Here is a 141674-nt window from a genome sequence, read left to right as displayed (position 1 = left end):
CTGGGCAGCACCAAGGGCCTCTCCCCAGCCCAGCCCAGCCGGCTCTGGCCCCACAGCTCTGCTCAGGCCAGGCTGCTCTGGGCACTGCCCCACAGCCTCAGCCCCTGGCCAGGGCACAGCAGCAGCTGCAGCTCCCCCCCAGGACTCAGCCCCAGCCATGGAGGAAGGGGCTGGGCCAAGGCACAAGGAGGCTCCCTGGGTGCCCTGCTCCCCTCTGGCTGAGGTGCTGAGAGCTCTGCAGCCCCTGCTGCCATCCCATCTGCCCAGGGCAGCACAAGAGCCCCGGCCTTGGAGCCCTCAAGAGCTGCTCCTGGTCCAGGCTCAGGGCCCATGCCAAACCTGGGGCAGCCTCAAAGCTGTGCCTATTTCTGTTCATTGCTGCTCTGATGGGGAAGGATCCTCAGCCACTGGGAGGTTGCTGATGAATTTTGCTCCTCCAGTGGCCTCTTCTTTCTTGAGCTCTTCAGTTCAGGATATCACTGAAAAACGCTCATAAACATTTGTTCCAGAACATGTGAACAAAAAATGCCCCCAGGAATATTCTGTATTAAATTCTTTTGGGGATAATTAGACAAATTTCAGAACCATTTTCAAAGTTATTCTGCTATATTGAAAAAAAAAAAAACCAGAGAGGAGTGTTTTGTCATGTATTATTTTCCTGTTTATAGTTTGGTATCAGCAATGTCTAATTGATATTGACTCCCAGCACCTCATAATGCAGTCTGAATAGATATGAAAGTCAAGACCCTTCATGGATGACAATCAATACCACTGTGTCCCCACCCCCTCCCCACCATTTCCCTCATCCAACTGCTGGCACTCCTCTGGATAAGGAATGGTGTGGCCAGCAGGACCACGGCAGTGATTCTTCACCTGTGCTGGGCACTGGTTGTGCAGCACCTCGAGTGCTGTGTCCAGTCCTGGGCCGCCGGTTGCTGAAGGACATGGAGGGTCTGGAGCGTGTCCAGAGAAGGGCAACAAGGCTGGTGACGGGTCTGGAACACAAGTCCTGTGAGGAGCACCTGAGTGAGCTGGGGTTGTTTATCCTGGAGAAGAAGAAGCTCAGGGGAGAACTCATCACTCTCTACAATTCCCTGACAGGAGGGTGAAGCCAGGTGGGGGTCGGGATCTCTTCCCAAGGAGCAGTGACAGGACAAGAGGACGCAGCCTTCAGCTGCACCAGGGGATGTTTAGGCTGACATTAGGAAATATTCTTCTCACAAAGGGTGATTGGCCATTGGAATGGGCTGCCCAGGGGGGGTGGGTGAGTTACCATCCCTGGAGGTGTTTAGGGAATGACTGGATGTGGCACTCAGTGCCATGGTCTAGGTGACAAAGTGGTGTTGGGTCCCAGGATGGACTTGATGCTCTCCAAGTTCTTTTCCAGCCTGGCTGATTCTCTGATGATTGTGACACTGCAGGGCCCTGGGGAAGCAAGGGGCCATTGTGACACTGCGGGGCCTGGTGGCACTAAGAGGACCATGGTGACACTGTGTACGACATGGCAGCACAGAGCCAAGGGGCCATGGTGACACTGTGGGGCTAAATGGAAGCAAGGAGTCCATTGTGACAGTCTGGGACCTGGTGCAACCACAGAGGCCACTGTGACACTGTGTGGCCCTGTTGAACCAAGGGGCCATTGTGCCACTGTGGAACCAAGGAGACCCTTGGGAGAGCCTGGGGACAATGGAATGAAGGGGCCATTGCTCCATTGCAAGGACTCTGGGAACTGAGGGAACAATTGTGAAACTGTGGTGCCCCATGGAACCAAGGGTCCCTGGGAACACTGCAGGATCTTGTGTCACCAGGGCTCCTTTGTGACCCGGTAGCAGCAAGGAATTCATTGTGGCACTGTGAGGGCTCATGGAGCCAAAAGGCCACTGTGACCCTGCAGGGCCTTGTGGAACCATGCAGAGCATTGTGACAGAGCAGGACCTGGTGTCATGATGGGGCCATTGTGACACTGCAGGGCCCCATGGAACCAAGGGGCCAATGCTGCTCCTTAGGGCCTCCTGGAATGAATGGAACATGTTTGACACCGTGGTGGCCATTGTGACCAAGAGGCCATTGTGACACTGTGGAACCAAGGAGAGCATTGCTGCACTGCCAGACCTCATGGAGCCAAGGATCCATTGTGACACTGCAGGGCCTTGGGGGACCACGGCACCGTTATGACACTGCAGGCCCCGAGGATCCAAGGACTCTATGACCCCAAGGTGTCCCATGAAACCAAAAGGGACATTGTGACACTGGGAGGCCTCATGGAATTCTGGAGACCATTGTGACACTCTGGGGCCTCGTGGAACCGTGGCGGCACCAGGTTGGCTGGGAGTGTTGATCTGCTAGCGGGTAGGTGAGATATGCACAGGGACCTGGGCAGGCTGGGTCCAGGAACCAAATCCAACAAGGAGAGGTTTTCCCCTGTGCTCAGCACTTGTTGGGCAGCACCTCAAGTGCTGTATTCAGTTCTGGGCCCCCCAATTTAGGAAGGACATGGAGGGGCTGGAGTGTGTCCAGAGAAAGGCAGCAAGGCTGGGGAGGGGTCTGGAATACAAGTCCTGTGAGGAGCAACTGAGGGAGCTGGGGTTGTTCATCCTAGAGAAGAGGAGGCTCAGGAGAGACAAGGCGGTGGCAGGGCACAGGTTGGACTTGATGATCTCCAAGGTCTTTTCCAACCTTGCTGATTCTGGGATTCTCTGAAACCACCCTTGGAGCATTGTAGGATGATCCCTGCGCCTCCTCTTCAGAAGCTCCAGCAGCCCAGGTCCCTCAGCTTCTCCTGCCAGCCTCTGCAGCCCATCCTCTCAGTTCTGCAGAGCCTCTGCAGCCCCTCCTCATTGCCCAGAACAGGGAGTCCCAGAGCCAGACACAGCAGCCCAGATGTGCCCCCCTGGCCTGTGGTGCCTCTGGCAAGGGAGCAGCAGGAGCCACTGCAGGAGCATGCAGACAATTCCTGCAGCACTTGTAGGATGATCCTGCTCCCCAAGGGACGTTCCCATGGTGCCAAGGCAGGAACTGCAATGGGAAGTGGGGCATGAGAGGAAAGAGCAAACAGGGATGGGCTGTTTGCAGAGGAGGAGTGCGGGGCAATAGGAAGAAATTTGTACAAGGGAAGAGTAAAGAAAGCCAAGGTGAAGCCAAGGAAATGCTCAGGGCAGTTTTGGGGTGGCTGCCAGGCAGCCCTGGCTCTGAGCAACACCATCTGCAGTGGGACAGGAAACTCCCAGCTCATGGGAACAAACTTTCTGGCTGACTGCAGAGGCCAGGACAAAGCTGAGTGGTTTCCCTGGTGTCCCCCAGCCCTTGCTGGCCCCAGGGGCTGATGGCATTTGTGCTCCCTCAGGTTCATGTCCCCACACCAACAGCATGGGGGTGCTCCCCCTGCTCTGTTCAATGCAAACAGGGGCTCCTGAGCCAGTGCTGCCATGTCTGTGCCTGCAAGGATGGGGCACCTGTGTGAGCTGGGGGAGAGGCCAGGGCTGCAGAGGGGGGATGTTGTTGGCAGCTCCATGAGGATGCTCGGGGACGCTGCCCTGGGATGTCCAGCGCACTGGGGACGGATCAGCCCCTGCTCTGCTGCTCCTTCCCATCTCCCCCAGGGCCCTTGCAGAGCACCAGCCATGCTGTTTGCCCCCAGCCTGCCCACGGCCACCCTGGGGCTGCTCACAGGGGTTTTCTGTGCTGAGCATTGGCCTGGCCGTGTTCTTGAGAGAGCCTGGGCAAGGAGCCTGGAGCCCCCAGGGCCTGGCCTGAGGCGTCAGCGCTGCCCCAGCAGTGCCCATGGCCTGTCCCTGCTGCAGCCCTGGCACTGCCACCCCCAGGACTGTGCCCGGCCCTGAGAGCACTCAGGCCCTACAGCAACACCAGGGCCACCAGGGCAGTGGGGCAGGGCCACAGGAGCAGCACTGGCAACACCAAGTGCTGCTGCTGCTGGGCACAGCTGCTGTGCCAGCACTGATCCGCCCCCAGGTCTGCACACAGACATTGCTGCTGCAGCTCCAGAGAAGGCATCTCTGCAGAAAACTTTGCTGGGAGATCCTATACTTCCTTTAAAGCCACCAACTGTTCAGCCCCTCATTGACATAGTCTGTGGCCACAGGGAAGTTTCAGAGAAACAGCACAAACAATGACATTCTTTTGTGGATATTAGATAAAAAGTATAACAAAGAAAAAGAACCTCAGAAATAAAATCAACAAAAAGTATCAAGGATGAATTTTATTACAAGTGATTTGCAGAAATTGCCCAGTAGTTTAATGTTTCTGAAAGCATCCAGTCATCAATCTCCTCACTGCAGCCTTGAGCTCCTGGTTTCTCAGGCTGTAGATGAGGGGGTTCAGGGCTGGAGGCACCACCGAGTACAGAACTGACAGGGCAAGATCCAGGGATGGAGAGGAGATGGAGGGGGGCTTTAGGTAAGCAAATATGGCACTGCTGATGAACAGAGACAGCACGGCCAGGTGAGGGAGGCAGGTGGAAAAGGCTTTGTGCCTTCCCTGCTCAGAGGGGATCCTCAGCACAGCCCTGAAGATCTGCACATAGGAGAAAACAATGAACACAAAACAGCCAAAAGTTAAACAAACACTAATAGCAAGAAGCCCAAATTCCCTGAGATAGGATTTGGAGCAGGAGAGCTTGACGATCTGTGGGATTTCACAGAAGAACTGGCCCAGGACATTGCCATGGCACAGGGGCAGGGAAAATGTACTGGCCGTGAGCATGAGAGCATTGAGAAAGGCACTGGCCCAGGCAGCTGCTGCCATGTGGGCACAAGCTCTGCTGCCCAGGAGGGTCCCGTAGTGCAGGGGTTTGCAGATGGACACGTAGCGGTCGTAGCACATGATGGTCAGGAGGGAAAACTCTGTTGTACAGCAGAAAAGAAAAAAAAAGAGCTGTGCAGCACATCCTGTTTAGGAGATGGTCCAGGTGTCCCAGAGGGAATTGTGCATGGCTTTGGGGACAGTGGTGCAGATGCAGCCCAGGTCACTGAGGGCCAGGTTGAGCAGGAAGAAGAACATGGGCGTGTGCAGGTGGTGGCCGCAGGCTACGGCGCTGATGATGAGGCCGTTGCCCAGGAGGGCAGCCAGGGAGATGGCCAGCAAGAGGCAGAAGTGCAGGAGCTGCAGCTGCCGCGTGTCTGCCAGTGCCAGCAGGAGGAAGTGGCTGATGGAGCTGCTGTTGGACATTTGCTGGAGCTGCACATGGGGATCTGTAAAAAAAGGAATCATGGAATAGTTGGGTTTAGAGAGGATGTTAAATATCCCAGCACATCTTGGGGGCACTTTCCCCCACTTCCTGCCCAGGACTCTGCTGCCTGGAGCTGTCCCTGCCAGCAGCTGCTTCCCTGTGCCCAGGGCTGGGCCCTGCCAGTGCTGCCAGAGCCCAGCCCAGCCCTGGGGGCTCACCTCTGCCCTGCAGACCCCTCCAGGCTCAGGCACTGCCAACGGGCAGCTCTGGCTCTGCAGACTCTGATGGCAACATCAGAGAAACCCTGAGGAGGCTGGAAAAGCGACACTAATGCTGCCTCTAAGGGGCCCTGTGCTTATTTCTGTCACTGCCTGCTTTATTCAGATCTCACAGAAATCATGTTTATTTTTCTCAGACTGAATTGAGAGATGAATATCTATATGCAATTTCCTAACCAGGCAACCCTGAGCAGTAGATTAAAAAAGCAGGAGTTTTCCTTTCATGCAGCCTCTGCCTCCCTGTGCTTCCAGTATAATCAACTTGGAAATGTTCTGCAGTTAAATGTCATGCTGGGAGCAGTCCTGAACAATGCAATATCCTCACCACACAAAGACAGCACTTCCAAGCCTTACCAGTTGTCTCCTCCAACCCAGACCTTGTCCCCCTTCCAGATCTGGGAGCAGCAGCCAGGGCTGTCTGAGAGCTCTCCCTGGCAGGCAGCAGAGTCCCTGCCCCAGCACAGCGCCCTGGGCTGCAGGACCCTGCTCTGCAGGACAGCCCTGGGCACCCCTGGCTGCTCTGCACAAGAGAGAATCAGAGAATGTACTCACAGGGTCTGTAGGCATTGAGATGTTCCAGCTTTAGGAGATTGCTCCAGGAGCTGCAGCTGCATTGTCCTGCAGCCAGAGGTTCTTGTGCCAAGGGCTGGCAGGGATTCTGCCCCAGGCACTTCTCAGCACCTTCCCAGCCCTGACTGATTGAAGCTCTCTGTGCCTCTGTGCTGTGCCCGGGGTGGCTGCAGGCAGTGCCCCAGCCCTGCTGGGCTGGGAGAAGAGCTGCTCATCAAGAGAAATGTGCTTTTGAAGCTCTTCTTGGTTACCAGAAGCTGCCTGTGTGCCAGGAGCCCAGCCCAGCTCAGCAGCACAGACACAGCACAAGGACTTTAATGACCCTCTGGGGTTTTGTGCTCAGGCCCTCAACATCAGTCCCTGAGAGGGAGATGAAGAAACTTCTCCAGAACTCCAAGTCAGAATCACACTCCAAAGTTTCTTTCACTTTTAATGGGTCCCACTGAGGGACACGACTGAGAAAGTGTCCCCAGGCCCCAGCCAGAGCAGAGAACTGGAGGCAGTGATGACAGGTGGGGACAAAGAGAAGCCAAGTCTTGGTGCCCTGGGCCACAGCAGGGTCTGTGCCACCAAGGGCTGGGAGGAGACACCTTGTCCTGAGGCACTGGGGCCTCCTGGCACAGCCCCAGCCAGGCTGGGCACTGTCAGCCCCTTGTCCTGCCCTCAGCATCCCCCCCTAGCCCACATCCCAGTGGCCTCAGGGATCTGCTGGAAGGAGTCCCTGGGGAGCCTTGCTCAGCAATGGCCCTGGGGGCTCCTTAATGCTTCCAGGGACTGCAGGTTTTTCGAAGGACTTTGGGTTTGGCTTTTGCCTTGGAGTCTCTGAGAGGTTTCTGCAATCATGGCCTCCAATTATCTGCTGTAATTAGTCCCTGGAGAGGTTTTGTCAGTAACAACACTCAGTGGGGCTCATTAATGCTTCAAGGTACTTCAGTTATTTTAAGCTACTTGGTGTTTCCCTTTTGATACAGACTCTGGGAGAGGTTTGTGCAATCATGGCCCCAATTATCTGCTTTAAGAAGTCCCTGGAGAGCTTTGTACTGACACTCAGTGGGGCTCATAAATACTTTGAGATACTCAAGTTTTTTAAGGTACTTTGGATTTTCCTTTCCACACTGAGTCTCTGAGAAGTTTTTGTGCCATCCTGGCCTCCAATTCTGTCCTTTAAAGAGTCCATGAGAAGCCTCTTGGGGTCGGCTGTCTGTCTCTGCCCCCAGACACGCTTAGGATGGTTCTTGCACGCTGGGCTTCAAAGGATGAGACTGGACGCCAGGTTTTTTCGGTCTTCAGTTTGTTTATTATCTCTTATCTAAAAAGTCCTTTCCCTGCCTGAAGGATCTGACCAACACGGCAGCCAAAGGCACTCTGCCCACCCCTAAGGCGGCCGCATCTTTTATAACAAAAACTACGTATATCATATTTACATTTTGTCCCCAATACCTATCATCTTCGTCACTAAGTACACCCTCATCCCAGACCAATCCACAAGTGCCAACACCACCCCAGAAGATGGAAGACAGGAAGAAGAAGGAAAAGCCTGGTGGCACACCCAGATTCCTCCATCTTGTCTCTACCACCCCCCTGTACCGAAACCCCAAAATTTGTAATTCACCCTATAATAATATCTTCCCTTCACCATTTACACCTGAGTGGTTCTCGCATGTTCCATTTCCTCATACATCGGTGGCACATCTCTAGATGGATCAAAATCAAGCCACCAAGTGCTTTTGGCAACATTCCAGGGCTCCCAAGCCCCCCAAGGGTTCTCTCGGTAGCTCTGGACATCAGGAGTGATGTGCTGAGCTCCCACATCTCCCCCTTCTGTTTGCACAAAAAGCACTTCCTTTGTAATCGAACGTACAATGCGCCGTACACTCAAAAGGATGCATGGTATGAAGATCATGAGAACTGCAAGAATTAACAAAATATAAAATCCTACCTTCAAAAGCTCTCTCCATATGGGAGAAAGATCAAAAAACTTTACTACATCATCAATCCATGATCCAGTGATCTCACCAAGTTTTTCTATACTGTCTTTTATCTTTTTGATGTTTTCTGTAATTGATTGTGAATGGTCTGAGAGATTCATGCAACACATCCCTGCAAATTCTTCACATCCATGTCCATGGGCAAGCAACAGATAATCGACCGCTGCCCTGTTTTGTAGAGTTGCCTGTCTTACACTGCTCACGTCTTTCAACATGTCACTCAGTGCAAGAGAGACTGATTGAGCATGTTTGCTCAACCAACAACCCATGTGGTCCAATTGAGTCAAGGCCACCCCCGACGCTGTCTGAGGTGAGAAAATTGCTGTCGCAATTCTCCTTGCCTTGTCCCAAGTGTACACTGTATCATCGCAATTTGTGCTATAATGTTGTAATGTTCTTTTTTCTTTACGTTTTGACTTTTTTAGCATTTTTGAATCTGGTGACAACATTGAAATCTTTCCGATGCTGCATGGACCTCCCATTGCATTCGCAGGAACACCATACCAAATTCTGTCCCCGCAAATCAAAAACAATCCCTTTGGCAATTGCACTGGAACTTGGAGTGACCCTGTAGTTGTTATTGTGTTTTTGCACCAAGCTGATGCATTTTTATAATATTCATGATTCGGTGTGACATCAATTGTCTTATTTTTTGCCACACTTAAGATTCCGAATTGCATGCACAATTCCATTGTCATGGACCCAAAAATCTCCAATTCCTGAGGCTCAGTAGAATCCACAGGAAGAAGATGCGTCCAAGCATGCCACTCCGTCACAGGATCTTTAACAACCTGTGAGATTTTGACTGGAGCGTGCCCTGGAATTGGCCATTCGTCCACCGGCATCCCAATCATGCATGCCGAAAATGGACTCCCTGGTCTGGAGTGAGTTAGACAAATACTATCTAAATTCGCTGCCTGAGCTAAAGCTTCCCAGACATTCTTTTTTGGTTGTTTAACTGGCAAATTTGCTTCGTCATTTGAAGCAATTGATGACAAAATGGAACACATGAGAATCACAAACCTTATGATCCCATTCCCGTAACATAACATTGCCATTTTTTCCTCTCAAACCTTTTTTTTTCCCCAAAGAAAGAAAAATCCCCAAAGTCTTTTATTCTTTTGTCTTCTCCGAACTGCTGTTTGTAACTTCAATTTCCTCTTCTGTCTGAGTACTCGTCTCTCTGCTTCCGGAACTGGTGCTTTCCTGCTCTTGCGTCCGGAACGGTTTCACGTGCCGCGCTGACACCCACTTCGGACCTCGCCCTGTGGAAACACAAGCAAAACCCTTGCCCCAAGTGATTAGTCTGAAAGGACCCTCTATTTGTCCTGACTCGGGGTTTCTGACCAAGACTAAAGGATTCTCCCTTAATCTTGCCTGAGAACTGTTCGAAAAATGTCTCAAGATGGGTGGATTGGGCTCTGAGGATGAATTATTAAGAAAGTTCAACACATACAATGCTTTGTTTAACTTCATGTGAGGCGTGGCCTCTGGCTCACCCCTTTTCTGTCTGTCCAGAAGGGATTTCAGGGTATGATGTGTTCTTTCAATGATTGCCTGACCTGTGGGTGAATGTGGAATACCAAACGTGTGTTTGACACCCCACCTTTTCAAGAACTTGTCAAGCACCCTGCCTGTATATGTTGGACCATTATCTGTTTTTATCTCCTGAGGCACGCCTAATGATGCAAATGCTTGCAGGAAATGCCGACAAGCATGATCTGCTGTTTCCCCTGCATGTGCTGAAGCGAAAACTGCTCCCGAGAATGTATCTACCGAAACGTGAACATTTTTGAGCCTCCCGAATGATGGATATTTTGTGACATCTGCCTGCCATAGTTGAAGACTCTGCAGCCCTCGTGGATTGACTGCCCCTGTTGAAGCTGGCGGCTGCACAAGTTGACAGTCTGGACAAGCACTGATGATCTCCCTCGCCTGAGTTTTTGTGAGACGGAAGGATTCCATCAGCGCTTGTGCATTTTGATGAAAAAATGCATGACTTAATTTTGCCTGCTCAAAAATGTCTGGGAGTGTCTGTGAAATGGGCATCGTCAACCTGTCTGCTCGAGCGTTCCCTTCCGCTAGAAATCCCGGAAGTGTTGTGTGAACCCTGATGTGAGTGATGAAGTATTTATGTTCCCTGCTCTCTAGCAATGTTTTCATGCTTGCTAAGTATGAATATAAAACTTCATTGTTGGCTTCTTTCAAAAGCGAACCCTCCAATCGCCTGACCACACCCGCAACATATGCGGAATCTGTGACCAAGTTGAGGGGTTGCTTGAACAACTGAAACGCTCGAACGACTGCTGCCAATTCCACAATTTGCGGAGAGCCCTGAACCATCTTCACATTTGAGTCCCAGTCCCCTGTCTCTGAGTTCATCCAGGTGATTACTGACTTGTGTGTCTTTCCTGAGCCGTCTGTGAACACCGTGATCCCGTCCAGAGGTTCTTCGCTTATTCTTGGCTTCGCTCTGTAACATATTTGTGACTGCAGCACCCTGTGTTGTGGGAAATGAATTGTGCAAGTCCCTGGAAAGGCTAACAATGCAATTAACAAGTCTTTTGATCTCTGCATCGCCCACTCGAAGTAGTCTTTCTTCAGAGGTAGATGAATGATTGAAAATTCTCTTCCTGTCATTGTCAGCAACCTTGTCCTTCCCTTCATGATGATCTGTGCTGCCATTTCTAAGTCTGTAAGAATTGTTTTTGAAGGCCTGTGAAGTAGAAAAATCCATTCTATGATTATCAAAGAGTCTTTCTGCGATGGATCCCATTGGAAGATTAAACCATGGAACTGTGTCTCCTTTCCCAGCACTGCTAACTCAAAAGGCAACGATTCAACGAATCTATGCGCTTGTCTCTTCTGAATGGCATCTGTGATTTTCTCCAACTCCCTTTTTGCTTCTCGTGTGAGTGTCCTGGGAGATCGAATGTCTGTGTCTCCTCTCAGGAGACTGAGCAAAGCTGGGATGTCACTGTTCGTGATTCCTAGAATCGGTCTCATCCAGTTGATTTCTCCTAGAAGTTGTTGCAAATCGTGTAGATTGTTGACTCTCGTGCTGACCTCCATTTTCTGGGGTCTTATCGTTCTCTCTGAGATCTTCCACCCTAGATACTTCCAAGGTGCGACCTCTTGAATCTTCGAAACACTAATTTCCAGACCTGCCTTCTGCACTTCTGCAATCACGCACTCACGAGCCTTTTGCAGCTCCTGTTGAGTTGACGCTGCAATGAGCAAATCATCCATATAATGAATGATCTTCACCTTTGGGAATTTCTTCCGCGCCGGTGACAAAGCTCGTGCCACGTACCATTGACAGATTGTCGGCGAGTTCTTCAGGCCCTGTGGAAGTACCACCCAATGGTATCGTTGCAGAGGTGCTTCCTTGTTGACACTTGGAACAGAAAAGGCAAGTCTCTTTGCGTCATCTGGATGGAGCGGAATGCTGAAGAAGCAATCTTTGAGGTCAATGACCACGAGTGGCCAGTCTCTGGGAATCATCGAAACTGATGGAAGTCCCAATTGGAGAGGTCCCATGTCCTCGATGACCTCATTGATCTTCCTGAGATCATGCAACAGCCTCCATTTTCCTGATAATTTCTTCTTGATGACGAACACTGGAGAATTCCAAGGGCTGTTTGTTGGCTTGATGTGTCCCTTCTGCAATTGTTCTTGGACCAGGTTTCTCAGCGCACTCAATTTTTCTCGCCCAAGGGGCCACTGATCCACCCAAACTGGATCATCTGTTCTCCACGTCAGTTTCAGTGTGGTGAGTGCCGCAGTGACCCCGACTAAAAATCCACTTCGATCTTCGTGCCCCATTGTGCCAAAAGATCTCTTCCCCAAACGGTGATTGGCTTTTGCACAACAAAAGGACGAATGATCGCCGTCTTGTCTCCTGGTCCGGTGACAACGATGGAATTTTCACTTTGCAGACAAAGAGAAGCTCCCCCTATGCCTGAGAGAGTTCCCAAGGGTGCAATCAAGCTCCAATCACGGGGCCAAAAGATGTAGGATATTACTGTGACGTCTGCCCCGGTGTCCAACATTCCTCTGACCTCTATCGTTCTGTCTCCACAAGTCAGTTGACAAGTGAGCGTGGGTCGATCTCGGCCTATGTGCTTTATCCATGTAGCATGTATCTCAACATGTTCCTTCAGTGGAAACCCTTCCTCGTCGAAAATCGACATGACCTGTTTGATGGCGTGTGGTGGCAAGGCGAAAGCCCTTGCGACTTGGGTGTTTTCCGCCACGGTCAATGGTGGACGGAGAGCTTTTGCCAAAACTGTCAGTTCCGTGTTTTTGTCTGCTGAGACAACAGACGGATAAACAATGAGTCCAAGGGTACTACTTCTGTCCAACCCCACTATCAAAAAATCTTGCTTCTTGTGTGAATCCCCGCAGATACCTGTGGGTATCTCTGCGTGACTCTCGTCCAAGAAACACACTAATTTGGAAGCTGCCAATGTGCACTGTGTCCCTGGTGGGAGGAGGTCTGGGTCGCTGGGGAATCGGCTGAGGACTTTGCTGAGTGCATTTGCCTGGCGTTCTCCGATGATTGCCCTGTCTGCTCTTGGGCCATCGCCATCACTTGTGTCGTAGCGCGCTGGCGATTGTTCGCGCTGATTCTGGTGTTTCCCGGACGCGGTAGAGGATTTCCGTCCACGTCCATCTGGGAGTAACATTCATTCACAGCATGTCTTCCTTTTCTGCACCGTGCGCAGATTGGTTTTTGCAGCTTTGGTGCTTGCACTTGTATGTTCGCTTGTGGACAATTCTTCCTCATGTGCCCAAATGCTCCACACCTGTAACACTGTCCTCCCAATGGGTTGTTCTTTTTGATGACTGCATGAATTTCGTTCATTATTTCGCTCTTCTGTTGTTGGAGCATCTTTTCCAGCGTCTTCTCCTCTGACTGTTTTGCTAGATGTCCTTCCAGCTGTCTCTTTATCTGTTCTTCCCACTCTCCTTTCAACTCGTCCCTCACGATCGACGCAACATGCTGAGGCGTTCCCACTTTGCTGCAAGCCTCCACCATCTCTGCCAAGGATGGCCGTCCTGGCATTGCTGAGATGACCCGTTGGCAATCCGGGTTGGCACCGCCGTAGGCTAAACTTTCCATGAGTGGCTGCTTTACCTGTTCATCTACCACCTGTCGATCCACAGCTTGTGAGAGTCGATCTATATATGATGAAAATGATTCTGTGGGACCTTGCTTGATGGATGCGAATGGGGTATCTGGAACTCCTGCTGGTGGAATCTGCAGGATTGCTCTTCGCGCTGCTTCTTTGATGTCATTCAGCACTTGCCTCGGAAGTCGTGCTGCTTGTTCCGCTGGATTGTCATTTGGAGGATCCCCTGCCAACTGTGCTACAGTGAGGTTCGCATTTGGTCCACCTTGATAACTGTTCCTCAATCCTTCGAGGTATCGTCGCCATCTTCTGTCCCAGATGAGATTCTCCGTGTCCGTGAGGATAATTGACACAAGGCTTCGGATGTCGTAAGGTGTAAATTCATAATTGTCGAATGTCCCCTTCAGCAGTTGTTTGAAGTACCGCGAGTTCAAGCCGTTGCTTTGAATGGCCTTTGCTAAATCTTTGACCACGTCGTGACCCAGCCTTTCCCACCTTGGGTTCTGTCCCTGTGCATCATACGTCACCGGCATTGTCAGATCTCCTGATCCTCTTAACAAACCCTTCTCCTTGGACAACTCCTTTCTGATGTTTTTCCAATCTATTGGCCTCTTCGGTTGCCTTTCTTCTTCCTCTGGGAATTCCTCTTCTGGTAGTTCTGATGGCAACAGGTTGCACAGTGGAACCCTGGAAGTCATTGGTGATTCCTCGGTCCACATTCTTCGACTTGAGGTTTTTGGCCTCGCTCCCAAATCCGGAAAAGGAATTTCAAATTCTCGTGACTTCTTCTTCTTTTTCTTCACTGTATCAAATGATTGCAGAAAGCCTTTTGCTGCTTCTGCCATTGTAAACATCCATGCTGGAGTTCCCTCTGAAGCTGTGATTTGTATCATGTCTTCTCCTTCTTCTTCTTCTTCTTCCGCTTCTGATGATGTGTCTTCTAATCCTTGAAGCTCTAAAGTTGACTGAAAATCTGTTTGCTGCGTTGCTTTTTCCTTCTTTGTCGCTGTTTTCTTTTTGTATGTTGTTGGGAAAAACTGCTGCATTGTTATCGTTTTGCCACGAGATGGCGCTGTGACGCGACCGACCGGGTCTGGCATGTCCTGCACTGTGGTGTTCCCGCCACTAGGTGGCGCTGTGGTCCGCCTGGACGGCCGTAATGGCGTCCCGGACTCGATCGGCTCCTCAGCCGCTTCGGCCGAATGCAGCGTTTCTGACTTTTGGAACCGAGCTCGCACGGGTTTTGAATGAGCCAACAATGAAGCCTGAACACATGAACGTCCCTCAGGAATGGGAGAGGTTTGAATCGCAGGGTTTGGGGTCGGGGAAGCCGGAACCGGAGAGAGGGTGGAGCCCCGGGATGTGGAACCCCGCGCGCGGCCCCTCCTCGCCCGCAACGTCACAGGGGATCGGGCTCGCCCCCGACCGCGCTCCTTCCGCACTCTCTGCGCATGCGCGGGTTCGGGAATGCCCCCTGTCTCCCCTGAACTGACGTCACTGTCTCCGTCCCGCTCCGCCTCTGATGACTCCTCCCCTGTATCTGTCCCTGACTCCCTCTCCTCCTCCTCTGACGCTGTATTCACGCCCCCTGCTCGCGCGTACAACCCCTGCCCCGCCTGTGCCTGCGTGCGCAGCGCAATCCGAGCGGTGCGCCGCGGCTCAACTTCCGGGTCCTGCATCATCACGCGTATCCTACGTCTACCTACGGGTGCCGCTTGGAGCTCTGCAGCTGCTCCTCGCCCATTGCCCGCGTCTGACGTGGACGCTGTATTTTGAGAGCCCTTCCCGGACGTCCCGCGGGTCCCGCCCTGCGCGCGCGTCTTTGGCACTGCGCCAGCTGAGGCTGCCGCTGTCGGTGTCGCGCTCACAGCCCCCGCGCCGAAACTCGCGTCCCCCACTGCCTCCGCGCTCCCCCCGCCGCTCGCCGCCGCCGCCGCCGCGCAGCCACGCTCGCCGCGAGAGAGCAATCCCTCCTCCCCCTCCGGTCCCCGTTCGCCCCCCCTTTCCGACTTGGACGCTTTTCCCGTCCCTTTCCCCTGCTGTTTTCGCGAGCTGGGGGGGTCTGCCCCTACAGGGCGTTCTTGCCCCTCCAGTTCGCTAGATGAAAATCCTAATTCATCTGGGGTAAGGACCGTATTTGCGTCCGAATCGGAACCCGAACTCCCCGCTGTTTCTGGGGTTTCAGGGCGTTTTGGAGGCCTCCTGGGCTTTCGGGGTAGAGGGATTGGAGGCGGTAAAGCTATTTGCCACTCCCTCTCATTGGGAGCTATTTCCCGCTCCCTCTCATCGGGAGCTATTTCCCGCTCCCTCTCATCGGGAGCTATTTCCCGCTCCCTCTCATCGGGAGCTACTTCTCCAGGGCTGGTTGGGACCAGAGACAATCTCTGCTTTGAGCTTTGCTCTCCTCCCCCCGCCCCTGTGGGATTCACAATTAATGACCTTTTAGCTCTACTCCGAGATCTTGCCGTAATTGCCTCTAACATGATCCTTGCTGGAGACAGTAACTTCAAGGCCTTTCCATCACCCTTTGTAGCCAAAAGATAAACATGTCTATTAACTTCTTGCCAGAAACCCGTTTCGAATAACACACGGGTTTCCAGATGTGGGTAATTAAGTCTCACCCACATCAATAAATCTTTGAGTGCTTTCTTAGAAATTCCCTTTGTGTTTGCCTCAGCCACACTTTGTAGTGCGGACAAAACCTCTATTTGTTCCTGGGAGTATGTTTTCCCCATGTTCTTAATTTTTGACCTTCTTACCGAATTCACGTCGTCAGAGCAGTCCGAAGGCTCCCGGTCTCTGTCCAGCAGGTCACAGGAGATGGGGTCGGAGGCGCCTTTCCAATCCCGGTCCGGGCTGTTCTGGTACGATTTTTCTTCGGCAGAGGTAGAGTGCGATGTCCTTTTTGGCCGCTGCTTCTTCGGATCCCTCTGGCTGTTTTCCCAAGGAGTTATCAGTGGTCTCCTGGGAACCCGTCCAACTCAGGGAGCTGCCCGCCAGCGAGACTGCTTGCTTGACCGCAGTTCTTGATGGCCTTGCAGCACTGCCCTTGCAGCCCAGCTCCGTGGCCCACCTTTGTGGCCCACCTCTGTGGCCCACCTCGTGGCCCACCTCGTGGCCCGCCCAGGGACTGCCAAGTCTTGGGGTCGGCTGTCTGTCTCTGCCCCCAGACACGCTTAGGATGGTTCTTGCACGCTGGGCTTCAAAGGATGAGACTGGACGCCAGGTTTTTTCGGTCTTCAGTTTGTTTATTATCTCTTATCTAAAAAGTCCTTTCCCTGCCTGAAGGATCTGACCAACACGGCAGCCAAAGGCACTCTGCCCACCCCTAAGGCGGCCGCATCTTTTATAACAAAAACTACGTATATCATATTTACATTTTGTCCCCAATACCTATCATCTTCGTCACTAAGTACACCCTCATCCCAGACCAATCCACAAGTGCCAACACCACCCCAGAAGATGGAAGACAGGAAGAAGAAGGAAAAGCCTGGTGGCACACCCAGATTCCTCCATCTTGTCTCTACCACCCCCCTGTACCGAAACCCCAAAATTTGTAATTCACCCTATAATAATATCTTCCCTTCACCATTTACACCTGAGTGGTTCTCGCATGTTCCATTTCCTCATACATCAGTGGCACATCTCTAGATGGATCAAAATCAAGCCACCAAGTGCTTTTGGCAACATTCCAGGGCTCCCGAGCCCCCCAAGGGTTCTCTCGGTAGCTCTGGACATCAGGAGTGATGTGCTGAGCTCCCACAAAGCCTGTGTGGGGATGGACTTCAGTGGGACCCATTCATGCTTTGAGACCCTTTGGGTTTTTCTTCCGACTTTGACTTCTGGAAGGGTTTGTGCAATCTCCTCTCAGGCCCTAAGATTCAAGGGCTCAGCTCCAAATGCACCACAGAGCTCATTAGGATCAAGCAAGTCCTGACAAACCATGGCTCTGCCTTGATTTCCCTCTGCTCTCATGCAGTTCATCAGGAAGGTTTCTGCAGTGGTTTTGGTTCGTAATTTTGACATCTCTCGGCCAATGCATCAATTAGTGTAGCGGGTTCACTGTTGGCTAATTACCAGTGCATTCACTAGAATGTACTTAGTCATTTCCTTCTCTGAGATAGGATTAGGAGAAAGGCACAGTAGGCTCAAAACTTTAAAATAGTGTAAAGAATTGTTTATTAATAGTAACTAAAAGAACGAGTCATAAGAATCAGAAAACTTTAAGAACACTTCTCACCATAGAAGCTTTTCTTTCTTACTGATGTTGCAGAAATGATTGAAAATTATATTCTAGTTAATAGATGCCTAGATTAGTGAAACAATATAAAGTTAGCATAAGTAGCAGTAGTTATGCTAAGGCCCCATAGGCCCGGTAAACTTCAAGTGAACTTTAGTGCTTTAGTGCCAGGTAGATCGGTGGATGTATTATCTAGAGAATGTACTAAACCTTATCTATGGAATGCACCTTTTGGCTGAGTAACGGATGTCATGGTGTACCTAATAAATCTCTGTATGCTATCTCTAAAAGCGTGCAGGGAGATGTTGGGTGTATCATGACGTTGATTAAAAATGCTTAGCAATGCACATGGAGTAAATGAAGCAATCATGTTAAGAAAGATATATAAACCCTGTAAATTCTGTGGCAAATTGGGGCTCTGACTTTGGACAATAGTCCTCAGGTCCCCAGGGCCCTCAATAAAGCACCGCATAAAACAACTTTGTTGTTTTGTGTCTTTCTACTCGGATCGGGCAACAGTTTTCTGGCGACCGCGGCAGGACTCCAAAGGTGGCTGGGGCGGTTCACGTCCTGATCCACTCCACGCCGGCACCAAGGGATTCTCGGGGAGTCATCGGTTCGTGCCCGACCCCTGCGCCTGTTGGACGACTGTGAGGAGGTAAGCCCGAAGGTGCTTTATTTCTGATATTGGTATTGGGGTGCCTGTCCATAAGACGAGGTGGTAATCCTCGCAGGATTGGGCTAAGACGTCTGGTTGGGAAGCCTAGGCGCCGGCTGTCAGACGCGGCGAAAGCTGCGCCGGTCCGGCACTTGCCACTCGCGGCGACGAGAAGCGGCAAGATTGGTTTTGGTTGGTTTGGTATCTAATAATAATCACGCTGTTGTTTTTGCTGTTTATTTTTGCTGTTTATGTTTGAAATAATTGAGCTATTGATATTTATAGTTTTGTTGGTGGTGCTTAGTGTTGTTTATGCTGTTTGCTTTTGCTGTTTATGTTTGGAATAATCGAGCTATTGCTATTTATAGTTTTGTTGGTTGTGCTCAGTGCTGGTGTGTATTGGTGGTTGCAGCTGATTGCTGTAAGGTTATTGAAGTAAGATGCCATTTAAAGCGTTTAAAACTATGGTCCAGTCTAACATTAACATACAGGGAAATACTCCGCTAGGTTGCTTATTGAAGCGGTGGAGGAGTGAAGGATTTTATCAGGATTTGGAGAAGGAAAAGATGATTGATTATTGTAATCATTGGTGGCCGGAATATGAAAGGGTAGGGCCAGAGTGGCCGTTGAATGGGTCTGTGGATTATGAAGTGATCACTCCTTTAAGGCAGTTTTTAAAGCAAAATGAGAAATGGGATGAGGTGCCGTACTTGGATTTATTCTATCTCCTAAGGGAGAAAAAGGAATGGCAGAAGGAATGTGGAATAATGGTTTTGGAGTTAAAGAATGCAGAATGTGGAGGGTGCAAAGAAAAATCTAAGTGTACTCAGTGTTTGGCTTTAACCTCCCGACTAGAGGAGGATTTATCCCCGTTCGTGGCTCCGAGTGTTCCCTCAGCTCCTGCTCCGGTTTCGCTTTCTACATACCCGCCGCTACCTAAAGATAGTAGTAGCGATGATAGTGAGGAGGAAAAACCGGGGGAGAGAAAGAAGGAACGCAGAACTATAAAAATACAGCCTCATACTCCCTCTCCCGACCCTTCTGGAAATGTGCAAAGAGCTCCTCTTGCGAATAGGACAAGGCAAGGGCGAAGAAATCTTGGGGAACCTAAGTAAATAGCTACCTTGAGGGAAGCAGTGGGACCCCAAGGGGATAGGGTACTGATAAAGGTGCCCTTTTCCCCTGGAGATCTGGTTATTTGGAAGCAGTCTGCAGGAAGCTATCGGGAGGATCCAGAAAGGATGGTGCGGGTGGTAAAGATGATAATTAGAACACAGAACCCGGACTGAAATGATTTGCAGGTGTTGTTAGACACTTTGATGGATTCCACAGAAAAGGAGATGGTTTTAAAAGCAGCAAAGGAGAGAGCTAGAGAGGCTATAAGGTTACAGTTAGCAGAAGGAACTGTTAATGATTTGGTCCCGAGTGAAGATCCGGGATGGGCTCCGAATACAAGCGGGGGTATGGGCGCAATTAAAGAATACCAAGAATTGTTGCTGGAAGGGATCAGAACCGGTATGCCCAAGACGTTGAACTGGTCTAAACTGTATTCAGTGAGACAGGACAAAAACGAGTCCCCATCAGCATTCTTAGAGAGACTGAAGGAAACTGCCAGAAAATATACTAATTTGGAGGTAGAGGATGAGCCAGGGAAGCTACAGCTCGCATTAATCTTTATGGGGCAATCTCAAGATGATATCCGAAAGAAATTACAGAAATTAGAGGGAGAGGATACCCGCAACTTGGATAAAATGCTGGAGGTAGCCTAAAAAGTATATGACAATAGAGAAAGAGAGACTGCCAAGAAGCAGCAAGCAGGGATTCTAGCAGTAATCCAGCAAACTGGAAATAGAGGGAGGGGTAGAGGTGGATCTATGCGGGGCCAAGGAATGGGTCGTGGTAGGGGAGGATTTCAAAACACTGGGGGACGGGGACAAATTCTGGGACCCAACCAGTGTGCCTTTTGTCGCCAGATAGGCCATTGGAAGAACGAATGTCCAGTAAGGAACGGGATGAACGGGGTGGGAATGAATAGCAGTATGCCAGCAAGCTACCCGATGACTCCAGGAGATGTCGCTCAAGCTATGGTCTTGGGAAACTATCAGAATCAGAGCTGACTAGAACAGGATTTGAAGGTTAGGTTAGAAATTGAAGGGAAAGAGCAGGAATTTACTGTAGATACTGGGGCTACTTATTCGGTTTTAAATAAACGATTGGGACCAATCAGTGACACTACAGTGCAAGCAGTAGGAGCAATGGGCCAGTTGGAAGAAAGGCCATTCCTACAGCCATTAAATTAAGGTTTGGAGGAAAAGAGTTAGATCATCAATTTTTATATATGCCCAATTGCCCCAAGTCACTATTCGGAAGGGATTTGCTATCTCTTTTGAATATGAAAATTCTGTCTGAGGATGGAAGAGTTAAAGTAGAAGTCCCTGAGGAAGAAATAGCCAAATTATTTGTGATTGAAGAAGTAGAACCCACCCCTATCCCTGAGGAGGTGGAACAGGCTGTGGTACCATGGGTATGGGAGACAGGAGTCCCGGGGAAGTCCAAAGCTGCTCAACCAGTAATAGTGGAATTAAAAGAAGGGGCACAACCTGTAAATATAAAACAGTATCCTCTTAAACTTGAAGCCAAAGAAGGGGTCACTCCTCTCATAGCCCAATTTCTAACACAAGGAATACTGGAAGAATGTGAATCAGAATACAATACCCCTATTTTCCCCGTAAAAAAGCCTAACGGTAAGTATAGATTGGTACAGGATTTATGGGCAATTAATAACATTGTTAAGGATATTCACCCGGTGGTTGCAAATCCATATACTATGTTAACATCTGTGTCTGAAAAATTTAAATGGTTCACTGTGATTGATTTGAAGGATGCATTCTTCTGCATTCCCTTGGCATTGCAAAGTAGGAAATATTTTGCCTTCGAATGGGAAAGCCCAGACACCGGTCGTAAGAAGCAACTCACCTGGACGAGAATTCCCCAAGGATTTAAAAACAGTCCCTCGATATTTGGGAATCAGTTGGCAAAAGAATTGGAAGGATGGCAGATGACTGAAGTAAGAGACTCACCGTCCTCATACGTGATTTTGCAGTATGTCGATGATATTTTTCTAGCCACTGAAGAGAAAGAATTGTGTTTGAAACTTACAATAGCATTGTTGAACATGCTGGGCCAGGCTGGATATCGAGTATCAAAGGAAAAAGCACAGCTAGTAAAGGAAAGCGTGATTTACCTGGGTTGTGAAATCATTCAGGGTCAGAGACGGTTGAGAATCAACCGAGTGGAGGCCATTTGCGCCATCCCACTCCCGAAGAGTCATCAAGAATTAAGATCTTTCCTGGGGATGGTAGGATGGTGTCGATTATGGATTCCGAATTTCGAGTTACTAGCAAAACCATTGTATGAGGCCCTGAAGGAACCACAGCTGAACTGGGACAAGTTAAGGAAGAATGCCTTTCAGAATTTAAAGCAAGCCCTGAAGGAGGCCCCGGCTTTAGGGCTCCCGGATCTAAGCAAGGACTTTCAGTTGTACGTGAATGAAAGAAAAAAATTGGCTCTGGGAGTGTTAACCCAACGGATCGGGTCATGGAAACGCCCGGTGGGATACTTCTCGAAGCAGCTGGACACAGTTAGTGCTGGTTGGCCGTCGTGCTTGCGGGTGGTTGCGGCCACGGTGATCCTCATTCAAGAAGCCAGAAAATTGACAATGGGCAAGAAAATGGAGGTATTTGTGCCCCATATGGTACTGGCTGTTTTTGAACAAAATGGGGGTCACTGGTTATCATCTAGCCAAATGCTGCAGTACCAAGCAATATTGAGAGAGCAGGATGATGTAGAATTGAAAATAACTAATCATATCAATCCAGCAGAATTTCTCCGCAGTGAACAGGAGGAAGGGGAATTGGCGCATGATTGTGTGGAGGTTATCGAGCAGGTATACGCGAGTTGGATGGATCTTAAAGACACACCAATGGAAGATCCAGATTGGGAACTGTTTACGGACGGATCAAGCTATGTGGAAAATGGTGCCAGGTATGCAGGGTATGCCGTGGTGACTGTTCATACGGTGGTAGAGGCAAAAGCTTTACCTCCTGGCACCTCAGCCCAGAAGGCAGAGATAATTGGGCTTACACGAGCCCTTATTCTGAGTACTGGAATGAAAGTTAACATTTGGACCGATTCTAAATATGCCTTCGGGGTAATCCATGTACATAGGGCATTGTAGAAGGAGAGGGGACTACTCAGTTCACAGGGAACTTCTATCAAATACAAAGAAGAAATCTTAGCCTTGCTGGAAGCAGTACACAGGCCGACAAAGGTTGCGGTGATGCACGTAAGAGGACGTTGGAAGGAAGAAGGAAAAATTTATCATGGAAACGATTTGGCAGATGTGACAGCTCGAAAGGTGGCACGGGACGTATGGACTCAGATGGCATTAATACCTGTCAAGGTAAGCCCAGTGAATCCCTTCCTAAACCAGGCACCTAAATACACAACAGACGATGAGAAGCTGGCAACGTTATTGAATGCACAAAAGAACATGACTGGATGGTATGTGACAACAACGGGACAGGTAGTGGTACCAGCAAAAATAATGAAAGTCATCCTTGAAACAGAACATAATAAATGCCATTGAGGTGCAGAGATGCTCGTAAAATTCTTAAGGAGAGAGATAGTTTCGAACCAGATGTTAACACTTGCAAAACGGGTGAATGCAATGTGCCCAGTCTGTTTGAAAAATAATCCGATTGTCAGGAAAGAAATTCAACTGGAGAAACTACAGGTAGGACCGGAACCAGGAGATTATTGGCAGGTAGATTTTTCTGAGTTACCAAAAGCACAGAATTTCAAGTACTTATTAGTGTATGTCTGTACTTTTTCAGGATGGCCAGAAGCCTACCCCTGTAGGACAAATCAGGCTAAGGAAGTGGTCAGGACATTGCTCAAGGAAATTATTCCCAGGTTCGGAGTACCTCTAGGGTTATCATCGGATAGAGGTCCACATTTTATAGCTGGAATCGTTCAAACAGTAGCTAAGATGTTGGACATATCATGGGACTTGCATACACCTTGGCGACCTCAATCAAGTGGTCAAGTTGAAAGAATGAATCAAACACTGAAAGGGCAAATTAAGAAAATTTGTCAAGAAGCTAAAATGCAATGGCCGCAAGCATTACCATTAGCTTTACTGCGAATCAGGATAAAGCCCAGAGAGAGGTTGGGAGTAAGTCCTTATGAGATTCTATATGGGAAACCTTATCATGCTACTGTACTGAAGAGAGATTTGCATGTACAAGGAGATCAAGTGATATTTAATTATGTAATGTCACTAAACAGAACTCTCAACAGCCTACGGGGAGCCCTGCAGTGGAACCTGTCGGAACTCAAAACATTCCTTTGGGAGTCCAGAGTTTCCTGGGATCCTTGCCAAGGGGCTCAGAGACCCTAGCACACAGCCCAGAACACCACCATGTTCGATTACGAACCACGAAATAACTTGTCACCTTTACAGAAAGAGATAAAAGCCACAATAGTGTAAATAGTCTAAGAATAAAATAATTACAGAGTCTAAATGTAAGTTTTAAGATTTTTAGTATAGGGGTTTCTAGTGACAAGATGGAAGGATTTGGGCGTGTCTAACCTTTCTTCTTCTTCTCTACCTCCATTTTTTCTAGTGATGTCAGCACTTTTAGATTGGTCTAAAGTAGAAACTCACTGTCTAATATAGATGATAAGTATTAGAAAATAACTGTAAATATTGTACACGTAGTTTGTAGTATATAAAGATAACACCGCCCTGGAGGAGGGGGGGAGTGCTTCTAGCTGTCCTGCCAAACAGATCTCGGCTGGACAGGGAGAAAGAACTTTATAGATAAGATGCAATAAACAATCTTGAGACCGAAAAAATGAAGAGCCCTGACTTCTTCTTCAAGCACTGGGCTAAAAAAAGAAACTTTCGAACTTTTCTCGGAGTCACTCTGACCAGCTAGAAAGAGAGACCCCGGCGGGAACCAACCTCTACCACTGGAGAATCCCGTCCATGACATCCAGCCTGGTGACCGAGTGTATGTGAAAAACTGGTTTACGGATCCACTGAAAGAAACATGGGATGGTCCCTACCAAGTGATCCTGACGACATACACGGCAGTAAAGGTGGCGGGAATCGATACCTGGATCCACTACACTCGAGTCAAGAAAACTCCAACACAATGGGAGGCTCAGATGGTCTCCCCGACGCGAATGATATTTTGCGCAAAGCCGCATTCTTAATCATTCTGTTACTAGTAATGATGAAATTGATACCTACTCAAGGTGTTGTGGTTGTTACTGTTTCAGAACCTGTTGTCGGAATCATGGAAGGGATGGATGTGAATCTGACCTGTGTTGTTACCAATGACCAGAAAGCTGAAGCCCGAGATTTACGAGTATTCTGGAAACAAGGAGCTGGGTACCCCAAGGCAAGTTTTACTACCGTTTGGGATAGGGATGCACAGAAAGGAAACACCACATTACAATTAATGCAAGTAACTAAGGAAGATATAGAAGTCTATATGTGTATAGTGCAAATTAAGTATAGCTTTGACTATAAGAAAATCAAATTGAGGGTGGTATCTTGGAGATTACGGGAAGGAACTGTTTCTCAGGAATCGGTGTCAGTTAAGCCAACATCCGCTATTCAAGACATGTGGGACGGTCCCCCGTTAAAGCTCAATTGCCCATTCACGCTGACAGAAGCATGTAGACAAGATGTGAAGGTTAAATGGTAGAAAGAACAACAACAAATGTGGGAACAAATTGACCAGGGAGTGAGTTGGTGGAAATTAGGGGACAAAGGAATTGGGTGGTTAAACATCTCAGACCCTAAACAAGGCATGGACGAAGGGCGATATCTGTGTTTAGTTATGTGTGGATTAGATGCAGACTATGGTATCCGATCGGCAATATCTAAGGCACATTGGGGGAAAGGATCAAGGCAACACATGGAATATTTCGAGCAGTACGGAACATGGCAGTCATTCTAGTCTGTAAGATAGAAAGGGATGTACAGTTTATTGAATATGGATGGTGGTTTAAGGGAAACAATATTCGGGACAAAGAAGGGAAATATCGCAAAGAAAAACGATCAGACCAAACTATCGTCCTTATAATCAAGGACGCACAGCCTGAAGACGAGGGATATTATTGGTGCTGGATTAGCAAGGATTCTTAGTGGGGACATTCAAGAACGATGGTCTCACTAACTCGAGAGAAACCGAGAGGAGTAAGAGAAACCAATATCACCATCCAAAATGAGCAGGAACAAGAAAACCTGATAGTAGGACTGATCAGAGATTTTGGGACAGTACAAAATGTCTCACGAATCACAGCATGCCTGCCACTCCCACAGGCAGCTGGGGAGCCTATTCCATGGGGAGTGATTCCGGTCCCAATGCCTCCAACAATACAAGGAAACATGACAGTCGTGTCAAATGGAGGTCGTAGAAAAGGAGGTAGTAGAGATTAAAGAAGGTTATTCCCCAGTATGGAGATATTCGTCAATTTGGGATTGTCGGGAAAAAGGAGGTAGATACGAACCAAAACCTGGATTGTATGGAGGATTAGGAAATTATGGTTGGTGTTTTGATAAACAAGACCAACAAATTAAGAGGAAGCAATTATCCCGGGAAATGCGATGTCATAATATGACACAAGAACAGCCCTTATGGGACCACTGGGAGGCTATTTGGGGTCCAAGTTTGCTGGAACACTATAGTTATATTGGGCCTGTTGATTGGTGTGTACAGTGGTCAGGAAGTAAAAACCAATCACATGCAGAAGTGTCGGAGATATATACCTCTACTAGAGAGAGGGTGATAACAAAGGAAAACTGGACCTGTACAGAAGTCTATACACGTGATACTCCAGGGGATCAAATTAGCCTAGTGCCAGTTAGGGTCCTTTTGAAATGGGGATGTGAATGTAGGAAATACAATCATACGATACCAGGCAAACCCCTTATGAATGGATTTTATGGAAGGGTCTCCTGTAGAACAACTACACTCAGAAGTCCAGGAAATTTGGTGTGGGTAATGGAACATGGACAGTGGACCACTCATCTCCCTTTGGACGGGCCAGTGACACAAGTAACTTTGGGAATACCAACGCTATGTCCCTTGTGGAAACAGTCTAAGTTAAGGGCATCAGGGACTAGGAAAAAGAGAGAAATTGATGATGATTTGAATTTATTAGGAGATGAAGACCAATGGCATGAACCAGACAGTGGGGTGAAGTTTGGATGGGCATCAGAATCTTTGTTTGCACCAATAGCTACATATAGAAATAGAGAAATGTTGTTTAAGTTACTGGGACAAACAGAGAGACTGGCATTAGCAACTAGAAAAGGGTTCACAGATCTGAACCTACAATTGCAGGCTACTTCCCGTATGACTCTCCAAAATAGAATGACTCTAGACATGCTGTTATTGAAAGAACATGGAGTCTGTGGGTATTTAAACAAAAGAATTGATCACTGTTGCATCCATATCCCAAATGTAACAATAGAGGTAGAGAAAGATATCTCCCAACTAGAAATAGTAGAATCTGGAACAAAGGAAATTGAAAAGGAGGCCCAGCACAATTGGATAGGAGCCTTGTTAGACTCAATGGGGCTTCAGGTTTCTGGTTGGATATCGTCAATACTGCAATATGTACTGTTGTTTGTGATTGTACTAATCGTTGCTTGGATAGCATATAGATGTGTTTTAGGAATAATAACCAAGGAAACAAGACGAACCTGAAGACTGGTAAAAGCAATAAGAAGAAACTACGAATTGGGAATTCCCCCGCCTAAATACGAAGAGGTGGCCCTTCCTGCCCTTCCTAGAAGAACTGAAGCTGAAGGTTGAGCATCCTTGCAGAAGATCTGAAGAATGCTCAAAAGGGGGGACTTGTTGTAGAAATGATTGAAAATTATATTCTAGTTAATAGATGTCTAGATTAATGAAGCAATATAATAGTTAGCATGAGTAGCAGTAGTTATGCTAAGGCCGCAGTAGGCCCGGTAAACTTTAAGTGAACTTTAGTGCATGGTAGATGGAGAGGATGTGTTATCTAGAGAATGTACTAAACCTTATCTATGGAATGCACCTTTTGGCTGAGTAACGGGTGTCATGGTGTACCTAATAAATCTCTGTATGCTATCTCTAAAGGCATGCAGGGGTTTGTTGGATGCATCATGACATTTGTTAAAGATGCTTAGCAATGCACATAGAGTAAATGAAGCAATCATGTTAAGAAAAGTATATAAACCCTGTAGATTCTGTCCTCAGTTCCCCAGGGCCCTCAATAAAGCACCGCATAAAACAACTTTGTTGTTTTGTGTCTTTCTACTCGGATCAGGCAACAAGTTGAGAGGTACATGAATGATTACAGAGCTCCTGGATAAAGAAATCAGAGAGCAGTAGAGGTACACCAGTCTGGCTGATCTAAATGAAAAGATGTACTTTAACATGGCCATTTAAACAGGACAGCAGCAAACACCTAAAGGAAAAGGGAGAGGAAGTGATACACTGATCATAGGTGACACCAGTAGAAAGAATGACCAGTATTTCTCCTGCTATCAGTACACCTCCAAGAAAATTCTTGTTCCATGTGGGAAAGTTTTGCCATTTCTTAAAAGTACTCAAATGACCCAGATAATAAAGATTTGCTTTTATATTATAAAATTAACAGGTATTAAAACCTGTGTCCCTTTCCAGGCAGACATCAGTTGTGTCCCCATGAACAGTCAGTGCCACTTGTGCCCTGAGGTGCCCAGCTGGGATTGGATCTCTCCCAGAGCACCTGAGGGAGAGCAGAGCACCTTGCAAGCTGCAGGTCCCTGACAGCCCTGCAGGGCTCCTGTCCCATCAACATCTGCTCTGCTCCAGTCTGGAACAGGGCCCAGCATGGTGCTGGGATCATCAGAGAACTGAGGTGTGTGCTGGAATTCAATGTCCTCCCCATCCCGCAGCAGCCCTGCATTTCCCTCCTGCAGCCTTGGTCTCCAGCACAGCCATGGAGGCTCTTTGGGCTCTGGACTGTTCCTGCAGCCCCCAAGGGCAGCTGAGCTCTGCCTTTGGCACAGTCAGCCCTGGCCAGCACAGGCCATGCTCAGCAATTGCCTGTGTGTGCCTGGCCTTGCTGTCAGCCCTGGCAGAGGCTGAGTGGCCCCTTTGTGGCCCTGTGCTGGCCCAGCCATGGTGGCCCAGCCCCTGTGCAGGCCCAGCCCAGGCCAGGAGCATTGCGGCTGGGAAGGGCCCCTGTGCCGTGGTGCCCACAGCAGCCTTGGGGCTCTGTGCCCCATGGCCTCCCTGCTGGGCAGCCTCTGCCAGCTCCTGCAGAGCCCGTGGCACCTGTGGGCCTGCACAGACAGCCCTGCCCTGGGCTCTGCCGGCCTCTGGGCCAGCAGAGAGGCAGCCAGGGCTGGCCATGGAACCATGCAGAGCATTGTGACAGAGCAGGACCTGGTGTCATGATGGGGCCATTGTGACACTTCAGGGCCCCATGGAACCAAGGGGCCAATGCTGCTCCTCAGGGACTCCTGGAATGAAGGAAATATGTTTGACACCGTGGTGGCCATTGTTACCAAGAGGCCATTGTGACACTGTGGAACCAAGGAGAGCATTGCTGCACTGCCAGAACTCATGGAACCAAGGATCCACTGTGACACTGCAGGGCCCTGCAGGACAAAGGGCCATTGTGACACCATTGTGGGGCCCAAGGATCCAAGGGACTTTGTGATACCAAGGGATTTCATGGAACCAAAGGGACATTGTGACACTGGGAGGCCTCATGGAATCCTGAAGACCATTGGGACACTCTGGGGCCTCATGGAACTGAGGTGACACCAAATTGGCTGGGAGTGTTGATCTGCTGGAGGGTAGGAGGGCTCTGCACAGGGACTAGGACAGGCTGGATCCAGGGCCCAAATCCAACAAGGTGAGGTTTAACAAGTCCAAGTCCCAGGTCTTGCACTTTGGCCACACCAACCCCTGCAGCACAACAGGCTGGGGACAGAGTGGCTGGACAGCAGCCAGGCAGAAAGGGACCTGCAGGGAATGGTGGACAGCAGGCTGGACATGAGGCAGCAGTGTGCCCAGGTGGCCAAGAGGACCAATGGCTCCTGGCCTGCATCAGGAATGGTGTGCACAGCAGGAGCAGGGCAGTGATTCTTCCCCTGTTCTCTGGGGCACTGGTTGGGCAGCACCTTGACCGCTGTGTCCAGTTCTGGGCCCCACAATTAAAGAAGGAAATGGAAGGTCTGGAGCGTGTACAGAGAAGGGCAACAAAGATGGTAAGGGGTCTGAAGCACAAGTCCTGGGAGGAGTGGCTGAAGGAGCTGGGGTTGTTTATCCTAGAGAAGAAGCTCAGGGGAGACAACGTGATGTCAGGGCAAAGGCTGGACTTGAAGATCTCCAAGGTCTTTTCCAACCTTGCTGATTCTGGGACTGTCTAAAACCACCAGTGGAGCAGTCGCAGGATGAGCCCTGGGGTTCCTCTTCAGAAGCTCCAGCAGCCCTGGTTCCTCTGCTTCTCCTGCCAGCCCCAAAGCCCATCCTGTCAGTCCTGCAGAGCCTCTGCAGCTCCTCCTCATTGCCCAGAACAGGGAGCCCAGAGCCAGACACAGCAGCCCAGATGTGCCCCCCTGGCCTGTGGTGCCTCTGGCAAGGGAGCAGCAGGAGGCACTGCAGGAGCCTGCAGAAAATTCCTGCAGCACTTGTAGGATAATCCTGCTCCCCAAGGGACATTCCCATGATGCCAAGTCAGGAACTGCAATGGGAAGTGGGGCCAGAGAGGAAAGGGCAAGCAGGGATGGGCTGTTTGCAGGGCAGGGAACAGGGGTGGGCAATAATAGGAAATTTGTAGCAGGGAAGAGTAAAGAAAGCCAAAGTGAAGCAGAGGAAACGCTCAGGGCAGTTTGGGGGTGGCTGCCAGGCAGCCCTGGCTCTGAGCAACAGCATCTGCAGTGGGACAGGAAACTCCCAGCTGATGGGAACAAACTTTCTGGCTGACTGCAGAGGCCAGGACAAAGCTGAGTGGTTTCCCTGGTGTCCCCCAGCCCCTGCTGGCCCCAGGGGCTGATGGCATTTGTGCTCCCTCAGGTTCATGTCCCCACAGCAACAGCATGGGGGTGCTCCTGCCTGCTCTGTGCAATGCAAACAGGGGCTCCTGAGCCAGTGCTGCCGTGTCTGTGCCTGCAAGGATGGGGCACCTGTGTGAGCTGGGGGAGAGGCCAGGGCTGCCGAGGGGGGATGTTGTTGGCAGCTCCATGATGATGCTCTGGGACGCTGCCCTGGGCTGTCCAGCGCACTGGGGATGGATCAGCCCCTGCTCTGCTGCTCCTTCCCATCTCCCCCAGGGCCCTTGCAGAGCACCAGCCATGCTGTTTGCCCCCAGCCTGCCCACAGCCACCCTGGGGCTGCTCATGGGGGTTTTCTGTGCTGAGCATTGGCCTGGGTGTGTTCTTGAGAGAGCCTGGGCAAGGAGCCTGGAGCCTCCAGGGCCTGGCCTGAGGCATCAGCACTGCCCCAGCAGTGCCCATGGCCTGTCCCTGCTGCAGCCCTGGCACTGCCACCCCCAGGACTGTGCCTGGCCCCGAGAGCACTCAGGCCCTACAGCAACACCAGGGCCACCAGGGCAGTGGGGCAGGGCCACGGGAGCAGCACTGGCAACACCAAGTGCTGCTGCTGCTGGGCACAGCTGCTGGGCCAGCACTGATCTGCCCCCAGCTCTGCACACAGACATTGCTGCTGCAGCTCCAGGGAAGGGAACAAAAGGGCGTCTCTTCAGAAAACTTTGCTGGGAGATCATTTAGTTCTTTTAAAGCCACTGAGAGCGCTGCCACTCCATGACACAGTCTGTGACCACAGGGAAGGTGAAAAGAAACTAAATGAGAAATGGCACAAACAATGACATTTCTGTGTGGACAAGATTAAAAAAGTAAAACAAAGGAAAATTACCTCCAAATGAAACAAAGAGCAGTATCAAAGAAGACTTTTATTACAAGTGAATAGCATAAATTGGCCAGCAGTTTAGTGTTCCTGAAAGCTTCCAGAAATCATTCTCCTCACTGCAGCATTGAGCTCCTGGTTCCTCAGGCTGTAGATGAAGGGGTTCAGGGCTGGAGGCACCAGCGAGTATAGAACTGACAGGGCCAGATCCAGGGATGGGGAGGACATGGAGGGGGGCTTCAGGTGAGCAAATGTTGCTGTGCTGAGGAAGAGAGAGACCACAGCCAGGTGAGGGAGGCAGGTGGAAAAGGCTTTGCGCTGTCCCTGCTCAGAGGGGATCCGCAGCACAGCCCTGAAGATCTGCACATAGGAGAAAACAATGAACAGAAAACAGCCAAATAAGAGAAAAGCACTACCAACTACAGGACCAATCTCCCTAATGTAGGAATTTGAGCAGGAGAGCCTGAGGATCTGTGGGATTTCACAGAAGAACTGGCCCAGGGCATTGCCATGGCACAGGGGCAGGGAAAATGTATTGGCTGTGTGCAGCAGTGAATAGAGAAAGGCACTGGCCCAGGCAGCTGCTGCCATGTGGGCACAAGCTCTGCTGCCCAGGAGGGTCCCGTAGTGCAGGGGTTTGCAGATGGACACGTAGCGGTCATAGCACATGATGGTCAGGAGGAAATACTCTGATCCAATGAAGAACAGAAAGAAAAAGAGCTGTGCAGCACATCCTGTGTAGGAGATGGTCCTGGTGTCCCAGAGGGAACTGTGCATGGCTTTGGGGACAGTGGTGCAGATGCAGCCCAGGTCAGTGAGGGCCAGGTTGAGCAGGAAGAAGAACATGGGCGTGTGCAGGTGGTGGCCGCAGGCTACGGCGCTGATGATGAGGCCGTTGCCCAGGAGGGCAGCCAGGGCGATGGCCAGCAAGAGGCAGAAGTGCAGGAGCTGCAGCTGCCGCGTGTCTGCCAATGCCAGCAGGAGGAAGTGGCTGATGGAGCTGCTGTTGGACATTTGCTGGGGCTGCACATGGGGACCTGTTCATGGAGAAAAGGACAGTGAAATGTTAGAGGAGATACCTGTACCAAAATCAAAGTCATTTCCATTACCCCCTCCTTTGTTACACAGATGGACATGCTTTGTTGTTCAAGTGGTCTTGCGTTTTTTAGAGGTCCCACATCTTTGCTGGTGTTCTTGGATATTAGAAACACTCAGCATTTCTGCTGCACTCAGGGAGAACAGAGCAAGTTCAGTGAGGCAAAGTGATGAGTAGGGATGTGAGGAGATGGTCTGTCATTCTGACCTGTTCAAAGTTTTTCTATATTTTATTCTTTGTCAGGTGGAGGTTGATCACCTTCCCATGCTTCACATAAAATGTCACCAGGTACGACTGAGAGCAGATGAATCCACCACAGCCCAGCTCCACATTTGTAGCCAAGGACTCAGTATGATCATTTCACCAACCCCACAGCATTTTCAGTGTCACAACACATCTGCCTTTTCCTACCAATCTTAGAACTCAGAAATGCTCTAGGAAAGGTTTGCACCGTGGATTGAAGCTCCCAGCTTGGACTGAAATCTCAGGGAGACTTCCAAGTGCCCTAATGATGGCATTGGATTGAGGGAGATGCAGCTCCTTCCCTGGCTGCACTGACAGCATTGCCCAGAGCCGGGCACTGGGGACAGCGTCACCCTGAGCCAGCTGTGCCCCCTGCCAGAGCCCCCAGGGCCGGGCAGCTGCTCCCAGCCCTGTGCCCTGCAGAGGGAACTGGGCCCGGGGCTGCAGAGCTGCCCCAAGGCTCTGCTGCAGCTCTGCCTGCACAGGAGGGGCTGCACGCCTTGGAGCCCCGGCCCTGAGGGCAGAGGCTTGGCTGGGGCACAGGAAGGAGGGGGCTTGTTCAGAGGGAGGGGCTGCACTGCAGGGGATCCTGTGGACATCTCTGAACTCTCCCTGCCACAGCATTTCTGGGTTTTGTTTTCTCTCATTGCCTGATCTTCTCTCTGCTTCCTGGAGATTTACCGCCTGCAGGTGTTTCCCTGTGCCTGATCTCTCTGTGCCAGCACTCACAGACCCCAAATCTCTGTGCACTCTCCTTGGCCCTACAGAACCCTGCCTGTTTGCAGGGCACTGGCTGGGGGCAGGTTCTGTTTGCAGCTTGGAGAAGCGACAGCTCAGACTGAGCCTGATGGCTCCAGCAAAGGTGATGCTGGTGCTGTCCAAGGGCAGAGTGTCTGAAAACACATTAGGGATCTCCTGTGAACCTATGGATCACTAAAAGTAACAGTTCAGATCTCTCAGGCTGTTGTCAAAATTCATCATTATTACTTCCTAATGAACCTTTAATATTTATCCCCTCTCCCTGCCATTCCCTAATATTATGCAACTGAATAAAAAGTCTAACGAAACTTCCTCTTTTTTATCAAAATCCTTCTCTTGGAAATATTCTATGACTGACCAGAACCCCTCAGCATGTCAGAGCTTCATGAGCATTTCACCTCCCCTGCACCAGAAATACTCAGAGATGTACTCACCGAGTCTGTAGGCATTGGGATGTTCCAGCTTTAGGAGATGGCTCCAGGAGCTGCAGCTGCATTGTCCTGCAGCCAGAGGTTCCTGTGCCAAGGGCTGGCAGGGATTCTGCCCCAGGCACTTCTCAGCACCTTCCCAGCCCTGACTGATTGAAGCTCTCTGTGCCTCCGTGCTGTGCCCGGGGTGGCTGCAGGCAGTGCCCCAGCCCTGCTGGGCTGGCAGAAGAGCTGCTCATCAAGAGAAATGTGCTTTTGAAGCTCTTCTTGGTTACCAGGAGCTGCCCATGTGCCAGGAGCCCAGCCCAGCTCAGCAGCACAGACACAGCACAAGGACTTTAATGACCCTCTGGGGCTTTGTGCTCAGGCCCTGAACATCAGTCCCTGAGAGGGAGCTGAAGAAACCTCTCCAGAACTCCAAGTCAGAATCACACTCCAAAGTTTCTTGGACTTTTAATGGGTCCCACTGAGAGACAGGACTGAGAAAGTGTCCCCAGGCCCCAGGCAGAGCAGAGAACTGGAGGCAGTGATGACAGGTGGGGACAAAGAGAGGCCAAGTCTTGATGCCCTGGGGCACAGCAGGGTCTGTGCCACCAAGGGCTGGGAGGAGACACCTTGTCCTGAGGCACTGGGGCCTCCTGGCACAGCCCCAGCCAGGCTGGGCACTGTCAGCCCCTTGTCCTGCCCTCAGCATCCCCCCCTAGCCCACATCCCAGTGGCCTCAAGGATCTGCTGGAAAGAGTCCCTGGGGAGCCTTGCTCAGCAATGGCCCTGGGGGCTCCTGAATGCTCCCAGGGACTGCAGGGTTTTCAAAGGACTTTGGGTTTGGCTTTTGCCTTGGAGTCTCTGAGAGGTTTGTGCAATCATGGCCTCCAATTATCGGCTGTAATTAGTCCCTGGAGAGTCTTTGTTAGTGACAACACTCCGTGGGGTTCATTAATGCTTCAAGGTACTTCAGTTATTTTAAGGTACTTGGTGTTTCCCTTTTGATACAGACTCTGGGAGAGTTTTGTGCAATCATGGTTCCAATTATCTGGTTTAATGATTCCTTGGAGAGCTTTGTACTGACACTAAGTGGGGCTCATTAATTCTTTGAGATACTCAAGGTGTTTAAGGTACTTTGGATTTTCCTTTCTACACTGAATCCCTGAGAAGTTTTTGTGCCATCCTGGCCACCAATTCTCTCCTCCCATCAGTCCACGAGGAGCCTGTGTTGGGGATGGAACTCAGTGGGGTCCATTCATGCCTTGAGACACTTTGGGGTTTTCTTCTCATCGCCAGCCAGGGGCTATGTACAAACCACTAACGGGATGTGACTGCTGTGGAACGTCCCTTGAGCTGTTTTATTTTTCAGCATCAGTCTCATTACATGGTTATGACAATGGGAAGATGCCAGCAGCTCACATCCCAAGCAGCAGACAAAGAACTTAATGTTACAACTTACTTTATAACTTTTTTGACCAATCCCACAAAGCAAAAGCATATTGACAGTGGTTCCATCCAACCACTAGAAGCACATGTACCTTTGGTTAAAACAGTGCTTGCTTATTTCAAATACAATGCCTGCTTGTAAGCTTTAAAACACAATGCACAGAGCTCCATTATTAAGCTTCAAACTTCCTATGATCTTGCTAAATAAACTTTTCTGCAGCTTAGGAAGTTATCCTAGACAAGCATTAATACACGGACCCTTGTTCTATTTGTTCTTGCTTTTCTACTTTTTAAATAACTTTTCTGCTGACCTGTCTCATGGCTTCTGCTCAGCTCTAATCACAGTTCTGCTGGCAGGGTCCCTAGGAAGGGGCCCGGCCCCATGGCAGGAGCTCCTTTTCTGTATGTAGTTGTCATTTGCCCAAGGCCTCAAAACCCCTCCTTGGGAGATCTCTGGGCCCTCTCCAAGGTGTTTTCAAATGAAAACATTTCACTCATAGTCTAAGAAAATCACCAGAGGACAGAACCAGCCTGATCTGCCTGTCCTGGCTGATTTGTCTGGGAGCAATCCTTGGATAGATGGAATTTGGGAGGCCAAATTGAATGTTGGCCATTGCTCTTGGACATGAAAGCTGGTTCTTTTCCATAGGAAGGAAGGAACAGAGCCCCAGTGTTTCAGGAGGAGATGAGAGGCAACCAGCAGAGGCCAAGGCCAGCCAGAGCTGGCAGGTTTTGTTCTGAGAGATACTCTTGCATAGAGGAAATTTTTTAGGGAGAGTACCAATTTTGGTGATGGCATCTGAAAAGAAGGTTGGTTCTTTTCCATAGCAAAGAAAGCACAGAGCCCCAGTGCTCCAGGAGCTGATGAAAGGCAGCCCTTGACATCCCAACATCAGCCAGACCTGTCAGGTGGCCCCTGGGAGGCCAAGCCAGCCAGACCAGTTTGTCCTGGCAGCTTTTGACATGGAGAAATCCTTGGATATATGGAATTTGGGAGGAGAAATCTTAATTTTGACCACAGACACCTTGAGAAAAAGGACAGTTCATTGAAGGAAGGAAAGCAGCTGAGCCCCAGTGTTTGGAAAGCAGGTGACAGACAGCCCTCAAGAGGCCAAGGGCAGCCAGACCTTTCTGTCCCGGCAGCTTTCACTTGGGAGCAATCCTTGGATATTCAGAGTTTTGGAGGTGGAATCCCTGTTTTGGCCATGAGCACATGGTCAAGATGGATGGTTCTTTCCTATAGGAAAGAAAAGCACAAAGTCCAGGTGTTCTGGAAGAAGATGTGAGGTGGCCACCCTTAGGCCAAGGCAGCCAGACCTGTCTCTCCTGGCACCTTTTGTCTAGGGGCTGTCCTTGGACATAGAGCATTTTGGAGTTGGAATCTTAATTTTGGCCATGCGTGCCTGGACAGCAAGAAGAGTTCTTTTCATTAGGAAGGAAAGCACAGAGCCCCATTGTTTCTGAGGCAAATGAGTGCCAGCCCTCAGGAAGCCAAAGCCAGCCTGACTTTTCTGTCCTGGCAGCTTTTGTCTGGGAGCTTGCATATAGACAGTTCTGGAGACAGATGCTCAATTTTGGCCATGGGTCCCTGGTCGAGATGGGTGGTTTTTCTCATAAGAAAGAAAAGCACAAGGTTCAAGTGTTTCAAAGGCAGATGAGAGGTGGTCTCTGGGTTTCCAAGGCAGACAGATCTGTCTTTCCTGGCAGATTTCATCTGGGAGCAATCTTTGCATATAAGGAAATTCGGAGAAGGAATCTCAATTCTGGCCTTGGGTCCCTGAAGGAGAAGGACAGTTCTCTCCCATAGAAGGAAAGCCCAGAGACGCTAGGCTTCTGGGCAGATGAGAAGCAGCCCTCAACATGCCAAGGTCAGCTGGACCTGTCAGGTGGTTCCCAGAATTCCCAGCCAGCCAGACCTGTTCCATGTTCCCTTGGTTTCATGGACCCCGCAGTGTCACAATGGTCTCCTTGTTCCATGAGGCCCTGGAGTGTCACAAAGTTCCCCTTGCTTCTGCAGTGTCACAATGGCCTCGTGCTCCCAGGAGGCCTTGCAGTGTCTCAATGGCTTCATGGTTCCAGAAAGCCCTGATGTGTCACCATGGCCCCTCGGCTCCATGTACCCTCGCTGTGTCACAATGGCTCCTCCGTGACACTGCAGGCTCCACAAGGTCACCATGGACTCTTGGTTCCTTGGGGCCCCTGAGTTTCACAATGGTCTCCTTGATTCCATGAGGCACCACAATGTCACAATGGCCCCATGATTCCATGAGGTTCCATAGTGTCACTGTGGTCGCTGTCAGAGGCTGGATGAGATCGATGTCCCAAGACACCTTGTGATGCTCGGAATGCCCGTGTGGAGCCAGGGCTGGGTCAGGCCTTGGTTTGTGGTGGGACAGAGCCCTGCCCCCAGCCCTGGCCTGGCAGAGCTGTCAATCACCCAGAAGAGGCGGTGCAAACCCAGCTCTGATTGGCTGAGCTGTCAATCAAGCACACAATAGCCAGTGCTAACCCAGCTCAGCTGGTTCCCGTGTGTGTGTCTTTCTATAGATCTTCTGTCTGCTGTTGTTCATTATTTCTTGTCCTTCTCATCCTACTTACCTGGAACATTTTTGGGTAAATTAACATCTTAAAGGTTAAAGGTTTTTAGGCTATAGGGGCTAAATTATTGAAGTCAATGCTATGATAAGAGTTTTATGTTGAAGAGGGTGTTCTTTGGCAAAGCTATTAAACCCTTTGCCAAAGTTCCTTGATTGTCTATATTTTGCCAGTAACATCTTCTGTAATTTAGACCTCTTAGCTCGGTTGCTTAGAGCATGGAGCTGGTATCACCGAGGCTGTGGGTTCAATCCCTGTGTGGGGCATTCACTTAAGAACTGGACTTGATGATCTTTGTGGGTCCCTTCCTACCAAGAATATTCTCTGCATCTAACCATGTTGAGAATATCTGGTTGGTGTTTCTCCTGTGCACCAAACTCAAGGAAAGGAACCTTTGGTTACCCCCAGCATTTCAGTGTTCTGGGGTGTTCCAGCCCTGCAGGCTCACAGTGGCCTCTTGTTTCCATGAGGCCCCTCAGTGTCCCACTGGCCCCTTGGTTCCATGGGCCCAACAGTGCCACAATGATCCCCTTGGTTCCACAACTTCCCACAGTGTCACACTGGGCCCTTGGTTCCATGAGGATCTGGAGTGTCACACAGGTTTATGACATTTGTCCTTGCTGCCCCTCACATCCCCCTGCCCCACAAAGAGCTCCGAGCCACCCGTGAGGGACAGGCCCTGCTGTCCCAGGCTGGGCTCAGGGCTTGGCCTTTCTGCTCCCCCCAGCCAGCCCAGGCCTGGCTCAGCATTGCAGTTCCCTGCTCAGAGCCTTTGGCTCCCTGCAATCCTGGCCTCAAGGATCTGCTCTCACCAGGCCCTGGGGAGTCCCTTTGATACTCCCTGCCCTCAGTGGGGCCCAGTGATGCTCCAAGGGACTTGGAATTTGTCTCCTGACTCCTTGAGCAGCTTCTTCAGCCTTCTCCCAGTGCCTAAGGCTCCTGGACTCTGCCCCAAATCCTCCATGGGGATCATCGAAATACAGAAAGCTCTTGAGGACTCTTTGTTTTCCTTCAGTGGCCTTCAAGTCTCCAGGGCTTGTGCAGCTGACTGAAGTCAGTTTGGTGTTTTGTTAAGGAGGAGGATTTCAAAGTGTACCTGATGATTTCTTTTCTTTAATCAAGTTAGCATTCTTTTATTTTCCAGTTCAGAGAAGAGCTGATAGAAGCCTTCCCCAGGTGATCTTGATGCTGAATGTCTCCTTAGGAGGTCTGGGCATGGAGAAGAATGAGCCCCTTGAGGGCTGACCCCATTTGGACAAGCTGCAGCCTCACCATGTCTGACATGGCCCAGCTGGGACTGACATCCCTGTGCCCTGCAGCAGAACCTTGTCCCCTGAGCTCTGCAGCTCCATGTCCCAGCCCACTGCACCATGTCCCACCTGCTCTCCTCAGGGCTCTGCCTGCACACAGGCCCAGGAGAAGTTTTCCTGTTGGGAAGGAAAGAATGGGAAAGCCTGAGCAGGTTTCCTGAAATACAAACCCCTCTCAGGAACCATCTGCTCGGTCCAGACTGCCTGGAATTGTGTCACCTTTCTACAAGGGACAGTGTGAGCAGAAATGATCTCTGGGAGCAGAATTCTCTGAGTCTTGCAGCTGAATTCTCTGTCCCCGTCCTTTCCCTGGCTCTCTGTTGCAGATGGAAGCTGCTGGTGCCATCCTCACCTTTAAGCTCTCTCTTGAATGCAAACAGATGTTCTCAGGTGTGTTGAGCAGGATTTGCTCCATGTTTCTACAAAACCTTTGTGTTCCTCGTGGAACGAAGGGGCCATTTTGGCACTGAGGGGGTGACGTGGAAGCAAGGAGTCAGTTGTGGCCCTGGGGTCCCATGGAACCAAGGGGCCATGGTGACACAGCAAGGCCACGTGGATCCAGTGGTCCATTGTGACACTGTGGATCCAAGGAGATCATGGAGACACCCCTGGAACCTCATGGAACCAAGGAGTCCATGGTGACCCAGCGAGGATGCATGGAGCCAATGGTTTATGGTGACACTGCCCATCCAAGGAGGCCGCTTGGACACTGCGGAAGCTCATGGAGTGAGGGAGGCCATTGTGGCACTGCAGAACTTCATGGCACCAAATATCCATGGTGACACAGCAGGGCATCATGGGAACCAAGGAACTGCTTTTGGCAGTAGGGAAACTGATGGAACCAGGGGCCCTTGTGGCACTGCAGAACCAACAGAGCTGCTGGACCTTGTCTCCTGGCCCTGCACAGCTCTTTGGGAGGCACAGCTGGAGCAGCACCCTGGGAGCCTCAGGAATGCCTCTGGGATCCATGGCACACTCCCAGGGGCTGGAATTCCAGTTCCCAGCCAGGAAAAGATATTCCTGCCCTTGAAGGCAAAGCTTTTATGAAAGAGCCAAAAGCCAAGTGGAGCAAGATCTTACAGTGACATTTCACTGCCAGCCTTCACAACTTCAGTCATGGTTGTTGTAACGCGTGGATTGGGAATTAAATGCGGGCAGGATCTCTGCCCTGGGTCAAGAGAGACACTGAGAGAGAAACAGAGCAGGCAAAGAAAGGCAGGAGAGAAAGGAGGACACAAACACAATCATCTGAGAAGGTGGCACTCTGAAAAACAAACTGGAACTGACTGAAAATGAATAGGACAGAAATCAATAATTCTGAAAGTTTTATGTACCATCAAAATTGATCACACCCACCCAGCCCCATACAATCCTGATCCCACACCCTCAAATTTGGATCCCACTTCTCCCAGTCACCTTGCAATCCCATCTCACCCTGGAGGCTGTGGAATCAAGTAATTTTGGCACGTGACTGAATTATTTTTGAGGTGGGAACAAACCAGTTTGAGGTGGGATTGAGTCCTTTTGGAGTAAGATTGAGTTGCTCTCAGTGAGATTGAGACATTTTGAGGTGACAGATCAAACCATCTTGACTTTTGGAGTGCAAAGAAATAAGAGAACACTTCCTGAAATCCTCCGAAGACCCACAAACACCCTAGAATGTGTCTTTAAACCATAAATTCCATTGGAAATACTTGTTAAATGGTGGGACATCTTTGATCAAGTACTTTCTTTTTAGTCCTATTTCTAGTGTTTTTAAGTGATAGAGACAAATCAGAAGAAATTTAGGGCCAAACCAGAAGGATAACCAGCCAGGTGTCTTCCCAACATGGATCACAGGGAATGTGGGTTACCAGGGCTCTGCCCAATGTAGGTCCTCCAATGGGGGGTGGAGTTGTAGCAGTGCAGGAAGCTCTTCCTGCAGTCAGAGCACTTGCAGGGCTTCCCTTACTGGTGCCTCCGTTGGTGTTGGGTCAAGTGAGAGCTGCTGGAGAAGCTCTTCCCACACTGGGGACACTCGTAGGGCCTCTCCCTGGTGTGGATGCCCCGGTGCCTGACAAGATCGGAGTTGTGCTTGAAGCCCTTCCCGCAGTTTGGGCAGCGGAAGGGCCTCTCCTCTCCTCTGAATCTGCTGCTGCTAGAGGAGATGGGAGCTGGTGTGAAACCTCTTCTGGCACTTGGGACACTCGTAAGGCCTCTCCCCAGTGTGGATCATTTGGTGCATGATCAGCTGGGACCTCTGGCTGAAGGTCATCCCACATTCCCCACATTTGTATGGCCTTTCCCCAGTGTGGATCATCTGGTGGCAGATCAAGTCAGAGCTGCAGCTGAAGCTCTTCCCACATTTCCTACACTCATAGGGCCTCTCCCCGGTGTGGATGCACCTGTGCTTGACAAAGGTGGAGTTTTCCTTGAAGCCCTTCCTGCAGTGGGGGCAGCAGAAGGGCCTCTTCTCTGTGTCAATCTGCTGGTGCTTGAGGAGATCAGAGCTGGTGTGAAACCTCTTCTGACACTGGGGACACTTGCAGGGCTTCTCCCCAGTGTGGATGCATTGGTGCTCGATGAGTTTTGAGCTGCAGCTGAAGCCCTTCCCACATTCCCCACACTTGTAGGCCCATTCCCCAGTGTGGATCATCTGGTGGCAGATCAGGTCAGAGCTGTGCCTGAAACTCTTCCCACACTCCAAGTATCTGTAGGGCTTCTCCCCATCATGAAGCTGCTCATGAACCACCAGCTCTGAGCTCTGGCTGAAAGTCTGTCCACCTTCCTGGCACAGGGTGGGTCTGTCCTCCTCAGAGCACCCTGGCCTGGGTTTGCAACCCCTCCTCCTGTGGGATCTCTGGGGCTTTTCCTCCCCATTGGGTTCCTGCACTGTGGAGCATCTAAAAACAACCTCTGCCACAAGGTTCTGCTGTGGGCATTTGTCCTCTCTGGTCTCCATCCTCAGCTCCTTGTCTTGGGGAGGAAGGACAAGGAGAGGATGGGATTTGTCTCCGTGCCACAGGGAAGGAGATCCCCCCAGTGCATCCCTGGCAGGACAGCACTGGCAGCAGAGTTGCCCTGCAGCCGGGGGCCATGCTGGTCTGGGAGATGGAGCAGGAGAGAGGGGGAAAGGGGCACTGACTTCCTCCTCACCTGCCTGGGTGTCCCCAGGCATCTTCCTCATCCTTGCAGCCTCCTCCTCCTCCATGCAGCCAAGGTTTGGGAATGGGAAATCCTGGTTTGGGGAAAAATACAATGGATGAGCACATGGAGTTTAATGGTTCTTCTGCCCAAGTCTATCTCTCTCTAGATGTCACCAGCCATCTGTGCTCCATAAAAACCTCCCAAACACCAAGATTCAGCTCTGAAAATGCCTCCCAACAGTTCCCTGTCTCTGGTGTCTCCCTTTAAGTGTTTGGGGGTTCCCCCGTGTCCCAGGGGGGTCACACTTGAATTGGGGGTCCCCTGTCTACTCAGTCCTCACCCTCCTCAGGCTGCTGGGCGTCCCAGGAATCCCTAAAGCTCCCCCTTTTCCATCTCCCCACTTAGGGATGCTGGGGTTTTTGGCTCCCGGGGTCCCTTCTCCCCTCACTCTCTGCTCTGGGCTGCAGGGGCTCCAAGGAGTCCCCCCTGCCCCTCTCCAGGCTCCTGAGGGTCTCTCCAGTGGCAGAGCTCCCCCCTCTCTGGGCTCCCCACTTTGGGCTCCTGGGGGACACAGGGCTCTGCTCCTCCAGGCTGCCTCTGCCGGCAGCCGCCACCGGGACCCCCCAATGTCCCCCCAAGGGGCCTTTTCCGCTCAGCTTTGCCCTGACATCATACTGGGATCATGCTGGGATCATACTGGGAGAAGCTGGGGCAGACTGTGATCACACTGAGGGAGACTGGGATCATACTGGGATCATACTGGGATGGAGTAGGAGCCTGTGGGGGGCAATTAAGACCATGTTGGGGGAAAATGGGATATACTGGGAGAGACTAGGATCACTCTGAGGGTAACCAGCAGCAGCTCTGAGCAACTGGGATCATGCTGGGAGGAGCTGGATGCATTTTGGAGGTGATTGGAAGCAACTGGGCTTATACTGGGATGAACTGGGATCATGCTGGAGGTGCCGGGGATCATACTGACACTGAGGCTGGCTGGGAGTGGTTGTGAGCAAATGGGATTGTGCTGGAAGGAACTGGAAGTGACCTGGAATAGGCTGGAAGGAACTGGGCTACACTGGGAGTGACTGGAACAAAAGTGAGGGTGAAAGGGAACAACTGGAACCATGTGGGACACAACTGGTTCTTACTGGCAGTGACTGGGGGTGCACTGGAGTCATCTCTGGATCATGCTGGGAGGGACTGGACTAATACTGGGAGTGTCTGAGAGTGACTGGGAACACACCATGCACATCATCTCTGCACTAGGGGTGACTGAGAGCAACTGGGAGCATGCTGGGAGCAAATGGCATCATACTAGGAATGACGGGGTTGATCTAGCTGGAGGCAACTGGGATCACACTTGGAATGATTTGAAGTAACTGTGATTATACTGGGACCATACTGGGTGTGTTAGCATGTGACAAGGATCATACTGGGCTCATATGGGTGCTGAAAGGGAGCAACTGGGATCACACTTTGGCTCCTGGGAGCAACCGAGAGAAACTGGGATCATGCTCCAAGCAAACTGGAGGAACTGAGAATGACTGGATGGAGGCTGGAGGCAAATGGGATATACTGGGCATGACTGAGACCATACTGGGATAACAAGCACTTTACAGGGACCACTGAGAGTGTCTGGGAATGACTTCAGACATGCTTAGGGCAACTGGGATATACTGGGAGTATTTCTAATCATACTGGGGATGACTGGGAACAACGGGGACCATGCTGGGGAGAACTGGGACCCCATGCTAGGGGCAACTGGGAGTGAGTGGAAGTGACTGGGTCTGCACTGGGGGCAACTGGGCATGACTGGGACCATGCTGGGAGGGTCTGGGATCATATGGGGAGTGACTGGAACTATACTGGGGCCAACTAGAATTACACTGGGAGGAACAGGGAGCAACTGGAACCATGCTGGGGGCAACTGGGATCCTACTGGGATCACGGTGGAAGAGGCTGGGCCCATGCTGGGATTGACTGGGATCATAGGGGATCTTACTTGGAGCAACTGAGACTGCACTGAGGGTGACTGGGAATAGCTATTAGCAACTGGGATCAGGCTGGAAGCAACTCAGGATTGACTGGCAGTGACTGGGAACATGTTTGGAGCACCTGGGATACACTGGGAGAGACTGAAACCACACTGGGAGTAAATGGGAGCAACTGGAACCACACTGGATGATAATAGGAGCAGCTGTGCCCATGCTGGGAACATACTGGAACAGACTGGGATTGTACTGGGAGTATCTGAGAATGACTGGGATCCTACTGGAACCAGACTGGGAGTGACTGGAAAGGCACTGGCTGTGACTGGAACCATGCTGGAGGTGACTAGGAGCAACTGGGCCCACACTGGGAGTGACAGGGAGTCACTCTGGCCATGACTGAAACCATACTGGCAGTGACTGGGAGCCACTGGGATCATCCTAGGAGCCACGGGGATTCCAGCAAGTGTCGATGGATCCTGACTGGGAGTTACTGGGAGCTACTGGGCCCACGTTGGGAGGAAAATGTGGATACACATTTCCAGTTGGGAGCAACTGGAAGGTACTGGAACCATGCTGAGGGGACTGAGATGACAACTGGAATCATACTGGGAGCAACTGGGACAGCACTTTGGACAACTGCCAGAAACTGGGATCAGGCTGGAGGCAACTGGGAATAACTGGGAAAGACTGGGATCATTCAGAGGGAGCCAGAACCTCACTGGGCAAACTGGGATAGACTGGGAGTACTTATAACCATACTGGGAAGACTGGAACAACACAGGGGGCAACTGGGAGTGAGTGGGACCATGCTGAGAGGGACTAGGGCTATTCTAGGGACAATTGGGATCATACTGGCAGGAACTGGGAACAATTGGAATGATTCTGGCAGCAACTGGGATCATACTGGGATCACAGTGGGAGCAGCTGGGTCCATGCTGGCTGAGACTGGGATCACCCTGAGGGTGACTGGAATCATACTGGGATTGACTGGGAGTGGCTGTGAGCAACTGGAATCAGGCTGAAAGCAACTGGGAGGAACTGGGAGCATGCTGGGGGTGACTGGGATATACTGGGAGAAACTGGGAGTCACAGAGATCATACTGGAGGCTACTGGGGTCATGCTGGCACTGACAGGGAGCAACTGGGATCACACTGGGGGCCACTGGCATCATACTGGGAGTGACTGGGATAATTCTGGGATTATAGGGGGTGTCAATGGACCCTGACTGGGTTACTGGGAGCTACCGGGCCCATGCTGGGAGCCAACTGCACACACACCGGGGACAACTGGGAGCAACTGGGAATGACAGGATGCATGCTGGTGATAACTGGGATCTCCCGGCAGTGACTGAGATAAAACTGGGGGCAGCTGAACCATGCTGAGGTAACTAGGAGAGCCTTGCAATGACTATGAGAATGTTCAGGGCAACTGGGATATACTGGGAGTGCCTGAGACCATGCAGGTGGTGACTGGGACCACACTGTGAGCCACTGGGAGTGTGCTGGGGGGAACTGGGACCACGCTGGGGGCAAGTGTGAGTGACGGGGGCCCTGCTGGGAAACACTCGGATCATACTGGACTCATACTGGGAGTGACTGGGGCTATGCTAGAGGCAACTGGGAGAACTGGGAACACACTGGATGAAAGTGGGAGCAACTGGGAGCATGCTGGGGGAAATTGCATCATCATTGGGAATGACTGGGAGTGCCTGGGCTCATGCTGGGAGCAGCCCCTGCTGGCCCTGGCAGCCCCGAACCCCTTTCCTGGCCATGCTGCCCCTCCAGCCCCTGCCCCCCCCCCAGTGCCGAGGTGCTGGCAGTGCCAGGGGTTCCCCCCTCTCGGGGTCCCCCTTTGGCTTCTGGGGCTCTCCTCTCTCCCGGCTCCCACTCAGGGAAGCCGCGGCTCTCCTGGGGCTCCCCAAAACCGCTGTCCCCCCGCCGGGGCTCTGCTGCCACCGCCCCCACCAGGACCTCCCCAAAAACACCTCCCAGGGACCCCCGATGTCCCCCAGAGGGCCATCTGCGGCTCGGCTTTGGAGTTCTGCCAGCTCCAAACATCCCCCCCAAAAAACCCCAAACCCAGGTACCCCCGGGATGTTTGGGGTGAGCTCCCCCTCCCCGGGCACCTGCGGGATGGAGGGCGATGCTCCCGGGGTGCTGCGAGTTCAGGCAGCGCCAGAGCCGTGTGGTTCCCCGTCCTCTCCTCCCGCTGCTTCCTGCTGCCCCTCCGCCTTTTTGTCCCTCCCTCCTCCTCCTCCTCCTCCCCCCCGCTGCCGGAGCCCTCACAGCCCACGGGAGGGGTGGGAATGAAGCCGGGGCAGGTCAGAAGGCAGAGAGGGGTGGGGGGGATGCCAGGAGTGGGAGTGACTGGGCTGTACTGGGATCATCCTGGGAGCAGCTCCTGGGTGACTGAGTTCTACTGGGATCATCCTGGGAGTGCCCGATGGCTCCAGCGCTGGGGCTGGGGGCGCTCCTGGGGGGCCAGGGGGGAGTGGGACCTCCATTCCTGCTTTTCCCAGCCCCTAGCCCCACCTTTGTGCAAAACCAGAGACCTCCTGAACTGCCCCTTCCTGAACATCCCAGGTGTTCCCACCCTAGTACCCCCTTTTTGGGAAACCCTGGAACACCCCTTGCCTGGGCTCAAGGATCCCCTGGAACTCCCTTCTACCTCTCCACTTCCCTGCTCCCCCATTTCTGTTACCATGGGACCCTCCTGCACCCCCGTTCCTTAGAACCCAGACGCCCTTTTACCCCTTTGCCCAGCACTGAGCACCCCCTGCACCCCCTTATCTGGCACCAACTCAACCTTTTCCCGGCCCCCTGCCTCTCTGAGCCTCCAGCCCCACCCTTTTCCCTGACCTTGGTCCTCTGGGCTCCCATTCCTGCATTTCCCAGCCCCCAGCCCCTCCTTACCTCACACTGAGGAGCCCTGGCACCCCCTGTCCTGGGCACAGGATTCCCTGAACACCCCGTCCCAGCTCTCCCAGTCCCTGCACCACCTGTACTTGACTCTGAGCCCCTGAACGTCCTTCCTAGCTCTGCCAGCTCTCCACGTCCCCTCTTTCCTTGGCCTGTTGTCCCCCCTGGATCCCCAAACTCTCACCTTCAGCTCCCCCAGCTCCCCCAAATCTCCGTGTCCCCCCAGTTCTGCACTTCCTGCAGTACCTGGAAGTGGCGCTGTCAGAGCCCGGCCCGGGGCTCCCCCAGTCCTTGACTGTGGGGGACATGGACGGGACCCCCTGGGAGCGCTGGGGCAGCGAGTGGGGCCAGAGAGAGCCACAGACACCAGGGATGGTGGTGGGAGCTGAGCTGGGACGTTGGGATGGCCAGGGCTGGGACGTTGGGATGGCCAGGGCTGGGATATTGGGATGGCCAGAGCTGGGACGTTGGGATTGCCAGAGCTGGGACGTTGGGATAGCCAGGGCTGGGATATTGGGATATCCAGCCCCAGCTCAAGGACAGGAACCGGCCCATGGCCGACAGTGCCCTGGAGACGGGGCCGGTACAACCAGAGCAGGGGGAGTGGGGAGCTGGGCTGGGATCTGTGGGAATGGAGGATTCTGAGGGGCTGGGATGGGATCTCTGGGGATGGGGGGGATCTGTGGGGCTGGAATGGGATTCCAGGGAGCTCCAAGTGGCTCCCTGTGACTGGGACACAACTCCCTGGGTCCGTTCTCTCCTCGTATCCAGGTCTCCACATGCTGCAGGTGGTTTCCAGCTGTGACCTCTTGTCCAACAGAGCATCCATGGATCCCACTGGTATGGCTACGAGGGCAGGGATTTCATCTCCTTCCAGCTGGGATCTGGGAGCTTTGCACTGTCCAGCGGTGCTTCCTGGATCACCCAGACGTGCTGGGAATCCAAAGGGATCATGGTGGAGCAGGTGAAGCATTACCTGGAACACACCTGTGTGGAGGGCCCCCAGAATACATCAGATATGGTCGAGAAGTTCTGGAGCACAAAGGTGTGTGTGGGAGAGGGAGGGCAATTTCTACAGGAATGGGGAATTCAGGAATGAGGGATTTGGGAATGCAGGAATATCCACAGAATTTCCATGGCCAGATCTCACACTCATCCTAGTCAGGTGAGAATTCCATGGATTGGTCTCCCCCCTATCCCACTGCCATGGGAATTCCATGCAACAGTTTTATTACAGAGCCCGGACAGCTTGGCTCCTGAAACAGACAAGGGTCTGCACAAGCCTGAACTTTGGAGAAAAATGACAGTTTCAAGAGGGGAATATGGGGTTGGGGGTTCAGGAAGGCTGCACCTTCCAGGTACCTCAGCCAATGGATAAAGGAAGAGGGCAACATGTGGCCAGGAGCTTAGGATAAAAGGAGGCTGTGCCCTCTGAAAGCTCGAGAGGGAAAACCCCATGGGTGTGTGCCCTGATGGATTTTCTCCCTTTATTCCAATATTGTTGAAGGACTCCTCTGTCTCCTTTATTGACACTGGCTTTTCATGGTGTGTCTTCTGTAAATGACACTCTGGAACATCACAGAACCAAGGAGCCATTGTGACACATTGAGGCACCATTGGAAAAAAGAAACCATTGCTGACAGTACAGAACTCCTGGAACCAGGGGGCCATTGTGACAGTGCAGATCCAAGGGCACCATGGTGACACTATGGAACCTCATGGAATCAAGGAGACCATTGTGACACTCTAGTACTGCATGGAATAAGGGGCCATTGTGAAACTCAGGACCCCATGGAACCAAGGGCCAAGGATGAAGGTGTGGGCCCATGGAACCAAGGAGCCATTGTGACACAGCAGGGTCACATGGAGCCAAAGGGCCATGGTGACATTGCAAGGGCTCAGGGAAGCCAAGGGGCCATGAGGACACTGCAGAAGAAAGGGAAACATTGTGACACTGCAGGGCCTCATGGAACCAAGGAGACCATTGTGACACTGCGGGATCCCACAAAACCAAGGGAACATGGAACAGGTCTGGCTGGCTGGGCCTCCTGGGGACCACCTGACAGGTCCAGATGACCTTGGCATGTCAAAGGCTGCTTCTCATCTGGCCCTGAAGCACTGGGGCTCTGGGCTTTCCTTCCTATGGGAGAGAACTGTCCTTCTCCTCCAGGGGCCCATGGTCAAAATTGGGATTGCTCCTTCAAATTTCCTTGTCTGCAAAGATTGCTCCCAGATGAAATCTGCCAGGAGAGACAGATCTGTCTGCCTTGGCCACCCGGAGCCCCCTCTCATCTGCCTTTGAAACACTTGGACCATGTGCTTCTCTTTCTTATGGGAAAAAAACATCCATCTAGACCAGGAGCCCATGGCCAAAATTTAGCATCTACTTCTAGAATTCCCTATATCCAAGGATAGCTACTAGACAAAAGCTGCCAGGACGGACAAGTCTGGCTGGCCTTGGCTTCCTGAGGGCTGGCACTCATCTGCCTCTGAAATGCTGGGGCTCTGTGCTTTCTTTAATCAAGGAAAGAACTCTTCTTCCTGTCCAAGCACCAACAGCCAAAACTGAGATAGCACCTCCATAATGCCCTATGTCCAAGGACAGCCCCTAGATGAAAGGTGCCAGGAGAGTCAGGTCTGGCTGGCTTGGCCTAAGGGTCGCCACCTCACATCTTCTTCCAGAACACTTGGACTTCATGATTTTCTTTTCTATGGAAAAAAAACTATACATTTTGACCAAGTGCCCATGGCCAAAACTGGGATTCCTCCTCCAAAACTCCGTACATCCTAGAACTGGCGCAAGGAAAAGCTGCCAGGACAGACAGGTATGGCTGCCCTTGGCCTCTTGGGGGCTTTCTCTCACCTCCTTTCCAAACACTGGGGGTCGGAGGTTTCATTCCTATGGGAAATAACTGTCCTTTCTCTCAAGGTGTCCATGGTCAAAATACAGATTCTTCCTCCCAAATTCCATATATCCAAGGATTCCTCCATGACAAAAGCTGCCAGGATAAAAAGTCTGGCTGGCTTGGCCTCCCAGGGGCCACCTGACAGGTCTGGCTGATGTTGGGATGTCAAGGGCTGCCTCTCATCAGCTCCTGGAGCACTGAGGCTCCATGCTTTCCTTGCTATGGAAAAGAACTGTCCTTCTTTTCAGATGCCCATTCCCAAAATTGTTACTCTCGCTAAAAAATTTCCTATATGCAAGGGTATATCGCAGAAAAAAACCTGCCAGCTCTGGCTGGCCTTGGCCTCTGGTGGTCACCTCTCATCTGCCCCTGAAACACACTGGGGCTCTGTTCCTTCCCTCCTATGGGAAAGAACCAGCTTTCATGTCCAAGTGCCATGGCCAAAATTAGAATTTGGCCTCCCAAATTTTGTATTTCCAAGGATTGCTCTAAGACAAAAGTAGCCAGGACAGACAGGTAGGCTGGCCTTGTCCTCTGGTGATTTTCTTAGACTCTGAGCTGAATGTTTTCATTTGAAAACACCATGGAGAGGACCCAGAGATCTCCCAAGGTGGGGTTTGCAGACCTTGGGCACATGACCACTACATATGGACAAAGGAGCTCTTTGCTGCTGTGGTGGTTTTGCATCTTGGAGTTGATGTTCTAAGAGAAGCTGCTAGCAGTTTCCTCTGTGACTGACAAAAAAAAAAAAAAAATCAGTAATTAGCTTTGAGAATTGACAATCTGTTAACCACTAAGGAAGCTGTACACACCTCTGTGAAGACACACATTGAAAATGAGAAAGCCTGGGAGGGTCTCTTTCCCTTCTGGCTGGCACAGAGGTAACAAGGCTGACCTGGGCCCCCATCTCAGCCAGGGCGGGTTGGGCAGCTCCTGCCGTGGGGCCGGGCCCCTTCCCAGGGACCCCGCCAGGCCCCATCGGCTGCCGGGCAGGGCAGGGGAGGCCGCGGGGCCGAGGCCGGGCCGGGCCATGGCTGCAGTTCCAACATCTGGGCACTGCTGAGCCCTGCCCCGCCGCCAGCCCGGGCCGAGCCAGGATCCGCCGGGCCCCAGGAGCAGCCCCGGGCCGGGCCGGCTCGGCCAAGGTTCTGCCACTGTTGGGGTTCACCCACAACCCCCGGGCAGGGGGAGGAGAAGCCATCGGCCCCCGGCCGTGCTGCTGCTGTGTTCTGGCCTGGCTGCTGAGATCCTGGCCCTGCCCCAGCGCGGCCCATCCTGACACAGCCCCAGTGCAGCCGCTGCAGAAACCTCCATCGTAAAACAGCTCCGGCCCAAGGACTGAGCCCGGCCGGGGTCACAGAACCATCTGCAGGCCCCGGGTGAGATATGAACTCTGTCAGTGCTTCCATCCTCCCTCGAGTGAGAGAAAAGGACAAAGTGCAGGCACATAGAGGAGCAACGTGAACACAGTGAGGTCAGTGAAGAGGAAGTTGAGTCCCAGATGGGAGGGATGAGGAGATGCCTTGATCTTGGGGCTGAAATCCTCTTGTAAAGCTATGGAGAAGGATGTAATCAATACATCAGACTCTCTTTTTCCATATAAGGCATTGAAAAGTGTTATGAGTAAAAAAAGAGTTACCCCATTTTTTTAAGAGAAGGGCTTGCAGAATTTAAAGTTAAGCTGGGAACTGATCTCTGGCCAAGAGTTCTTTTGTCAATTAAATGTTCCAATCACCTGTTGAGTATCGTCATTTAACCCTCTGTTGTGGAGAATACTTTTTTTCAGTACCACCCTTGCCTGCTGCCAAGAGGATGACAACCCCCCCACCCCAGACAGTGGGGAGGGAGGGGGAATTTGCATCTCAGGAGACATGCAAAGTTATCTCAAACCTAGACTGCAATGGGACAAGAACCCCAATAAATCCTGGAAAATACCCTAAAAGAGATGAGCCAAAGCAGAATTGAGAGGTCAGGATGGTGTTTGGACTGCAGGGACGAGGTCCGAAGCCGGCAGAGATGCTGAGAACCTCGATCACTCCTCGCCCCGACTAAAAACAAAGTCAGTCGGACCCAGGACCCCCTAGACCGACGACCCAAACGGAACCCTGGGTATACCTCCACTGCCCTTGTGAGGACAGGACTCCCAGATCTGCTCCTAGGGGACAGAGCTGCGCATTCCTCCTCTTCCGAGTCACTGCTGGGAGAGGAGGCAGGAACCCGTGGACCTGCCAAACCCCCCATTCCAAGCTGATCACTTTTAATAAAGGCGTTAAAAAGGAGAAAGATCTCCTGCCCTGTTTATTTCAAAAAGTATGCAGAGATGACTGGTTCAGCAAAGGCCTCTATGCTAAAGTAAGCAAATATGGAAGTAGCTGTGACCCCATGAGAAATTTGAACAGAGAAGGAGAGAAGAGTGATGAGATCATGTCGCCTCACAGGGAGAAGAAGACCTCTGTTCTCAGAGATGATGATTTCAGAAATAGATGAAGAGAACCTTTGCTCTTGAACAGCTCATCTTTAAACTAATACCCCATAAGTTGACAGGGCCCATAAACAGAGCTGTGGGAATGGCTGTGAAAAATGGGAGGGACTTCATGATTGCAGATTTTTCTGGGCGACTGATTTTCATGGAAATTAAAAGCCACGAGAAAACTGCTTTCTTATGGAGAAGTCTCCATAACATTAACAAGAAGAACCTCTCTCCTTTAGAGAACCAAAGAAAGACCATGCTAGAGATACTAAACTGACAGAAAATTACATTGTCAGTAAGAAAGAAAAGCTTCTGTGGTGAGGAGAAGCGTTCTTAAAGTTTTCTGATTCTTATGACTCTTTCTTTTAGATACTATTAATAAACAATTCTTTACACTATTTTAAAGTTTTGAGCCTACTTTGCCTTTCTCCTAATCCTATCTCAGAGCAGGAAATGACTAAGTACATTCTAGTGAATGCACTGGTAATGAGCCAACAGTGAACCCGCTACACTAATTGATGCATTGGCCGAGAGATGTCAAAATTGCGAACAAAAACCACTGCAGAACCCTTCCTGATGAACTGCATGAGAGCAGAGAGAAATCAAGGCAGAGCCATGGTTTGTCAGGACTTGCTTGATCCTAATGAGCCCTGTGGTGCATTTGGAGCTGAGCCCTTGAATCCTAGGGCCTGAGAGGAGATTGCACAAACCCTTGCAGAAGTCATAGTCGGAAGAAAAACCCAAAGGGTCTCAAGGCATGAATGGGACCCACTGAAGTCCATCCCCACACAGGCTCCTCATGGACTCTTTAAAGGAAAGAATTGGAGGCCAGGATGGCACAAAAACTTCTTAGAGACTCAGTGTGGAAAGGAAAATCCAAAGTACCTTAAAAAACTTGAGTATCTCAAAGTATTAATGAGCCCCACTGAGTGTCAGTACAAAGCTCTCAAGGGACTCATTAAAGCAGATAATTGGGGCCATGATTACCCAAACCTCTCACAGAGTCTAGATCAAAAGGGAAACACCAAGTACCTTAAAAAAACTGAAGTACCTTGAAGCATTAATGAGCCCCACTGAGTGTTGTTACTGACCAAGCCTCTCCAGGGACTAATTACAGCAGATAATTGGAGACCATGATTGCACAGACCTCTCAGAGACTCCAAGGCAAAAGCCAAACCCAAAGTCCTTTGAAAAACCTGCAGTCCCTGGGAGCATGAAGGAGCCCCCAGGGCCATTGCTGAGCAAGGCTCCCCAGGGACTCCTTCCAGCAGATCCTTGAGACCACTGGGATGTGGGCTAGGGGGGGATGCTGAGGGCAGGACAAGGGGCTGACAGTGCCCAGCCTGGCTGGGGCTGTGCCAGGAGGCCCCAGTGCCTCAGGACAAGGTCTCCTCCCAGCCCTTGGTGGCACAGACCCTGCTGTGGCCCAGGGCACCAAGACTTGGCTTCTCTTTGTCTCCACCTGTCATCATTGCCTCCAGTACTCTGCTCTGCCTGGGGCCTGGGGACACTTTCTCAGTCGTGTCCCTCAGTGGGACCCATTAAAAGTCCAAGAAACTTTGGAGTGTGATTCTGACTTGGAGTTCTGGAGAGGTTTCTTCAGCTCCCTCTCAGGGACTGATGTTCAGGGCCTGAGCACAAAGCCCCAGAGGGTCATTAAAGTCCTTGTGCTGTGTCTGTGCTGCTGAGCTGGGCTGGGCTCCTGGCACAGAGGCAGCTCCTGGTAACCAAGAAAAGCTTCAAAAGCACATTTCTCTTGGTGAGCAGCTCTTCTGCCAGCCCAGCAGGGCTGGGGCACTGCCTGCAGCCACCCCGGGCACAGCACAGAGGCACAGAGAGCTTCAATCAGTCAGGGCTGGGAAGGTGCTGAGAAGTGCCTGGGGCAGAATCCCTGCCAGCCCTTGGCACAGGAACCTCTGGCTGCAGGACAATGCAGCTGCAGCTCCTGGAGCCATCTCCTAAAGCTAGAACATCCCAATGCCTGCAGACTCTGTGAGTACATTCTCTGATTCTCTCTTGTGCAGAGCAGCCAGGGGTGCCCAGGGCTGTCCTGCAGAGCAGGGTCCTGCAGCCCAGGGCGCTGTGCTGGGGCAGGGACTCTGCTGCCTGCCAGGGACAGCTCTCAGTCAGCCCGGGGAGCTGCTCCCAGCGCTGGGGAGAAGCTCTGGGGGGAAGGAGCCACCCTGAGCAGGGCAGGTGCTGCTGCTGAGAGGGGCTGGGTGGGGCAGGGCTGCTCCCAGCTCCAGACCAGGCTGGGCACAGCTCCGGAGGACACTTTCCAAAGAAGGTAAGCCTGGGATTGCTGTAAAGATCAGGAGCTTTCCTGAGAGTGTTTTCAATTTTCTGCTAGGAGAAGGATGGGAAAGTTCGGGTGATAACAAAAAGATTTTTGCTTTTTTTATATTTTTCATATATTCATACCTCTGTAAAATATTCTTATATAGTTAAAAGTCTATATTCATAATTTTATTCTATTAAACTCTTTTTTTAAACTCTTATTAAGCTACTATTATATACTTCTATAACTATAATCCTTTATTAACTCTGGTACATTTCCTAACCTTTCTCTTAGTTTTTAGAACAATAAGCTGAATGTCTAAATACATTCCTGAAATACTGTCCTATTATCTGTGTTATTATCAAATAGTCTTATTATTAGGAAGAGAGCCTACAAGAACATTTTGTTTATTGACCAGAATATGAGCAGTCACAACAAAAAGTGAAGGCAAAGAAGCCCTTGGACCTACTCCAATGGGTTGACCCAGGGGTGTGTAATTGGGGCAACACAATCTACTCTTGGATGTTCCTGTTAAATATCCTAATTAATCATCCTTAATAAATTGCTGAAATTATCAGGTGCCGGGTGTGCCCAATCCCCACTGGGACACCTGGAAGCTTCCAATAAAGGTCTGATTTTTACTGTCCTAACACTGTTGCAAGTGTTTTTTTCTCTTTTGATTATAGCCCACAGGGGGATGAGAGAAGCAGAACAGGAATTGTAATCAGATATTCACAGAACATTCTGAGTGGAAAGGGACACACAGGATCATCAAAGGAATGTTTGAACATTTACAGAGACTCCAGAACTGTAACTTTGGGTGGTCAGTCCCTCTGCCAGGAGCCTCCCAAAGGGCCCTCAGCCATTCCTCAGCCCTGGACAGCAGCAGCATCACCTCTGCAGGGCCCAGCAGGGCTCTCCTGAGCTGCCCTTGCCCACCTGCACACAGAGCCTGCCCCAGCCAGGGCCCTGCACACAGGCAGGTTTCTGTAGGGCCGGGGCACCCAGGGTGGGATGGGCTCTGTGAGCGCTGGCAGGGACAAGGCTCCTCTCAGGAGGGAATGTCCAGGCCCAGGGAGATGCTGAGGGAAGGAGAGGGGGCTGAAGAGAGCAGTGCTGGGGGCAGGAGGGCACTGCTGGTGTGTGGAAGGTGCTGGGCAGAGCTGGGCACAGGAACACTGTCCTGAGTGCCCGGCTGTCTCTGCCCTGCCCTCTCAGGCACAGCACCACAACATCTTCTCTTGTTTCTGCACTGCCCTGGTATTGTCACTGTTATCTGCTGCTCTCAGGGAGGCTCTGGCATTTGCAGCAGCTGAGTCAGGCACTGCCCTTGGCATTCCTGCCAGGCAGGGCTGTCCATGGGAATGGGGTGTCCAAGGTTCCTTGGCACCTGTGGGGCTGTGGGCAAAGCAGTCTATGGGAAAAGGGAATGAGCTGAGCCCCCTCCCTGAGATCCCATCATGGGCACACAGAGGGATCTCCTTGCTGTGCTCTTCCAGGCTCTGAGCTGCCCTCTCGGCTGCAAATCTGTGCCAGAGCCCCTGGGAGTTTCCTGAATGTCCCACGGGGGAGGGCAGAGCTGCCACAGCTGAGGAAATGCTGTTGGGTTTGCCAAGGGAGCCGTCAGTGTCCTTGGCACATGAGGGTGCTGAGACCTTGCCCAGAGACCTTTAGAGAGGATGAGACATTCAGGGATCACTCTGCTCTGGGCAGGGTCTGGTTTATCCCAGGGTGATCCACGACTGTGATTGTGCTCTGATTGCAGCCAAAGGTGCAAAGGCAGGGCAGTTGGGAACAAGCCCATCCAGCTCCTCACCTTCCCTCAACCACAGGGAATCTTTGCCTCTCCCATCTCTCAGTGGCAAACTCTGAATGCAGCAGAAATGCTGGGGATTTCTGACCTCAGAGAGACAGGAATGGTGTGTGGGTAGGAAAACAATTCCTAAAACCAATTCCTGCTATCATTTGGACTTGGAGGTTCAGATACTACCAAGCCTTTCTGCATTAGGAGTAATTCCTTTGAAAAATCCTGAATATCCAGCCTTGCCCTTCTGCCACATGGCCAAAAACCCAGGGCAGAAGGGAAGGGATGGCTCCTCGAGAGCCCCCACGCACAGGCCGTGCTGCTCCTGGCACACTCAGCCAGCACAACTGGAGCTCAGGCATGGACCAGGATAAAGGTTTTCCAAGAATAGGAACAAGGCTGCGTGAGTCCCAGTGGGAGAGTCTGCAGGGAATGGCCCAGGTTTGGCTCAAAGCAGCCTCTCCTCACTTTTAACTGTCCTTTTCCCCATGAACAGGTCCCCATATGCAGCCCCAGGAAATGTCCAACAGCAGCTCCATCAGCCACTTCCTCCTGCTGGCATTGGCAGACACGCGGCAGCTGCAGCTCCTGCACTTCTGCCTCTTGCTGGCCATCTCCCTGGCTGCCCTCCTGGGCAACGGCCTCATCATCAGCGCCGTAGCCTGCGGCCACCACCTGCACACGCCCATGTTCTTCTTCCTGCTCAACCTGGCCCTCAGCGACCTGGGCTGCATCTGCACCACTGTCCCCAAAGCCATGCACAATTCCCTCTGGGACACCAGGACCATCTCCTACACAGGATGTGCTGCTCAGCTCTTTTTTTTTGCCTTTTTCATCTCAGCAGAATTTTGTCTCCTGACCATCATGAGCTACGACCGCTACGTGTCCATCTGCAAACCCCTGCACTACGGGACCCTCCTGGGCAGCAGAGCTTGTGCCCACATGGCAGCAGCTGCCTGGGCCAGTGCCTTTCTCCATGCTCTCATGCACACAGCCAATACATTTTCCCTGCCCCTGTGCCATGGCAATGCCCTGGGCCAGTTCTTCTGTGAAATCCCTGCGATCCTGAAGCTCTCCTGCTCAAACTCCAACCTCAGGGAACTTGGATTTCTTGTGTTTTCCATCTGCTTAGCACTGGGCTGTGTTGTGTTCGTTTTTTTCTCCTATGTGCAGATCTTCAGGGCTGTGCTGAGGATCCCCTCTGAGCAGGGACGGCACAAAGCCTTTTCCACCTGCCTCCCTCACCTGGCCGTGGTCTTTCTCTTCATCATCACAGCCACATTTTCTGACTTGAAGCCCCCCTCAATCTCGTCCCCATCCCTGGATCTGGCCCTGTCAGTTCTGTACTCAGTGGTGCCTCCAACCCTGAACCCCCTCATCTACAGCCTGAGGAACAAGGAGCTCAAATCTGCAGTGAGGCGTCTGATGATTGGATGATTTCAGGAGCATTAAACTGCTGACCAGTTTCTGCAAATCACTTGTAATAAAAGTCATCATTGATACTTCTTGTTGGTTTAATTTCTGATGTAATTTTTCTTTGTTTTACTTTTCCCATACTGTCCGCAAAGAAATGTCGTTGTTTGTGTTCTTCCTCATTTTTATTGTCTCCATTTTCCCTGTGGCCATAGACTGTGTCAATGAGGGGCAGCGCTCTCGGTGGCTTTAAAAGAGGCTAAACGATCTCCCAGCAAAGTTTCCTGCAGAGATGCCCTTTTGTTCCCTTCTCTGGAGCTGCAGCAGCAATGTCTGTGTGCAGAGCTGGGGGCAGATCAGTGCTGGCCCAGCAGCTGTGCCCAGCAGCCGCAGCACTCGGTGTTGCCAGTGCTGGTCCCGTGGCCCTGCCCCGCTGCCCTGGTGGCCCTGGTGTTGCTGTAGGGCCTGAGTGCTCTCGGGGCCAGGCACAGTCCTGGGGGTGGCAGTGCCGGGGCTGCAGCAGGGACAGGCCATGGGCGCTGCTGGGGCAGCGCTGACGCCTCAGGCCAGGCCCTGGGGGCTCCAGGCTCCTTGCCCAGGCTCTCTCAAGAACACACCCTGGCCAATGCTGAGCACAGAAAACCCCCGTGAGCAGCCCTAGGCTGTTGGTGTGGGGACATGAACCTGAGGGAGCACAAATGCCATCAGCCCCTGGAGCCAGCAAGGGCTGGGGGACACCAGGGAAACCACTCAGCTTTGTCCTGGCCTCTGCAGTCAGCCAGAAAGTTTGTTCCCATGAGCTGGGAGTTTCCTGTCCCACTGCAGATGCTGTTGCTCAGAGCCAGGGCTGCCTGGCAGCCACCCCCAAACTGCCCTGAGCATTTCCTTGGCTTCACTTTGGCTTTCTTTACTCTTCCCTGCTACAAATTTCTTCCTCTTGCCCACCCCTTTTCCCACACCTTTAAACAGCCCATCCCTGTTTACCCTTTTGTCTCTGGCCCCGCTCCCCATTTCACTTTTGGACTTGGCACCATGGGAACGTCCCTTGGGGAGCAGGATCATCCTACAAATGCTGCAGGAATTGTCTGCAGGCTCCTGCAGTGCCTCCTGCTGCTCCCTTGCAAGAGGCACCACAGGCCAGGGGGGCACATCTGGGCTGCTGTGTCTGGCTCTGGGGCTCCCTGTTCTGGGCAATGAGGAGGAGCTCCAGAGGCTCTGCAGGACTGACAGGATGGGCTTTGGGGCTGGGAGGAGAAGCTGAGGGACCTGGGCTGCTGGAGCTTCTGAAGAGCAGGCCCAGGGCTCATCCTGCAACTGCTCCAAGGGTGATTTCAGAGAATCCCAGAATGAGCAAGGTTGGAAAAGACCTTGGAGATCATCAAGTCCAACCTGTTCCCTGACACTGCCTTGACTCCCCTGGACCTCCTCTTCTCCAGGATAAACAACCCCAGCTCCTCCAGCTGCGTATCACAGGACTTATGATCCAGACGCCTCAGCAGCCTTGTTGTCCTTCGCTGGAAACTTTCCCACCCCTCCATGTTCTTCCTAAACTGGGGAGCCAGAACTGGACACAGCACTCGAAGTGCTGCCCAACCAGTGCTGAGCACAGGGGAAGAATCACAGCCCTGCTCCTGCTGGCCACACCATTCCTGATCCAGGCCAGGAGCCTTTGGCCTTCTTGGCCACCTGGGCACACTGCTGCCTCATGTCCAGCCTGCTGTCCATCAGTCCCTGCAGGTCCCTTTCTGCCTGGCTGCTCTCCAGCCACTCTGTCCCCAGTCTGTAGTTCTGCAGGGGTTGATGTGGCCAAAGTGCAGGACTTGGCTCTTGGACTTGTTAAACCTCATCTTGTTGGATTTGGTCCCTGGATCCAGTCTGTCCAGGGCCCTGAGCAAGGAGGCCCCCTACCATCCACCAGTTCAAGACTCCCAGCCAATTCATTGTCGCCATGATTCCATGATGCCTCCCAAGGTCACAGTGTCCCTTTGGTTCCATGGGCCCCTTTGGTGTCACCAAGTCCTTTGGATCCTTGAGCCCCACAGTGTCACAATAGTGCCTTGGTCCCCCAAGGCCCTGCAGTGTCACAATGGATCCTTGGCTCCATGAGGTCTGGCAGTGCAGCAATGCTCTCTTTCATCCCACCGTGTCACAGTGGCCTCCCAGTCCCAAGGGTCACCATGGTGGCAAAGTTGTTTGCTTTCTTCCAGGAGTCCTTGAGGAGCAGCTCTGGCTCCTTGGTTCCATGGGGCCCTGCAGTGTCACAATGGCCTATCATGACACCAGGTCCTGCTCTGTCACAATGCTCTGCATAGTTCCACAAGGCCCTGCAGGGTCACAGTGGCCTTTTGGCTCCATGAGGTCTCAGAGTGCCACAATGAATTCCTTGGTGCTGCAGTGTCACAATGGAGCCCTGGTGACACAAGATCCTGCAGTGTCACCAAGGACCCTTGGTTCCATGGGGCACCACAGTTTCACAATTGTTCCCTCAGTTCCCAGAGTCCTTGCAATGGAGCAATGACCCCTTGATTCCATTGTCCCCAGGCTCTCCCAAGGGTCTCCTTGGTTCTGCAGTGGCACAATGGCCCCTTGGTTCAACAGGGCCGCACAGTGTCACAGTGGCCTCTGTGGTTGCACCAGGTCCCAGACTGTCACAATGGACTCCTTGCTTCCATTTAGCCCCTCAGTGTCACCATGGCCCCTTGGCTCTGTGCTGCCATGTCGTACACAGTGTCACCATGGTCCTTTTTACTGCCACCAGGCCCCGCAGTGTCACAATGGCCCCTGGCTTCCCTAGGGCCCTGCAGTGTCACAATCATCAGAGAATCAGCCAGGCTGGAAAAGACCTTGGAGAGCATCAAGCCCATCCTGGGACCCAACCCCACCTTGTCACCCAGACCATGGCACTGAGTGCCCCATCAAGTCTTTCCGTAAACACATCCAGGGACGGTGACTCACCCACCTCCTTGGCCAGCCAATTCCTGTGACCTAACACCATGCTGCCCAACCAAGACTGAGCACAGGGGAAGAATCACTGTCCTGCTCCTGCTGGCCACACCATTCCTGATCCATAGGAGTGTCAGGTGTTGGATAAGGTAAATGGTGGAGAGGGGATAGGGGCAAAGTGTTATTGATTGCCAGCCATGAAGGGTCTTGATTTTCATATCTATTCAGACTGCATTAAAAGGTGCTGGGGATCAATATCAACTGGACATTGCTGATATCAATCTCTAAACTGAAAAAAAAAAATATAACAGGACAAAACAATTCTCCCTGCATTGTTTTCAATACAGTATATTCACTTCAAATACACTTCAGAAATATGACTAATTAACCAGAGGAAAATTGAAAAATTAAGTGATTCTCTGGGGCTTTTCTTTTTCGATGTAATGAACAAACGTTTATGAGCTTTTCTCACTGAATTTCTGTTGTGAAGAGCTCAAAAAAGAACAGGCCTCTAGAGTAGGAAAATTCATCAGCAACTTCCAAGTGGCTGAGGATCCTTCCCCATCAGAGCAGCAATGAACAGAAATGGGCACAGCTTTGGGGCTGCCCCAGCTCTGGGATGGGCCCTGGTCCTGGAGCAGGAGCAGCTCTGGAGGGCCCCAAGGCCGGGGCTCTTGTGCTGCCCTGGGCAGATGGGATGGCAGCAGGGGCTGCAGAGCTCTCAGCACCCCAGCCAGAGGGGAGCAGGGCACCCAGGGAGCCTCCTTGTGCCTTGGCCAAGCCCCTTCCCCCATGGCTGGGGCTGAGTCCTGGGGGAGCTGCAGCTGCTGCTGTGCCCTGGCCAGGGGCTGAGGCCGTGGGGCAGTGCCCAGAGCAGCCTGGCCTGAGCAGAGCTGTGGGGCCAGAGCCGGCTGGGCTGGGCTGGGGAGAGGCCCTTGGTGCTGCCCAGAGCTCAGGGCAGCTGGGAGAGCTTGCAGGGGGCTGGGCCGGGCTCAGAGAGCCTGGCACAGACACCATCAGTGTCCATCTCAGCCTGGCTGAGCGTGCACGGGCCAAGAGCAGCACTCCAGGGTCCACAGGTTCTCTGTGTGGGAGCTGAGCTTGTGACTCCCTGAGCCCTCCCAAGTGCTGGTGCTGCACCTCCAGCTCCAGTGGAGATGTGACAGACCAGGGCAGAGACAAATAATCCCTGCTGGATTCTTTCTTGTGTTTTCTTATACAGGTGACCTGGAGTCATACGTAGATAATGTGTTTTGTGTCAGATAACGCTGGTAGAGTGATAAGAATAATCTTTCTTAGCTGAAAATAATATTTCATGCATAATACACAATAGGAATAAAAAGACACATATGATCAGAAGAGCATCTGATTTTTTAAGAGCGTGAGACTCATTGATGTCCCAGCAGTCAAACCTGTACAAATACTTTCCTCTGGGCATTCTTGATATTAGAGATGATCACCAGAGGCCAGGGCCAGCCAGAGCTCCCTGTCCTTGCAGCTTTTTTCTGGTAGAACCCTTGCATACAGGGAATTTTTCAGGGGGAGTATCAATTTTGGCTGTGGGCACCTGGAAAGACGGACGGTTCTTTTCCATAGGAAGGAAAGTACAGAGCCCCAGTTCTCCAGGGGCTGATCAGAGGCAGCTCTCAACATTCCATGATCAGCTGGACCTGTCAGGTGTCCTCTGGGAGGCCAAACCAGCCAGACCTATTCCATGTTCCCTTGGTTTCATGGAGCTCTGCAGTGTCCCAATGTTCTCCTTGCTTCTGTAGTGTCACAATGACCCCATGCTTTCATGAGGCCCCACAGGGTCACAATGGCCCTTGGGTTCCGTGGGGCCCCACAGTGTCACAATGGTCTCCATGATTCCATGGGGCCTTGCAATTCCACAATGCTCTCCATGGATCCACGATGCCCCGCAGGATCACAACAGCCCTTTGGCTCCACGAGGCCCTGAAATGCAGCAATGGCCTCTTGGTTCCACAAAGCCCTGCTGCTTCACACTGGCCCCTTGGGACCATGTAGCCCAACAGAACCACAAAGATGTCCTTGGTTCCAAGGGGCCCCACAGTGTCACAATGGTCCCTTGGATCCACGAGGCCCCACAGTGTCACCATGGTCTCCACAGGAAAGAAACCACAGAGCTCCCATGTTTCAGGAACTGATGAACTGCAGTCACCAGAGGCCAAGGCCAGACAGACCTGTCTGTCCTGGCAGGTTTGTCTGGGAGCTTCCCTTGGGTATTTGAAATTTTGAATGTTGAATCCCAATTTCAGCCCTTTTTGCCTGGAGGAGAAGGCCAGTTCTTTTCCATAGGAAGGAAAGCACAGAGCCCCTGTGTTTGGAAGTCAGGTGAGAGCCAGCTCTCAGGAAGTCACAAGAGGCCCAACCTTTTGGTAATGGCAGCTTTGTCTGGGAGCAATCCCTGGATATTGGCAATTTTGGAGGCAGTATCCCATTTTGGCAATGGTTGCTTGAATGAGAAGGGCAGTTCTTTTCCATTTGAAGGAGAGCCCAGAGCCCCAGCGTTTCAGGGGTGCATGAGCAGAGACTCCTGACAAGCCCAGTTGGACCAGTAAGGCCAGGCCAACCAGAGCTGTTACCTCTTCTTTTGTTTCCATGGGGCCCTGCAGTGTCACAATGGTGGTGTCATATTGGATCCTTGGTTCCATCAGGCCCAGCTGTGTCAAACTGGCCTCTTGTTTCCATGGGGCCCCATAGTGTCACAATGGTGGTGTCATATTGGATCCTTGGTTCCATCAGGCCCAGCTGTGTCAAACTGGCCTCTTGTTTCCATGGGGCCCCATAGTGTCACAATGGTCCCTTGCTTCCATGAGGCCTTGCAGTGTCAAGGGGTGTTCTTGGTACCACAGTGTCACAATGGACCCCTGGTTCCATGGGCAATCACAATGTCAGAAGGGTCTCCTTGGTTCCATGAGGTCCTGCAGAGCCCCTTGATTCAACGAGGCCTCAAAGTGTAAGAATGGCCTCCAGGATTCCATGAGGCCCCCCAACATCACAATGGACCTTTGGTTTCATGGGGTCCTGCACTGTTCCATGGATCCTTAGTTCCACGGGGCCCTGCAGTGTCACAATGGACTCCTTGGTTTCACGGTGCCCCACAGTGTGACAACTGCCCCTTGGCCTGCCAAGACTCCACAGTGTCACAATGGTTTCTTGCTTCCAGGAGGCCTTGTGGTGTCACAGTGGTCCCTTGGTTCAGTGAGGCCTTTAGTGTCATAATAGTCTCCATGATCCCCTAAGGCCTTGCAGTGTCACAGCAGACCATTGGTTTCATGGAGCCCCACAGTGTCACTGTGGTCCCCTTGGCTCCACAAGGCTCTGAAGTGCCACAATGGCCCTTTGGTCTCACAAGGCCTCAAAGTGTAAAAATGGCCTCCATGGTTCCATGAGGCCATGCTGTGTCACAATGGACCTTTGGTTCCATGATGCCCCAGAGTGTCACAAAGGTATCCTTGGTTCCATTGGACACTTCATCCCATGGAGACCCACAGTGTTCACTGGAGTTCCCTTGGTTCCACAAGGCCCTGCCATGCTGTAATGGGCCCTTGGTTCCAGTGGGTCCCAAAGGGTCAGAACAGTCTCCATTGTTCCATGAGGCCCCACAATGTCACTGTCATCCCCTTGGTTCCACAGGGCCCCAAAGTGGAACATTGGACTCCTGGTTCCATGAGGTTTTTCAGTCACAATGGTCTCCTTGTCTCAGGTTTCTGTGATTGAAATGACCCCTGAGGTATTAAAAAGTCTTTTCTCCCAGCCCCGTGACTGAAGAAAAAGTTGAGATTCATCGGTTCTGCTTTTCAAGGCTGTTTATTTTCTCTTATCTATTACATTCTTTCTCTGACCTGCGGAGGTGTGTCCAGCAGGTCGGGTTGAGGCACACTCTGACCACCCTTGGGGTGGTGTTAGCTTTTTATACTAAGAACTATGGGTACTTTATTGACAATAATTTTCTAATACCTTTCACCTATATTAGAAAGTCTGTCTCTATTCTAAATCAATCCAAAAGTGTTGCCATCACAGCAGAAGATGGAGGACAAGAAGAAGAAGAAGGACAGGACATACCCAGATTCCTCCATCTTGCCTCTTGAACCCCCATTCTAAAACCTCAAAATTCTTCTTTTTCACCCTGTGACAAATTCACTATCATTCTACTCAAACTCTTGTGGCTTGTAAATCTTCACACAAAGTTGGTTATTTTTTCCATGGGCTAAATTCAAAGGCACAGGTATCTTTGACTCCATGCCAAGGTCTCTGAGCCCCCTGCCAGGGTCTTGAGTCATCCAGGGCAGTCAGAAGAATGTCCTGGGTTCCAACATCCTTGGATCCGCAGATCACAGTGGCCCCTCGGCTCCACATGGCCACGCTGTGTCACAATGGCTCATGGTTCCATGAGGCCACAAAGTTTAACAATGGACCCTTGGTTCCATGAGGCCTTGCTGTGTCACCATGGATTTCTGGTTCCATGAGTTTTCACACTGCACACAGCAGCCTCCTTGGTTCTGTAGTGTCCCCACGGTCCCTTTGTTCCATGAGGTTCCATAGTAGAACACGGTCACCTTGGTTCCATGAGGTTCTGCAGTGTCACAATGGACCCATGGTTCCACCAGGCCTTGCTGTGTCACAATGGCCACCAAGAGGTTTCTCAGAGCCACAATGATCTCCTTGGATCCACAGTATCACAGTGGGCCATTGGTTCAATGTGGCCCCAATGTACCAGAATGGATTTTGGTTCCGTGGTGTCACAATGGACCCTTTGTTCCATGAGTCTGCACAGTGTCACAGCTGACTCCTTGGTTCTCTGAGGCCCCACTGTCACCAAATACCTGAAATATCAGAATAAGATTTATTAACACGAATTTACTATTAAAGAGGGTATCATTTACTCAGGCCTGAGGTCTAGCGACCGATAACTCCTAACCTCATGTGGACATGTAATTCTACCAGTGTCACTAAATGTCTATTACAATTTACCCATTACCATCAAACCCACCCCAAGTTCCCAGATTGTCCTTGCTTTTTCTATCACTGCATTCTTGAGCCAAATGTCTTCTTCTTGCCTTCCAACCGTCCTTGCTGGGAAAGCAGGTCCTGCATGCCTTGTTCCTGTGCTAAAAGTTCACAGGCACGGTAAAAATTGTATGAAACCTTTTGAGTTAAGCTTTAGGTATTCAATTGAATTAGGCTTTGGTATCAAGGCCAAGGCTTTGTGTGGGCAGGCAGAGGCAGGCAGGAGGCAGAGCTGTCAGCAGAGGAAGGGGCCAGCCAGGTGGGGCAGCCAGGGGATGAGCACAGCCTGCAGGGACAGAGGCCAGGGCAGGGACACCGTAGGACAGCCTGGGCTGCACAGGGCACAGGGATGGGCAGCAGCTGCCAGGCCCTGACAGAGCCAACTTGGGCAGCACTTTGGCCATGGCTGCTGGCCCTGGGCCTGAGGCCACGAGGGGACAAGTGACCCTTGCAGGCCTGGGGCCTCATTGCCTCCTTGTCCCTGCTCAGCAGCCTGGCAGGGGCCGCCCCATGGTCCTGTCCTGGGCATTGCCCATCCCCACATGCCAGTGCCCATCCCGGGAAGAGCCCTGAGCAAGGAGGGAGGGACAGGATCTGCCTTGCCAGGGGCTGGGGCTCAGGCCTTGGCCCTTTGCACTCCTGAAACACATCCAGGTTTGCTCAGCACCAGAGACACCTTTGCCTTGCTTGTCCCCACCTGTCATCACTGCCTCCAGTGTTCTGCTGTACCTGGAACATGGGGACACTTTCTCAGTCGTGTCCTTCAGAAGGGTCTATTTTATGTATGAGAAACTTCAGTGTTTCAACCTCACTTTAAATTCTTGAGAAGTTCTTTGAGCACACTCTGAGGGACTGAGTCTGATGCAAAGAGCACCAAAGCCCCAGAGGGTCATTCAAGTCCTTGTGCTGTGTCTGTGCTGCTGAGCTGGGCTGGGCTCCTGGCCCAGAGGCAGCTCCTGGCAAGGGCAGCGCTGCAGAGAGACAGCTCTGGGCAGGAGCAGCTCCTGTGCACAGCCCAGCAGGGCTGGGGCACTGCCAGGGCACCTCAGGGACACCAGCAGGGCACAGACAGAGCTCACAGGGGCTCAGCACTGGCAGGGGCTGTGGGATGTTCCAGAGGGGGCTGTGTCACAGCAGCACCTCTGTGGCTGTGTCATAGAGGCACAGAGCAGCTGTGATGTCAGCAAGGGGCTGTGTGACAGCACAGAGTGGGCTGTGTGAGGTCACAGATTGGGCTATGACATCACAGAGTTTGTTGTGAGGTCATTGATCACGATCACAGAGGGGATTGTATGACATCACAGAGCAAGCTGTGAAATCATGACATGGCTTTGTGAGGTCAAACAGCAGGCTGTGAGGTGAAAGTGTGTATGGCAAGACAGAGTGCCATACACAGTCCCAGCAATGGTTCATCCTTTCTGCACTTGGCATCAGCAGCTTTCTTTGGCACTGTGAGAACAGGGATGTTGTGCCACTGAGGGAACAAAACCAGTTCCCAGGGCTGCTCCTACAGAAAGCAGGAGCTGGTTGGGCAGCAGCAGTGCCTGGAGCAGACAGTGTTTGTGATGAGCTGCAGAGGAGCTGAGCCCAGGGGCTGCTGGCCAAGGCCGAGGCCCAAGGAGCATTTCTCAGCTGGCAGGGCGGGCTGAGAAGGGGAGGGGGGAATGCAGCAGCACAGGGCCATGGAACCAAGGGAGCATTGTGACACTGTGGGGCCCTGTGAGACCAAGGGACCATTGTGACACTGTGGGGCCTCATGGAATCATGGAGAGCACTGTGACATTGCTGGTCTTCATGGAACCAAGGGAGCTGTACTGGCACTGTGTGGCTCCATGGAATGTAGGGATCATTTTGATGCAGAGAGGCCCCATCAAACCAAGGGTCCATTGTGACACCACGGGGCCTCATGGAACTGTGGAGACACTTTGGGGTGTCATGGGACCAAGGGACCATTGTGACACTGTGAGACCCCATGGAGCCAAAGGTCCATTGTGACATTGCAAGGCTTCATGGAACCATGGAGACACCATTAAGGGACTTCACAGCCTCATGGAGCCAAGGGCCCATTGTGACACTGAGGAGACTCATGGAATCATGGAGATCATTGTGACACTATGAGTCTCCATGGAAAAAGCAAAGAATTGTAACACTGTGAGGCTTCATGTAACCAGTGAGACCATTGTGACTCTGAGGGTCCACAGAGAACCAAGAGGACCATTGTGATACTCTGGGGTCTATGAAACCAAGAGGCCTTTGTGACACTGCAGGGCTGCATGGAACCAAAGCTCCAGGGTGAGACAGAGGGGCCTCCTGTCATCAATGGTCAATTGTGGCACTGTGGAGCCAAAGGGGACCATTGTGACACTGCAAACCCCCAGGGTCTTAAGTTCCATTGTGACATTGCAGGGCTCATGGAACATAGGAGTCACGTGTCATTGTGGGGCCTGGGGAACCACGGAGACCATTGTGACACTGCAAGGCTTCATGAAACCAAGGCGTCATTATGACACTATGGGGCACCATAAAACCAAGGGAAAATGGAACAGGCCTGGCTGGTTTGGCCTCCCAGGGGCCACTTTACTGGTCCAGCTGACCTTGGAACATTGAGAGTCTCTTCTCATCTGCTTCTGAAACATTGGGGCTCCATGCTTTCCTTCCTATGGAAAAGAACTGTCCTTCTCCTCCAGATATACATGGGCAGAATTTGTATTTCACCACCAAATATCCTTATATCCAGAGATTGTTCCCATAGGAATATTTCCAGGACAAGTCTGGCTGGCAATGGTTTCACAAGGGTCACCTCTCATCTGTCCCTGAAACAGTGGGGAAGGCTCTGTACTTTCCTTTCTATGGGAAAGAACTGTCCTGCTTCTCAGCTGCCCAAAGCAGAGATTGGGTTCCACTTCCAAAATTCCCTATACAAAAAGACTACTCCCAGATAAAATCTGTCATTCCTGACAAGTCTGGATGGCCTCGGCTCTAAACTGTCTTCCAAACACTGGGGATCTGTGCTTTCCTTCCTATGGAAAAGAGCTGTCGTTCTCAGCCAGGTGCCCATGGCCAGAAATGGGATTTCATCTCCAACACTGCCTGTTGTTACAGACTGGAAGAAATTCTTGGCTGGAAGCATTTCATGTGTTGGGGAGGAAGGAGCAGGTCCAGCCTTGCCATGCCCTGGAACCCCAGCCCTGCCCTGCCCAGGAACCCCAGCCCTGCCCTGCCCTGGAACCCCAATCCCCCCAGAGCCTCCATCCCAGCCCAGCAGTGTCTGCCAGTCCCTGGCACAGCACAGGCAATGCTCCACAGCCACCTCTGGAGCCCCCAGCCCAGCCCCTGAGGGACCAAATGAGCCCAAGTCTCACCTGGGGGAAAGGCCCAGGAAGACCAAGGGCTATTGAAGGCTGAGCACAAGGCAAGCACACATCTGGACCTTACCTCCTCTTGGAATTTCAATCTGAACATGGCTGGAATCCAGGAGTTGGTACCTGTGTGTGTGTGCTTCTCTGTATCTTTCTTGTCTTTTTCTCTTTCTCTGTCTTCTTCTGTTTCTGTGCTCCTGCAAATTTTGATTAACATTACATCGAACAGCCTTAGAGTTTGTGAAGTTGAATGAGCCAAGTCAATGCTTTGAGAAGTGTTTTTTGTTGATTGAATGTCTGTCGTAGTTTGACATGAGAAGAATTTTATAAAGTAATACAAAACTTTTTGTGTAACTGACAATCTCTAAAACCACTGAGATACTGAACATGCCTCTGTGAAACACAAATGTTAAAGACTAAAAAACCCAGGAACCTCCTCTTTCTTTTCCAGTCAACAAAGAAGAAGCAGGCCCTGGCCCCCATCTCTATCAAACCAAACCAAACCAAACCAAACCAAACCAAACCAAACCAAACCAAACCAAACCAAACCAAGCAGCCCTGTCGTGGGCTGAGCCCCTTCCCCCCTCCCCAGGCTGCCCTCCCCCCCCCCCCCCATCATTGGCTCCATTCTGACCAAACCAAACCCCAACAACTCCCAAACAGGAAAACAAAAGAGGCTACAAAACCCCAACCAGAACAAAGCTAGCCACACCTACTAAAATCTTACCATCAAGTCCCATCCTCCCAACACAACTCAAACCAGAACTCGTACAACCTACAACCCATACAAAATAACCCTACAACTAAAAACTTTAAAAACTCTAAAACCAACCAGAAAACCAATCCTAACACAACACAACAACAACTTCCACAACAAGTTACTGGCAGGTCAGGTTTTTAATCCTTTCAATGCTTCAATTCCCCCTCGAGTAAAAGAAAAACAAAATGCAAGCATATAAAAAACAATATAGAACTGTCAAAGTCAGTAAAGATGAAATGAAATCCCAATTAAAAAAGAAGAAAAAAAATACCTTAATCTAAAAACTAAAATCCTCATATAAACTATAAATAAAAAACTCTTTTCCTTTATAACATATAAAACTATAGAAAAAATTAAATTATTATGAAACAAAAACCTCCATGATAAAATAAACAAATGTTAAAATAACTGTAATTTCATCAAAAGTTTAAACAGGAAAAAAAGAAAGGAATCCAGTATCCCCAAGAGAAATCTCTATTCCCAGAGATAAAAAATAATTTAAAAATTAAAGAATGAAAACTTTTACCTTTAAAAAATTAATCTTTAAATCAATACCCTATAAGTCACCATGGCCCATCAACAAGCTGTAAAAGAGCTTGTAGCAATAAAAATAACTTCACAATAACAACTTTCCCCAGGCAACTGTTATCCAAGACAAAATAAAGAACACCAAAAAACCAACATTTTCCTCTTGTAAAAAAAACTCCATAATCTTAAAAACTTCTCTCCCAAAGTAAACTAAAAAAAGACTATTCTAGAAATACTGAACTAACTAGAAATTTTTAGTTTAGTTTCTTTACATTGCCAGTAAAAAAAGAAAATTGTAAAGAAAAAAAAAAGTTCAAAGATTATTTTAATTCGTACCTCCTTTTTTCTTTTTTTTAAAATAAAATTTTCTTTATACCCTTTTAAAATTTTAAGCCTACTTTACCTTTCTCTTAATTTTATCTCACAATAAAACAAATGCATAAATAATTAACTAACACTAAACCCCACCACACTCATCAATCCACTAATTACGAAATCTCAAGATTACAAAAATCTTATATTAAAAGCCCAAAACCACTACAATGTCATAAAAAACATTTTGCCAACATTTCTCTGATTTTTAAAGTTTCCAGTGAAGGCTGTTTTGTTGTTTTGAGCTCCTCAGAATCCCTTGTACTGGTATTTCTCCTGTACAACTCAGAGTACACAAGCAATTGTAATTCCTTTTAAATGCCTCCTTGAGAGAATTGTTTGGGGGATGGCAGTCAGGGCTTGTCTGTCCTGCTTGGCACAGCCCAGGCAGGGCTTTCCCAGCCCCATTCCACACTCCATTTCCCAGCTGGAGCCCCTGGTGCCTCTGAGTTGTGCTGCCCCAGCCCCAGGGACGCTCTCCTTGGCTGCCCATTCCCCCACGGGCTCTGGGCAGGGATGGCCTCAGTGGGGGCTGCTGACATCCTCAGCAACTTGGAGGCTGCTGCTGAATCTCACTGCTCCAGAGGCTTGTTCAGCCTTCAGCTCTTCAGTGCAGGAATTCAGTGTCCCAGGGCATGTTAGCATTCAGAGCAACTTAACAAGCCAAGCCTCTGGGGATAATTTGATTTTAATTTTCAAATCCTTTGTGGTTAAGTCAATGGATTTTAGTACTGTATTCAAACAGAATATGTTCTATTTAAAAAGACAGTGAGAAAACATTTTTTAAGTCCTGTTTAGGTTTTTTCCCTGTTCATAAATTGATATGTGCAGTCTACAATTGACACTGAATCCAAGTACCTCCTCATGCAGTTTGAACAGATATGAAAATCAAGACCCTTCATGGCTGACAATCAATCAGACTCTGTCCCTACCCCCACCCCACCATTTCCCCCATCCAAGCCCTGGCACTCAGAGCAGCCTTGTGCAAATCTGAGCTCCCTCCAGCCCAGGCTGCACCTGCAGCTTTCAGCTCCTTGGCTCCAACTCCCACCTGCTCTCCTTGGAGAAGGAGCTGCCTGAGACACAGAGGGATGTTCATTTCTTGTCAGCCAGCAAAGCCAAGGGAAGGCAAAGCTCCATCAATGCAAAAGTCATTCCTCTGCTGGATATTAAATCCACTTTTCACAGCAGACAGTCTCAGAGCAATGGAAAACACCTTCTGTGCCCAGCACAGATCCCAAGGTCCCCCCAAACCCTCCCTGCCCCAATCCTGCCCAGATTTGCTCTTTGCACACACGAGTCACACGCTGAAGTCAGGAGCTCCCTCCATGCCCAGAAGGAGAAAGAGAGAGAAAGGATTATGAAGAACTCTCCTGTGCAGAGCCCAGGTCCAAGTGCCCCTGCAGTGGGAACCACAACTCCTCAGGTTTGTGTCCCTTTGGGGTCAGGGACTGCTGACACTCAGAGGCACAGAAAGTTTCTCTTCATGGCCAACAGACCATGGTTGAACAGGACACAATTTAATAACAACCACTCTCTTCCCTGAGCTATTTCAATGTCCCAGCAGCATCTGATGAATCCACCATCCACAAGTGATTTGCATACTGAAATTGGTTTTAGACAAATGTGGATCTGTGATAGATAGAAACACAATTAAGTTCTTGTATCAGGATGCTCATTCGGGAGCGCGGGCAAAACAATTTGAACAATTCCTGATTTGCAAAGCTGTCAGTGGTGGATGGAGAAGGGAGGTCAGGCTGCTCTTGGTGTTGAGGAAATGCTGAAACCAGCCTGACTCATTTCATAGCTCTATGCCCTGGCTGATCTCCCCTCTTTCCCCTCCCACCCATTGGCTTTTGTCTCCCACCAGGCCCCCTAGTGAAGTGAATGGCTCTGTGTTCTCCATCACCTCCTTGCTGGCAGTGCCAGGCTGGGATGAGGAGCCCCTCTGCCTTCCCTGCTCTGGGCTGGACAAGTCCAGCTCCCTCAGCCTCTGCTCACAGCCCAAGGGCTCCAGCCCCACCTTGGAGGCCCTTCCCAGACCCTGCTCCAGCTGCCAGACATCTTTCCTGCCCTGGGGAACCCAAACCAGGCCACAGTGACCTGGATAATCCATGTCCTTGATGTCCTGGTCACACAGCCCTGGCCCCTTGTCCCCGTGTAAGGCACTGGGATGGATCCTGTGGAACATCCTTTGGTGGAGGCTGTGGCTCCAGGTGGGCCGGAGGGATACCAGTGAACAGGGACCCTGCTGGGCATGAACAGCATTGGACTTGTTGGGAGAAACTGTGAGGGGGAGCTGGGGTGGAGTGACCAACCCAGTGATCTCACACAGCCCTGCTGGGATGTCACACAGCCCCTCTGGGATGTCACAGCCTGCTCTGTGAGGTCACAGCCCATTCTCTAATGTCACACAGCTGGTTTCTGATGTCACAGACAACTCTGTGATGTCATAGTCTTCTCTGGAACATCAGACCTCTTCCATGTGATGTCACAGGTGGCTCTGTGATGTTGCATAGGCTGTCTGTGATGTCATCACTGCCAATGACCTCACATAACCCACTCTGTGATGGCATATCCCACTCTGTGACCTCAAGTTACCAGATGATAAATTGTCTACACCAGGTGAGCTCACACCTGGAGCTTGTTCTCCAAAACCCCAGGCCTATGGAAAGCACACAATGCCCATTGTGTGAGAAGGGGAACTGGAAGTTCACCAGCCTCAGTGTCCTGCCAGCTCAGCCAGGCCCACTGGGACACTGGGCTCCACGACCACCAGGGACCACCAGAGAGACCCCCAGGACAGAAGAACACATGGGTAAAGGGGAGGGGGAATATGTTAATGATTTTAGGGAAATGATTATCACATGTGTGTTTAGTTCAGGACAATCAATGAATATGTGTGCAAAATACAGAAAACAAACAGAAACTTTCCTGTACTCAGCATGCACAGCTTTGGGAGGAGCTGTCCCCCGTGCATCCAGCTGAATAAAGAATGCTGCTTCTTCATACTACACTGGGATTGAGGAGTTTTCTGCTTTACTGAATTTTTGGTAACACTCCCACTGCCAAGGAAAGCTCTGTCTCCTGCTGTTCACAAACAGAGAAGGGCTGGTGGCAGATGTGGGGCTCAGAGGCTGCCTGGGGCACAGTGACCATGAACTAATCAAGTTTTCAATGTTCTGTGAAAGAAGGAGGGGCAGCAACCAAACTTCTGGAATTAGGAAGGGCAGACTTTGGTCTATTTAGGATGCTGATGTGGAGAGTACTGAATCAGGTCCTGATTTTTTTAAGGGAAACAGCCCTTGAAAAACAATGGGGTCCAACAAGGATGGACACGCTTCAAGAAAGTAATGTTAAGGGGGAAGGAGCAGCCTGTTCCAGTGTGGCAAGAGATGAGCTGGTGAGGAAAATGACTGTCCTGGCTTCCCATGGAGCTTTTGTGGGAACTCGGGGAAAAAAGTGGATGCATCAACTTCAGACAGAAGGCTGGGCAACTTAGGTAGTGTTAAAGGATGTGTTTAGGTCATGCGGAAAGAAAAGTTGAGAGGGGAAAGCTCAATTAGAGCTTAACCTGGCCACTTCTGTGAAAAATAATTGAAACTGTTTCTTTAAAAAAATAATAAAACATGGGATAAGGAGAATATGTACTATTTATTGGGTGCAGTGGAGAATAGAGTAACAAAAGATAAGGAAAAACTGAGCTACTTAACATCTTGTTTGTCTCAATTTCCAGTATTAGGAGAGGTTGTCCTAACGACAAGTGTTCTCCTGAGCTGGTAGATGGGCACAGGGAGCAGAACAGCCCCCTGGAATCCAGGAGGAAGCAGTTGCTGACCTGCTGAGCCACTCAGATGCTCACAGGTGTATGGGATCAGATGGGATCCATCCCAGGTGAATGAGGGAGCTGGTGGATGAGCTCCCCAAGCTGCTCTCCATCATTTACCATCAGTCCTGGCTCACCAGGGAGGTCCCAGAGGACTGGAGGTGCCAGTGTGAGCCCATCCCCAAGAAGGACTGGAAGGAGGATCTGGGGAACTCCAGGCCTGTCATCCTGACCTGGGTGCCCGGCAAGGTTATGGAACAGATCACCTTGAGTGCCTACATGTGGCACCCACAGGATGGCTGAGGGATCAGAGCCAGCCAGAGTAGATTACAATACCTGCATTAATTGTCTGCATGAGGGGATTGAGTCCACCATGAGCAAATTCGTGGATGACACCATGCTGGGTGTGAGTGTTCATCTGCTGGAGGGTAGGAGGGCTCTGCACAGGGACCAGGACAGGCTGGATCCAGGGCCCAAATCCAGCAAGGTGAGGTTTAACAAGTCCAAGTGCCGGGTACTGCACTTTGGGCACACCAACCCCTGCAGCACTACAGGATGGGGACAGAGTGGCTGGAGAGCAGCCAGGCAGAAAGGGACTTGCAGGGACTGATGGACAGCAGGCTGGACAGGAGGCAGCAGTGTGCCCAGGTGGCCAAGAAGGCCAATGGCTCCTGGCCTGGCTTAGGAATGGTGTGGCCAGCAGGAGCAGGGCAGTGATTCTTCCCCTGAGGCTGAACACTGATTGGGCAGCACCTTGAGCGCTGTGTCCAGTTTTGGGCCCCCCAATTTAAGAAGGACATGGAGGGGCTGAAGCGTGTCCAGAGAAGGGCAACAAGGCTGGTGAGGGGTCTGAAGCAGAAGTCCTGTGAGGAGTGGCAGAGGGAGATGGGGTTGTTTATTCTGGAGAAGAGAAGGAGTCAAGGCAGTATCAGGAAAAGAGGAGGCTCAGGGAAAAAAAGGTGGTTTCAGGGTACAGGTTGGACTTGATGATCTCCAAGGTCTTTTCCAACCTTGCTTATTCTGGAATTCTCTGAAACCACCCTTGGAGCAGTTGCACAATGAGCCCTGGGCCTCCTCTTCAGAAGCTCCAGCAGCCCAGGTCCCTCAGCTTCTCCTGCCAGCCCCAAAGCCCATCCTGTCAGTCCTGCAGAGCCTCTGCAGCCCCTCCTCATTGCCCAGAACAGGGAGCCCCAGAGGCAGACACAGCAGCCCAGATGTGCCCCCCTAGCCTGTGGTGCCTCTGGCAAGGGAGCAGCAGGAGGCACTGCAGGAGCCTGCAGACAATTCCTGCAGCACTTGTAGGATGATCCTGCTGCCCAAGGGACATTCCCAGGGTGCCAAGTCAGGAACTGCAATGGGGAGTGGGGCCAGAGAGGAAAGGGCAAACAGGGATGGGCTGTTTGCAGGGCAGGGAACAGGGGTGGGCAAGAGGAAGGAAATTTTTACAAGGGAAGAGTAAAGAAAGCAAAGGTGAGGCAAAGGAAAGGCTCAGGGCAGTTTGGGGGTGGCTGCCAGGCAGCCCTGGCTCTGAGCAACAGCGTCTGCAGTGGGACAGGAAACTCCCAGCTGATGGGAACCAAATGTCTGGCTTACTGCAGAGGCCAGGACAAAGCTGAGTGGTTTCCCTGGTGTCCCCCAGCCCTTGCTGGCCCCAGGGGCTGATGGCATTTGTGCTCCCTCAGGTTCATGTCCCCACACCAACACCATGGGGGTGCTCCCCCTGCTCTGTGCAATGCAAACAGGGGCTCCTGAGCCAGTGCTGCCGTGTCTGTGCCTGCAAGGATGGGGCACCTGTGTGAGCTGGGAGAGAGGCCAGGGCTGCAGAGGGGGGATGTTGTTGGCAGCTCCATCAGGACACTCTGGGACGCTGCCCTGGGCTGTCCAGCGCACTGGGGATGGATCAGCCCCTGCTCTGCTGCTCCTTCCCATCTCCCCCAGGGCCCTTGCAGAGCACCAGCCATGCTGTTTGCCCCCAGCCTGCCCACAGCCAGCCTGGGGCTGCTCACGGGGGTTTTCTGTGCTGAGCATTGGCCTGGCTGTGTTCTTGAGAGAGCCTGGGCAAGGAGCCTGGAGCCCCCAGGGCCTGGCCTGAGGCGTCAGCGCTGCCCCAGCAGTGCCCATGGCCTGTCCCTGCTGCAGCCCTGGCACTGCCACCCCCAGGACTGTGCCTGGCCCTGAGAGCACTCAGGCCCTACAGCAACACCAGGGCCACCAGGGCAGCGGGGCAGGGCCACGGGAGCAGCACTGGCAACACCAAGTGCTGCTGCTGCTGGGCACAGCTGCTGTGCCAGCACTGATCTGCCCCCAGCTCTGCACACAGACATTGCTGCTGCAGCTACAGAGAAGGGAACAAAAGGGCATCTCTGCAGAAAACTTTGCTGGGAGGTCCTTTAGTTCCTTTAAAGCCACTGAGATTGCAGCCCTTCATTGACACAGTCTGTGGCCACAGGACGGTGGAGTGAAATAAAATAAGAAATGGCAGAAGGAATGGGTGTTCTTTGTGGAAAATATGAAAAAATAAAATTAGGGAAACAAATCTCCAAAATGAAACCAATTGACATATCAAATATTACTTTTATTACGAGTGATTGGCAGAAATTGGCCAGCAGTTTTGTGTTCCTGAAACCATCCAGTCATCAGTCTCCACACTGCAGCCTTGAGCTCCTGGTTCCTCAGGCTGTAGATGAGGGGGTTCAGGGCTGGAGGCACCACCGAGTACAGAACTGACAGGGCCAGATCCAGGGATGGGGAGGAGATGGAGGGGGGCTTCAGGTAAGTGAAAAATGAGGTGCTGATGAACAGAGAGACCACAGCCAGGTGAGGGAGGCAGGTGGAAAAGGCTTTGTGCTTTCCCTACTCAGAGGGGATCCTCAGCACAGCCCTGAAGATCTGCACATAGGAGAAAACAATGAACAGAAAACAGCCAAATGATAAACAGGCAGTAACTGCAATGAGTCCAAATTCCCTGCGGCTGGAGAAAGAGCAGGAGAGCTTGAGGATCTGTGGGATTTCACAGAAGAACTGGCCCAGGACATTGCCATGGCACAGGGGCAGGGAAAATGTATTGGCTGTGTGCAACAGAGCATTGAGAAAAGCACTGGCCCAGGCAGCTGCTGCCATGTGGGCACAAGCTCTGCTGCCCAGGAGGGTCCCGTAGTGGAGGGGTTTGCAGATGGACACGTAGCGGTCGTAGCACATGATGGTCAGGAGGGAAAGCTCTGCTGACAGGAAGAAGAAAATCAGAAAGACCTGTGCAGCACATCCTGAGTAGGAGATGGTCCTGGTGTCCCAGAGGGAATTGTGCATGGCTTTGGGGACAGTGGTGCAGATGGAGCCCAGGTCAGCGAGGGCCAGGTTGAGCAGGAAGAAGAACATGGGCGTGTGCAGGTGGTGGCCGCAGGCTACGGCGCTGATGATGAGGCCGTTGCCCAGGAGGGCAGCCAGGGAGATGGCCAGCAAGAGGCAGAAGTGCAGGAGCTGCAGCTGCCGCGTGTCTGCCAATGCCAGCAGGAGGAAGTGGCTGATGGAGCTGCTGTTGGACATTTGTGGTGCCTTGGCATGGGGATCTGAAAGAAAAGTAATCATGTAAATTTTGGTTTGGAGAGGACTTTAAATATCCCAGCACAGCTGGGGACAACTTTACCCCCACTGCCTGGTCAGGGCTCTGCTGCCTGGAGCTGTCCCTGCCAGAAGCTGCTTCCCTGTTCCCAGGGCTGGGCCCTGCCAGTGCTGCCAGAGCTCAGCCCAGCCCTGGGGTCTCAGCTCTGCCCTGCAGACCCCTCACAGCTCTGGCACTGCCAAGGGGCAGCTCTGGCTCTGCAGGCTCTGACGGCAACATCAGAGCAACCCCGGGGAGGCTGGAAAAGCAACACTGATGCTGCCTCTGATTGGCCCTGTGCAGATTTCTCTCTCTGCCCTCTTTATTAATATCAGAGAGAATTAGTATTTTTCTAAACCGTAATTGAGAGATGAATATCTATGGGCAATTTCCCATCCGGCAACATAGAGCAGTATATTAAAAAAGCAGATTTTCCCACTTGATGCAATCCCTGCCTTGCTGTACTACCTGTATAATCCACTTGGAAATGTTCTGCAAGTAAATGCCATGCTGTAAGCAGTCCTGAAAAATGCAGCACCCTCCCCACACAAGGAGAACACTTCCAAGCCTTACCAGCTGTCCCCTTCCACCCAGGTCGTGTTCCCCAGTGCTGGGAGCAGCTCCCCGGGCTGGCTGAGAGCTGTCCCTGGCAGGCAGCAGAGTCCCTGCCCCAGCACAGAGCCCTGGGCTGCAGGACCCTGCTCTGCAGGACAGCCCTGGGCACCCCTGGCTGCTCTGGAAAAGACACAATCAGAGAATGTACTCACAGGGTCTGCAGGCATTGGGATGTTCCAGCTTTAGGAGATGGCTCCAGGAGCTGCAGCTGCATTGTCCTGCAGCCAGAGGTTCCTGTGCCAAGGGCTGGCAGTGATTCTGCCCCAGACACTTCTCAGCACCTTCCCAGCCCTGACTGATTGAAGCTCTCTGTGCCTCTGTGCTGTGCCCGGGGTGGCTGCAGGCAGTGCCCCAGCCCTGCTGGGATGTGAACAGGAGCTGCTCATCAAGAGAAATGTGCTTTTGAAGCTCTTCTTGGTTAGCAGGATCACCCTCCTCTGTGCCAGGAGCCTAGCCCAGCTCAGCAGCACAGACACAGCACAAGGACTTTAATGACCCTCTGGGGCTTTGTGCTCAGGCCCTGAACATCAGTCCCTGAGAGGGAGCTGAAGAATCCTCTCCAGAACTCCAAGTCACAGTCTAACTCCAAAGTTTCTTTCACTTTTAATGGGTCCCACTGATAGACACAACTGAGAAAGTGTCCCCAGGCCCCAGGCAGAGCAGAGAACTGCAGGCAGTGATGACAGGTGGGGACAAAGAGAAGCCAAGTCTTGGTGCCCTGGGCTACAGCAGGGTCTGTGCCACCAAGGGCTGGGAGGAGACACCTTGTCCTGAGGCACTGGGGCCTCCTGGCACAGCCCCAGCCAGGCTGGGCACTGTCAGCCCCTTGTCCTGCCCTCAGCATCCCCCCCTAGCCCACATCCCAGTGGCCTCAAGGATCTGCTGGAAGGAGTCCCTGGGGAGCCTTGCTCAGCAATGGCCCTGGGGGCTCCTGAATGCTTCCAGGGACTGCAGGCTTTTCAAAGGACTTTGGGTTTGGCTTTTGCCTTGGAGTCTCTGAGAGGTGTGAGCAATCATGGCCTCCAATTATCTGCTGTAATTAGTCCCTGGAGAGGCTTTGTCAGTAACAACACTCAGTGGGCTCATTAATGCTTCAAGGTACTTCAGTTATTTTAAGGTACTTGGTGTTTCCCTTTGGATACAGACTCTGTGAGAGGTTTGTGCAATCATGGCCCCAATTATCTGCTTTAACGAATCCCTTGAGAGCTTTGTACTGACACTCAGTGGGGCTCATTAATACTTTGAGATACTCAAGTTTTTTAGGATACTTTGGATTTTCCTTTCTACACTGAATCTCTGAGAAGGTTTTATGCCATCCTGGCCTCCAATTCTGTCCTTTAAAGAGTCCATGAGAAGCCTGTGTGGGGATGGACTTCAGTGGGACCCATTCATGCTTTGAGACCCTTTGGGCTTTTCTTCCGACTTTGACTTCTGGAAAGGTTTGTGCCATCTCCTCTCAGGCTCTAAGGCTCTAGGGCTCAGCTCCAAATGCACCACGGTGCTCATTAGGATCAAGCAAGTCCTGAAAAACCATGACTCTGCCTTGATTTCCCTCTGCTTTCATGCAGTTCATCAGGAAGATTTCTGCAGTGGTTTTGGTTCGCAATTTTGACATCTCTCGGCCAATGCATCAATTAGTGTAGCGGGTTCACTGTTGGCTAATTACCAGTGCATTCACTAGAATGTACTTAGTCATTTCCTGCTCTCAGATAGGATTAGGAGAAAGGCAAAGTAGGCTCAAAACTTTTAAATAGTGTAAAGAATTGTTAATTAACAGTATCTAAAAGAAAGAGTCATAAGAATCAGAAAACTTTAAGAACACTTCTCCTCACCATAGAAGCTTTTCTTTCTTACTGACAATGTAATTTTCTGTCAGTTTAATATCTCTAGAATAGTCTTTCTTTGGTTCTCTAAAGGAGAGAGGTTCTTCTTGTTAATGTTATGGAGACTTCTCCATAAGAAAGCAGTTTTCTCGTGGCTTTTAATTTCCATGAAAATCAATCGCCCAGAAAAATCTGCAATCATGAAGTCCCTCCCATTTTTCACAGCCATTCCCACAGCTCTGTTTATGGGCCCTGTCAACTTATGGGGTATTAGTTTAAAGATGAGCTGTTCAAGAGCAAAGGTTCTCTTCATCTATTTTTGAAATCATCATCTCTGAGAACAGAGGTCTTCTTCTCCCTGTGAGGCGACATGATCTCATCACTCTTCTGCTCTCTTTCTCTGTTCAAATTTCTCAATGTGTTAGCATTCAGGAACACATAATCACGAGAAATGATTATATGCAAGTGCTTTTATTGAAGAGCTCTGGGTGTCAGGGGTACAAACTGAAATCTGACTCCGACATAGGTTTGGGATGGATATGCTTTTATATTCTATTGTTATATAATTTTCATGTTAATTATTAAACTTACATTGTTCTATAGTATACATAGATTTCAGCCAAGCATGGCCACCTTAGACTAGGAACATACAGTTTCTCATTGTTCTTCTTATGATTATACAATAATTATTTTAATCACTAAACAATCATTTCAGCTAGCAATTATACTACTTACGCAGGTAAAACACAAGGCTTAACATTTCAGAGTTTATCCTAGCATCTTCTAGGGCGCCACTATCATTATCCCCCCTTTGAAAGCATTTTCACTTCACTATAGGTGTAAATGTTTTCACTTGATACAATCCTTTACTTCTCAATTTATGTTTGATGTTCTTCAAATCCAGGGTTGATGTAAACGTTGTCGTGGATGCTATCACGGGCTGGAGAACCAAAAGATAGTGGGTGTGGATCTCGTGTCAGTGCCTTTATTATTTTCTGCTTCCAGGACGTTTTCTTCTGTATTTCTCTCCTTAAAATGCTGTAAACTAACCAAATTGCTAAGAATACAATTAGTAAGATTATCACACTCTCAATGATAGATTTAATCCATGAACTCACATTCCACCCTAACCCTTTAAAGATTTTTCCTAACCAGCTTGTAGTCAAATCCTTTTGCTCTTCTTGTGCTTCATACTCTGTGTCAACTGATTGATGTCATATTCTACATCTGCAGTTACATTTGGGATGTGAACGCAGCAATGATCAACTTGTCTCTTTAAAAATCCATATACTCCATGCTCCTTTAGGAGTAACAAATCTAAAGCTAATCGATTTTGTAAAGTCATTTTTGTGGTGGCTTGTAATTGTGCATTTAATTCTCTAAATCTTTCCTGGGTGATTCTTGCTAGTCTATCTACCTTACCTGTAAATTTGTACAGCATCTCTCTACTCTGATAGTTTGCTATAGGACCAAGTAAAGACTCTAGGGCCCACCCAAGTTTCATTCTACTAGAGGGTTCTTGCCAAGTGTCATCTGGATTTTCATTGCCCAGAACTTCTTGTCTTGCTCTTTATGCAGAAGGACTTTTTCCAAATTGGACATAAGGTTGGGAGGCCCAAAGTAATTTCCTTTACTTTCCCGTCTACAGGCAGATGTGTTGTCCAGGTACCATCGCTTGTTGCCCATACAAATTGTCCTGGACTTTTAATTGTACTCCTGGTACATCCTATAATCACTTTATAATTCATTTTGCCTTGTTTATGTTTGATCCCTCTGCAAGCACAACCAATCTGTAGGGCTATTGCCAGGGGTGGTATCTGTTTTATCTCTGCATCATCAGAAGCGCAGTCGTAAGTTTTATTGCATGCCCACCAACTTACTTTGTCTGCCCACGTTCTGCTACTAGTGGCAGTGTATGTTACTGCTGGATCTGTTTCATTCTCAGAACCTTCCCACTTAATACACCAAGGGGTGTTTGCCATATATTGGAATTTTTGAAGTATACTCACAGACCACGTACTGTCCCAAGGCTCTATCTGATCTTTCTGATCCTCGGCCTCACACTTCCATACCAGAGCAGTTTCTGTAACATTTTCTATGATCTTTTTATAGTGTGGCAAATAGCATTGCCATTGTGTGATGCCTCCTGACTGTCCCAAAGAGGTTCCTAGTATGCCATCACTTAGAATACAGTCTTTCTGGCTCATAGGTCTCATCCATGTTCCTACTTTCTCCCAAGTTTCCTTGACCACCTGTCTCGACTGGGGTACCTGTTTGCATGCAATTGTTTTGTTCTTTTGTATTTCAGGTAGCTTTGATGTTATGATTCCCCAATTTACTGGATCTCCTACTGCCTTTGGTATTGGCAGACAGGCAGTTATTCTACTGGTGTTTTGTATTTTGGCAAAATCTTTGACTAATCCAATCATTACATTCTCAGCTCGAACTGTGTTAGAAATTTTTATCACTTGTGTTTCTGCCTCTCTCTTCATTCTAGAATGAAGAGTGGTTAGTTGATCTTTTTGCATCCCACATCCCAAAGACATTAATGACCATAACATTAGTACAATTACTAATAGCATTCTCAAAGTAATTAAACACATCTTATCTGCAGTCTTGGTTCCACAGTTTACACAGTCTGTGATCCAGGATGGACTTTCTTCACTCGGGTATAGGGAATCCAGGGGTCCACGCCGGCTACTTTCACTGCTGTAAAGGTGGTCAGCAGTACCTGATAGGGTCCATTCCACTTTTGTTTCAGCGGTTCTTCGTTCCAGTTTTTAATGTACACCTCGTCTCCTGGAAGTATGTTATGAACTGGGTTCTAGAGAGTTATTGGTCTATTCCACACGAGGATGCTCCGAAGCCAAGCTAAAGTTTTCCCAAGAGACAGAACATAATTATACACTTCTTGTTTTCTTGTAACGTGTACATTAGGGTTAGGCTCAGGAGATTCATATGGTTTCCCATACAATATCTCATAAGGACTGACTGACATCCCGCTCCTAGGTTTTATCCTAATCCTCAACAGTGCTGTTGGCAAAGCCTGGGGCCACTGCAGCTTGGCTTCTTGGCATATTTTACTGATTTGCCTTTTTAGTGTCTGATTCATCCTCTCTACCTGTCCACATGACTGGGGTCTCCACGGTGTGTGGAGGTCCCAAGTTATCCCCAGCAATCTACTTACTTCTTTTACTACTGTAGCTATGAAATGGGGCCCCCTACCTGACGATACCCCTAGGGGTACCCCGAACCTGGGAATAATTTACTGTAGGAACTACTTAACTGTTTCTTTTGCTTGGTTTGTGCAACAGGGAAGGGCTTCTGGCCATCCAGAAAATGTGTCAACCCCTACTAACAGGTATTTGTATCTTTGAGTTTTTGGCAATTCTACGAAATCTACCTGCCAATAATCTCCTGGCTCCATTCCTATCCGAATCCATCCTAGCTGTGCCTGTCGCCTAGCCACTGGGTTGTTTTTCAAGCAGATATCACATTTTGACATGACTGATTTTGCCATTGTTAACATCCGTACCAAAATTAAATTCTGCATTAGCAATTTTACCAATGCCTCTGCACCCCAATGACATTCGTTATGTTTAATTTGTAGAACTTCTCTCATTATCAAGGGGGGTACCACTATTTGTCCTTGTGCAGTTAAATACCATCTTTCCGAGTTCTTTTGTGCATTTAGTAAATGTGCCAGTCTCTCATCTTCTACTGAATATCTTGGTTTTGGGGGCAGATTAAATTGGGATATATTGAGCTTTGAAGGTATCAATGCCATTGTTGTTTGCACCTCTCGAGCAACTTGTCGGGCTGCCCAGTCTGCCTTTCGATTTCCTTCACAGATTTTGGAGTTTCTTCATTGGTGTGCTTTACGGTGTATAATTGCCACTTGCTCAGGTTTTTGTACTGCTTTTATCAATTGCAGGACTGCATCTTGGTGTTTAATGTGTGTACCTCGAGAAGACAATAATCCCCTTTCTTTCCACAGTGCTCCGTGTACATGCGCCACCCCAAAGGCATATTTTGAGTCAGTCCATAGATTTACCTTTTTTCCTTCACTTAATTCTAGTGCTCTGGTTAGAGCAACCAGTTCTGCCTTCTGGGCAGATGTATTTGGTGGTAATGCCTTTGCTTCTACTACTGTGCTGACTGTTGTTACTGCATATCCAGCGTATCTGGTTCTGTTTTCCACGAAGCCGCTCCCATCTGTAAATAGCTCCCACTCTGGCTGCTCTAGCGGGACGTCTTTCAAGTCTTCTCTTGCTGAATAGGTGTACTCTATTACCTCTACACAGTCATGTTCCAATGGGATTTCTTCAGTTGTGGTACCTAGGAACAAAGCTGGATTCAAAAGGTTAGTTGTTTTTAATGTGACATCATCCTGCTCAGTCAGGATTACTTGGAATTTTATCATCCTGCTTGGAGATAGCCAATGGCCCCCCTTCTGTTCTAAGACAGTGGTTACCATGTGTGGCACATAGACATCTATGTGTCTTCCCATAGTAAGCTTCCTGGCTTCTTGTATCAGCATCACGGTGGCTGTGACCGCCCGCAGACATGGAGGCCACCCCGCACTTATGTTGTCAAGTTGTTTGGAAAAGTAGCCCACCGGCCTTTTCCAACTTCCCAGACGCTGGGTCAGGACTCCTAGTGCTAGGCGTAGCCTTTCATGTACAAACAGCTGAAAATCTTTAGACAGATCAGGTAACCCTAATGCTGGAGCAGTCGTCAGTGCCTCTTTTAGTTTTAGGAAGGCTTCCTTCTGTGGCTTGCCCCAGGTGAATGGCTGCGTCCTCTGAGCTTCGTACAGGGGTTTCACAATCAGTCCATAGTCCATGATCCACAAGCGACACCATCCTGACATCTCGAGGAAGACTCGCAGCTCATGTAAGTTCTGGGGCTCTGGAATAGCACAGATAGCTTGGATACCTTGGTTAGTACCTAGTTTTCGTTGCCCTTGTGAAATTTCACATCCCAGGTAGATCAAAGTCTGTTGGGCAATTTGTGCCTTTCCTCTGGATACTTTGTAACCTCCCATTCCCAGTGAATTTAAAATCTCAATGGTTACCTTTATACAGGTTGCTTTTTCTTCGGTAGCTATTAGTATATCATTAACATACTGCAACAATAGGTATTGGTCTCTTGGTACTTGCCCATTTTTGTTCCAAATATCCAGCTCCTTTGCCAGTTGGTTTCTGAATAGGGTCGGACAGTTTTCGTCCCTTGTAGAAGTCGTGTCCAGATGAGTTGGGTCTTTCTTCTGTTTCCTGGGTTTTCCCACTCAAAGGCAAACAGTTTCCTACTTTCTTTGTCAAGGGCAATGCAGAAAAAGGCATCTTTTAAATCAATTACAGTAAACCATTTATATATCTCCTTTACGGATGTTAGCAATGTGTAGGGATTTGTTACCACTGGATAAATGTCTTTTGTTATTTTATTTATTGCTCTCAAATCCTGCACTAATCTATATTCTCCGTTTGGTTTCTTTACTGGAAATATTGGTGTGTTAAATTCTGATTCACATTCTTCTAAAATTTGGTACTTTAAGAATTTCTCAATAGTTTTTACTCTTCCTTGCCGTGCTTCTGGTTTTATGGGATACTGTTTGATTTGTACAGCCCTTGCCCCTTCCTTTAACTCTACATGCACTGGTTGTGCCAATTTAGATTTCCCTGGTATATCCGTTTCCCATACAGAAGGAATCACTGCATCATCTACCTCTCTAGGGATAGAGGGAACTGGTTTTTCTTTGATCATTAAAATCTGTCCCATCTTTGATTCAGGTATTTTCATTACAAGCTCCCCGTTTTCAAAGGTTATTACCGCATCAAGTTTCGCCAGCAGATCTCTCCCTGAAAGCGGAATTGGGCACTCAGGTACATATAGGAATTCATGCATTAAAGTCTTGTTCCCAAAGCACAAATCTAGGGGTTGCAAGAATGGCCGATTTTCCTCCTTCCCTGTAGCCCCAACTATTGTTGTTTGCTTATTTCCAATTTCTCCTTGTAGATCATTCAGCACAGAGTAGGTAGCTCCAGTATCCACTAGAAATTTGACTTCCTTATGCCCCAGCTGTATAGTTATGAAAGGTTCTTTAACCTGTTTTACGGGTTCCACGTCTAGCCAGCTGTTATATTCACCTAACACCATTGCCTTGGCAATGTTTTCCTGCTGGAACTGATTGCCCTGGTGAAACCGGTTGTTTGGCTTGTTTGGGCACTCTCGTTTCCAATGCCCCTCCCGCTTGCAATACGCACACTGATTTAGGCTTAACCCTTGCATAATTGGTCCTCTACCACGACTACCTCTGCCACGTCCTCTGAAATTTGGGTTACCCTTCCCTTGTATTACTGCCAAAAGATTTTGCTGTTGCCTTTTACTAGCTTCTCTTTCGCGATTGTTATATACCTTCCAGGCTACCTCAAGTAGCTTATCCAGATTCCTTACTTCCTCCCCTTCTAATTTTTGCAATTTCTTCCGAATATCGTCTTGTGATTGTCCCAAGAATATGAGAGCGAGCTGAACCTTTGCTTGTTCTGTGTCTGTTTGGAGATCTGTATATTTCCTTGCTGCCTCCTTAAGCCTCTCTAAAAACGCAGTGGGAGATTCTTTCTTTTCCTGCCGAACCTCATATAGTTTAGACCAATTTATGGTTTTGGGCACAGCATTCTGAACTCCTATTTGGATCCACTCCTGATATTTCTGTAGTCTCCTCATATCACAAAGTAAATTAGGATTCCATTTTGGATCCTCAGTTGGGAAATTGAGATCTAAATTTCCTGTTACGAGCCCGTTTCTGATATCCTCCCTTGCCCTTTCTTTGGCTGCTTTAAGTACCATCTCTTTCTCTGTGGAGTCCATTATTGTATCTAATATTACTTGTATATCATCTCAGTCAGGATTCTGAGTTTTCATGATCATTTTTACTACCCATGCCACCTTATCAGGGTTTTCTCTATAAGTTCCAGCTGACTGTTTCCAAATAATTAAATCTGCAGGAGAAAAGGGCACTTTTACAAACACTGGCCCTTCTGCTCCTACACCTTGTTGCAAGGGGGGCAATCACAGTCCGTTTTTGTCTGCCTACGTCTTTTCTTTCCACAACTGGGTCAAGCTCTGTCCGGCTTCGGGTTCTGTGGGCTACCGGGGTTACTGATTTATTACCATTGCTATTCCTTTCACTCGCATCCCTCCCCCTCCTTTCTATCACAGTTCAGTTTTGCTCATCTTCCGAGGAAAAGGGGTCAGGTGACAATGGGAGAGGAGAAAAAAGAGGGAAAGGTGTACTAGATGAGACAGGCTCAGGATTGGGTGAGGTATGGAAAGGCAGTGGGATAAGGACAGATGAAACAGGTGGGGTAGGGCTGGGCTCCCTTGGTCTTATTGGAGCTACCTGTAAATCAATATCTGCATAATTTTCCCTGCTCAGATTTTCTTTCAACGCCAAGTGTTTTAGACAACGTTCCTCGCAAACCAAGCACTTATCACTTGCAGACGCTCTAACCACCATTAATCCACATTCATCTTGCCATTCTGGCTTTTCCCGTAAATAGAAAAACAAATCAACATACGGAACCTCATCCCATTTTCCTTCTTTCTTACAAAATGACATTAACTGTGAAATACTGTTATATTGCAAAGTGCCGTATTTTGGCCATTTTTTGCCATTCTCCAAGATATATTCTGGCCACCATGTATTACAATAATCAATCAACTTAGCTTTACGTAATTCTTCCCCAAAATTACCCTGTTTCCAATGTGCTAATAAGCACCCCAAAGGAGAAGTTTGTGGAAAAGAGGCATTGCTGCCCAAAATTCCTTTGAGCTTCTCCATCCAAAAACACCAAATGCCGAACCTGCAACGCTTTCTTGATTGTCTTACGGAACAGCACCTAGGCAATACCACAGGAATTCCTTAGCCCAACCAAGCGTAGCTTTCGCTGCGTCTTACTGGCAGGCACCTAAACCAAAATAAAAGCACCTTACCTCTCTCCCGGGGATGTTGTGAGCGGCAGAGGCGGTCGCGGCCGATGGGCTCCCCGAGAATCCCTCGGTGCCGGCTGGAGCGTGATCGAGTCGCGAACTCGCTCAGCAGCACTCACAGGGTCCCATCTGGGTCGCCAAAACTGTTAGCGTTCAGGAACACATAATCACGAGAAATGATTATATGCAGGTGCTTTTATTGAAGAGCTCTGGGTGTCAGGGGTACAAACTGAAATCTGACTCCGACATAAGTTCGGGATGAGCATGTTTTTATATTCTATCGTTATATAACTTTCATGTTAATTATTAAACTTGTATTGTTCAATTGTATACATAGATTTTGGCCAAGCATAGCCTCCTTAGATTAGGAACATACAGTTTCTCATGGTTCTTCTTATGATTATACAATAATTATTTTAATTACTAAACAATCATCACATCTAACAATTATATAATTTATCATAACACTTACGCAGGTGAAACGCAAAGCTTGACATTTCAGAATCTATCTTAACATTTTTCCAGGGCCCCACTATCAGTAAGAGTGACTCTGCTCCTGACTGGACGCTTCAGGCACGCCAAGACAACAAAGCAACAACAAAACCAAACAGAATCCAGGCAATCCAACCAGAAATGAACTGAGAACTGTCTCAGTGGGTGTGTGTGACAAAAGGACAGTGAGGGCAAAGATAAAAGGAATAAAGAGATAAAACCTTACCAGACCTCAAACTAACCATGACTTAACACATGCCTTAACCTTAATTGATACCTTCACTTCACAATTTAGCGAAAAAACAGCACTTTACAGTATTTATCCTAACTTAAATCCTATGACTTAGCATTTTAACAGAGGAATACCACTTAACAATATCTAACTTAGCTAATAACTTAAACTTAACAGCATGGCAAAAGAACAACTCTTAAGAGCATTTAACTTAGCTTAGACCTCGTGACTTAACCTCACTTGCTGATATCTGGATATCTGACTGACTCAGCTATGCAAGGCACTCAAACCCCTCAGAGAGCAGCATTTCTGCCCCATTTCCCCAGCACAGGCACTCCTGTGTGCACACAGACACAAAGAGTCAGTGCAAGGCACCTGGGAGAAATTCCCCTCAGGGCAGGAAATGCTCCCTGTGGATCCTTTGGCATCTCCCCAGCAGGCCAAGGGTTGAGCCTGGAGGAGTGGGGGGATCGGCCCAGGCTCTGTCATTGTTCAGGATCCCCGAGTGCAGCAAACGGGAGAGTTCCCGGCTGGGAGAGGCCCCACTCAGAGGGAGTCGCTGGCCCAGGAGAGCTCCAAGGGCTCCTTTTGGAGCGCTGTTTGCAGGGCCCCACCAGAGGGGCTTCAGTCCCAGCAATGGCTCATCCTGGCCACACTTGGCATCAGCAGCTTTCTTTGGCACTGTGAGAACAGGGATGTTGTGCCACCGAGGGAACAAAACCAGCTCCCAGGGCTGCTCCTACAGAAAGCAGGAGCTGGTTGGGCAGCAGCAGTGCCTGGAGCAGACAGTGTTTGTGATGAGCTGCAGAGGAGCTGAGCCCAGGGGCTGCTGGCCAAGGCAGAGGCCCAAGGAGCATTTCTCAGCTGGCAGGGCGGGCTGAGAAGGGGAGGGGGGAATGCAGCAGCACAGGGCCATGGAACCAAGGGAGCACTGTGACACTGTGGGGCCCTGTGAGACCAAGGGACCATTGTGACACTGTGGGGCCTCATGGAATCATGGAGAGCACTGTGACATTGCTGGGCCTCACGGAACCAAGGGAGCTGTACTGACACTGTGTGGCTCCATGGAATGTAGGGATCATTGTGACACAGAGAGGCCCCATCAAACCAAGGGTCCATTGTGACACCACGGCGCCTCATGGAACTGTGGAGACCATTATGACACTTTGGGGTGTCATGGGAACAAAGGGGCCATTGTGACACTGCAAGACCCCATGGAGCCAAAGGTCCATTGTGACATTGCAAGGCTTCATGGAACCATGGAGACACCATTAGGAGACTTCACAGCCTCATGGAGCCAAGGGGCCATTGTGACACTGTGGGGCTCCATGAATCATGGAGATCCTTGTGAGCCTTTGGGGCCTCAGGAAATCGAGAGGAAGTTGTGACACTGCAGGGCCACATGGAACCAATGTGACCATGGTGACACAGTGAGGTCCCAGGGAGCCAAGAAGAGCATTCTGACATTGTGTGGCACTATGGAACCAAGGATCCATTGTGATACCAGGGGGCCTCATGGAACCAAGGGCACCAGAGTGACACTGGGGTGGCTCCATGGGACCAAGGGCCCATTGTGACATTGTGGGGCCTGTGGAACCACAGAGACCATTGTGACACTGCAGGGCCCAATGGAACCAGGAGAACACAGGACAGGTCTGGCTGGGCTGGCATCCTGGGGACTGCCTGACTGGTCCAGCTGACCTTGGCACATGGAGGGTCTCTTCTCATCTGCTACTGAAACACTGTGGCTCCCTGATTTTCCTTCCTACGAAAAAGAACTGTCCTTCTCAGCCAGGTGCCCATGGCCAAAATTGTGAGTTCCACCTCCAACATTGCATATTGTGAGAGACTGGAAGAGATTCTTGGCTGGAAGCATTTCATGTGTCAGGGAGAGGAAGGGGCAGGTTCAGCCCTGCCCTGCCCAGGAACCCCAGCCCTGCCCTGCCCTGGAACCCCAATCCCCCCAGAGCCTCCATCCCAGCCCAGCAGTGTCTGCCAGTCCCTGGCACAGCACAGGCAATGCTCCACAGCCACCTCTGGAGCCCCCAGCCCAGCTCCTGAGGGACCAAATGAGCCCAGGTCCCACCTGGCGGAAAGGGCCCAGGAAGCCCAAGGGGTATTGAAGGCTGAGCACAAGGCAAGCACACATCTTGACCCTGCATCCTCTTGGAATTTCAATCTGAACATGGCTGGAATCCAGCAGCTGGTACCTGTGCGTGTGTGCTTCTCTGTATCTTTTTTGTCTTTCTCTCTTTCTGTGTCTTCTTCTTCTGTTTCTGTGCTCCTGCAAATTTTGATTAACATTACATCGAACAGCCTTAGAGTTTGTGAAGTCGAATGGGCCAAGTCAATGCTTTGAGAAGTGTTTTTTGTTGATTGAATGTCTATTGCAGTTTGACATGAGAAGAATTTTAATAAGTAATACAAAACTTTTTGTGTAACTGACAATCTGTTAAACCACTAAAATACTGAACAAGCCTCTGTGAAACACAAATGTTTAAGATGAAAAAACCCAGGAACCTCCTCTTTCTTTTCCAGTCAACAAAGAAGCAGCAGGCCCTTACCCCAACCCCCATCTCAACCAAACCAAACCAAGCAGCCCTTAGGAGGGCTGAGCCCCTTCCCCCTCCCCAGGCTGCCCCCCCCCCCATTGGCCCCATTCTGACCAAACCAAACCCCAAAAACTGCCAAACAGGAAAACAAAAGAGGCTACAAAACCCCAACCAGTACAAAGCTAGCCACAGCTACTAAAATCTTACCATCAAGTCCCATCCTCCCAACACAATTAAAACCCAAAACTCCTACAACCTACAGAGCATTCAAAAGAATCCTACAAATAAAAACTTTAAAAAACTCTAAAACCAACCAGAAAACCAATCCTAACACATCCCAACCACAACTTCCACCACAAGTTCCTGGCAGGTCAGGTGTTTATCCTTTCAATACTTCAATTCCCCCTCACGTAAAAGAAAAACAAAATGCAAGCATATAAAAAAACAACATGAAACCATCAAAGTCAGTAAAGAAGAAATTGAATCCCAATTAAAAAAAAAGAAAAAATACCTTAATCTTAAAACTAAAATCCTCTTATAAACTATAAAGAAAAAACTCTTTTTCTTCATAACACATAAAACTTTAAAAAAATCAAATTAATATGAAACAAAAACCTTCATGATAAAATAAACAAATGTTAAAATAACTGTAATTTCATCAAAAGTTTAAAAAGAAAAAAAAAAAAGGAAGCCAGTATCCCCAAGAGAAGATCTCTATTTCCAGAGAGAAAAAAATAATTTAAATATTAAAGAATGAAAACTTTTACCTTTAAATAATTAATCTTTAAATCAATACCCTATAAGTCAACATGGCCCATCAACAAGCTGTAAAAGAGCTTGTAGCAATAAAAACAACTTCACAATAAAAACTTTCCCCAGGTAACTGTTATCCATGACAAAATAAAGAACCACAAAAACCCAACATTTTCCTCTTGTAAAAAAATCTCCATAACCTTAAAAACTTCTCTCCCAAAGTAAACTAAAAAAAGACTATTCTAGAAATACTAAACTAACTAGAAATTTTTAGTTTAGCTTCTTTACATTGCCAGGAAAAAAAAATTCTAAGGAAAAAAAAAGTATAAAGTTTATTTTAATTACCACTTCTTTTTTTCTTTTTTTTTAAATAAAATTTTCATTATACCCTTTTAAAATTTTAAGCCTACTTTACCTTTCTCTTAATTTTATCTCACAACAAAACAAATGCATAAATAATTAATGGACACTAAAACCCACTACACTTATCAATCCATTAATTAAGAAATCTCAAGATTAAAAAAATCCTAAATTAAAAAACCAAAACCACTACAATGTCATAAAAAATATTTTGCCAACATTTCTCTGATTTACTAAAGTTCCCAGTACAGGCTGTTTTGTTCTTTTGAGTTCCTCAGAATCCCTTGTACTGGTATTTCTCCTGTACAACTCAGAGTACACAAACAATTGTAATTCCTTTTAAATGTCTCCTTGAGAGAGTCATTTTGGGAGATGGCAGTCAGGGCTTGTCTGTCCTGCTTGGCCCAGCCCAGGCAGGGCTTTCCCAGCCCCATTCCACACTCCATTTCCCAGCTGGAGCCCCTGGTGCCTCTGAGTTGTGCTGCCCCAGCCCCAGGGACGCTCTCCTTGGCTGCCCATTCCCCCACGGGCTCTGGGCAGGGATGGCCTCAGTGGGGGCTGCTGACATCCTCAGCAACTTGGAGGCTGCTGCTGAATTTCACTGCTCCAGAGGCTTGTTCAGCCTTCAGCTCTTCAGTGCAGGAATTCAGTGTCCCAGGGCTCATTAACATTCAGAACACCTTAACAAGCCAAGCCTCTGGGGATTTTAATTTGATTTTAATTCTCAATTCCTTTGTGGTTAATTACACAGTTTTCAGAAGCCCATTTAAAATACTCTATATTTAAAAAGACAGGGAGAAAAGATTATTTTTACATCCTGTTTCATTTTTTTTCCTGTTAAAACATAGATATGTGCAATCAACAACTGACACTGAATCCAAGGACCTCCTCATGCAGTTTGAATAGATAAGAAAATCAAGACCCTTCATGGCTGACAATCCATCAGACTCTGTCCCTACCCCCACCCCACCATTTCCCCCATCCAAGCCCTGGCACTCAGAGCAGCCTTGTGCAAATCTGAGCTCCCTCCAGCCCAGGCCGCACCTGCAGCTTTCAGCTCTTTGGCTCCAACTCCCACCTGCTTTCCTTGGAGAAGGAGCTGCCTGAGACACAGAGGGATGTTCATTTCTTGTCAGCCAACAAAGCCAAGGGAAGGCACAGCTCCATCAAATGCAAAAGTCATTCCTCTACTGGATAGAGGAATTTCCAAAGCAGGCAGTCGCAGAGCAATGGAAATGTGCCCAGAACAGATCCCAAGGTCCCCCCAAACCCTCCCTGCCCCAATTCTGCCCAGATTTGCTCTTTGCACACACGAGTCACACACTGAAGTCACGAACTCCCTCCATGCCCAGAGGGAGAAAAAGAGAGAAAGTGGATGAAGAGCTCTCCTGTGCAGAGCCAAGGTCCAAGTGCCCCTGCAGTGGGAACCACAACTCCTCAGGTTTGTGTCCCTTTGGGGTCAGGGACTGGTGACACTCAGAGGCACAGAAAGTTTCTCTTCATGGCCAACAGACCATGGTTGAACAGGACACAATTTAATAACAACCACTCTCTTCCCTGAGCTATGTGCAATGTCCCAGCAGCATCTGATGAATCCACCATCCACAAGTGATTTGCATACTGAAATTGGTTTTAGACAAATGTGGATCTGTGATAGATATAAACACAATTAAGTTCTTGTATCAGGATGCTCTTTCGGGAGCGCGGGCAAAACAATTTGAACAATTCCTGATTTGCAAAGCTGTCAGTGGTGGATGGAGAAGGGAGGTCAGGCTGCTCTTGGTGTTGAGGAAATGCTGAAACCAGCCTGACTCATTTCATAGCTCTATGCCCTGGCTGATCTCCCCTCTTTCCCTCCCACCCATTGGCTTTTGTCTCCCACCAGGCCCCCCAGTGAAGAGCCTGGCTCTGTGTTCTCCATCACCTCCTGGCTGGCACTGCCAGGCTGGGATGAGGAGCCCCTCAGCCTTCCCTGCTCTGGGCTGGACAAGCCCAGCTCCCTCAGCCTCTGCTCACAGCCCAAGGGCTCCAGCCCCACCTTGGAGGCCCTTCCCAGATCCTGCTCCAGCTGCCAGACATATTTCCTGCCCTGGGGAACCCAAACCAGGCCACTGTGACCTGGATAATCCATATCCTTGATGTCCTGGTCACACAGCCCTGGTCCCTTGTCCCCATGTCAGTCTCTGGGGTGGATCCCGTGGAACATCCTTTGGTGGAGGCTGTGGCTCCAGGTGGGCCGGGGGGATCCCGGGGGACAGGGACCCCACTGGGCATGAACAGCATTGGACTTGTTGGGAGAAACTGTGAGGGGGAGCTGGGGTGGAGTGACCAACCCAGTGACCTCACACAGCCCTGCTGGGATGTCACAGCCTGCACTGTGATGGCACAGCCCATTCTCTGATGTCACACAGCGGGTCTCTGATGTCACAGACAGCTCTGTGATGTCATAGTCTGCTCTGTGATGTCAGACCTCTGCCCTGTGATGTCACAGGTGGCTCTGTGTTGTTGCATAGGCTCTCTGTGATGTCATAGCTGCTTGATGACCTCACATAACCCACTCTCTGATGTCATAGCCCACCCTGTGACCTCATGTTACCAGATGAGAAATTGCCTACACCAGGTGAGCTCACACCTGGAGCTTGTTCTCCAAAACCCCAGGCCTATGGAAAGCACACAATGCCCATTGTGTGAGAAGGGGAACTGGAAGTTCACCAGCCTCAGTGTCCTGCCAGCTCAGCCAGACCCACTGGGACACTGGGATCCACGACCACCAGGGACCACCAGAGAGAGCCCCAAAACAGAAGAACACATGGGTAAAGGGGAGGGGGAATGTGTTAATGATTTTGGGGAAATGATTATCACATGTGTGTTTAGTCCAGAACAATCAATGAATATGTGTTGAAAATAGAGAAAATAAACAGAAACTTTCCTGTACTCAGCATGCACGGCTGTGGGAGGAGCTGGCCCCCGTGCATCCTGCTGAATAAAGAATGCTGCTTCTTCATGCTACATTGGGGTTAAGGAGTTTTCTGTTTTAATGAATTTTTGGTAACACTCCCACTGCCAAGGAAAGCTCTGTCTCCTGCTGTTCACAAACAGAGAAGGGCTGGTGGCAGATGTGGGGCTCAGAGGCTGCCTGGGGCACAGTGACCATGAACTAATCGAGTTTTCAATGTTCTGTGAAAGAAGGAGGGGCAGCAACAAAACTTCTACACTGGAATTAGGAAGGGCAGGCTTTGGCCTGTTTAGGATGCTGATTTGGTGAGGACCAAATCAGGTACTGATTTTTTAAAGAGAAACAGCCCTTAAAAACAAAGGAGTCCAGGAAGGATGGACACACTTCAAGAAAGTAATGTTAAGGGGGAAGGAGCAGCCTGTCCCAGTGAGGCAAGAGATGAGCTACTGAGGAAAATGACTGTCCTGGCTGCCCATGGAGCTTTTGTGGGAACTCAGGGAGGAAAAGGACCAGAAACTCAGGAAGTGTTTAAGGATGTCCTTACGTTATACAGAAAGAAAATTTGAGAGGTAAAAGCTCAATTAGAACTTAACCTGGGAGCTTTTGTTTTTAAAAAAAAAAAAAAGGTTTGTATTTAAAAAATATGCAAAAAAGTGTGAAATGGAGAACCTGTACTCTTCTTTGGATGCAGTAGAAAATAGAGTAACTAAAGTCAAGGAAAAGTCTGATCTATTTAACACCTCAAGCACACCAAATTTTTTACCTCAATTTTCAATATTGGGACTGGTTGTCCTCAGGACAAGTGTTCTCCTGAGCTGGTAGATGGGCACAGGGAGCAGAACAGCCCCCTGGAATCCAGGAGGAAGCAGTTGCTGACCTGCTGAGCCACTCAGATGCTCACAGGTGTATGGGATCAGATGGGATCCATCCCAGGTGAATGAGGGAGCTGGTGGATGAGCTCCCCAAGCTGCTCTCCATCATTTACCATCAGTCCTGGCTCAGTGGGGAGGTCCCAGAGGACTGGAGGTGCCAGTGTGACCCCATCCCCAAGAAGGGCTGGAAGGAGGATCTGGGGAACTCCAGGCCTGTCAGCCTGACCTGGGTGCCCAGCAAGGTTATGGAACAGATCACCTTGAGTGCCATCCCAGGGATCCCACAGGATGGCTGAGGGATCAGAGCCAGCCAGAGTGGATTTCGGGGTGGCAGGTCCTGCCTGACCAACCTGGTTTTCCTTTATGACCAGGTAACTACCATGTGGATTTGGGAAAGGCTGTGGATGTTGTGTTCCAGGACTTCAGCAAAGCCTTTGACATTGCAGCATTCCCTGGAAAAGCTGTAGCCCATGGCTTGGGCAGGTTCCCTCCTCACTGGGAGAATTAAGAACTGGCTGAGGCTGGGCCCAGAGAGTGGTGGGGATGGTGCTGCACCCAGCTTGTGTCCAGGCACTTGTGCTGTCCCCCAGGGATCTGTGTTGGGCCCAGTCCTGTTTAACATCTTCACTGATGATCTGGCTGAGGAGATCCAGTCCACCATTCACAAATTTGCAGATGACACCAAGCTGGATATGAGTGTGGATGTGCTGGAGGGCAGGACAAGAAGACACAGCCTTAAGCTGCACCAGGGGAGGTTTGGGCTGGAGAACAGGAGGAAGTTCTTCACAGAAGGATTGAGTGGGCATTGGAATGGGCTGGCCAGGAGGGAGGTGGCAGAGTCACTGTCCCTCTTCAGTGGCAATTCATGGAATGGTCTGGGTGACAAAGCAGTATTAAGACATTACTTGGACTTGATGATCCCAAAGGTCTTTTCCAGCCTATTTGATTCTGTCATTCTCTGGTGATTGGGACACTCTGGTGAAGTCAGGGGCCATTGTGACACTGTGGGGCTAAGAGGACCATGGTGACACTGTGCACTCCTAAAGAACCAGGGGGGGATGGTGATGCTCTGGACCCAAATGGAACCAGGGCGTGCACCATGACACTGGGTCCTCGTGGAACCAGAGGCCACTGTGACACTGCAGGGCCTTGTGTAACCAAGGGGTTTCACCATTTTGACACTCGAAACCAAGGAGACCATTGGGAGACTCCAGGGCCCAGTGGAACCAAGGGGCTGTTCTGACACTGCGGGGCCTCATGGAACCAAGGGGACTTTGGGACACTGCAGGATCCTGTGTAACCAAGGGGCCACTGTGACACCATGGGGCCTCAAGGAATCTGGAAGATTGTTGTGACACTGGTTGGCCCCGTGGAAACAAGGAGTGCAATGTGGCACTGAGGGGACTTGTGGAACCACAGAGAGCATTGTGACAGTGTGGGACCTCATGTGACCATGGGGCCATTGTGACACCCTGGGGGACCACGGAACCAAGGGGCCACTGTGAAACTGCAGCACCAACGAGAACATTGTGACACTGTGAAGCCCATGGAACCAAGGAGATCATTGTGGCTCTGCATGGACACATGGAACCAAGGAGACCAGGGTGACAGTGCAGGGCCTGGTGTGACCAATAGGCCATTGTGACACTGAGGGGCCTCTTGGAACCAAGGACATCTTTGCAGATGACACCAAGCTGGGTGTGAGTGTGGATCTGCTGGAGGGTAGGAGGCCTCTGCACAGGGACCTGGACAGGCTGGATCCAGAGCCCAAATCCAAGGTGAGGTTTAACAAGTCCAAGTGCCGGGTCCTGCACTTTGGCCACAACAACCCCTGCAGCGCTACAGGCTGGGGACAGAGTGGCTGGAGAGCAGCCAGGCAGAAAGGGACCTGCAGGGACTGGTGGACAGCAGGCTGGACATGAGGCAGCAGTGTGCCCAGGTGGCCAAGAAGGCCAATGGCTCCTGGCCTGGACCAGGAATCGTGTGGCCAGCAGGACCAGAGACTGTTCCAGCAGTGATCTGCCCCCAGCTCTGCACACAGACATTGCTGCTGCAAATCCAGAGAAGGCAACATAAAGGGATCTCTGCAGAAAACTTTGATGGGAGATCCCTTAGCTCCTTTAAAGCTGCAGAGAGGGCAGCCCCTCATTGACACAGTCTGTGGCCACAGGGAAGGTGGAGAGAAACAAATTGAGAAATGACACAAACAGTGACATTTCTTTGTGGACAATATGAAAAAAGTAAAATAAAGGAAAAGAACCTCCAAAATGAAATCAACAAGAAATATCAAAGATGACTTTTATTACAAGTGACTTGAAGAAATTGGCAGGCAGTTTAATGTTTCTGAAACCATCCAGTCATCAGTCTCCACACTGCAGCCTTGAGCTCCTGGTTCCTCAGGCTGTAGATGAGGGGGTTCAGGGCTGGAGGCACCACTGAGTACAGAACTGACAGTGACAGATCCAGGGATGGGGAGGACATGGAGGGGGGTTTCAGATAGGCAAACATAACAGTGCTGAGGAACAGGGAGACCACGGCCAGGTGAGGGAGGCAGGTGGAAAAGGCTTTGTGCCGTCCCTGCTCAGAGGGGATCCTCAGCACAGCCCTGAAGATCTGCACATAGGAGAAAACAATGAACACAAAACAGCCAAATGATAAAAAGACATTAAAAGCAAGAGGCAGTAGACTCCTTAGGTGGGATTTTGAGCAGGAGAGCTTGATGATCTGTGGGATTTCACAGAAGAACTGGCCCAGGGCATTGCCATGGCACAGGGGCAGGGAAAATGTATTGGCTGTGTGCATGAGAGCAATGAGAAAGGCACTGGCCCAGGCAGCTGCTGCCATGTGGGCACAAGCTCTGCCGCCCAGGAGGGTCCCGTGGTGCAGGGGTTTGCAGATGGACACGTAGTGGTCGTAGCACATGATGGTCAGCAAATAAAACTCTGCTGAAATGAAGAAGGAAAAAAAAAGACCTGAGCGGCACATCCTGAGTAGGAGATGGTCCTGGTGTCCCAGAGGGAATTGTGCATGGCTTTGGGGACAGTGGTGCAGATGGAGCCCAGGTCGCTGAGGGCCAGGTTGAGCAGGAAGAAGAACATGGGCGTGTGCAGGTGGTGGCCGCAGGCTACGGCGCTGATGATGAGGCCGTTGCCCAGGAGGGCAGCCAGGGAGATGGCCAGCAAGAGGCAGAAGTGCAGGAGCTGCAGCTGCCGCGTGTCTGCCAGTGCCAGCAGGAGGAAGTGGCTGATGGAGCTGCTGTTGGACATTTGCTGGGGCTGCACATGGGGACCTGTTCATGGAGAAAGGACAGTGAAAAGTGAGAAGAGACTGCTTTGAGCCAAACCTGGGCCATTCCCTGCAGACTCTCCCACTGGGACTCACGCAGCCTTCTTCCTGTTCTTGGAAAACCTTTACCCTGGTCTGTGCCTGAGCTCCAGTTGTGCTGGCTGAGCGTGCCAGGGGCAGCCAGGCCTGTGCATGGGGGCTCTCGAGGAGCCATCCCTTCCTCTCTGCCCTGGGTTTTTGGCCATGTGGCAGAGGGAAAAGGCTGGATATTCAGGATTTTTCAAAGGAATTACTCCTAATGCAGAAAGGTTTGGTAGTATCTGAACCTCCAAGTCCAAATGATAGCAGGAATTGGTTTTAGGAATTGTTTTCCTACCCACACACCATTTTTGTCTCTCTGAGGTCAGAAATCCCCAGCATTTCTGCTGCATTCAGAGTTTGCCACTGAGAGATGGGAGAGGCAAAGGATTCCCTGTGGTTGAGGGAAGGTGAGGAGCTGGATGGGCTTGTTCCCAACTGCCCTGCCTTTGCACCTTTGGCTGCAATCAGAGCACAATCACACTCCTGGGTCACCCTGGGATAAACCAGACCCTGCCCAGAGCAGAGGGATCCCTGAATGTCTCACCCTCTCCAAAGGTCTCTGGGCAAGGTCTCAGCACCCCCATGTGCCAAGGACACTCACGGCTGCCTTGGCAAACCCAACAGCATTTCCTCAGCTGTGGCAGCTCTGCCCTTCCCCATGGGACATTCAGGGAACTCCCAGAGGCTCTGGCACAGATTTGCACCCAGGAGGGCATCTCTGGGCTTGGAAGGGCACAGCAAGGAGATCCCTGTGTGTGCCCATGATGGGATCTCAGGGAGGGGGCTCAGCTCATTCCCCTTTCCCATGGACTGCTTTGCCCACAGCCCCACAGGTGCCAAGGAACCTTGGACACCCCATTCCCATGGACACCTCTGCCTGGCAGGAATGCCAAGGGCAGTGCCTGACTCAGCTGCTGCAAATGCCAGAGCCTCCCTGAGAGCAGCAGATGACAGTGACAATATCAGGGCAGTGCAGAAACAAGAGGAGATGTTGTGGTGCTGTGCCTGAGAGGGCCGGGCAGAGACCGCCGGGCACTCAGGACAGTGTTCCTGTGCCCAGCTCTGCCCAGCACCTTCCACACACCAGCAGTGCCCTCCTGCCCCCAGCAGTGCTCTCTTCAGCCTCCTCTCCTTCCCTCAGCATCTCCCTGGGCCTGGACATTCCCTCCTGAGAGGAGCCTTGTCCCTGCCAGCGCTCACAGAGCCCATCCCAGCCTGGGTGCCCCGGCCCTACAGAAACCTGCCTGTGTGCAGGGCCCTGGCTGGGGCAGGCTCTGTGTGCAGGTGGGCAAGGGCAGCTCAGGAGAGCCCTGCTGGGCCCTGCAAAGGTGATGCTGCTGCTGTCCAGGGCTGAGGAGTGGCTGAGGGCCCTTTGGGAGGCTCCCAGCAGAGGGACTGACCACCCAAAGTTACAGTTCTGGAGTGCCTGTAAATGTTCAAACATTCCTTGTATGATCCTGTGTGTCCCTTTCCAGTCAGAATGTTCTGTGAATATCTGATTACAATTCCTGTTCTGCTTCTCTCATACCCCGATGGTCTATAATCAAAAGAGAAAAAAACCCTTGCAACAGTGCTAGGACAGTAAAAATCAGACCTTTATTGGAAGCTTCCAGGTGTCCCAGTGGGGATGGGGCACACCCGGCACCTGATAATTTCAGCAATTTATTAAGGATGATTAATTAGGATATTTAACAGGAACATCCAAGAGTAGATTGTGTTGACCCAATTACACACCCCTGGGTCAACCCATTGGAGTAGGTCCAAGGGCTTCTTTGCCTTCACTTTTTGTTGTGACTGCTCATATTCTGGTCAATAAACAAAATGTTCTTGTAGGCTCTCTTCCTAATAATAAGACTATTTGATAATAACACAGATAATAGGACAGTATTTCAGGAATGTATTTAGACAGTCAGCTTATTGTTCTAAAAACTCAGAGAAAGGTTAGGAAATGTACCAGAGTTAATAAAGGATTATAGTTATAGAAGTATATAATAGTAGCTTAATAAGAGTTTAAAAAAAGAGTTTAATAGAATAAAATAATGATTATAGACTTTTAACTATATAATAGTATTTTACAGAGGCATGAATATATGAAAAATACGGAAAAAGCAAAAATCTTTTTGTCATCACCCCAACTTTCCCATCCTTCTCCAAGCAGAAAATTGAAAACACTCTCAGGAAAGCTCCTGATCTTTACAGCAATCCCAGGCTTACCTTCTTTGAGAAGTGCCCTCCGGAGCTGTGCCCAGGCTGGTCTGGAGCTGGGAGCAGCCCTGCCCCACCCAGCCCCTCTCAGCAGCAGCACCTGCCCTGCTCAGGGTGACTCCTTCCCCCAACAGCTTCTCCCCAGTGCTGGGAGCAGCTCCCCAGGCTGGCTGAGAGCTGTCCCTGGCAGGCAGCAGTAACCCTGCCCCAGCACAGAGCCCTGGGCTGCAGGACCCTGCTCTGCAGGACAGCCCTGGGCACCCCTGGCTGCTCTGCACAAGAGAGAATCAGAGAATGTACTCACCAAGTCTGTAGGCATTGGGATGTTCCAGCTTTAGGAGATGGCTCCAGGAGCTGCAGCTGCATTGTCCTGCAGCCAGAGGTTCCTGTGCCAAGGGCTGGCAGGGGTTCTGCCCCAGGCACTTCTCAGCACCTTCCCAGCCCTGATTGATTGAAGCTCTCTGTGCCTCTGTGCTGTGCCCAGGGTGGCTGCAGGCAGTGCCCCAGCCCTGCTGTGCTGGCAGAAGAGCTGCTCATCAAGAGAAATGTGCTTTTGAAGCTCTTCTTGGTTACCAGGAGCTGCATCTGTGCCAGGAGCCCAGCCCAGCTCAGCAGCACAGACACAGCACAAGGACTTTAATGACCCTCTGGGGCTTTGTGCTCAGGCCCTGAACATCGGTCCCTGAGAGGGAGCTGAAGAAACCTCTCCAGAACTCCAAGTCAGAATCACACTCCAAAGTTTCTTGCACTTTTAATGGGTCCCACTGAGAGACACAACTGAGAAAGTGTCCCCAGGCCCAGGCAGAGCAGAGAACTGGAGGCACTGATGACAGGTGGGGACAAAGAGAAGCCAAGTCTTGGTGCCCTGGGCTACAGCAGGGTCTGTGCCACCAAGGGCTGGGAGGAGACACCTTGTCCTGAGGCACTGGGGCCTCCTGGCACAGCCCCAGCCAGGCTGGGCACTGTCAGCCCCTTGTTCTGCCCTCAGCATCCCCCCCTAGCCCACATCCCAGTGGCCTCAAGGATCTGCTGGAAGGAGTCCCTGGGGAGCCTTGCTCAGCAATGGCCCTGGGGGCTCCTTCATGCTCCCAGGGACTGCAGGTTTTTCAAAGGACTTTGGGTTTGGCTTTTGCCTTGGAGTCTCTGAGAGGTGTGAGCAATCATGGCCTCCAATTATCTGCTGTAATTAGTCCCTGGAGAGGCTTTGTCAGTAACAACACTCAGTGGGCTCATTAATGCTTCAAGGTACTTCAGTTCTTTTAAGGTACTTGGTGTTTCCCTTTGGATACAGACTCTGGGAGAGGTTTGTGCAATCATGGCCCCAATAATCTGCTTTAACGAGTCCCTGGAGAGCTTTGTACTGACACTCAATGGGGCTCATTATTACTATGAAGTACTAAAGGTGCTTAAGGTTCTTTGGATTTTCTTTTCCACACTGAGTCTCTTAAAAGATTTTGTGCCATCCTGGCCTCCAATTTTCTCCTCCAAAGAGTCCATGAGGAGCCTGTGTTGTGGATGGACCTCAGTGGGACCCATTCATATTTTGAGACACTTTGGGGTTTTCTTCTACCTTTGACTTCTGGAAATGTTTGTGCAATCTCCTCTCAGGCCCTGAGGTTCCAGGGCTCAACTCCAAATGCACCACGGGGCTCATTAGTATCAAGCAAGTCCTGACAAACTATGACTCTGTCTTGATCTCCTTCTGCTCTGGAGCAGTTCATCAGGAAGTTTTCCTGCTGAACTTTTGGGGAAATATTTCAAAGTGCTTCTTATCGAGCCACATTCCTATTTTAAAGGGTGTCTTTTATTACTGTTCTCTTTAGAGCAGACATGATTGTAGCATTCTGTCACTGATACTGATCCTGGGAATCTCCTGAGGAGGTCTGGCCTGCTCCGAGAAGCTGTGCCTTGAGCTCTGACCCAGTGTGGACAACCTTGGTCTATTTCCCAACCCCATCCTTTCTCTCCTTACTCACCTGGGACCAGCTTTGCTCTGAGAACTGACTGCAAAGCCAAAGATGGTTTTCTTGCAATTTTTCTTTTAAAGCAATCAAAAACTTCTGAACTTCCACATTGGAAGCAGACACCCTCCTCACGTGTGTACCAAGCAAAGCTGCCTCCAAGGAGGTTCCCCTTCCGTAAGGCAGAGTCGTGCAAGGAATGTTTTAGACACACTGGAAGTTCTACAATAAACACAAATCCAGAGTTGGCTCAGTGCAGAATTAGATGATCTCCTGAAGGACAGATCAGCTTTGGCCTCGTTGAAGCTCAAACCTCCAAGTTGGGAGGTGTGTAAGTGACCCAAGAGCGAGGGGAAGGGAAATGCAGAGAGCCCTGGAAGTGCTTCTGTGCAGACAGGCTGTGGGGCAGGGAACTGCAGACTTGCCCTGGGCCAGCTGTGAGGGTGGATCCTCATCCCAGCCTGCACTGGGCCATTGCCAGGGACTGTGTCCATGGACACTGCACTGACTGCACTGCTGGGTTTGGGTGCCATGGCAACCCCCATCAGTTCAGGTTTCCTTGGAGACCACCCCAAGGAACCATTTCTGCAGCCAGGTTCCATGGCCACTTGCCTGCAGAGCTGTTGCTGTCCTGGGCTGCCATGACAAAGGACAGGACAAAGTGGGGCCAGGGCTGTTCCAGGTACAATTGCAGAGACACTCGTTGGTGCCACCAGGTGCCATGGCAATGGCCACAGGGACCCTTTCCTTAGTTTGGTGCCACGGCAGCCAAGGCCTGGACTCATTCTGATGGTTGGTTGCTGTCACAATGAGGATGGCTGTGACAAACCTCTCTGGTTCCCTCACTTCAGGGCGAAGGTGGCGAAAATGAAAAGGAGCAGGATCGATGGAGTTGCCCAAAAGGAACTTTAATAAGGGGGGAAAAACAAGAAATGTGGCAAAGTTGAGCTCAGTAAGAGGGATAAGAACCAAAGACCTGAGATAAAGGGGAAGCAGCAATATATACACTTGGGGGTAGAACACTCTAGAACAATAACCATATGGGGGAAACAAGTAACCGATAGGGAAGCAGAACATGGACAACTTAGCATAACGACACTAAGGGCTGATGGGGGAACTCCCAAGCTCACCCGAAGTTAAATGAATGATTCCCAGGGCTTGAAACTCATGCCTGGGTGTTCCAGGGTAAAATCTGGCTGACTCAGAGTCACAGCTGGGCCAATCCCCACATCTCCCCCTTTCTGTTTTACAACAAAAATGGAACTGAAAGAACTTTGTAAAACTTTATAAAAACATCCAAACAAACATGGGACAATTAACAATACTACAACAACAACTAAGAGAATTAATAGTCCTGTTTTAGCTAGACATCATCCAACCCTTTAGTCCCCAGGACTGGAAGAGTTTATTGAACCAGTCTTTGTTTTCCACTTGAAGCTTCTTGAACCCTTCCTTCAGTACCTGTCACAATGCGGGTGGCTGCAACAAACCTTTCTGGTTCCCCGACTTCAGGGTGAGGATGGCAAATATGAAAAGGAGCAGATGTTGGGGAAGGTGAAACAGGAAAGCCTTATAAATATGATTGCCTGGCAAAAGCTTTTGAGAATATGGAAACTGTAAGTGAGATTGAAATGCAAGCAAGCTTCGAGATACCAAGTCTTAGTTACTGAACAATTGGAAAACAATGGTATGGCTGGCTGAAGGTAATCACCTTTTGATTAAACAATACCCTCTGCTTGCAGACAGGTGCAAGGGTCAGAGCAGATCCTACTAGCTTGGCAGAAGGGGTCCAAAGAGTAGCTTTTAGGGTTTAAAATGTAACACAGTATAGTAATGTAATGATTCTTATAGGCTGTATGTAAATGCTATAGGATTTGTATCTTGTACTGGATTGGTTACTGAAAATTAGAATATGCAGCACAGAAGAAGATTTATTGTATTGTAACGGGGACTGCCCTCCTCTTTCGGGCATCTCGGGCACCTCTTCTGAGCTCCTCTGTCGTGCCTGGTCCGAGCTATGGCTGGCAGCTCCAAACAAGGCCCCTTGGGTACAATAAACTGCAAGTTCCAAGACCTGGCTTCAGAGATCTCTTGCCTCTGTCTGTCCCGACCGTCCTACCCACCGTCGCTCCTACAAGCAGGATCAATGAAGTTGCCCAAAAAGGAACTTTAATAAAAGGGTGAAAACCAATAAACGTGGAGAAGTTCAGCACAGTATGAGGGATAAGATCCTGTCTTGGTTTGGAAAGACAGGTGCCTGCTAAAGAAGCAGGAGCTTCCCCTAAAATGGAGAATGCAAACCCTCCCCACCCCTCTGAATTGCTATGAATTTTAAATAAGGGGCTCTCAGGCAAAAAATATGGGAGCAAGAAATAACAGTTCTTTAATAGGGAAGGGAAAAAAAAACATAAAAGGATAAAATAAAACAAAGCAGTACACTAGAACAACACTGACAGAGTCAGAACTCAACCTGACACCCTGTTTGGTCAGGGTGTTGGTAGCAGTCCATTTGGAAAAGTGGAGCAGTCCTCCTGGAGTGTCAGGTGTGGTTCTGCTGGAGAGCAAGGGGCGGGGGGAAGGGGGGGGGTCCTGTAGAGAAAGGGAGTATTCTAACTCCACAGATCCATGAAAGTAGAAGCAGCTGCTGTTCCTCTGGAGAATCCAGTGGAGAAAGTCCGTGCTGGGGTGTCAGAATCCCCAAATTATATCTAGATAGCAATTCTTGGCTCCACCCTCTGGGCAGAGCTTCTCACAATGGAAAGTTATAGTTCTTATCAGTCATGCAGTGACATTCAATAGCTTGTTATCAGCAGATGTCCCCTGCCAAGGGAGGAGTGATTATGATCACTCAGGGAGAGAGATAAGGAGAAATTGCCCACTTGACACCAGACAACTGCCATACAGATGGTGATAGAATACATCTTGCCTTGCAATCTGGAACAGATCCAAAGACCTGAGATAAAGGTAAAGCAGCAATATATACACTTGGGGGTAGAACACTCTAGAACAATAACCATACAGGGGAAACAAGTAACCAATAGGGGAGTAGAACTTGGACAACTTAGCATAACACTAGAGGCTTTTATGGGGAACTCTCAAACTCCCCCTAAGTGAAACAAATTATTCCCAGGGCTTGAAACTCACACCCAGTTCTTTTGGGGTAAAATCTGGCTGACTCTGAGTTACAGCCAGGCCAGCTCCCACACCGCTGCTTTGCACTGGCCCCTTGGGACCCTGCAGCCCAACAGAGGCACAACGATGTCCTTGGTTCCACTAGGCTCCACAGTATCACATTGGTCCCTTGGATCCATGGTGCTCTGAAGCGTCACAATGGCCCCTTCATTTCACAAGGCTCCCAAGTGTCACATCAGTCTCCATAGGAAGGAAACCATGGAGCCCCTGTGTTTCAGGAGCTGATGAATGGCAGCCATCAGAGGCCAAGGCAAGGCTGACCTTTCTGTCCTGGCAGGTTTTCTTGGAGCAACCCTTGGTTAATTGAAATTATGAATGTGGAGTCCTAATTTCAGACATTTGTGCCTGGAGAAGGAGGATTTTCTTCCGTACAAAGAAAAGCATAGAGGCCTTTCCAGTGTTTGGAAAACAGGTGAGTGCTGCCCCTCAGGAATCAAAGACCAGCCAGACCTATCTGTCCTGGCAGCTTTTGTCTGGCAGCAATCCTTGGATACACAGAAATTTGGAGGTGGAATCCTAATTTTGGCCATGGATGCCTGGAAAAAATGGACAGTTCTTTTCCATAAAAAGAAAAGCACAGAGCCCCAGTGTTTCAGGGGCAGATGGGAGTGGCCTTCCACATTCCAAGTTTAGCCAGACCTGTCAGGTGACCCCTGGGAGACAAGGTAGCCCCACCTATTTCATGTTCCCTTGGTTCCACAGGGCCCTGCAGTGTCACAATGGTTCTCTTGCTTCCTTGATGCCCTCAGGTGTCATAATGGCCCCTTGATTACACAAATCCTTAAGGATCTGGATGGTCTCCATGGTTCCACAAGGCCCCACAGTGCTATAATGATCTATTGGTTCCATGAAGCCCCACTGGGTCACCTTGGTCCCTTGGTTCCATTGGGGCCCAGTAGTGCCACAGTGATCGCCTTGGTTGCACAAGTTCCCATAATGTCACAATGGCCCTGTGCTTCTGTGAGGCCCCACAGGGTCACAATGGCCCTTTGGTTCTCTGGGGCCCCACAGTGTCACAATGGTCTCCATGATTCCATGGGGCCTTGCAATGCCACAATGCTCTCCATGGATCCATGGTGCCCTGCAGGATCACAACGGCCCTTTGGCTCCACGGGGCCCTGAAATGCAGCAATGGCTCCTTGGCTCCACAAAGCCCTGCTGCTTCACACAGGCCCCTTGGGACCATGTAGCCCAACAGAGCCACAAAGATGTCCTTGGTTCCAAGGGGCCCCACAGTGTCACGATGGTCCCTTGGATCCATGGTACCCTGCAGTGTCACAATGTCCCCTGCATTTCATAAGACCCCAAAGTGTCACAATGGTGTCCATGGTTCCTCAAGGCCCCACAGTGTCACAATGATCGCTTTGGTTGCACAAGTTCCTACAGTGTAGCAATGCCCTTTGGCTCCACAACGCCCCACAGTGTCACACTGGTCTCCATAGGAAGGAAACAACCAAGCCCCACTGGTGCAGGGACAGATGAGAGGCAGTCACCAGATGCCAAGGCTAGCCAAACTTGACTGTATGGGCAGATTTTGTCTGGGAGAAACCCTTGGATATAGGAAATTTCAGGCACGGAATCCCAATTCTGGCCATGGGTGCCTAGACAAGAAAGATAGTTCTTATCCATGGTAAGGAAAGCACAGAGCTCCAGTGCTTCACAGTCAGATGGGAAGTGGCACTTGGCATGCCAAATTCAACCTGTCAGACAGCCCCAAGCAGGCCAAATCAAGCAGAACTGTTCCATGTTCCATTGATTTCATGGGTCCTCACACTGTCACAATGGTCTCCTTGATTCCACGAGGTCTGGCAATATCGCAATGGCTTCTTGGTTTCATGAGCCCCAACAGAGTCACAAGGATCCATCGGCCCCATGCAGCTCGCCGTGAAACAATGGCTCCTTTTTTCTATTTTAAATCAATCACAAGTTTGATCGTTGACCCTTGCTTCTATAGGGCCCCTGAGGTGCACAATGGTCTCCCTGATTCCATGATTCCTGGATTCCATGGTCACACCATAGTTTCCTTGGATCTCTATTGTCACATCTGACCCATGGCTCCATGAGGTTCCGCAGTGTCACTGTGGTCGCTGTCAGGCTGGATGAGATCAATGTCCCGAGACACCTTGGGATGCTCAGAATGCCCGTGTGGGGCCGGGGCTGGGTCAGGCCTTGGTTTGTGGTGGGACAGAGCCCTGCCCCCAGCCCTGGCCTGGCAGAGCTGTCAATCACCCAGAAGAGGCGGTGCAAACCCAGCTCTGATTGGCTGAGCTGTCAATCAAGCACACAATAGCCAGTGCTAACCCAGCTCAGCTGGTTCCCATGTGTGTGTCTTTCTATAGATCTTCTGTCTGCTGTTGTTCATTATTTCTTGTCCTTCTCATCCTACTTACCTGGAACATTTTGGGGTAAATTAACATCTTAAAGGTTAAAGGTTTTTAGGTTATAGGGGCTAAATTATTGAAGTCAATGCTATGATAAGAGTTTTATGTTGAAGAGGGTGTTCTTTGGCAAAGCTTTTAAACCCTTTGCCAAAGTTCCTTGATTGTCTATATTTTTCTAGTAACATCTTCTGTAATTTTGACCTCTTAGCTCGGTTGGTTAGAGCATGGTGCTGGCATCACTGAGGCTGTGAGTTCAATCCCTGTGTGGGGCATTCACTTAAAAACTGGACTTGATGATCTTTGTGGGTCCCTTCCTACCAACAATATTCTCTGCATCTGGCCATGTTGAGAATATCTGGTTGGTGATTCCCCTGTGCACCAAACTCAAGGAAAGGAACCTTTGGTTACCCCCAGCATTTCAGTGTTCTGGGGTGTTCCAGCCCTGCAGGCTCACAGTGGCCTCTTGTTTCCATGAGGCCCCTCAGTGTCCCACTGGCCCCTTGGTTCCATGGGCCCAACAGTGCCACAATGATCCCCTGGGTTCCACAACTTCCCACAGTGTCACACTGGGCCCTTGGTTCCATGAGGATCTGGAGTGTCACACAGGTTTATGACATTTGTCCTTGCTGCCCCTCACATCCCCCTGCCCCACAAAGAGCCCCGAGCCACCCGTGAGGGACAGGCCTTGCTGTCCCAGGCTGGGCTCAGGGCTTGGCCTTTCTGCTCCCCCCAGCCAGCCCAGGCCTGGCTCAGCATTGCAGTTCCCTGCTCAGAGCCTTTGGCTCCCTGCAATCCTGGCCTCAAGGATCTGCTCTCACCAGGCCCTGGGGAGTCCCTTTGATACTCCCTGCCCTCAGTGGGACCCAGTGATGCTCCAAGGGACTTGGAATTTGTCTCCTGACTTCTTGAGCATCTTCTTCAGCCTTCGCTCAGTGCCTGAGGCTCCTGGACTCTGCCCCAAATCCTCCATGGGGATCATCGAAATACAGAAAGCTCTTGAGGACTCTTTGTTTTCCTTCAGTGGGCTTCAAGTCTCCAGGGCTTGTGCAGCTGACTGAAGTCAGTTTGGTGTTTTGTTAAGGAGGAGGATTTCAAAGTGTACCTGATGAGTTCTTTTCTTTAATTAAGTGAGCATTTTTTTATTTTCCAGTTCAGAGAAGAGCTGATAGAAGCCTTCCCCAGGTGATCTTGATGCTGAATGTCTCCTTAGGAGGTCTGGGCATGGAGAAGAATGAGCCCCTTGAGGGCTGACCCTGTTTGGACAAGCTGCAGCCTCACCATGTCTGACATGGCCCAGCTGGGACTGACATCCCTGTGCCCTGCAGCAGAACCTTGTCCCCTGAGCTCTGCAGCTCCATGTCCCAGCCCACTGCACCATGTCCCACCTGCTCTCCTCATGGCTCTGCCTGCACACAGGCCCAGGAGAAGTTTTCCTCGTGGGAAGGAAAGAATGGGAAAGCCTGAGCAGGTTTCCTGAACAACAAACCCCTCTCAGGAACCACCTGCTCAGTCCAGGCTGCCTGGAATTGTGTCACCTTTCTACAAGGGACAGTGTGAGCAGAAATGATCTCTGGGAGCAGAATTCTCTGAGTCTTGCAGCTGAATTCTCTGTCCCCGTCCTTTCCCTGGCTCTCTGTTGCAGATGGAAGCTGCTGGTGCCATCCTCACCTTTAAGCTCTCTCTTGAATGCAAACAGATGTTCTCAGGTGTGTTGAGCAGGATTTGCTCCATGTTTCTACAAAACCTTTGTGTTCCTCATGGAACGAAGGGGCCATTTTGGCACTGAGGGGGTGACGTGGAAGCAAGGAGTCAGTTGTGGCCCTGGGGTCCCATGGAACCAAGGGGCCATGGTGACACAGCAGGGTCACGTGGATCCAGTGGTCCATTGTGACACTGTGGATCCAAGGAGATCATGGAGACACCCCTGGAACCTCATGGAACCAAGGAGTCCATGGTGACCCAGCGAGGATGCATGGAGCCAATGGTTCATGGTGACACTGCCCATCCAAGGAGGCCGTTTGGACACTGCGGAAGCTCATGGAGCGAGGGAGGCCATTGTGACACTGCAGAACTTCATGGCACCAAATATCCATGGTGACACAGCAGGGCATCATGGGAACCAAGGAACTGCTGTTGGCAGTAGGGAAACTGATGGAACCAGGGGCCCTTGTGGCACTGCAGAACCAACAGAGCTGCTGGACCTTGTCTCCTGGCCCTGCACAGCTCCTTGGGAGGCACAGCAGGAGCAGCACCCTGGGAGCCTCAGGAATGCCCCTCTGGGATCCATGGCACACACCCAGGGGCTGGAATTCCAGTTCCCAGCCAGGAAAAGATATTCCTGCCCTGGAAGGCAAAGCTTTTATGAAAGAGCCAAAAGCCAAGTGGAGCAAGATCCTACAGTGACATTTCACTGCCAGCCTTCACAACTTCAGTCATGGTTGTTGTAACGCGTGGATTGGGAATTAAATGTGGGCAGGATCTCTGCCCTGGGTCAAGAGAGACACTGAGAGAGAAACAGAGCAGGCAAAGAAAGGCAGGAGAGAAAGGAGGACACAAACACAATCATCTGAGAAGGTGGCACTCTGAAAAACAAACTGGAACTGACTGAAAATGAATAGGACAGAAATCAATAATTCTGAAAGTTTTATGTACCATCAAAATTGATCACACCCACCCAGCCCCATACAATCCTGATCCCAATACCCTCAAATTTGGATCCCACTTCTCCCAGTCACCTTCCAATCCCATCTCACCCTGGAGGCTGTGGAATCAAGTAATTTTGGCACGTGACTGAATTATTTTTGAGGTGGGAACAAACCAGTTTGAGGTGGGATTGAGTCCTTTTGGAGTAAGATTGAGTTACTCTCAGTGAGATTGAGACATTTTGAGGTGACAGATCAAACCATCTTGACTTTTGGAGTGCAAAGAAATAAGAGAACACTTCCTGAAATCCCCCAAGAACCCACAAATACCCCAGAATATGTCTTTAAACCATAAATTCTATCGGAAATACCTGTCAAATAGTAGGACATCTTTGATCAATTACTTTCTTTTTAGTCCTATTTCAGGTGTTTTTAAGCAATAGAGACAAATCAGAAAAAAATGGGGCCAAACCAGAAGGATAACCAGCCAGGTGTCTTCCCAACATGGATCACAGGGAATGTGTGTCCTCCAATGGGGGGTGGAGTTGTAGCAGTGCAGGAAGCTCTTCCTGCAGTCAGAGCACTTGCAGGGCTTCCCTTACTGGTGCCTCTGTTGGTGTTGGGTCAAGTGAGAGCTGCTGGAGAAGCTCTTCCCACACTGGGGACACTCGTAGGGCCTCTCCCTGGTGTGGATGCCCCGGTGCCTGATAAGATCGGAGTTGTGCTTGAAGCCCTTCCCGCAGTTTGGGCAGCGGAAGGGCCTCTCCTCTCCTCTGAATCTGCTGGTGCTGGAGGAGATGGGAGCTCAGGATTGACTGGCAGTGACTGGGGACATGTTTGGAGCACCTGGGATACACTGGGAGAGACTGAAGCCACACTGGGAATAAATGGGAGAAACTGGAACCACACTGGATGATAATAGGAGCAGCTGTGCCCATCCTGGGATCATACTGGAACAGACTGGGATTGTACTGGGAGTGACTGGAATAGTACTGGGAGTATCTGAGAATGACTGGGATCCTACTGGAACCAGACTAGGAGTGACTGGAAAGGCGCTGACTGTGACTGGAACCATGCTGGAGGTGACTAGGAGAAACTGGGCCCACACTGGGAGTGAGAGGGAGTCACTCTGGCCATGACTGAAACCATACTGGCAGGGACTGGGAGCCACTGGGATTATCCTAGGAGCCACGGGGATTCCAGCAAGTGTCGATGGATCCTGACTGGGGGTTACTGGGAGCTACTGGGCCCACGTTGGGAGGAAAATGTACATACACATTTCCAGTTGGGAGCAACTGGAAGGTACTGGAACCATGCTGAGGGGACTGAGATGACAACTGGGACAACTGGAATCATACTGGGAACAACTGGGACAGCACTTTGGACAACTGCCAGAAACTGGGATCAGGCTGGAGGCAACTGGGAATAACTGGGAAAGACTGGGATCATTCAGAGGGAGCCAGAACCTCACTGGGAAAACTGGGATAGACTGGGAGTATTTATAACCATACTGGGAAGACTGGAACAACACAGGGGGCAACTGGGAGTGAGTGGGACCATGCTGAGAGGGACTAGGGCTATTCTAGGGACAATTGGGATCATACTGGCAGGAACTGGGAACAGTTGGAATGATTCTGGCAGCAACTGGGATCATACTGGGATCACAGTGGGAGCAGCTGGGTCCATGCTGGCTGAGACTGGGATCACCCTGAGGGTGACTGGAATCATACTGGGATTGACTGGGAGTGGCTGTGAGCAACTGGAATCAGGCTGAAAGCAACTGGGAGGAACTGGGAGCATGCTGGGGGTGACTGGGATATACTGGGAGAGACTGGGAGTCACAGGGATCATACTGGAGGCTACTGGGGTCATGCTGGCACTGACAGGGAGCAACTGGGATCACACTGGGGGCCACTGGCATCATACTGGGAGTGACTGGGAAAATTCTGGGATTATAGGGGGTGTCAATGGACCCTGACTGGGTTACTGGGAGCTACCAGGCCCATGCTGGGAGCCAACTGCACACACACTGGGGACAACTGGGAGCAACTGGGACTGACAGGATGCATGCTGGTGATAACTGGGATCTCCCGGCAGTGACTGAGATAAAACTGGGGGCAGCTGAACCATGCTGAGGTAACTGGGAGAGCCTGGCAATGACTGGGATAAAACTGGGGGCAGCTGAACCATGCTGAGGTAACTGGGAGAGCCTTGCAATGACTGGGATAAAACTGGGGGCATCTGAACCATGCTGAGGTAACTGGGAGAGCCTTGCAATGACTACGAGAATGTTCAGGGCAACTGGGATATACTGGGAGTGCCTGAGAACATGCAGGTGGTGATTGGGACCAGACTGGGAGCCACTGGGAGTGTGCTGGGGGGAACTGGGACCATGCTGGGGGCAAGTGTGAGTGACTGGGGCCCTGCTGGGAAACACTCGGATCATACTGGACTCATACTGGGAGTGACTGGGGCTATGCTAGAGGCAACTGTGAGAACTGGGAACACACTGGATGAAAGTGGGAGCAACTGGGAGCATGCTGGGGGAAATTGCATCATAATTGGGAATGACTGGGAGTGCCTGGGCTCATGCTGGGAGCAGCCCCTGCTGGCCCTGGCAGCCCCGAACCCCTTTCCTGGCCATGCTGCCCCTCCAGCCCCAGCCCCCCCCCCCCCAGTGCCGAGGTGCTGGCAGTGCCAGGGGTTCCCCCCTCTCGGGGTCCCCCTTTGGCTTCTGGGGCTCTCCTCTCTCCCGGCTCCCACTCAGGGAAGCCGCGGCTCTCCTGGGGCTCCCCAAAACCGCTGTCCCCCTGCCGGGGCTCTGCTGCCACCGCCCCCACCAGGACCTCCCCAAAAACACCTCCCAGGGGCCCCCGATGTCCCCCAGAGGGCCATCTGCGGCTCGGCTTTGGAGTTCTGCCAGATCCAAACATCCCCCCCAAAAAACCCCAAACCCAGGTACCCCTGGGATATTTGGGGTGAGCTCCCCCTCCCCGGGCACCTGCGGGATGGAGGGCGATGCTCCCGGGGTGCTGCGAGTTCAGGCAGCGCCAGAGCCGGGTGGTTCCCCGTCCTCTCCTCACGCTGCTTCCTGCTGCCCCTCCGCCTCTTCGTCCCTCCCTCCCTCCTCCTCCTCCTCCTCCTCCTCCCCGCTGCCGGAGCCCTCACAGCCCACGGGAGGGGCGGGGATGGAGCCGGGTCAGGTCAGAACGCAGAGAGGGGTGGGGGGGATGCCAGGAGTGGGAGTGACTGGGCTGTACTGGGGTCATCCTGGGAGCAGCTCCTGGGTGACTGAGTTCTACTGGGATCATCCTGGGAGTGCCCGATGGCTCCAGCGCTGGGGCTGGGGGCGCTCCTGGGGGGCCAGGGGAGAGTGGGACCCCAGGAACTGGGACCCTGAACCACCATTGCTGGCACTGAGACCCCCGTGCTCCCCTTATCCTGCACAGGGACCCCCCTGAATCCCTCATTTTCGGACATCAGGAGCCCCTGCTCCCCTTTTCCCGGCCATGCCCTGGTTCCCCAGCCTCCAGACTTGCTATGGGCTTGACCCTGGGATGCCCTGGAATGCCTTGGATCCCCATTCCTGCTTTTCCCAGTCCCTAGCCCCACATTTGTGCAAAACCAGAGACCTCCTGAACTGCCCCTTTGCAAACATCCCAGGTGTCCCCACCCTAGTACCCCCTTTTTGGGAAACCCTGGAACATCCCTTGCCTGGGCTCAAGGATCCCCTGGAACTCCCTTTTACCTCTCCACTTCCCTGCTCCCCCATTTCTGTTACCGTGAGACTCCCCTGCACCCCCATTCCTTAGAACCCAGACGCCCTTTTACCCCTTTGCCCAGCACTGAGCACCCCCTGCACCCCCTCATTCAGCACCAACTCAGCCTTTCCCCAGCCCGCCGCCTCTCCAAGCCTCCAGCCCCACCCTTTTCTCTGACCTTGGACCCCTGGGCTCCCATTCCTGCATTTCCCAGCCCCCAGCCCCTCCTTACCTCACATTGAGGAGCCCTGGCACCCCCTTTCCTGGGCACAGGATTCCCTGAACACCCCATCCCAGCTCTCCCAGTCCCTGCACCCCCTGTACTTGACTCTGAGCCCCTGAACGTCCTTCCTAGCTCTGCCAGCTCTCCACGTCCCCCCTTTCCCTGGCCTGTTGTCCTCCCTGGATCCCCAAACTCTCACTTTCAGCTCCCCCAGCTCCCCCAAATCTCCGTGTCCCCCCAGTTCTGCACTTCCTGCTGTACCTGGAAGTGGCGCTGTCAGAGCCCGGCCCGGGGCTCCCCCAGTCCTTGACTGTGGGGGACATGGACGGGACCCCCTGGGAGCGCTGGGGCAGCGAGCGGGGCCGGATGGAGCCACAGACACCAGGGATGGTGGTGGGAGCTGAGCTGGGATATTGGGATGGCTAGGGCTGGGACGTTGGGATGGCCAGTCCTGGTATTGGGATGGCCAGAGCTGGGACGTTGGGATGGCCAGAGCCGGGACATTGGGATATCCAGCCCCAGCTCAAGGACAGGAACTGGCCCGTGGCCGACAGTGCCCTGGAGACGGGGCCGGTACAACCAGAGCAGGGGGAGTGGGGGGAGTGGGGAGCTGGGCTGGGATCTGTGGGAATGGAGGATTCTGAGGGGCTGGGATGGGATCTCTGGGGATGGGGGGGATCTGTGGGGCTGGAATGGGATTCCAGGGAGCTCCAAGGGGCTCCCTGTGGCTGGGACACAACTCCCTGGGTCCGTTCTCTCCTTGTATCCAGGTCTCCACATGCTGCAGGTGGTTTCCAGCTGTGACCTCTTGTCCAACAGAGCATCCATGGATCCCACCAGTATGGCTACGAGGGCAGGGATTTCATCTCCTTCCAGCTGGGATCTGGGAGCTTTGCAGTGTCCTGCAGTGCTTCCTGGATCACCCAGATGTGCTGGGAATCCAAAGGGATCATGGTGGAGCAGGTGAAGCATTACCTGGAACACACCTGTGTGGAGGGCCCCCAGAATACATCAGATATGGTCGAGAAGCTCTGGAGCACAAAGGTGTGTGTGGGAGAGGGAGGGCAATTTCTACAGGAATGGGGAATTCAGGAATGAGGGACTTGGGAATGCAGGAATACCCACAGAATTTCCATGGCCAGATCTCACACTCATCCCAGTCAGGTGAGAATTCCATGGATGGGTCTCCCCGCTATCCCACTGCCATGGGAATTCCATGCAACAGTTTTATTACAGAGCCCGGACAGCTTGGCTCCTGAAACAGACAAGGGTCTGCACAAGCCTGAACTTTGGAGAAAAATGACAGTTTCAAGAGGGGAATATGGGGTTGGGGGTTCAGGAAGGCTGCACCTTCCAGGTACCTCAGCCAATGGATAAAGGAAGAGGGCAACATGTGGCCAGGAGCTTAGGATAAAAGGAGGCTGTGCCCTCTGAAAGCTCGAGAGGGAAAACCCCATGGGTGTGTGCCCTGATGGATTTTCTCCCTTTATTCCAATATCGTTGAAGGACTCCTCTGTCTCCTTTATTGACACTGGCTTTTCATGGTGTGTCTTCTGTAAATGACACTCTGGAACATCACGGAACCAAGGAGCCATTGTGACACATTGAGGCACCATTGGAAAAAAGAAACCATTGCTGACAGTACAGAACTCCTGGAACCAGGGGGCCATTGTGACAGTGCAGATCCAAGGGCACCATGGTGACACTATGGAACCTCATGGAATCAAGGAGACCATTGTGACACTCTAGTACTGCATGGAATAAGGGGCCATTGTGAAACTCAGGACCCCATGGAACCAAGGGCCAAGGATGAAGGTGTGGGCCCATGGAACCAAGGAGCCATTGTGACACAGCAGGGCCACATGGAGCCAAAGGGCCATGGTGACATTGCAAGGGCTCAGGGAAGCATGGCGCTGTTGTGACACTGCAGAAGAAAGGGAAACATTGTGACACTGCAGGGCCTCATGGAACAAAGGACACCATTGTGACACTGTGGGGTCCCACAAAACCAAGGGAACTTGGAACAGGTCTGGCTGGCTGGGCCTCCTGGGGACCACCTGACAGGTCCAGCTGACCTTGGCATGTTGAGGGCAGCTTCTCATCTGGCCCTGAAGCACTGGGGCTCTGGGCTTTCCTCCCTATGGGAGAGAACTGTCCTTCTCCTCCAGGGGCCCATGGTAAAAATTGGGATTCCTCCTTCAAATTTCCTTATCTGCAAAGATTGCTCCCAGATGAAATCTGCCAGGAGAAACAGATCTGGCTGCCTTGGCCACCCGGAGCCCCCTCTCATCTGCCTTTGAAACACTTGGACCATGTGCTTTTCTTTCTTATGGGAAAAAACCATCCATCTAGACCAGGAGCCCATGGCCAAAATCGGGCATGTGCCTCTAGAATTCCCTATATCCAAGAATAGCTCCCAGACAAAAGCTGCCAGGACTGAACAAGTCTGGCTGGCCTTGGCTTCCTGAGGGCTGGCACTCATCTGCCTCTGAAACACTGGGGCTCTGTGCTTTCCTTAATCATGAAAAGAACTTTTCTTCCTGTCTAGGTGCCCATGGCCAAAATTAAGATTCCAACTCCAAAATGCCCTATGTCCAAGGATAGCCCCTAGACAAAAAGTGCCAGGAGAGACAGGTCTGGCTGGCTTGGCCTAAGGGTGGCCACCTCACATCTTCTTCCAGAACACTTGGACTTTGCACGTTTCTTTCCTTTAGGAAAAAACCATCCATCCTGACCAGGTGCCCATGGCCAAAACTGGGATTCCACATCTGAAATTCTGTACATCCAAGGATGGCTTCCAAGTGAAAGCTGCCAGGACAGAGAGGTCTGGCTGCCCTTGGCCTCTTGGGGATACCATCTCACCTGCTTTCCCATCACTGGGGCATGGTAATTTCCTTCCTATGGAAAAGAACTGTCCTCCTTCTCAAGGTGTCCATGGTCAAAACCGAGATTCTTCTTCCCCAGTTCCATATATCCAAGGATTCCTCAGTGACAAAAGCTGCCAGGACAAACTGGTCTGGCTGGCTTGGCTTCCCAGGGTCCACCTGACAGGTCTGGCTGATGTTGGGATGTCAAGGGCTGCCTCTCATCAGCTCCTGAAGCACAGGTGCTCTGTGCTTTCTTTGCTATGGAAAAGAACCATCCAACTTTTCAGATGCTCATTGCCAAACTTGGTACTCTCCCTAAAAAATTTCCTGTAGGTAAGGGCATATCTGAGAAAAAAACTTGCCAGCTCTGGCTGGCCTTGGCCTCTGGTGGTCACCTCTCATCTGCCCCTGAAACACTGGGACTATGTTCCTTCCTTCCTATGGAAAAGAACAGACCTTCTTGCCAAGGGACCATGGCAAAACTCAGGATTTGGCCTCCCAAATTTTGTATATCCAAGGATTGCTCCCAAACAAAAGTAGCCAGGACAAACAGGTCAGGCTGGCCCTGTCCTCTGGTGATTTTCTTAAATTCTGATCTGAACGTTTTCATTTGGAAAAACTTTGGAGAGATCTCCCAAGGAGGGGTTTTGAGGCCTCAGAGACATGGCCACTACATATGGACAAAGGAGCTCTGTGCTCGGTGCCGTTGTGGTGGTTTTGCATCATGGAAGTGATGTTCTAAGGGAAGCTGCTAGCAGTTTCCTCCTTGTCTGACAAAAACCCAATCAGGAATTAGCTTTGAGAATTGACAATCTGTTAAACCATTAAGGAAACTGTAAATGCCTCTGTGAAGACACACGTTAAAGATGAAAAAGCCTGGGAGGGTCTCTTTCCCTTCTGGCTGGCACAGAGATAACAAGGCTGACCCAGCCCCCGTCTCAGCCAGGGCAGCCCAGGCAGCTCCTGCCGTGGGGCCGGGCCCCTTCCCAGGGACCCCGCCAGGCCCCATCGGCTGCCGGGCAGGGCAGGGGAGGCCGCGGGGCCGAGGCCGGGCCAGGCCATGGCTGCAGTTCCAACATCTGGGCACTGCTGAGCCCTGCCCCGCCGCCAGCCCGGGCCAAGCCAGGATCCGCCGGGCCCCAGGAGCAGCCCCGGGCCGGGCCGGCTCGGCCAAGGTTCTGCCACCGTTGGGGTTCACCCACAACCCCCGGGCAGGGGGAGGAGAAGCCATCGGCCCCCGGCCGTGCTGCTGCTGTGTTCTGGCCTGGCTGCTGAGATCCTGGCCCTGCCCCAGCACGGCCCATCCTGACACAGCCCCAGCGCAGGCGCTGCAGAAACCTCCATCGTAAAACAGCTCCGGCCCAAGGACTGAGCCTGGCTGGGGTCACGGAACCATCTGCAGGGCCTGGGTGAGATATGAACTCTGTCAGTGCTTCCATCCTCCCTCGAGTGAGAGAAAAGGACAAAGTGCAGGCACATAGAGGAGCAACGTGAACACAATGAGGTCCATGAAGAAGAAGTTGAGTCCCAGATGGGAGGGATGAGGAGGTGCCTTGATCTTGAGGCTCTTGTAAATCCTGTTGTAAAGCTATGGAGAAGCATGTAATTGATACATCAGACTCTCATTTTCCCTATAATGCATTGAAAAGTATGGGGAGATGACTTGTTCAGCAAAGGCCTCCATGCTAAAGTAAGCAAATGTTGAAGTATCTGTGATTTCATGAGAAGTTTTTACCGAGAAAAGAGCAGAGTGATAAGACCCTGTGCCCTCGGGGAGACAAGACCTCTGTTCCCAAAGATGAAAATTATTTCAGGCATAGATGAAGAGAACCTCTGCTCTTAAACAGCTCACCTTCAAACTAATACCCCACAAGTTGACATGGTGCTTAAACACAGCTGAGGCAAAAGCTGTGAAAAATGGGAGGGACTTGACAAAGTTTTCCAGGTGGCTGCTATTCATGGAAATTAAAAGCCATGGGAGAACAGTTTTCTTGTGGAGAAGTCTCCACAACATTAACAGGAGGAACTTCTCTCCTTAAGTGAACTGAAAAAAAGAATATTGTAGAGGTGGTAAACTGACTGAAAATTTTAGGTTTTGTCTCCTTACATTGTCAGTAAGAAAGAAGAGGTTGTGGGGAGAGGAGAAGTGTTCTGAAAGTTTGGTTCTGATTCTTATTGCTCTTTCTTTTAGCTACTGTTAATAACATTTTCTTTATACCCTTTTAATGTTTTGAGCCTACATTGCCTTTCTCCTAATCCTATCTCACAGCAGGAAATGAGTAAGGATATTCCAGTGAGTGCACTGGTAATTAGCCAACACTCAACCCACCACACTAATTGATGCATAGGCCAAGAAATCTCAAATTGGTGAACCAAAACCACTACAGAAACCTTCCTGATGAGCTGCATGAGAGCAGATGGAAATCAAGGCAGACCCATGGCTTGTTAGAACTTGCTTGATCCTAATGGAACTTCAGGGCCTGAGAGGAGATTGCACAAAACTTTCCAGGAGCCAAACGCAGAAGAAACACCCAAAGTGTTTTGAGGCATTAATGGGTCCCACTGAGGTCACTCTCCAAAACAGGCTCCTCGTGGACTCCTTGCAGGAGAGAACTAGAGGCCAGGACTGCACAAATTTCTCAGAGACTAAGTGTGGAAAGGAAATTCCAAACTACCTTAAAAGCTTCTGAGTACCTCAAAGTATAATGAGCCTAACTGAGTGTCAGTACAAAGCTCTCAAGGGACTAATTACAGCAGATAATTGGAGACCATGATTGCACAAACCTCTCAGAGACTCCAAGGCAAAAGCCAAACCCAAAGTCCTTTGAAAAACCTGCAGTCCCTGGGAGCATTCAGGAGCCCCCAGGGCCATTGCTGAGCAAGGCTCCCCAGGGACTCCTTCCAGCAGATCCTTGAGACCACTGGGATGTGGGCTAGGGGGGGACGCTGAGGGCAGGACAAGGGGCTGACAGTGCCCAGCCTGGCTGGGGCTGTGCCAGGAGGCCCCAGTGCCTCAGGACAAGGTGTCTCCTCCCAGCCCTTGGTGGCACAGACCCTGCTGAGCCCCAGGGCACCAAGACTTGGCTTCTCTTTGTCCCCACCTGTCATCACTGCCTGCAGTTCTCTGCTCTGCCTGGGGCCTGGGGACACTTTCTCAGTTGTGTCTCTCAGTGGGACCCATTAAAAGTGCAAGAAACTTTGGAGTGTGATTCTGACTTGGAGTTCTGGAGAGGTTTCTTCAGCTCCCTCTCAAGGGCTGATGTTCAGGGCCTGAGCACAAAGCCCCAGAGGGTCATTAAAGTCCTTGTGCTGTGTCTGTGCTGCTGAGCTGGGCTGGGCTCCTGGCCCAGAGGCAGCTCCTGGTAACCAAGAAGAGCTTCAAAAGCACATTTCTCTTGATGAGCAGCTCCTGTTCCCAGCCCAGCAGGGCTGGGGCACTGCCTGCAGCCACCCTGGGCACAGCACAGAGGCACAGAGAGCTTCAATCAGTCAGGGCTGGGAAGGTGCTGAGAAGTGCCTGAGGCACAATCACTGCCAGCCCTTGGCACAGGAACCTCTGGCTGCAGGACAATGCAGCTGCAGCTCCTGCAGTGATCTCCTAAATCTGGAACATCTCAATGCCTGCAGACTCTGTGAGTACAACTCTGGGTATTTCTCGTGCAGGGGAGTTGAAATGCTCATGAAGCTCTGGCATGCTGAGGGGTTCTGGTCAGTCATAGAATATTACTAAGAGAAGGATTTTGATAAAAAAGAGGAAATTTCGTAAGGCTTTATATTCAGTGGCATAATATTAGGGAATTGCAGGGAGAAGGGATAAATATTAAAGGTTCATTAGGAAGTAATAATGATGAATTTTGACAACAGCCTGAGAGATCTGAGCTGTTACTTTTAGTGATCAGTAGTTCACAGGAGATCCCTAATGTGCTTGCAGCCACTCTGCCCTTGGACAGCCCCAGCATCACCTTTGCTGGAGCCATCAGGCTCAGTCTGAGCTGTCCTTTCTCCAAGCTGCAAACAGAACCTGCCTCCAGCCAGTGCCCTGCAAACAGGCAGGGTTCTGTAGGGCCAAGGAGAGCGCACAGAGATTTGTGGTCTGTGAGTGCTGGCACAGAGAGATCAGGCACAGGGAAACACCTGCAGGAGGAAAATCTCCAGGAAGCAGAGAGAAGATCAGGCAGTGGGAGAAAACAAAACCCAGAAATGCTGTGGCAGGGAGAATTTAGAGATGTCCACAGGATCCCCTGCAGTGCAGCCCCTCCCTCTGAACAAGCCCCCTCCCTCCTGTGCCCCCAGCCAAGCCTCTGCCCTCAGGGCTGGGGCTCCAAGGCGTGCAGCCCCTCCTGTGCAGGCAGAGCTGCAGCAGAGCCGTGGGGCAGCTCTGCAGCCCCGGGCCCAGTTCCCTCTGCAGAGCACAGGGCTGGGAGCAGCTGCCTGGCCCTGGGGGCTCTGGCAGGGGGCACAGCTGGCTCAGGGTGACGCTGTCCCCAGTGCGTGGCTCTGAGCAATGCTGCCAGTGCAGCCAGGGAAGGAGCTGCATCTCCCTCAATCCAATGCCATCATAAGGGCACTTGGAAGTCATCCTGAGATTTCAGTCCAAGCTGGGAGCTTCAATCCGGGGTGCAAACCTGTCCTAGAGCATCTCTGAGTTCTAAGATTGATGGGGAAAGGCAGAGGTGTTGTGACACTGAAAATGCTGCTGGTTGGGTGAAATGAGCAATGTGAGTCCTTGGCTAAAGAAGTGGAGCTGGGCTGTGTTAGATCCATCTGCTCTAAGCAGTACCTGGGGTTTTTTTAGGGGAAGCATGGGAAAGTGATCACCAACCACCTGAGAAATTTTAAAGTCCAGAGAAACTCAGAACAGGTCAGAATGACAGACCATCTCCCCTCTGCGTCCACTCATCACTTTGCCTCACAGAACTTGTTCTGTTCTCCCTGAGTGCAGAGGAAAGGCTAAGGGTTACTGATGTCCAAGAATACCAGAAAAGATATGGGAGAGCTTATAAAGAAATCCCCAGACCTTGAAAATACTAAAGATCATGTTTTTGTGTTCCAGGCGAGAGTATATGGGAAATGGCTTTGATTTTGGTACAGGTATCTCCTCTAACACTTAACTGTCCTTTTCTCCATGAACAGATCCCCATGTGCAGCTCCGCAAATGTCCAACAGCAGCTCCATCAGCCACTTCCTCCTGCTGGCATTGGCAGACACGCGGCAGCTGCAGTTCCTGCACTTCTGCCTCTTGCTGGCCATCTCCCTGGCTGCCCTCCTGGGCAACGGCCTCATCATCAGCGCCGTAGCCTGCGGCCACCACCTGCACACGCCCATGTTCTTCTTCCTGCTCAACCTGGCCCTCACTGACCTGGGCTCCATCTGCACCACTGTCCCCAAAGCCATGCACAATTCCCTCTGGGACACCAGGACCATCTCCTACACAGGATGTGCTGCACAGCTCTTTTTCTTTCTGGTCTTCATTGGATCAGAATTTTATCTGCTTACCATCATGAGCTACGACCGCTATGTGTCCATCTGCAAACCCCTGCACTATGGGACCCTCCTGGGCAGCAGAGCTTGTGCCCACATGGCAGCAGCTGCCTGGACCAGTGGCTTTCTCAATGCTCTGCTACACACAGCTAATACATTTTCCCTGCCCCTGTGCCATGGCAATGCCCTGGACCAGTTCTTCTGTGAAATCCCACAGATCCTCAAGCTCTCCTGCTCCAAATCCCACTTCAGGGAACTAGGGCTTCTCATGGTTACTGTCAATTTATCATTGTGTTGTTTTGTGTTCATTGTTTTCTCCTATGTGCAGATCTTCAGGGCTGTGCTGAGGATCCCCTCTGAGCAGGGACGGCACAAAGCCTTTTCCACCTGCCTCCCTCACCTGGCTGTGCTCTCCCTGTTCCTATGCACTATCATATTTGCTCACCTGAAGCCCCCCTCCATCTCCTCCCCATCCCTGGATCTGTCGGTTTCAGTTTTGTACTCAGTGGTGCCTCCAGCCCTGAACCCCCTCATCTACAGCTTGAGGAACCAGGAGCTCAAGGCTGCAGTGTGGAGACTGGTGACTGGATGGTTTCAGAACCATTGAACTGCTGGCCAGTTTCTGCAAATCACTTGTAATAAAAGTCATCATTGATAATTCTTGTTGGTTTCATTTTGGAAGTTGTTTTTCTTTCTTTTACTTTTTTCATGTTGTCCACAAAAGTGTCATTGTTTTTGCCATTTCTCATTCTGTTTCTCCCCACGTTCATTGTGACCACAGACTCTGTCAATGAGGGGCTGTGCTCTTGGTGGCATTAAAGGAACTAAAGGATCTCCCAGCAAAGTTTTCTGCAGAGATGCCCTTTTTTTGCCTTCTCTACTGAGAAGGCAACAAAAAGCTGAGAGCTGTAGCAGCAGTGTCTATGTGCAGAGCTGAGGGCAGGTCAGTGCTGGCACAGTAGCACTACTCCTGCTGGCCACACCATTCCTGATCCAGGCCAGGAGCCATTGGCCTTCTTGGCCACCTGGGCACACTGCTGCCTCATGTCCAGCCTGCTGTCCATCAGCCCTTGCAGGTCCCTTTCTGCCTGGCTGCTCTCCAGCCACTCTGTCCCCAGCCTGTAGCACTGCAGCAGGGGTTGTTGTGGCCAAAGTGCAGATTCTGGTACTTGGACTTGTTAAACCTCACCTTGTTGGATTTGGGCCCTGGATCCAGCCTGTCCAGGTCCCTGTGCAGGACCCTCCTGCCCTCCAGCAGATCAACACACACATCCAGCTTGGTGTCATCTGCAAAGATGTCTTTGGTTCCATGGGGTCCCTCAGTGTCACAATGGCCTCTTGGTCACACCAGGCCCTGCACTGTCACCCTGGTCTCCTTGGTTCCAGGAGACCATGCAGAGCTACAATGGTCTCCTTGTTTCCATGGGCCCCCCGAATGTGACAATGTTCTTCTTGGTTCTATGGGGCTTTACACTGTCACAATGTTCTCATTGGTGCTGCAGTTTCACAGTGGCCCCTTGGTTCCATGGGGCCCCAGGGTGTCACCATGTCCCCATGGTCACATGAGGTCCCATACTGTCACCATGGTCTCTGTGGTTCCACAAGTCCCCTCAGTGTCACAATGGACTCTTTGTTTCCACAAGGCCACACAGTGTCACAACGTTCTTCCAGATTCCTTGAGGCCCCATGGTGTCACAGTGGCCCCTTGGTTACACAGGATCCTGCAGTGTCACAATGTCCCCTTGGTTCCATGAGGCCCTGCAGTGTCAGAACAGCCCCTTGGTTCCACTGGGCCCTGGAGTCTCCCAATGGTCTCCTTGGGTTTGCAGTGTTTGCACTCCCTGGTTCCATTTGGCCCCGCAGCACCACAATGCACCCCTGGTTCTATGGGGCTGCACAGTGTCACCATGGTCCTCTTAGAACCACAAGGCCCTGCAGTGTCACAATGGTCCCTGGCTTCCCCAGAGTGTCCCAGTCATCACAGAATGACAGAATCAAATAGGCTGAAAAGACCTTTGAGATTATCAATTCCAACCAATGCCCTAATCCTGCCTTTTCACCCAGACCTTGCCACTAAGTGCCACTGGAGAGGGACAGTGACTCTGCAACCTCCCCCCTGGCCAGCCCATTCCAAAGCCCACTCACCCTTTCTGTGAAGAACTTCCTCCTATTCTCCAGCCTAAACCTCCCCTGGTGCAGCTTAAAGCTGTGTCTGCTTGTCCTGCCCTCCAGCACATCCACACTCAGACTCAGCCTGGTGTCATCTGCAAATTTGTGAATGCTGGACTGGATCCCCTCAGCCAGATCATCAGTGAAGATGTTAAACAGGACTGGGCCCAACACAGATCCCTGGGTGCAGCACCAGTGCCTGGACACAAGCTGGGTGCAGCACCATCCCCACCACTCTCTGGGCCCAGCCTCAGCCAGTTCTTAATTCTCCCAGTGAGGAGGGAACCTGCCCAAGCCATGGGCTGCAGCTTTTCCAGGGAATGCTGTCAGAGACAGTGTCAAAGGCTTTGCTGAAGTCCAGGTACACAACATCCACAGGCAGGTCACCTGGTCATAAAAGGAGACCAGGATGGTGAGGCAGGACCTGCCACCCCTAAATCCACGCTGGCTGGCTCTGATCCCTTGGCCATCCTGTGGGATCCCTGGGATGGCACTCAAGGTGATCTGTTCCATAACCTTGCTGGGCACCCAGGTCAGGCTGACAGGCCTGGAGTTCCCCAGATCCTCCTTCCAGCCCTTCTTGGGGATGGGCTCACACTGGCACCTCCAGTCCTCTGGGACCTCCCTGGTGAGCCAGGACTGATGGTAAATGATGGAGAGCAGCTTGGGGAGCTCATCCACCAGCTCCCTCATCCCCCTGGGATGGATCCCATCTGATCCCATACACCTGTGAGCATCTGAGTGGCTCAGCAGGTCAGCAACTGCTTCCTCCTGCATTCCAGGGGGCTGTTCTGCTCCCTGTGCCCATCTGCCAGCTCAGGAGAACACTTGTCCTGAGGACAACCAGTCCTAATATTGAAAATTGAGGCAAAAAATTTGGTGTGCTTGACGTGTTAAATATATCAGACTTTTCCTTGACTTTAATTACTCTATTTTCCCCTGCATGCAAAGAAGAGTACAGGTTCTCCATTTCACACTTTTTTGCATATTTTTTTAATACAAACCTTTTTTTTTTTTTTCAAACAAAAGCTCCCAGGTTAAGTTCTAATTGAGCTTTTACCTCTCAAACTTTCTTTCTGTATAACCTAAGGACATCCTTACACACTTCCTGAGTTTCTGGTCCTTTTCCTCCTTGAGTTTCCACAAAAGCTCCATAGACAGCCAGTACACTCATTTTCCTCACCTCATCTCTTCCCACACTGGAACAGGCTGCTCCTTCCCCCTTAAGATTACTTTCTTGAAGTGTGTCCATCCTTCCTGGACCCCTTTGTTTTTAAGGGCTGTTTCTCTTTAAAAAATCAGGACCTGATTCAGTACTTCCCACATCAGCATCCTAAATAGACCAAAGTCTGCCCTTCCTAATTCCAGAAGTTTGGTTGCTGCCCCTCCTTCTTTCACAGAATATTGAAAACTTGATTAGTTCATGGTCACACTGCCCCAGGCAGCCTCTGAGCCCCACATCTGCCACCAGCCCTTCTCTGTGAACTGCAGGAGAAAGAGCTTTCCTTGGCAGTGGGAGTGTTACCAAAAATTCAGTAAAGCAGAAAACTCCTCAATCCCAATGTAGCATGAAGAAGCAGCATTCTTTATTCAGCCAGGGGGTACACAGGGGACAGCTCCTCCCAAAGCTGTGCATGCTGAGTACAGGAAAGTTTCTGTTTATTTTCTCTATTTTGCACACGTATTCATTGGTTGTCCTGAACTAAACACACATATGATAATCATTTCCCTAAAATCATTAACATATTCCCCCTCCCCTTTACCCATGCGTTCTTCTGTTTTGGGGCTCTCTCTGGTGGTCCCTGGTGGTCGTGGACCCCAATGTTCCAGTGGGCCTGGCTGAGCTGACAGGACACTGAGGCTGGTGAACTTCCAGTTCCCCTTCTCACACAATGGGCATTGTGTGCTTTCCATAGGCCTGGGGTTTGGAGAACAAGCTCCAGGTGTGAGCTCACCTGGTGTAGACAATTTCTCATCTGGTAACATGAGGTGACAGAGTGGGCTGTGACTTCACAGACTGGGTTCTGTGAGGTCATCAAACAGCTACAACATCACAGACTGCCTCTGTGACATCTTAGATACAGCTCTGACATCACAGGGCAGAGGTCTGACGTTCCAGAGCAGACTATGACATCACAGAGAAGGCTGTGACATCACAGATGACTGTGTGACATCGCAAAAGGGCTGTGTGGCATCATAGGGGGCTGCGGCATCACAGGGCCTGTGTGTCATCACAGGGGCTCTGTGAGGTCACTTGGGAGGTCACTCTGCCCCAGCCCCCTGTCACATTTCCCCCCAGAGCAGTCCAACCCTGCTCATGCACAGCAGGGTCCCCTGTCCCCCCAGGTCCCCCCACCCCCGGTGCCGCAGCCTCCCCCAGAGGATGTTCCATGAGATCGACCCCAGAGCCTGACACGGGGATGGGGGGCAGGGCCCTGGAGGGTGGGACAGTGGGATAGGGACCCCCTGGCAGCGTCTCTGTGTCCCCCAGGGCCAGAGCCTGGGCCAGGGCTCCTTCACCCTCTTCCGAAAAAGGGCTTGAGAGCACTGAAAAAATCCCCAGCAAGGGATCAGCAAAAACCAGATTTATTGGTAAGGGACAGCACCACCATGTTACTTGGCAAGAGTCACTCTGCTCCTGACTGGACACTTCAGGCACAGCAGGGAAACAAAGCAACAACAAAACCAAACCAAATCCAGGCAATCAAACCAGAAATGAACTATGAACTGTCCCTGTGTGTCTGTATGTGACTCAAGGAGAGTGAGGGCAAGAATAAAAGGAATAAAGAGAAGAAAGCTTAACAGAGCTCAAACTTAACAGGACTTTGTTATTCCTTAATCTTACCTGATACCATAAATGTCACAATTTAGACAAAACCAGCACCTAACAGTATTTAATATAACTTATAACCTATGTCTTTGCCATTTAAAAGAGGAATACCACTTGACAATATTTAACTTAGCTTATAACTTAAAAAAATTAGCAAAGGAACAACTCTCAGAAGCATTTAACTTAGCTCATACCTTATGACTTAACACTTCTTAGAGGCCTGACTGACTCAGCTATGCAAGGCACTCAAACCCCTCAGAGAGCAGCATTTCTGCCACATTTCCCCAGCACAGGCACTCCTGTGTGCACACAGACACAAAGAGTCAGTGCAAGGCACCTGTGAGAAATTCCCCTGAGGGCAGGGAATGCTCCCTGTGGATCCTTTGGCATCTCCCCAGCAGGCCAAGGGTTGAGCCTGGAGCAGTGGGGGGATCGGCCCAGGCTCTGTCATTGTTCAGGATCCCCGAGTGCAGCAAACGGGAGAGTTCCCGGCTGGGAGAGGCCCCACTCAGAGGGAGTCGCTGGCCCAGGAGAGCTCCAAGGGCTCCTTTTGGAGCGCTGTTTGCAGGGCCCCACCAGAGGGGCTTCAGTCCCAGCAATGGCTCATCCTGGCCACACTTGGCATCAGCAGCTTTCTTTGGCACTGTGAGAACAGGGATGTTGTGCCACTGAGGGAACAAAACCAGTTCCCAGGGCTGCTCCTCCAGAAAGCAGGAGCTGGTTGGGCAGCAGCAGTGCCTGGAGCAGACAGTGTTTGTGATGAGCTGCAGAGGAGCTGAGCCCAGGGGCTGCTGGCCAAGGCCGAGGCCCAAGGAGCATTTCTCAGCTGGCAGGGCGGGCTGAGAAGGAGAGGGGGGAATGCAGCAGCACAGGGCCATGGAACCAAGGGACCATTGTGACACTGTGGGGCCCTGTGAGACCAAGGGACCATTGTGACACTGTGGGGCCCTGTGAGACCAAGGGACCATTGTGACACTGTGGGGCCTCATGGAACTGTGGCTCCATTATGACATTTTGGGGTGTCATGGGACCAAGAGGCCATTGTGACATTCCAAGGCCTCATGGAACCATGGAGACACCATTAAGATTCTTCACAGCCTCATGGAACCAAGGGACCTTTGTGACACTGAGGGGACTCTTGGAATCATGGGGACCATTGTGACACTGTGAGACTCCATGGAAAAAGCAAAGCATTGTGACACTGTGAGGCCTCATGGCACCAGTGAGACCATTGTGACCCTGGAGGTCCCCACAGAACCAAGAGAACCATTGTGATACTGTGGGGCCTCATGAAACCAAGAGGCCTTTGTGACACTGCAGGGCGGCATGGAACCAAAGCTCCATTGTGACATTGCTGATGTCAGCATTGGTCCATTGTGACACTGTGGAGCCAAAGGAGATCATTGTGACACCGCAAACCCCCAGGGTCCAAAGGACCATTGTGACATTCCGGGCCTCATGGAACAGAGGAGTCACGAGACATTTGGGGCCTGTGGAACCATGGACACCATTATGACACAGCAGGGGCCCATGGAACCAAGGTGCCATTGTGACACTTCAGAGCCCCATGGAACCAAGGGAACATGGAACAGGTCTGGCTGGTTTGGCCTCCCAGGGGCTGCCTGACAGCTGGCCTTGGCATGTGGAGGATCTCTTCTCATCTGCTATTCAAACGATGGAGCTCTGGGCTTTCCTTCCTAAGGAAAAGATCTCTCCTCCTCCTTCTCCAGGCATCCATGGACAGAATTGGGATTTCATTGCCTAATTTCCTTATGTCCAGGGATCGTCCCCATAGGAAAATTGCCAGGACAAGTCTGGCTGGCCATGGTTTCACAAGGGTCAGCTCTCATCTGTCCCTAAAACCCTGGGGAAGGCTCCATGCTTTCCTTTCTATATAAAAGAACTGTCCTTCTCCAGGTACCCATGGCTGAGATTGAGGTTCCACCTTCAAATTTCCCTAAATCCAAAGACAGTACCCAGACAAAATCTGCCATTACTGACAAGTCTGGCTGGCCTTGAGCTAGTGAGGCTCTCACCTGCCTTCCAAACACTGGGGCTCTGTGCTTTCCGTCATGTGGAAAAGAATTGTCCTTCTCGTCTAGGCATCCATGGCTGGAATTGGGATTTCACCACCAACATTGCCTACTGTGACAGACTGGAGGAGATTCTTGGCTTGAAACATTTCAAGCGTGCCAGGGACAAAGGGGAAGGTCCAGCCTTTCCTTGCCCTTTAAGCCCAGCACTGCCTTGCCCTGGAACCCCAGTCCCCCCAGAGCCTCCATCCCAGCCCAGCAGTGTCTGCCAGTCCCTGGCACAGCACAGGCAATGCTCCACAGCCACCTCTGGAGCCCCCAGCCCAGCTCCTGAGGGACCAAATGAGCCCAAGTCCCACCTGGGGGAGGGGCCCAGGAAGACCAAGGGCTATTGAAGGCTGACCACAAGGCAGCACACATCTTGACCCTGCATCCTCTTGGAATTTCTATCTGAACACTGCTGGAATCCAGGAGTTAGTGTGTGCGTGCGTCTCTGTATCTTTTTTTGTCTTTCTTTCTGTGTCTTCTTCTTATTCCCTCTTCTTGCAAATTTTGATTAACATTACATTGAACAGGCTTAGAGTTTGTGAAGTTGAATGAGCCAAGTCAATTATTTGAGAAGTGTTTTTTGTTGATTGAATGTTGTATTAAACCTTTTGACAAAGTTTTTCTGATTTTCCTAAGTTGCGAGTAAAGTTTCATTTATTGTTTTGATTTCTTGAGAATCTCTTGTTGGCATTTCTCCAATGATTCCAACTCAGAATACACAAACAATTGGAATTCCTTTTAAATGTCTCCTTGAGAGAGTTTTTTGGGAGATGGGGGTCAGGGCTTGTCTGTCCTGCTTGGCCCAGCCCAGGCAGGGCTTTCCCAGCCCCATTCCACACTCCATTTCCCAGCTGGAGCCCCTGGTGCCTCTGAGTTGTGCTGCCCCAGCCCCAGGGACGCTCTCCTTGGCTGCCCATTCCCCCACGGGCTCTGGGCAGGGATGGCCTCAGTGGGGGCTGCTGACATCCTCAGCAACTTGGAGGCTGCTGCTGCATTTCACTGCTGCAGAGGCTTGTTCAGCCTTCAGCTCTTCAGTGCAGGAATTCAGTGTCCCAGGGCTCATTAATATTCAGAACACCTTAACAAACCAAGCCTCTGGGGATTTTAATTTGATTTCAATTTTCAAATCCTTTGTGGTTAATTAGACAGATTTCAGAAGCCAATTTAAAGAGACTACACGATATTTAAACAGGCAGAAAAGATCTTTTTTACGTCCTGTTTAATTTATATTCCCCGTTGATAAATTAATATATGCAATCTGCAATTGATACTGAATCCAAGTACCTCCTCATGCAGTTTAATAGATAAGAAAATCAAGACCCTTCATGGCTGACAATCAATCAGACTCTGTCCCTACCCCCACCCCACCATTTCCCCCCTCCAAGCCCTGGCACTCAGAGCAGCCTTGTGCAAATCTGAGCTCCCTCCAGCCCAGGCTGCACCTGCAGCTTTCAGCTCCTTGGCTCCAGCTCCCACGTGCTCTCCTTGGAGAAGGAGCTGCCCGAGACACAGAGGGATGTTCATTTCTTGTCAGCCAGCAAAGCCAAGGGAAGGCACAGCTCCATCAAATGCAAAAGTCATTCCTCTGCTGGATATTACATCCACTTTGCTGAGCAGACAGTCTCAGAGCAATGGAAATGTGCCCAGCACAGATCCCAAGGTCCCCCCAAACCCTCCCTGCCCCGATCCTGCCCAGATTTGCTCTTTGCACACACGAGTCACACACTGAAGTCAGGAGCTCCCTCCATGCCCAGAGGGAGAAAAAGAGAGAAAGGGGATGAAGAACTCTCCTGTGCAGAGCCAAGGTCCAAGTGCCCCTGCAGTGGGAACCACAACTCATCAGGTTTGTGTCCCTTTGGGGTCAGGGACTGGTGACACTCAGAGGCACAGAAAGTTTCTCTTCATGGCCAACAGACCATGGTTGAACAGGACACAATTTAATAACAACCACTCTCTTCCCTGAGCTATGTCCAATGTCCCAGCAGCATCTGATAAATCCACCATCCACAAGTGATTTGCATACTGAAATTGGTTTTAGACAGATGTGGATCTGTGATAGATATAAACACAATTAAGTTCTTGCATCAGGATGCTCGTTCGGGAGCGCGGGCAAAACAATTTGAACAATTCCTGATTTGCAAAGCTGTCAGTGGTGGATGGAGAAGGGAGGTCAGGCTGCTCTTGGTGTTGAGGAAATGCCGAAACCAGCCTGACTCATTTCATCTCCTCCTGTCCTGGCTGATCTCCCCTCTTTCCCCTCCCACCCATTGCCTTTTGTCTCCCACCAGGCCCCCCAGTGAAGAGCCTGGCTCTGTGTTCTCCATCACCTCCTGGCTGGCACTGCCAGGCTGGGATGAGGAGCCCCTCAACCTTCCCTGCACTGGGCTGGACAAGCCCAGCTCCCTCAGCCTCTGCTCACAGCCCAAGGGCTCCAGCCCCACCTTGGAGGCCCTTCCCAGACCCTGCTCTAGCTGTCAGACATCTTTCCTGCCCTGGGGAACCCAAACCAGGCCACAGTGACCTGGAGAAACCACATCTTTGATGCCCTGGTCACACAGCCCTGGCCCCTTGTCCCCGTGTCAGTCTCTGGGGTGGATCTTGTGGAACATCCTTTGCTGGAGGCTGTGGCTCCAGGTGGGATGGGGGGATACCCAGGGACAGGCACCCTGCTGGGCATCAACAGCATTGGACTTGTTGGAGAAACTGTGAGGGGGAGCTGGGGCAGAGTGACCAATCCAGTGATCTCACACAGCCCTGCTGGGATGTCACACAGCCCCTCTGGGATGTCACAGCCTGCTCTGGGATGTCACAGCCCATTCTCTAATGTCACACAGCTGGTCTCTGATGTCAGAGACAACTCTGTGATGTCATAGTCTGCTCTGGGATGTCAGACCTCGGCCCTATGATGTCACAGGTCGCTCTGTGATGTTGCACAGGCTCCCTGTGATGTCATAGCTGCTTGATGACCTCACAGAACCCACTCTCTGATGTCATAGCCCACCCTGTGACCTCATGTTACCAGATGATAAATTGCCTACACCAGGTGAGCTCACACCTGGAGCTTGTTCTCCAAAACCCCAGGCCTATGGAAACCACACAATGCCCATTGTGTGAGAAGGGGAACTGGAAGTTCACCAGCCTCAGTGTCCTGCCAGCTCAGCCAGGCCCACTGGGACACTGGGGTCCACAAGCACCAGGGACCACCAGAGAGACCCCCAGGACAGAAGAACACATGGGTAAAGGGGAGGGGGAATGTGTTAATGATTTTGGGGAAATGATTATCACATGTGTGTTTAGTTCAGGACAATCAATGAATATGTGTGCAAAATACAGAAAACAAACAGAAACTTTCCTGTACTCAGCATGCAGGGCTTTGGGAGGAGCTGTCCCCTGTGCATCCTGCTGAATAAAGAATGCTGCTTCTTCATGCTACATTGGGATTGAGGAGTTTTCTGTTTTAATGAATTTTTTGTGACACTCCCACTGCCAAGGAAAGCTCTGTCTCCTGCTGTTCACAAACAGAGAAGGGCTGGTGGCAGATGTGGGGCTCAGAGGCTGCCTGGGGCACAGTGACCATGAAATAATCGAGTTTTCCATGTTCTGTGAAAGAAGGAGGGGCAGCAACCAAACTTCTACACTAGAATTAGGAAGGGCAGACTTTGGCCTGTTTAGGATGCAGATCTGGGGAGTACTGAATCAGGTACTGATTTTTTAAGGGAAACAACCCTTAAAAACAAAGGGCTCCGAGAAGGATGGACAAATTTCAAAAAGTAATTTTAAGGGGAAAGAAGCAGCCTGTCCCAGTGTGGCAAAACATGAGCAGGTGAGGAAAATGACTGTCCTGGCTGCCCATGGAGCTTTTGTGGGAACTCGGGGGGAAAAAGAGGATGCATCAATTTTGGACAGAAGGTTGGAAAAGTTAGGCAGTGTTAAACGATGTTGTTAGGTCATGTGGAAAGAAAAGTCGAGAGGGGAAAGCTCTATTAGAGCTTAACCTGGCCACTTCTGTGAAAAGTAATTGAAAGTGTTTCTTTAAAAAACTAATAAAACATGGGAGAAGGAGAACCTTTACTATTTATTGGATGCAGTGGAGAATATAGTAACAAAAGATAAGGAAAGGCTGAGCTACTTAACACCTTGTTTGTCTCAATTTCCAATATTAGGAGAGGTTGTTCTCAGGACAAGTGTTCTCCTGAGCTGGTAGATGGGCACAGGGAGCAGAACAGCCCCCTGGAATCCAGGAGGAAGCAGTTGCTGACCTGCTGAGCCACTCAGGTGCACACAGCTGTATGGGATCAGATGGGATCCATCCCAGGTGAATGAGGGAGCTGGTGGATGAGGTCCCCAAGCTGCTCTCCATCATTTACCATCAGTCTTGGCTCAGTGGGGAGGTCCCAGAGGACTGGAGGTGCCAGTGTGAGCCCATCCCCAAAAAGGGCTAGAAAGAGGATCTGGGGAACTCCAGGCCTGTCAGCCTGACCTGGGTGCCCGGCAAGATTATGGAACAGATCACCTTGAGTGCCATCCCAGGGATCCCACAGGATGGCCAAGGGATCAGAGCCAGCCAGCATGGATTTCAATATCTGCATTTATTGTCTGCATGAGGGGATTGAGTCCACCATGAGCAAGTTTGCAGATGACACCAAGCTGGGTATGAGTCTTGATCTGCTGGAGAGTAGGAGGGCTCTGCACAGGGACCAGGACAGGCTGGATCCAGGGCCCAAATCCAGCAAGGTGAGGTTTAACAAGTCCTAGTGCCGGGTACTGCACTTTGGCCACAACAACTCCTGCAGCACTACAGGCTGGGGACAGAGTGGCTGGACAGCAGCCAGGCAGAAAGGGACCTGCAGGGACTGATGGACAGCAGGCTGGACATGAGGCAGCAGTGTGCCCAGGTGGCCAAGAAGGCCAATGGCTCCTGGCCTGCATCAGGAATAGTGTGGCCAGCAGGAGCAGGGCAGTGATTCTTCCCCTGTGCTGGGCACTGGTTGGGCAGCATCTAGAGTGCTGTGTCCAGGTCTGGGCGCCCCAGTCTAGGAAATACATGGAGGGACTGGAGCATGTCCAGGGAAGGACAGCAGGGCTGGTGATGGGTCTGGAACTCAAGTCCTGTGAGGATCAGCTGAGGAATTGGGTTTGTTTAGAGAAGAGGAGGCTCAGGGGAGACAAGGTGGTGTCAGGGCACAGGTTGGACTTGATGATCTCCAAGGTCTTTTCCACCCTTGCTGATTCTGGGATTCTCTAAAACCACCCTTGGAGCAGTTGCACAATGAGCCCTGGCATCCCCTCCAGAAGCTCCAGCAGCCCAGGTCCCTCAGCTTCTCCTGCCAGCCCCAAAGCCCATCCTGTCAGTCCTGCAGAGCCTCTGCAGCTCCTCCTCATTGCCCGGAACAGGGAGCCCCAGAGCCAGACACAGCAGCCCAGATGTGCCCCCCTGGCCTGTGGTGCCTCTTGCAATGGAGCAGCAGGAGGCACTGCAGGAGCCTGCAGACAATTCCTGCAGCACTTGTGGGATGATCCTGCTCCCCAGGGGACGTTCCCATGGTGCCGAGTCAGGAACTGCAATGGGGAGTGGGGCCAGAGAGGGAAGGGCAAACAGGGATGGGCTGTTTGCAGGGGAGGGAACAGAGCTCGGCAATGGGTAGAAATTTGTAGCAGGAAGAGTAAAGAAAGCAAAGGGGAAGCCAAGGAAATGCTGAGGGCAGTTTGGGGGTGGCTGCCAGGCAGCCCTGGCTCTGAGCAACAGCGTCTGCAGTGGGACAGGAAACTCCCAGCTGATGGGAACAAACTTTCTGGCTGACTGCAGAGGCCAGGACAAAGCTGAGTGGTTTCCCTGGTGTCCTCCAGCCCTTGCTGGCCCCAGGGCCTGATGGCATTTGTGCTCCCTCAGGTTCATGTCCCCACACCAACAGCATGGGGGTGCTCCTCCTGCTCTGTGCAATGCAAACAGGGGCTCCTGAGCCAGTGCTGCCGTGTCTGTGCCTGCAAGGATGGGGCACCTGTGTGAGCTGGGGGAGAGGCCAGGGCTGCAGAGGGAGGATGTTGTTGGCAGCTCCATGAGGACGCTCCGGGACGCTGCCCTGGGCTGTCCAGCGCACTGGGGATGGATCAGCCCCTGCTCTGCTGCTCCTTCCCATCTCCCCCAGGGCCCTTGCAGAGCACCAGCCATGCTGTTTGCCCCCAGCCTGCCCACAGCCACCCTGGGGCTGCTCACGGGGGTTTTCTGTGCTGAGCATTGGCCTGGCCGTGTTCTTGAGAGAGCCTGGGCAAGGAGCCTGGAGCCCCCAGGGCCTGGCCTGAGGCATCAGCACTGCCCCAGCAGTGCCCATGGCCTGTCCCTGCTGCAGCCCTGGCACTGCCACCCCCAGGACTGTGCCCGGCCCTGAGAGCACTCAGGCCCTACAGCAACACCAGGGCCACCAGGGCAGCGGGGCAGGGCCACAGGAGCAGCACTTGCAATACCAAGTGCTGCTGCTGCTGGGCACAGCTGCTGTGCCAGCACTGATCTGCCCTCAGCTCTGCACACAGACATTGCTGCTGCAGCTCCAGAGAAGGGAACAAAAGGGCATCTCTGCAGAAGACTTTGCTGGAAGATCCTTTAGTTCCTTTAAAGCCACTGAGGGTGCAGCCCCTCATTGACACAGTCTGTGACCAGAGGAAAGGTGGAGAGAAACAAGTGAGAAATGACAGAAACCATGACATTTTTTTGTGGACAGTTCTAAAAAACTAAAACAAGGAGAAAAACACCTCACAAGCAAACTAAAAGAAAGTATCAAAGATGAGTTTTCTTACAAGTGATTGGCAGAAATTGGCCAGCAGTTTAATGTTTCTGAAAGCATCCAGTCATCAGTCTCCACACTGCAGCCTTGAGCTCCTGGTTCCTCAGGCTGTAGATGAGGGGGTTCAGGGTTGGAGTCACCACTGAGTAGAGAACTGACAGGGCCAGATCCAGGGATGGGGGGGAGATGGAGGGGGGCTTCAGATAAGCAAAGGCTGCAGTGCTGACAAACAGAGAAACAACAGCCAAGTGAGGGAGGCAGGTGGAAAAGGCTTTGTGCTGTCCCTGCTCAGAGGGGATCCTCAGCACAGCCCTGAAGATCTGCACATAGGAGAAAACAATGAACACAAAACAGCCAAGTACCAAACAGGTACTGACTGCAATGACCCCCAGTTCCCTGAGGCTGATATGTAAGCAGGAGAGCTTGAGGATCTGGTGAATTTCACAGAAGAACTGGCTCAGGGCATTGCCCTGGCACAGGGGCAGGGAAAATGTATTGGCCGTGAGCAGCAGAGCATTGAGAAATGCACTGGCCCAGGCAGCTGCTGCCATGTGGGCACAAGCTCTGCTGCCCAGGAGGGTCCCGTAGTGCAGGGGTTTGCAGATGGACACGTAGCGGTCGTAGCACATGATGGTCAGGAGGGAAAACTCTGCTGAGATGAAAAAGGCAAAAAAACCCAGCTGTGCAGCACATCCTGTGTAGGAGATGGTCCTGGTTTCCCAGAGGGAATTGTGCATGGCTTTGGGGACAGTGGTGCAGATGGAGCCCAGGTCAGCGAGGGCCAGGTTGAGCAGGAAGAAGAACATGGGTGTGTGCAGGTGGTGGCCGCAGGCTACGGCGCTGATGATGAGGCCGTTGCCCAGGAGGGCAGCCAGGGAGATGGCCAGCAAGAGGCAGAAGTGCAGGAGCTGCAGCTGCCGCGTGTCTGCCAATGCCAGCAGGAGGAAGTGCCTGATGGAGCTGCTGTTGGACATTTGCTGGAACAGGGCATGGAGACCTGTCCATGGAGAAAAGGACAATTACGTGTTAGAGGGGACACCAATAAGGAAAATCAAAGCAATTTCTTATACACCCTCGTCTATAACAGACACGGAAACGCTTCTCTGTTTAAGATTTCTGAGGTTTTGTTTTTAAGGTCCCCCCATGTCTCTCTAGGTGTTCTTGGATATCATACACTCTCAGCATTCTTTCTGCCCACAGGGAGAACAGAGAAAGTTCTGTGATTTTAAAGTCGTGAGTGGAGAGAGAGGGTTGATGGTCTGTCATTCTGACCTGTTAAGAGTTTATCTGGGCTTTAACCTTTTTCAGGTGGAGAGTGATCACCTTCCTGTGCTTCCCCTAAAGTGTCACCAGGTACTGCTGAGAGCAGATGGATCCACCACAGCCCAGCTCCACATTTGTAGCCAGGGACTCACTATGATCCTTTCACCAACCCAGCAGCATTTTCAGTGTCACAACACCTCTGCCTTTCCCCATCAATCTTAGAACTCAGAGATGCTCTCCGACAGGTTTGCATCCTGGATTGAAACGCCCAGCTTGGACTTAAACCTCAGGGAGACTTCCAAGTGCCCTTATGATGGCATTGGATTGAGGGAGATGCAGCTCTTTCCCTGGCTGCACTGACAGCATTGCCCAGAGCCAGGCACTGGGGACAGCATCACCCTGAGCCAGCTGTGCCCCCTGCCAGAGCCCCCAGGGCCGGGCAGCTGCTCCCAGCCCTGTGCTCTGCAGAGGGAACTGGGCCTGGGGCTGCAGAGCTGCCCCATGGCTCTGCTGCAGCTCTGCCTGCACAGGAGGGGCTGCACGCCTTGGAGCCCTGGCCCTGAGGGCAGAGGCTTGGCTGGGGCACAGGAGGGAGGGGGCTTGTTCAGAGGGAGGGGCTGCACTGCAGGGGATCCTGTGGACATCTCTGAACTCTCCCTGCCACAGCATTTCTGGGTTTTGTTTTCTCTCATTGCCTGATCTTCTCTCTGCTTCCTGGAGATTTACCTCCTGCAGGTGTTTCCCTGTGCCTGATCTCTCTGTGCCAGCACTCACAGACCCCAAATCTCTGGGCACTCTCCTTGGCCCTACAGAACCCTGCCTGTTTGCAGGGCACTGGCTGGGGGCAGGTTCTGTTTGCAGCTTGGAGAAAGGACAGCTCAGACTGAGCCTGATGGCTCCAGCAAAGGTGATGCTGGGGCTGTCCAAGGGCAGAGTGGCTGCAAGCACATTAGGGATCTCCTGTGAACTACTGATCACTAAAAGTAACAGCTCAGATCTCTCAGGCTGTTGTCAAAATTCATCATTATTACTTCCTAATGAACCTTTAATATTTATCCCTTCTCCCTGCCATTCCCTAATATTATGCAACTGAATAAAAAGTCTAACAAAACTTCCTCTTTTTTATCAAAATCCTTGTCTTGGAAATATTCTATGACTGTCCAGAACCCCTCAGCATGTCAGAGCTTCATGAGCATTTCAACTCCCCTGTACCAGAAATACCCAGAGTTGCACTCACAGGGTCTGTAGGCATTGGGATGTTCCAGCTTTAGGAGATGGCTCCAGGAGCTGCAGCTGCATTGTCCTGCAGCCAGAGGTTCCTGTGCCAAGGGCTGGCAGGGATTCTGCCCCAGGCACTTCTCAGCACCTTCCCAGCCCTGACTGATTGAAGCTCTCTGTGCCTCTGTGCTGTGCCCGGGGTGGCTGCAGGCAGTGCCCCAGCCCTGCTGGGCTGTGAGAAGAGCTGCTCATCAAGACAAATGTGCTTTTGAAGCTCTGCTTGGTTACCAGGAGCTGTCTCTGTGCCAGGAGCCCAGCCCAGCTCAGCAGCAGCACAGACACAGCACAAGGACTTTAATGACCCTCTGGGGCTTTGTGCTCAGGC

General features: G+C 50.9%; 6 protein-coding genes and 3 pseudogenes across 6 annotated transcripts; 3 read left to right on the top strand and 6 right to left on the bottom strand.

Annotated features, from left to right (window-relative positions):
* Positions 1-4251: 4251 nt before the first annotated feature.
* Positions 4252-5199, bottom strand: LOC132334830 (olfactory receptor 14J1-like; annotated as a pseudogene).
* A 25866-nt stretch (positions 5200-31065) lies between these two features.
* LOC132334761 (olfactory receptor 14J1-like) lies at positions 31066-32051 on the bottom strand. Its single transcript, XM_059860875.1, has one exon. It carries the CDS (start codon positions 32049-32051, stop codon positions 31119-31121), a length of 933 nt encoding a protein of 310 aa, XP_059716858.1. The 3' UTR covers positions 31066-31118.
* An 8985-nt stretch (positions 32052-41036) lies between these two features.
* On the bottom strand, positions 41037-42089 carry LOC132334987 (zinc finger protein 239-like). Its single transcript, XM_059861107.1, has 2 exons — positions 42035-42089; positions 41037-41854 (listed from the first exon to the last, which is right to left on the bottom strand). The coding sequence occupies exons 1-2, from the start codon at positions 42087-42089 to the stop codon at positions 41037-41039; spliced, it is 873 nt and encodes a 290-aa protein (XP_059717090.1).
* Positions 42090-56912: 14823 nt separating this feature from the next.
* Positions 56913-57830, top strand: LOC132334986 (olfactory receptor 14J1-like). The gene has a single exon (XM_059861106.1). The coding sequence runs from the start codon at positions 56913-56915 to the stop codon at positions 57828-57830; it is 918 nt and encodes a 305-aa protein (XP_059717089.1).
* Positions 57831-77187: 19357 nt separating this feature from the next.
* On the bottom strand, positions 77188-78168 carry LOC132334985 (olfactory receptor 14A16-like; annotated as a pseudogene).
* An 18601-nt stretch (positions 78169-96769) lies between these two features.
* On the bottom strand, positions 96770-99756 carry LOC132334984 (olfactory receptor 14J1-like; the record flags this gene model as incomplete). Its single annotated transcript, XM_059861105.1, has 3 exons — positions 96770-96813; positions 97445-97577; positions 99295-99756. Coding segments are annotated over 3 exons (639 nt in total), but the record flags the coding sequence as incomplete, so codon positions are not given.
* A 15869-nt stretch (positions 99757-115625) lies between these two features.
* On the top strand, positions 115626-122085 carry LOC132334983 (class I histocompatibility antigen, F10 alpha chain-like; annotated as a pseudogene).
* Positions 122086-124623: 2538 nt separating this feature from the next.
* LOC132334982 (olfactory receptor 14A16-like) lies at positions 124624-125556 on the top strand. The gene has a single exon (XM_059861104.1). It carries the CDS (start codon positions 124624-124626, stop codon positions 125554-125556), a length of 933 nt encoding a protein of 310 aa, XP_059717087.1.
* Positions 125557-131235: 5679 nt separating this feature from the next.
* LOC132334981 (olfactory receptor 14J1-like) lies at positions 131236-139401 on the bottom strand (the record flags this gene model as incomplete). The annotated part of the gene is made up of 2 exons (XM_059861102.1): positions 131236-131330; positions 138918-139401. Coding segments are annotated over 2 exons (579 nt in total), but the record flags the coding sequence as incomplete, so codon positions are not given.
* Positions 139402-141674: the final 2273 nt, after the last annotated feature.

The sequence above is a fragment of the Haemorhous mexicanus genome, chromosome 16 (assembly GCF_027477595.1).
Source record: "Haemorhous mexicanus isolate bHaeMex1 chromosome 16, bHaeMex1.pri, whole genome shotgun sequence".
Taxonomy (NCBI): domain Eukaryota; kingdom Metazoa; phylum Chordata; class Aves; order Passeriformes; family Fringillidae; genus Haemorhous; species Haemorhous mexicanus.
This window is presented reverse-complemented; position numbering and strand designations above follow the sequence as displayed.

Excerpts from the sequence above, each read along its gene's own strand:
- LOC132334761 (XM_059860875.1), bottom strand. The coding sequence starts at position 32,051 with ATGTCCAACAGCAGCTCCATCAGCCACTTCCTCCTGCTGGCATTGGCA.
- LOC132334987 (XM_059861107.1), bottom strand. The coding sequence starts at position 42,089 with ATGGAGGAGGAGGAGGCTGCAAGGATGAGGAAGATGCCTGGGGACACC. Across the intron at positions 41,855-42,034 it reads GCCTGGGGACACCCAGGCAG|ACAAGGAGCTGAGGATGGAG; the intron begins GTGAGGAGGAAG and ends TTCCTCCCCAAG.
- LOC132334986 (XM_059861106.1), top strand. The coding sequence starts at position 56,913 with ATGTCCAACAGCAGCTCCATCAGCCACTTCCTCCTGCTGGCATTGGCA.
- LOC132334982 (XM_059861104.1), top strand. The coding sequence starts at position 124,624 with ATGTCCAACAGCAGCTCCATCAGCCACTTCCTCCTGCTGGCATTGGCA.